At 39.4% G+C, this 144,179-nt stretch overlaps 2 protein-coding genes across 6 annotated transcripts; one reads left to right on the top strand and one right to left on the bottom strand.

Moving 5' to 3' along the window:
• The first annotated feature begins 53,828 nt into the window (after nucleotides 1-53,828).
• On the top strand, nucleotides 53,829-109,656 carry LOC133799286 (probable LRR receptor-like serine/threonine-protein kinase At1g56140). 5 transcript variants are annotated; one of them, XM_062237296.1, is made up of 24 exons: nucleotides 53,829-54,027; nucleotides 55,276-55,459; nucleotides 55,984-56,055; nucleotides 56,186-56,257; nucleotides 70,357-70,428; nucleotides 80,480-80,551; nucleotides 80,821-80,892; nucleotides 80,995-81,066; nucleotides 81,164-81,235; nucleotides 81,334-81,405; nucleotides 81,530-81,601; nucleotides 81,690-81,761; nucleotides 81,885-81,950; nucleotides 93,646-93,708; nucleotides 93,902-93,946; nucleotides 94,116-94,177; nucleotides 94,650-95,032; nucleotides 95,166-95,361; nucleotides 95,458-95,598; nucleotides 95,984-96,102; nucleotides 105,514-105,724; nucleotides 106,143-106,374; nucleotides 108,613-108,763; nucleotides 108,855-109,656. In XM_062237296.1, the coding sequence occupies exons 1-24, from the start codon at nucleotides 53,901-53,903 to the stop codon at nucleotides 109,203-109,205; spliced, it is 3,051 nt and encodes a 1,016-aa protein (XP_062093280.1). In that variant the 5' UTR covers nucleotides 53,829-53,900; the 3' UTR covers nucleotides 109,206-109,656. The 5 variants fall into 5 exon arrangements, with proteins under 5 accessions (XP_062093280.1, XP_062093282.1, XP_062093281.1 ...); XM_062237298.1 differs by lacking the exon at nucleotides 70,357-70,428; XM_062237297.1 differs by lacking the exon at nucleotides 93,902-93,946.
• Nucleotides 109,657-128,282: 18,626 nt separating this feature from the next.
• Nucleotides 128,283-129,077, bottom strand: LOC133800561 (pathogenesis-related protein PR-1-like). Its single transcript, XM_062238559.1, has one exon. It carries the CDS (start codon nucleotides 128,989-128,991, stop codon nucleotides 128,440-128,442), a length of 552 nt encoding a protein of 183 aa, XP_062094543.1. The 5' UTR covers nucleotides 128,992-129,077; the 3' UTR covers nucleotides 128,283-128,439.
• Nucleotides 129,078-144,179: the final 15,102 nt, after the last annotated feature.

The raw sequence follows: 144,179 nt of genomic DNA, 5'->3' as shown, positions 1-144,179 counted from the left end.
CCTAGCTAAGGTGAAAAAAGAGTTGTCAGAATTTTAATATGGTACTATCGAACAGATCCCTCGCGAGCAAAACACTAATGTTGACACTTTGGCAAGGCTTTCCACCACCAAGGAAGCTGAGACTTTGAATGTAGTACCAGTGGAATTCTCAGAAAGTCCAAGCGTGGGGGAAAAAGTGAAAGAGATCAAGATGATTGACACAAGGCCGACCTGGATGACCCCCATAGTGGAATATCTTACAACAGGAAGGCTACCTGAGGAAAGAAAGGACGCGAGAAAGATACTCTATCAAGCTCTAAGATAAGTGATAGTAGATGGAACGTTATATCGACGTGGCCATTCACTACCGCTTCTACGATGTGTTCTGCCTAAGGAGGCTAAAACCATTCTGCAAGAGGTGCATGAAGGCTTTTGTGGAGATCATGCTGGGGGCAAAACCTAGCCTTGAAAATATTAAGGCAGGGTTATTTTTGGCCGACTTTAACAAAAGATTCCATCTCCCTGTTGGGAAATGCGACAAATGCCAGCATTTCGTCACAATCGCACGAGTTGCTCTAGTCAAGCTAACGATGATCTCATCCCCGTGGCCATTTGCAGTATGGGGCATTGACTTAATAAGATCCTTGCCTATAGGAAAGGGAGGAGTTCACTATGTGGTGGTAGCAATTGATTATTTTACGAAGTGGGTAAAGGTCGATCCTTTAGCAACCATCACTTCAAAGAGAGTCCTTGACTTCGTGGTTAAAAACATTGTGTGCCAGTTTGGGCTTCCTAGAAAGATTGTGTCAGATAATAGAACCTTGTTTGACAGTGATCTCTTTACTGATTTCTGTGAAAGGCACGTCGTGATTAAAAGTTTTTCTTCAGTTGCATATCCACAGGCCAATGGATAGGTCAAAGCTGTGAATAAGACCCTAAAGGAGAGCCTCAAGAAAAGGTTAGATGAGGCCAAAGGAGTCTAGCCTGAGCAGCTCCCACAGGTACTCTGGGCATACCAAACTTCCCACAAGACCTCCACAGGGCACACTCCTTTCTCCCTGACTTTCGAAAGTAAGGCCATCCTTCCCGTTGAAGCAAAGGTAGCCACGCACAGGTTAAGGACATTCAGCCATGAGTAGAATGATGAGTTGCTTAACATATTGCTCGACCTGATTGATGAAAAACGAGAGGATTCACAGCTACAGCTCACACATTACCAACAGAAAATCACTCGTTATTTAATTCCAACGTCAAAATACGTAGTTTCAGTTTGGGCGATCTAGTTCTCTAAAGGATCTTTTTGGCAAACAAGGATCCAAAAGACAGCGCTTTAGGTCCGAACTGGGAAGAACCCTATCAAATTGTGGAAATTTTTCATGAGGGAACTTTCAAGTTAGATCGGCTTAGTGGAGAATCAGTCCCACGGACCTGGCATGTGATGCACTTAAAGAAATATTATCAATAGTATTATTGACTATCTATGTAAGGCTTAGTTATAAAAGCCATTTAGTTAAATAATGGGGATTGTTATATAGTTCTTCCTGTTCGTCTGGTTTTAAATATTTTTCCTTTATAAGGTTATTTATAAATTAGTTCGTGTATTAATATTTGTAAAAGCAACCAAGAAAGTCTTCACATTCTGGTTACTTGGGGGGCATATAACCCTAGGTGAATCAGAACAAGGTTGTAAAATTACTTAAAATCCTAGATACAACCAGGTACAAAAATATCCTTGATATAACTAGGTCGGAAACTTAGAAACTTGGAAAATTGATTATCTGATGGCTCTTTAAGAGCACAAGGTGTCAATAACCCTAGCGCAAACTAAGTTCAAATTATTTAAAACCTTGGGTACAACCAGGCCTAAAACTTAGAAGTTAGAAAATTTGAATATTCGATGACTTTCCTAAAAGCTCGAGATGTCAATAAACATAACGCGAACTAAGTTTGAAATATTTAAAACCCCGGATATAACCGGGTCCAAGGCATGACACATAACAGGTACGATATAAATCAACACATTAAATTTAGAAATAATCAAACTCAAAATATCTATCCCGATCTAATGATCGTTCCTAAAATCCTGAATGTGCAAGTATAAGAAAGCATAAACATGAGGACTAATCAAGGAAAAGACAAATAGATTAAAAGTTAGATATATGAATTAAAATTCAAGTTGTACCGAGGAGAAAAACCTCAAACTAAGCCCAAGGGAAAATTGTTTATAAACATATACAAAAAAAAAAAAAAAGTAAAGAAGGCTTCATCAAGCCCCTCCCGGGTGTTCTGAGGATGTGACCTCCTCAATCTCCTACTCGCTCGCAGTTGAAGCATCCCCTGTCTCTGACTGCTCTTGCAGTATCTGGGCTTTGAATTTCTCGAGGTATGGATCCCACAGTTCGAGAGCCATGAAAGAGAAATTACTGTCCTGGTTAAATGCCCAGAAATGATGCAGCATGCCTTCCATGGATAGTGAGGTCGCTCTCTCCTCCTTAACAGCGGCCTCGGCCTCTAGCTGCTTGGCTTTGGCCTCAGCAACCTCAGCATGAAGAGCAGCCAAGGCAACCTTTGAGGCCTGCTCATTTTCTTGAGACGATGCAAGGGCAGCCTTGGCATCGTGCTCGTCTTTTTGAGCAGCTGCAAGGGCAGCTTTGGCAGTTCGCTTGCCTTCTTGAGCAGCAATCAAGGTGGTCTTGGCAGCCTGGAGCTCATCATTCCTAGCCCTGGCCCAGGCTATACTACGGTGCTGAGCCAGGACCGACTGCAAAAATAAAGAGACAAGTTAGACGCATACTAAGGCAAAATGAAAAGAAGAAATTCACTAAGGAACAATATCATACTGTGAGGGTCATCCCCAAGGCGGACTCCAGGACGTTCTCTGGGCTCCTCTCTTCTATCATCCTCAGATCCCTTGGGTTGGCTTTATATATGTGCTCCACCACATGGTTCGTCGTCTCGTAGAGGGTCTCCCGAAAAGTATCGGGGATCCTCTCCAAATCCTGAGGATTGACTGGGATGTGCACAGTAGCAGTGGGGACAATCGGAGCTGGGGGATCAGCTTGTATAACTTGATCTCGAGCAGGAGCAGGTGGAAATCAAGGAGGAAGCGGAGGAGGAACCCTTTTCTGGGTCACGATGGAAGTCGGAGCTGCTGAGCTTGTACCTTTCCCCTTAGCAGTAGATTTGGAGGTATTTCCTGCTGCAGGAGGCGTTTTCTTTGTGTATTGGGCCTTCTTTATAACAGGACCCGAGCTGGTTTTTCCCTCCTGGAAAGTTGTGCGGAGGTTGGGAGCTCCTGGTCGTTCCATCTCTTTGCCTAAAAAGAATAAGAAGGGAGTTAATACACAAGTAAAGTCACAAATTTACATAAAAGAAATAAATAAAAGTCCTACCCTCCGGGCTAGGGGAGGAGTCTATTATCACGACCTCCGGCCTTGGGACTACTGGAGGAGATGGGGAGTCTAAGTCTACAATTTCTTGGATTATAGGAGGTTTAAGCTCAAGTTCTACCTCAGGGCTAGACTCATCCACATATTGCCTAAATTCAGGGGCAAAGGGGCCCTGGAGCAAAGAAGGCCACAACCTTCGATTGGTCCCATATTCCTCAAAAATGGCTGACCTAAAAATTGAGGTGTTGTATACAACAACAGTACCCTTAGGATAACCCACATCATGGCACAACACTAGATGGTCCACGCACTAGAGCAGGGTTATGCTACAGTCTGGATTGCTAGGGTGGCAGTGGACGAGCTGGTTTGGGTTAAATCTAACTAGCCTAAAATCGGCAACAACCCTATCTAATTCCCTATAAGGGTATGGGTTACCGTGGCCGGAGGGGCCAGATGCTGCCCCCGATGCAGCTCATTCTAGGTAAGGGCCCCGAGCAGCCTCGAGGGCCCGCCTCTTCTGCACAAGAGGGACCTCGCCTTCAGCGGCCTCAGGGTTTCCTTCTTGGGGAGGCGGGAGCTCGTGGAATACTGGAAGGGTAGCTCGTGTCCTTCTTAAGACCAAATTCTGGCCTTCACCGATCAATTGGCAAGCCAGATTCGTGACGTTAGTCACGAGTTGGCAGTAATCCTTCTCGTGGGCCAGAAGCCCGGACAAGGTGTCATACTGACCCCCGAGGGTCGCAGACTTCTCCATCCTCGCGAATATGGCTGCACAAAAGTGGTAAACTCAATTAGTATAAACACAAGAAGTATGTCTATTAAAAAGAGAGAATGACTTCACGAGCTGAGAAAAGAAAAAAGACTTACGAGGACGGTTGAAATATCGATGCTCACAGTTGCGGAACCCGTTCGACATAAAGAATTGATCCTTATAGTCATTGGGGTGGCTAGGGAGCTCGATAACCGAGGCTAAGTTCGAGAATCTGGTGAGGTAGTAGAATCCGTCACCTCGCCCTTTTTGCTCAGGGTTGGCCTTAAGGCAGAAGAAGTAGAGGATATCCGCCGGAGTGGGGACCTCCCACTAGTGTTTTAAAAAGAGGTATTTCAGCCCCACCAGAAGTCGGTATGAGTTTGGGGGGAGCTGAAACGGTGCCAATTTCACGTAGTTGAGGAAATCAGAAAAATATTGGTCTAGGGGAAGGAAGGCCCCCGCCTTTAAGTGCTCATCACTCCAGGCCGCGAAGTCGTCCTAGAGGGGTGCACAGCTCCATTCCCCTTCGAACGGAGGTCGGGCAATGAGGACCCCGGACCCGACCTATATGTTGTGGCTTAGAATTATTTTATTGACCCTTCCTTGGGTCGTGATCTTGGAGACGATTGTCTCTGCCTCGAAGAACGCATTAGGGTAAATCACGATCTCCTTCTCCACCACAGGGCCAAAATGAGGAAGAGGAGATTCGAAGACGATCTCTTTTCCCTTGTTGGTTTGTTGAGACGACGAGCCAGGCGCATTTTTCTTGGATACGTTCTTCTGGGGTACGCTATTCTTGGGTGCCATTAGATCACCTAACGAACAAGAATGACGAGTCACTTAGTAGGCGACCTAAGATTTTGTATAGGTTATGACATGGTTGTATGGGGGAGAATGATATCTATGATATACGAGCTAAGTTAGTCTCAGCCCGTTGTGTGATCCCACACGCTACCCTATGCTACGCGCCTTGGTTTCCCAACGGATCCCTGACGTTTAGGGATTCGTGCGTCAGAAAATCTAGCCACTACTGTCCCTTGGGGGCGGTTTAAAAAAAAACCACCCAAGAATCGTGTTCCCTAAGAAATCTTATTTTTGAACCCTAACCTTTCATCTTCTATAACCCGAATGGGTATTTCCTAAAATTTTCCATAAATTACCCAAATCTACCCAGAAAATACCCGGTTTCGTGAATGTCATAGTTTTAAAAGATATTTTAAACCTTCTCAGTAAACCTAAAGTCGAAACCTATGTGCCAAAAACATCAAGAAAACACCCTAATATCCACTACGGCAAAGCATGGATGAACATGGTAAATAAAAGGCAGAAATCAGTAAAGAAAGAGTTTATTTGAAACAACAATACTTACAGTGTGATCATCGGTTGAAGAAGTATGTTTCGCAAAGCCTGGGAGACTCACTCCTGAGTAATTGAACAACCGGATGTCGGAGAGATCTTGCAACAAAGAGTTTTTGGGTTTTTCTTTTCTTTGAGAAGGAAGAAGGTTTGAAAAGCATAGAAGAGAGAAGATAGAGGAAGTTTTTGAATAAAAGGTGATGAACTGTGGAAATTGTCTACCAATTAGGTCCAAGGGCTATGTTTCAAAGGGCTATGTTTTTGAATAAAACGTAAACGACATAAATCAATTTGAGCCATCCAATTAGGTCCAAGGGCTATGTTTCAAAGGACAAAACGGTGGCAAAAAGTTGACAAGACAATTATTGCAGTCCTCGAAACCCGAATAGACGCCAATTATAGTGTTCCACGTGTCTAGTACTCAAGTAGTGGGCAGGCATGGTTTATTGCAATAGAAGTCTAAAAGTCCCTACTGTGTAGGTCAAAAGATGGCGTCATAAACCACGAGCAGGGACTTGGGGGGCAAATGTGTATCCTAATTTAAGCACGGGTCTTTCCCTCAGGTCGCATGCAGCTGGCAAATAAGTGCATGGAAGAAATAGCCAAGGAGTCCATGTACGTTCTATATAGACAGCACGATTTTCATGATGGTTGTACGATCTAGGGATGCATAAATTGATAAGCGCGAGCTTATAGTATTTATAAGGCATGGTGTACGCCCTGATTTTCCCACGGGCTGTTAGCGAGCTGAGATACGGCCTAATCACGTCTACCATGTGGACATGCCCAAGACCGGAGCTGCTATCGTAAGATCCTACCTCCTTAGCTCGAGGTAACCTAAGGGTTCGCCAAGATTACTTAAGGACTGAGTCTGGACTCTGAAGGCCACAGGTCGAGGGAAGCACCCAGCTCGTGGTACGAGCTAGAGTTGGAGGTTGTGACCTTTTATAAAGTCAACCACTCAAGGTAAATGTGCATATATCAGACATCACGTGTCTGATATATCCCTGACTTCTCGGACACGTAGCATGAACGTGCGTATTCAGGCACGCACGTTTGGGTTGGGCCGTGCGGCCCATTATTCGCCTTACCTATTGATTAGACCACACTTCATGGGTCAGGTTTTAGGAATTAATCATGAATGTCACAGAGTTGACATGATAGGTAAGAAGGTCACAGGATGACCTTCTTACCAACTCCCAGGTGCCCTCTCCTATAAATATGGAGACCCTGGGAGTTGTAAAGGGTTGGATTCTATTGTGTAAGAAATACCCTATAAAAGAATACCAAGCATATAGCAATAATATTGACTGGTGGAGTAGAATGATTTTAACCTTTGAACCACCTAAAAAACGCAATTGTGTCACCAGTCCATTTACAAAGATCATTCATCTATTTCGATTCATAGTTAAGCACTAATCCCTTCCTCTTATTTTCTTAATTATCTGTTGGCGAAGAACCGCATCAACAGTTTGGTGCTTTCGTTGAGAGCTAGTTAGATTGGTGCTATCGCAAACATCCAACTATGGTGACCACTCGATCCAGACACGGTAACGAGACGGAACAGCATGATGGGCAGGAGGCTCATCATATCGCCATCCCCAGTGAACAAATTCCTGAGGTCCAACAGCGGCCGGGCAAACAGCCGGTGGGCCAAGATGACACTGGAAGTTCGGCGCCCCGGCCACCTAATCCAAACCCATATTTTTACATTGCGGTAGAAATGGAAAACGCTCAGCTGAGGAGCCAACTAGCGAAAGCTAATCAGCAGATCAAGGATGTGTTGACCCGACTACCCCCTCTTACAACCGACGCTAACGTTTGAAAGAGGCAAGGCAAGCCTCATAAGTCCCGCCGGGGTAATCGGTCCAGGCCTAGCCGCTCGGACAGACTTCCCGACAGCCAACTCTGTTCCCTCATCGGACCGTCGTGAGGCAAACTTCGAAGAAATGCCTAGAGCTGAACAACAGTACAGCCGTTCGGTCTGAACTTCAACTCCCAGCTCCCAACCAGCCTCGAGCGCGCCTAGGAGAGCTCGAGGAAATTCCAGAAGGAGATCCGTGGAGGGCTCACAGCATCAGCCCGTCTTGCGCCTCATCCAGATCGCCAGGCGCGGGACCAGCAGGTTGGCAGGGCTGAAAGGTCCCCACCTAACTTGATCCGCCCTGATGGAACCAGGATCGCATCTCCGATCAGGCATCCTCCATCACCAATAAGATACCAGTCTCCTCCTCGGCCCATCCGAGATATTCCAGCCTACGGAAGCAGCAGGAGAAACCCGCCGTCCGCAGGACCTTCCCGACGTAGCAGGGCGCCGAGCGAGAGACTGGATCCTCACCCCCAAAGACGGACTCCGAGCTTTTCTAACGGAAGCTACTGGACCAGCAGTCACCGGAGCGACCTTTCTGGCGGAGACCTGCGTCAACGCTTTAGCTCGGCGCAAAGTCCTCAGACCACCCAGGGGGGCGACCTGCGAGATCGCCTAAACTCTCATAGAGGGGAACCAGTAGGAGGTGGCAGCCATGCTCGCTCAGGGGGAGACCTGTCAGAAGTACGTAACGGCGGGAATGCCCCAAATAACCTATCTCAAGATAGGAGGGGCAATAACCCACCAAATATGTACAATGGATCCGGAGCTGTTGAACAGCCCCAGAGTAACCAAGGAAATCAGGACAAAACCCTCGAGCGCCTGGCTCAGATGGAGGAGCTAATGAGGAAGCTCCTGTCGAAGAAAGAGAAAGACGAGTATGATTCGGGGGACGAGCTGGAACTCTTCGCCCCCAGCATAGCAGCAACGGCTTACCCACCCGGTTTCCGTATGTCGCACCTGTCCAAATTCAGTGGAGACGGAGATCCGTCGGATCATCTGGGGATGTTCAACACCCTGATGATGGCCCACAACATTGGCCCCGAGCTGAGATGTCTGATATTTCCCTCCACAATGACTGGACCATCCAGGCAGTGGTTCAAGCAAAGCAAAAGACAATCAATTAGCTCCTGGAAAACTTTCTCGGCTGACTTCAAAAGGGCATTCCGAGCCTCCCAGGCTGCCCGGGTCAAGGCCGACTCTCTGGCTAACGTGAGGCAGCAGCCCGACGAGCCTCTGAAGGCTTACCTGAGCAGGTTCGTGAACGTCGCTGCTCAGGCCAGAGACGCAGATGAGAGCTCCAAGCTCATGGCCTTGAGGACTGGAATCCTCGTCGGAGGGGGACTCTGGAAAGACATACAAATGAAGGGAGTTAGCTCAGTGAACGAGTTCCTAAATAAGGCCCAGGAATGGATCAACTTGGAGGAGGCCAAAGCCTCAGCTGCAGGAACCAGCCAGGTCCCTGAGCAGCCCGCTGGAGTGGGGACGGAGGTCATGACAGCGACCCAAAACATCACACAGAATAACCAATTCGGCGGAGGCAAAAGAAAGGGGAACGGCGAAGGCAGCCAGCACGGCCCAAAGAAGAATAAGTCTGTAGACAAGTTCAAGCCCATCTACGCGACTTATACAGAGCTCACTCACTCTAGGGAAAACATCTTCCTAGCTAACTCTACTCACCTCCCCTGGAAGAGGCCGGAGCCGTTGAAGCACCAAAAAGGGAAGAGAGACACCTCCAAGTTTTGCCATTTTCACAACGACGTTGGGCACAATACTGATGATTGTAGGCATTTGAAAGATGAGATCGAGACTCTCATCAGAGCCGGCCCCTTGGCTCAGTACGCGCGGAACAGGGTTCCAGCAAGTCGACCTGCTCCAGAAGTCTTGGTCAGTCAGTCCGGATCTCGGGTAGACCAAGACGTCCCTCCTCTAGTGATAGGAGGAGAGATATCCACAATCTCTGGAGGTCCGCATTTAGCTGGCATGAGTAGGGGTGCCCAAAAGAGGTACGTAAACGAACTCAAGGCGCATAATGGAGTAGAGTTCGTCCCGGAAGAAGATGCGGGCCATGTCCAGTTCCCTCATAACGACCCTCTGGTCGTAGCAGTTTAGCTCGCTAATCGGAGGGTTAGAAGGGTGCTGATCGATAATGGGAGCTCAGTGAACCTCCTATTCCAGTCCACACTGGAGAAGATGGGTTTGTCTGTCGCCGAGCGGAAGGCGACCTCCATGATGCTGTATGGTTTTTTTGGAGAAGGATCAGCGGCCATAGGGACGATCGAGCTGGTGATCGCCCTAGGAGAAGGACCTCGGACAGTCTCCAAACTCCTCGAGTTCGTGGTCATCGACTGCCCCACTGCGTACAATGAAATTTTGGGCCGACCCACACTTATAGCTTTCGAAGCCATTACATTCGTTCGCCACCTCGCGATGAAATTCCCTACTTCCACGGGAATATGCATGGTTCGTGGCGATCAGCTCACTGCCAGGGAATGCTACAGAATTTCCATGAAGGGAAAATCAAAACCCGAGTAGCTAGCAATGGCCATCCAAGGTGGAGGAGAGGAATCTCAGGAACCTTTAGCTGATCCTGAGATTGAAAAACCTCAAAGCACCGAAGGGGAAAATATCGTCTTAAGTGAGGATATTGACCCCTGAATAGGCGAGGATAAGTCCGAGCTCCAGGCTATTGAGGAGCTCGAGGAAGTAAGCGTCGATCCACAAAATCCTGCATGAACGGTCAAGCTCGGGAAAAACCTCTGTAGCAAGAGGAAAGTAGAGCTGATCAAGTTTTTGCGAGACAACTTGGATGTGTTTGCGTGGTCACATGAGGACATGGTGGGAATTATCCCGAGTGTCATCATGCACACCCTTCATCTGGATAAAAGCGTTCCTGCAAAGTCCCATAAGCAAAGGTGCCTGGGAACAACCCGAGCTGAGGCCTTAGAGGAAGAAGTAGCCCGGCTCAAGAAATGCGGCTTTATTCGTGAAGCCAAGTTTCTGATTTGGGTCGCCAACCCCGTGCTGGTCCCGAAGCCCAACGGGAAGTGGAGAACCTGCATCGACTTCTCCGACCTGAATAAAGCCTGCCCCAAGGATTTTTTCCCTTGCCGAGGATCAACCAATTGGTGGATGCCACGGCGGGGCACGAGCTCGTGTCCTTTATGGACGCATACTCAGGCTACAATCAGATCGCCATGAATTCAGTGGACTAGGAGCACACCAGCTTCATGACCCCGATAACGTTTATTGTTACAAGGCCATACCTTTCGGGCTGAAGAACGCTGGTGCTACGTACCAGAGGTTAGTAAATAGAATGTTTGCCAACCAGATCGGGAAAAACATGGAAGTGTACATTGACGACATGCTAATCAAGTCAAAGACTGTCGATAACCATGTTTCCGACATGGAGGAGTGCTTCAAGATACTACAGGAGTATGGTATGAGGCTTAATCCACAGAAGTGCACTTTTGGAGTCGCATCTGGAAAATTCCTGGGTTTCATCGTCAATACCCGAGGAATCGAGGCAAACCCCGACAAGATCAGATCGTTGCTCGAGCTTCCCTCACCCAGGTCGCGCAAAGACGTCCAAGGCCTGACAGGAAGGGTGGCAGCCCTCAATCGGTTTATTTCAAAATCCACCGATAAGTGCCTGCCATTCTACAACCTGCTCCGAGGAAATAAGAAGTTCGAATGGACAGAAGAGTGTGAAAGTGCTTTTCTCGACTTGAAGACACACCTGGCCAAGCCGCCCGTATTGTCTAAACCGAAGGCAGGAGAATCCCTTTTTCTCTACCTAGCTATCACAGAGGATGTAGTTAGTGCCGTACTGGTCCGAGAAGAAGACCGGGTTCAGAAACTGGTATATTACATCAGCAAGAGACTTCTCGGAGCTGAATCCCGATACCCTTTGATGGAAAAATTGGCGTTCTGCCTCATCACGGCCTCCCGAAAGCTCAAGCCGTACTTTTAGTCCCACTCAATACACGTCATAATCGATCAGCCTTTAAGGCAGGTTTTGCAAAAACCTGAAGCATCGGGACGTCTGTTAAAGTGGGCTATCGAACTCAGTCAGTTCGAGATTTTATACACCCCACGAACTGCTATAAAAAGTCAGGCCCTGGCCAATTTTGTAGCAGAGTACACAAGATTCCGGGAGGATCCTGTAGAAGACTCGCCCCAGCTCACCTCGGCCCAGGCGTCGTGGAAAATCTTCGTGGATGGTTCATCCAATGAGAATGGCTCCGAGGCTGGAATCATTTTGATATCCCCTGAGGGACATAGATTCCACTCAGCGCTGAGATTCGGATTCAAGGCCTCCAACAACGAGGCCGAATACAAAGCTTTGCTGGCCGGGCTAAGGATAGCCCAGGAGCTAAAGGCGAGCTCCGTTCAGTGCTTCAATGATTCCCAGCTCGTGGTAAACCAGGTGCTAGGCGAATATCAAGCACGAGGTCCCAAGATGGCTGCCTACCTGGCGAAGGTAAAATTTGAGTTGTCCGCGTTTGGGCGAGGCTCAATCGAGCAGATACCTCGGGAGCAGAACGCTAACGCAGACGCTCTTGCCAAGCTCGCCGCCTCCGGGGAGACGGAGGCTTTGGGGTTAGTGCCGATAGAATTCTTGGAGAAACCAAGTATAGAAGAGGTCAGGACGGAGGTCGAGATGATCGACGCTAGGCCGACCTGGATGACCCCCATCCTTGAGTATCTCATCGAGGGAAAGCTACCTGAAGGGCGTAATGATGTGCGGCGAGTACTGTACCAGGCCCCAAGGTATACGATGGTGGATGGGATACTGTACCGACGTGGGCACTCCCTACCTCTCCTACGATGTGTTCTTCCAGGCGAAGCAAAGGCCGTCCTGCAGGAGGTGCATGATGGTTTTTGCGGGGATCACACTGGGGGGCAAAGCTTGGCCCTAAAGGTCTTAAGGCAAGGATATTACTGGCCCACTCTGTCCAAGGACTCGATCTCATACGTCAAGAAGTGTGACAAGTGCCAGCGGTTCGCCACAGTTGCCCGAGCTCCCCCAGTCGAGCTGAAGATGATCTCTTCCCCGTGGCCATTTGCGGTCTGGGGAATCGACTTGGTTGGCGCCCTCCCTACTGGAAAAGGCGGGGTCTGTTACGCCGTAGTGGCCATCGACTACTTTACGAAGTGGGCTGAGGCAGAACCTTTGGCGACGATAACTTCCAAAAAAGTCCTCGACTTCGTGGTTAAGAGCATCATCTGCCAATTCGGGCCCAAGAAGATCATTTCCGATAATGGGACTCAGTTCGACAGCGACCTCTTCACCGAATTTTGTGAAAGGTACGGAATTGTGAAAAGTTTCTCCTCCGTGGCCTATCCTCAGGCGAACGGCCAGGTCGAGGCTGTCAACAAGACTCTAAAGGCGAGCCTCAAAAAGAGACTAGACGAAGCCAAGGGGGTCTGGCCAGAACAGCTCCCCCAGGTTCTATGGGCATACCGGACCTCGCATCGGACTCCTACGGGTCATACTCCTTTCTCCCTGACCTTTGGGAGTGAGGCAGTTCTCCCTGTGGAGATTAAGGTAATTTCGCATAGGGTCCAGGCATATGACCAGGACCGCAACCATGAGCTACTTTGCGCTTCCCTTCACTTGGTTGACGAAAGACGAGAAGATTCGCAACTCCAGCTTGCACACTACCAGCAAAAATCCACTCGTTATTTCAACTCAAAAGTCAAAAAACGCGCCTTTAGCGTTGGCGACCTGGTCCTCAGGAGAGTTTTCTTAGCCGGTAAGGATCCCAAAGATGGAGTCTTGGGACCGAACTGGGAAGGGCCATATCAAGTCATCGAGGTCATTAAAGAGGGAACTTATAAATTAGCTCGGCTTGATGGAGGGGCAGTCCCACGGACTTGGAACGCCATCCATTTGAAGAGATATTATCAGTAACCCCCCTTGTAAGGCCTAAAAGGCCATTTTTTATGTATTAAGCAATGAGAATTAACTTTTCATTTATGATTGTACATATTTACAAGTGTAATCTAAAGTAACCACGAAAGACCTTTTCCCAGTTACTTGGGGGGCATATGGTACCTGGATATAACCAAGTCGCTTTAAAGACTTAGAAGTTAATTCAAATCGATTGATCGTTGTTTTTCTTAAAAGACACGAGATATTGATAAAAATTAACGCGAACTAAGTCCTATCCTGGATTTAACCAGGTCACAAAACTTAGAAGTTAATTCAAATCGATTGATCGTTACTTTTCTTAAAGAGCACGAGATATTGATAAAAATTAACGCGAACTAAGTTTTCAAACTAAGTTCCTGGATATAACCAGGTCATAAAACTTAGAAGTTAATTTAAATCAATTGATCGTTGTTTTTCTTAAAGAGCACGAGATATTGATAAAAATTAATACAAACTAAGTTTTCAAACTAAGTTCCTGGACATAACCAGGTCATAAAACTTAGAAGTTAATTTAAATCGATTGATCGTTGTTTTCTTAAAGAGGACGAGATATTGATAAAAATTAACGCGAACTAAGTTTTCAAACTAAGTTCCTGGACATAACCAGGTCACACAACTTAGAAGTCAATTTAAATTGATTGATCGTTGTTTTTCTTAAAAAGCACGAGATATTGATAAAAATTAACACGAACTAAGTTTTTCAAAGCAATAACATAAATGCGTAAAGGCAAAAGGAAGTAAACCATTCAAAGGTAAAAATTGGTAAAACCGATTGTCTCGAGGTAAAAAAAAAAACCTCATGCAAAGTTACAACAAAAAAAAATGAGAATATTGAAAGAGTGGGTGCAAAATGGAAAGGCCCTAGGCTCCACCAGTCGGCCTCGTGGAGGTCGTCGTCTCGCCCTCCTGCTCGGCTACGACGGAGACTTCCCCGGTCTCAGAAGGTGCCTCTTTCTGGAGGCGAGCTTTAAACCCCTCCAGTAAGGGCTCCCAGACGCCTAGCATTCTTCTTGGGTCTCATCTGGTCGCCTAGTGAACAAAAAGAAGAAATTTTAGAAAAAGGCGACCTAAAAATGGAGAAGAATCTGAATGTTTCCTTGACACGAGCTGAGGTAAGCCCAGCCCATGGAGAGTGAGACCACGCGGTTCTATGAACACGCGCCTGTGCTCCCAACAGATCCCTGATTACTCGGAATTCGTGTGTCAGGAGGGTCAGGATAGAAATTTTCCTTGGAAGGAAAGTTTCGATAGGCGAGAGGTGCAAAACCGCCTGTGAAGCGTGTCCCCTAAGCTACCCGATTTTGCACCCAAAGTATTGAATACTTTAAACCAGCATACCAAAAATCCTACCCATAAATTTTCCCCAGAAAACGTACCCTACAAACCATGCTCCTAAATGGTTTTCTACTACAAACGATACCCTAACCTAAAAGGCTTTCACCCTTCATGCCCACAAAAAACCAACGGAACATTGCATGCGGCTACAGTAAATATTTACCTAGGCTACAGTGAAAAAGAATTTCAAAACATGCACAATCAGGAGACTTACAGAGTGTTTTGGTTGAGAAGAGGATGAAGGGGTCGTCTGAGTTGGGGCTTCGCCGGAGTGGTTGATTCCAAAGCTTCAAGGGAGCCCTTACACCTGAACTTCTTGAGCGCTGGAAATGGCAGCCGGAAAGAAGAGGGTTTTTCTTTTGAAGATGAAGAAGAGAGAAGAAGAAGAAGAAAATTTCTGAAAATTTTCAAATGAACGGGTGGCCCATGCGTAAGGTGGCCACCCCTTTTATATACATGAAAGGCCACGTGAGATGGGTCGTTGGATTGCCCTGATGTGGGATTCAAGGCTCTCCACTCGAAAGACGAAACGACGGCTGAGTATGTTGGGTTTTATGCCCTTAATAAAACCATATTTCTTATGTAACACGTTATTATTATCAATAAAAGAAGTAGAAATCATTTTGTTTATTCAATTGCATTGTTCGCTTGTTTTATTACATGTTTATTCAATTAATACAAACATTCATAAGATCCTGAACATATGGATAGTTACAATTATGGTGACTAGGTCACAGTGGATTATAGTTATAATTATATGTTCAAAAGAACGAGTCCTAGATTAGATCAGTGCATTGGATTTTCACTGATTAGGAAATCTACGATATGATCTACTTACACATTAGGAGTGTGATGTCTTGTCCAAGGCATTGACCAAGTAGATATGATCGGATGTATTTGGTTACATCGGACTAGGACCGATATTGATTATTGATTGATAAATAAGTATCGTTGTTATCGAATCTAATCAATATCACAATGTTGACCATAGGTTAAGTCGATCTTAATTCTGAGTGATAATATTCTGCTAATTATATTATTTAAATCTTTTGACTTGTTCATTACCAGCTTACCCTACGGTCTAGCCCATACTTACATCTTGGAGATTTAGTAATGAAATTGAGTGGGAGTATTATTCATAGATATGAAATCTATAACTTCTGTATGAGAAGTGAAAAGATGATTTCCTTAATTGCTTTGTTCAAAAGGTTAAATGATTGAGATCTCATTTCTGTGATTAAGTTCACGGAAATATCATTTATAAGGAACTTAGTGGGAGTTAAGGATAAAATACTGATGAGGGGTAAAACGGTAATTTTCACCCAGCTTGTTAGTAAGTCATCGATAGAGGATTGACTAACTGTAATGGTTATAACAATGGATAACGTATTTATGGCTTGGAAAATACGTTCTATGAATTCAAGAGTTCAATTCCAAGTCTATAGTGGAGTCACGAGGAATTAATAAGGTAGTGAAATTATTCGTAAATAAATTCACGGTAACTTATTGGAGCTTGATTTCATGGATCCATGGTCCCTGCATCACCTTTGAGTAAATCATCTAGAATGTCTCAATTAATTGATTTAATTATCAATTAGGATTTTTTTTTAGAGTTGACTAGGTCAATTTTGGAAAATTTATAGAGATATGAGATTTAGAGAATAAAAGAGAATCTTTGGGTAAATTTATTAATATTGATAAATTGGTGTCAATATAAATAAATAAAAATTAAATCAAGTTTCAAATTATAATTAGTTAATTTGAATAAGGATTTAGTTAATTAATTAAAATAAATAAATAAATAAAAGTTTTTGAATTTAGGCCCAATTGGGATTTAAATTCAAAAATAAAAGTATTGGGCCCAAGTCCATTTGTGGGAGCCCAAGGCTTTTATCTTTTTGTTTATTATTTTAATTAATTCAAAATTTAAATTTAAATAAAGCCCATTAAGTTGTCTATATAAGGAATATGATATCTAGGGTTTTCATAGGTCAGTATCAGTTGATTCATTGGGTAAGTGAAAACCTAGACACTCTAATCCTTTCTTAGCCACTTTCTCTTCTTCTTTTCTAGATCTCTATCTCATGTGTTGAGAACCAGCCCACACTAGTTCTAGATTGATCAAAGGCTTGGTGAGGAAGACTGTGTTGCTGATCTAGTTCAATCTCTTGATAATACTCTGCTACAGAAAGGAATCAAGAGTTAGAGAGATTGAAGGAAGGAGTTGTTCCAGTTCCGCTGCGTATTCGTAAGTTTCTACATCATTGTGTTTATGTTAATTTACGAATCTAATGTTCATATGTATGTCGTGTTATTCTATGTTTCTATTATGTGTTTGGAAAAATAATAGGAAGCATGCATCTAGATTTAAATTTTAAGATCCTATAGAGTATAGGCTAGGCCATTTAATGCGGTTCTCGGAAGACGTACCGTCATCAACCACGATGTTCCACGTATTCGGCGCCTGCATAAAATGTGGAATATGAAGAGTTCATGGGGAAGCCTAAATGCCCCTACTGTGGCCCTATACGACGTCGTGTACCATGAGCAGGGGCTTGGGGGGGCAAATGTACGCCCTGATTTTCCCACGGGCTGTTAGCGAGCTGAGATACGACCTAATCATGTCTACCACGTGGACATGCCCAAGACCGGAGCTGCCATCGTAAGATCCTACCTCCTTAGCTCGAGGTAACCTAAGGGTTCGCCAAGATTACTTAAGGAATGAGTCTGGACTCTGAAGGCCATAGGTCGAGGGAAGCACCCAGCTCGTGGTACGAGCTAGAGTTGGAGGCTGTGACCTTTTATAAAGTCAACCACGTAAGGTAAACGTGCATATATCAGACATCATGTGTCTGATATATCCCTGACTTCTCGGACACGCAGCATGAACGTGCGTATTCAGGCACGCACATTTGGGTTGGGCCGTGCGGCCCATTATCCGCCTTACCTATTGATTAGACCACACTTCATGTGTCAGGTTTTAGGAATTAATCATGAATGTCACAGAGTTGACATGATAGGTAAAAAGGTCACGGGATGACCTTCTTACCAACTCCCAAGTGCCCTCTCCTATAAATATGGAGACCCTGGGAGTTGCAAAGGGTTGGATTCTATTGTGTAAGAAATACCCAGTAAAAGAATACCAAGCATATAGCAATAATATTGACTGGTGGAGTAGAAGGATTTTAACCTTTGAACCACCTAAAAAATGCAATTGTGTCACCAGTCCATTTACAAAGATCATTCATCTATTTCGGTTCATAGTTAAGCACTAATCCCTTCCTCTTATTTTCTTAATTACCTGTTGGCGAAGAACTGCGTCAACACATGGTCTCCATGATACGAGCTCGACAATGTATGCAGCTCCTAATAAATTGAAGATATGGCGTGTCCGCGGATCCCCGAAGACCCGGATGCTTTATACGATCGTTTATGGGCAGCCTGTGATAGTTAATGCCCCAGATATTAGGAGGCTATTTATTTCATGATCAGATCATATCCTAGTATAAATGGGAATATTCCATAATAAATGTAATAAATACGCAAATCCGTGATTGACTCATGGGGTTAGCCAAACCTGTCCAAGAAATTTCTCTATAAATACTGAGAATATTGGACAGGAAAGGGGACGATTATTCTGTAATACCGAAACTCTGTCAAAATTGAGAGAGAAAAGCAGTAATAATATAAACTCGTGGATTAGGTGGATTTTAACCACTGAACCAGGTAAAAAGACCAGTGTTCTTGAGAGTTATTTTCTTACTTCGGTTTACCATCAAGCGCTAATTCAACCTTGTTATTTTCTTAATTCACTGTTGGCGAAAAACTGCGTCAACAATGTTATTTTAGGAAATATATTAAATTAATAAAATTTAATTTAATATCTATGAGATATTTGATTTAATAGAATAACCGCACAAAAAACTAATATATATTAAGATATTAATAAAACTAATTTCTATTTTTATACAAAAATAATTAATTTTATTATTATGATAACCAAAAAATCTTTAAAATATCTATTTTCAAATTCAACCAAAATATCTTATTCATTTTTTAAAAAAAAAAATCTATTTTCAAAATCAATCAAAATATCCTATATATTTACCATAACTTTAAAAATTAATATCTAATTTTTGAATAAAAATAATCAATTTTTTCAACATGGTTATAAAAGAATATATTTTGATAATTTGAATTAATTTAACAAAATAAATTAATAAAAGTAATTTAAAATTTAGATATTTTTGGCAATTTTTTTGGTGAAAAATAGCCCGCATGTGGCCGCCGTACAGCCCCCGGCGTCCCCGGCGACTTTTTACTGTGTGCCCAGCACACAAACTGCCCAATCAGTCCCAAAAAAAAATTATGTGCAGTTTTTCAATTCTAAAACCAACAAAAAATTGCATCAAATACACATAAACAAAATATGCTCATACTAAAACAAAATTCAATCAATTATGCTAAACATATCTCAAAATCCATTAAACATATTAATGAATGAAAATATTGATTACCAAGGCTCTAAGGCTAGTTGTTAGGAATACATTTTACACGCTCATAAATATTTTCATGTATGTTTCATATATTAAACATATTAACATGTAAAGCAACCTAGAAACATGTTTCTAATGAATTTCATAGAGTAAATCAAATAAGAGAGTTTAAGAATCTTACTTTTACACAACGGATATTGAGACTCCTTCATTTACTCTCTCTAACCCTTATTCCTTTCTGTCGCAGAGTAATGACAAGAGAGTGAACTGGATCTTCAAACTACACAGTCTTTCACAATTTCCTTTGATCACCTAGACTGGAGTGGGCAATTCTCAACACATGAGATGGGAAAATTAAACAGAAGAAGAGAAAAGATATGAGCGGCTACAATAGGTCTCTTGAGTCTATGTTTTTGCTTTTTTCAAAACTTTCAGATTACAAAACCCTAGACTTAAGTACCTATTTATAGCAACACTTTAGGATTAATTCAATTTAAATAAATAATTAAAATAATAGCTTAAAAACCCTATATGGCTGAATATTAGATATTTTGCCAAGCCTTGGGATTTTTTTTCCATTTTTAAATTCAAAGCATAAAAATCTTTAAATTCAAATACTATTATTTTCTATAATTATATAATAAAACAAAATTATTATTAATTAATTAATTAAATATAATATAATATATATTAGGGGGCACTCTTAATGGTTACCACCCATAGATTGTTACTTTAATATTTATGTATTTATAATTGTTAATTAATATTTCTAAAAATAAATTTTGACTTTTTCAAACATTTGGAAGGACTACCTGGTGACATGGTAGTCACATATTTATTAATTAAAGAATAAAAAAATATTTAATATTCATTCTTCATTCTTTCTTCATTATTGATTCATTCATTTTATCTATTCCATGAGAAAAAAATCATTTTGGAATTAATGAGAATAATTAATGTGGCAATTATCTTTCTAACTAATGTTTATTGCCTAATTAATCTAAAAAAAATTGAAATTATTGATTTTATATATTTTATTTATTTATTTTCATCATCAGTATAATCATTCATCATCAAAAACTTGTTTAATGATTTATGGTAACCATCCATAGGTAATAATCATTGAAAATTCTTCCATATATATTATAATCTTATTTCGTATATTACGAAATCTTTAAAGTTTTATAAAAAAATTTATATATATATAATTATAAATATATTTCAACAATAATTATTTAGTTAATTAAATCATTTATTCAAATCAACTAATTATAATCCGAATATTGATTTAATACTATTTATCAATTTGACACCAATTTATCATAATTAATAAATTTTCCCAATTTTCTCTTTTCTTCTCTAAATTCCACATCTTAGTAAAATTATCCAAAATTGACACAAAACAATTTTGACAATCCTAATTGATAATTAAATCAATTAATCGAGACTATCTAGATTATTTAATCAAGGGCATTGTGAGGACCATGGACCCATGAATCCTAGCTCCAATAAGTTACCATAAAATTATTATCGAATAATTTCACTACCTTATTAATTCCTCATGACTCCACTAAAGACTCAGAATTGCACTCACGAACGCATAGAACGCTTTACACTTAAATTAAATACGTTATCAATTGTTACAATCATAATTTTTTATTCAATCCTCTATAGATGATCTACAACTGAGACGGGTACAAATTACCATTTTACCCCTCAATGTATTTTATCCTTAAATACTACTAAGTTCCTTGTAAATGATATTTTTGTGAACTATAATCAGAGAAATGAGTACTCAATCATTTAACTCGTTGAACCAAGCTATAAGGTGATCATCATTTCACTTCTTGCTAGAAGCTATAGATGTTCACATATATGATTAACACTCTCACTCAACAATACTACCAAGTCCCCAAGATGTAAGTATGGGCTAGTCCGTAGGGTAAGCTGGTAACGAACAAATCAAATGACTTGAATAATACAATCAGTTAGAATACTAACCACTCAGAATTGAGATTGAATTGACTTATGGTTAACTTTATGATATGACTATATCAGATTATAACGGTACATTTACTTATCTATCTAAAGTCAATCTCGGTCCAGTCTGATATGACAAATACATCCAATCTTATCTACTTTGCTAATTTTCTGGAAAGAACATAACACTACAATGTGTAAGTAGATCATATCGTAGATTGGCAAGTCAGTGTAAATTATGTGCACTGACTAATCTTAGGACTAACTTATTTTGAACATATAATCATATTTATATTCCACTGTGATTACGTCATTATAAATATGATTAGCTATATGCTCGAGATTTAATAGAAGTTTATATTAAACAAATAATCATGAAAATAAAACATGTGAGCAAAGTGATTGACCAAGTCAAAAATGATTTCTATTCTTTTATTGATAATAAAATGAGATTACAAAGAAATTGAGTTTTAATCAAGAGTACAAAGTTTGATCATCTCATCACATGAATAACCATTTCCCACAAAAGTGCCCAATTTAGTCAAAATGAGTTTACCATATTCAAACTCCATTATGATACCGAATCTACTCAGTAGACTTCGAGTCATAATGTTTCTAGTCATATCGAGAAAATAGAAAACATTAGTTATGGTCACTTTCTTTCCATTAGTGAAGAACACATCAATACAACCCCTTCCAAGTACATTGGATCTCTTTTCATTTCTCATTTGGACTTCAAGTCCATCCTTTTCACTTTCAAAGGTTTTGAAAAGAGTTTTATCATAGGTTGCATGAATGGTGGCACAAGTATCATACCACCATCCTTGCACCTTTCCTTGGTTTGCATTCACTTCACTCAAGGTTGCAATGATCTCAACATCAAATACATTGGCCTTGGTATCCTTACTTAGATTTGCAATGATATTAACATCAAATGCATTGACCTTAGTATCTTTACTTTCTCTTGCAATGATCTCATCATCAATTGCATTGAAATGCTTACCTTCTCTTAAGGTTTCATTAGTCTCATCACCATATGCATAAACTATGTCAATTTCCTTTAGAGTTATCATACATTCCTCATCGAATGCATTATTCTCAAGTATGGTTACAATGCATTCCTCATTGAATGCATTAAATTTAATTAAGGTCACAAAGATCTAATCATCAATTAAAGTGACCCAATTAAAGGCATTTAGACGTGCAATGATCTCAACACAATAGCTTTAACCCTAATCTTATTATGGTTAATTTTACAATTATCATATCTCTCACGATGATCAATAACTTTACAAACAAAACAAGTATAACAATATCACTTGAGTTGTTCATTAGCATTCATCATTGTACTCTTTATATAAGAAATAAACTCAAACTCACAAAAATATGGCAACAAACACATTTTATTCAAATTCTTGAAATCTACACATTTAGAAATAAGGAATTTTATGGTACCAATCTCATTGAGTATGTAATCCCATTGAGTTGTCTCATCATTTGTTGATGAAGACTTTGAATCCATATCCACATCCATGTAGTGCATATCCAAATAGAACTTTCTTTGATCTCTCATTGTTATGTGGTCAACACAAACCAAATCTTAAAACAAGAACTTGAGAACTATAGAAGATGAACAAGTTTCCATCACTATTAATTATGCAAAACACAAAAAGAAAGTAATTAGAAGATAGAGATTTTGATTGTTGGGAACTTATGGCTTTACACTTTCTAAATCAACAATGACTAATGGGAATAATGCAATATTCCAAACCCTAAAAGTTAATCAAGATCCAAATTAAAAGTATGAATGCAAATCTTAATAATCAAATAATCATATTCAATGTATGAATGTTAATCTTGATATTTAAAGATTATATGATTAAATGATTATAACATAGATTTAGAATCATTTAATAATCAAAACTAACAATAATGAACACAATTAAAGAAGTAAAACACAATGGAAGAACACAATTACAAAGTTAAGTGTTAGAGAGATACAACCTTTCTTTGAGTACTTGAATCTTCAAACTTTGGGGAACATCTAAGGCTTATACATGAATTAGCATTGCTATCCAAAATCTCTATTCCAAGCCTTCTCTTTGTTGCTTGAAGCATCACCAAGATAGAATGAGATTTGGGATTGAACAAGCCTTTCAAACTCACAAAGTCAAGCAATTCTTAATGACTTTCTTGGATAAAACTTATGTTATTTGAGAGCTAGAGAGGGAGGGAGATAAAAAGTGTGACCAAGGCTTTTCAACTCTAATAACCCTTATTTATAGTGTAGGCACTGTCATTAAGTCCAACCAATAGGATTAGAGGTTTTAAACACATCATTTGTAGCTAAGTCCCGCATCTATACGGTCCCGTATGGACCACCCAGACAATGCGTCGCTTGCTAGGTAGGCGTTGCGTCGCCACTTAGCAGGCGATGCATCACCTGCTGGGGTTTTTCCTCCTAAGCTCTTTTAGGTGATGTGTCGCCTTCCACAAGCAACGCAACACAGATGCCTCTATATTAACGCCCCGAGCATGATCTCAAAATGTCTCCAAATTCCTCCAAACTTTTTGGAAATATTTAGATACCTCATTGTAGCGCTTTAGACCCATAAAAGTCATTTGAGATGTCTACTACACAATCTCATGTTTTCACTTCAGCTTAAGTGAAAATCGTTAAGTGTTTTGCACCTCATCGTGTAAACAACTTAACCATTATATATAGCCAATCTGAACATCTATTGAACAGGATTGGATCCATCCAATATTTTAAAACATTTATGTAGGCTGAATTTTTATTTAAAAAAATATGTAAATTTTTATACCCAATTTTTATATATATATTTCAATTATTAAAACATCAATTACTCATCCAAATAATTCAAAATAATATAGAAATATTAATTTGTTCAAAATTATACAAAACAATACAAAATCCAACCTAAATAACAAACATAAATCCAACCTAAATTACAAACATAAGCCCTAATAATTTATAGGAGTCTAACATAATTTATAATAAGAAATCCTAATTAAATATATTTTAGATCAATGTTTCTTTAATTATTGTGTGTGTGTGAATGTGCGCAAATATAATTATATTATTACATATAATAAATATATTTTAAAATTATATATAAATATAATTGGATCGGTTCGATCAATTGTATTGAATTTTTGCATATCCCATACAACAACCGACTAATCCAATTTGGATCTTCAAAAATTAAATCCAATCTGATCCAATCATAATTAGATATCCAATTTTCGATAGTCGATTAGAGTATGCATACCCCTAGTACTTTCTGCTTAAACTCTCATCATGGACTGATGTTACCTTTTGTTTAATTGTCACATAACAAATAATTAAATGCAATGCATTACATGTGGCTGTGATAATCTTTAATGCTAACAACCCCAAAAGTTGCCCATTTTTTTCACATCATCATAAATTATTATATATTATTTTCTCTCTTCCATATCATATTTGGGCAACTTAAAAAAAAAGTACTCCAATGGTGGGCAACTCTAAGGTCTCACATATTAATTTATATTATTTTTCTCTACCAATATATATTCCCACACTAAATTTACAAAATTCATAGATTAAAGTAAATTAATTAAATCTTACCTGAAATTTAAGTTAGACAAAATTTAAAATTAAATCATAATAATTAATAAATTTTACATAATTAAAATAATAAAAAATATATATAATCAGAATGATCATTGGGCCCAAATATGCTCCACCAAGTACGACTGAAGATTGCAATGCATGTCTCTATCAAGAGTTCCTACATTTCTTTGAAGCATTGTTAGTAAATCAGAAACATGTCCATGTGATACTTTAACTATTGGGGTGTTGACATGACCTTCATCATAATTAAAATCAAATTGACCCTCGTATGTATCTCGTTCATTATCAACAATAGTGTTGTGCAATATGATGCATGCGTACATAATACATTTGAGAACATCTCTTTGCCAAAAATGTGATGGTCCTCATACAGTGATGAAATGAGATTGAAGCACTCTGAATGCTCGCTCAACATCTTTGTGTACTACTTCTTGGCATCAGGCTAATAATTGCCTCTTATCTCCTTGAGGCAATGCGATGGTTTTAAAAAATATACTCCACTTTGGATAAATACCATTTGCTAAATAGTACTCCTTGTTGTATTGTGTGCCATTTATTGTAAACTCAACCTAGGGAGCTCGCCCTTGCAAGATGTTAGTGAATAATTGTTAAACAGTGATTAATCATGGTCTTAGTTGTAAAGACTCAGAAAAAAAAAACAAAATTTAATTTAAATAATATTTTTTTAATGGGTGAGACGCACTTTAAGTGACAAGAATCAAATGACTCTTTCTTCTCTTTTTTTTTCTTTTTCTTTCTCTTTCCCCGATTGCTCTCTCTCTCTTCTCTTCCCTTTCTCCTTCTCTTCTCTCCACGGCACCACACCACCACCACAAAGATCCAACCTCCGACAACCACCATTTTTGACACGCGGCAGCTCATTGTATTCACCTTGCTCCGGTGACCTCAACCACCAAGCGACAACGCCCAACTCGTCGTCAATTGTTTGGAATAGTCAGTCAAAGTTTTGGTCCATCAACTTTGACTGTGTTTTTCGAACAACTCCGACCACCTCTCAACGAGTGGTTGGTACCTTTGGAACCAGCATGGAGAGAGGAACAAAACCCACTAAGCCATTCCGGTCATCTCATCGTTTTTATCTGGCGAGATTTTGGGTATCTCTGCCACTTTTCAGCGACGTTCCGGCGAGTCTGAGCACTTTTTGGACCGATGGTTTGCATGAATGTGATCTACCTGCTGATGTGGTCATTTTGATATATGCCACGCCTACCTTTGTTGATGTTTCCGGTACACTGCTCACTGCTGCCACCAACCACTACTATGCACCGCTTGGGTGAGGTTCTGGAACTTGAAATTTTAAATATGGTCATATTATATGTCGTTGGACATGATTTTGAATAAGGAATGCAATAATTATAATTGTTTTCTCATTTGGTGCACGTAGGAAAAACGTGATATTAAAATTGGACTAAATCACTCTAAGATCATCGTTAAGCTTAGAAGCATCGCTTTGGGCTCGGATTGAAAATTCTAAGGAGGTAGGGACTCCACTTGACTATTAGACTTATTTTACTCATACTGAATTGCATTAAACATATTCCAATTTTGATATTTATAAAATGTTTGAAAAATTGAAAACTTAATCTGCATGTTTTTTTATCTATTCTGAGGGCACTGAGTGCCAAATATATTTTTGTTCACTTATTTATGCAGGTTATGATTTTTGGGTTTTATGCAAATGCAGTTGTTATGCTGCCCAATTTTCTAAAATATAAAGGAATATGTTTCTATCTTTTCATGTTTACCTGCATTTGGTTATACCGATGAGAGTCATAGTGATCATGATTTGTGCATGTTGTTTCACGACCTAGTCTCTGTGTCATCATAGGTAGATCGGGTGTCCACTCACCTGTAGGTGTAAAGACCTAGCATCTGTATACAGGAAGTGAAAAGAGCCTCCCCCTTGTGGTGGTTATCAGGTCCGGCTACCCAGTTTAGGATGTCGGTTTTCTATGGTGGGTAACGGGCACTAGGGATCTAGTGGACGGTGTGATGTGCACTTGTAGCTATGCTCTTATGATTATTTGTGGTTTCTCTCTATTTTGGTTTATACACGATGATGTATGTTTTGTTTTCAAAGCTAACCATGCAGGGGTTGTATTAAAGTTTTGGGTCATATGTTATTAGTTGCTTTCCTACTGGCTTTATAAGCTCACCCCCTATATCTCTCCCATTCCAAGAGCCTAGTGACGCGAATGTGGATAAGGTGAATTATTGATGGATCCAATGTGTTTAGCCTAGTTCTATTTAGTGCCATTGTCTTATCTTTTGAACATTATATATGTATTTGATTTGGAACCTAATGATCGGTATATCTGAATTAGCTATGTAATAGTTAGGAATGAGGAATAGTGGATGTTAAGTACTATTTTGAGTGTTTATGACTTATTAAATTTAACTGTTTGGTGACTACATAACTGTGAGGATATTATTGTTCTATGTATAATGATAAATGATCATGTTTTTATCAGTAATATTTTTATATATAATTATAGGAGTAATTCCATTATTTTGACTGACAATTATAGTACTATTTAATATAAACAAAAGGATCATTTATAAAGACTATTTTCCAACAAGGGTCAAAGTTTGACCTTTGACCACCCAAGTTATGGATATTACAAATCTGCCACGGCCTAGGGATCAGGTTGTGACATTTTCTCTAATTACATACTTAGTTACAATATGCTTTTTTATCTTTACAATTGACGTTGTAAATAATTGTAACAAATTCTGTTATGCTCTTGGAATTGTTGAGCCAAGACCCTATAAATGTACCATGTTTTTCATTTGGTAATTCAAGGAATAAAAAAAATTTATTTCCTTAAATATTTTTTTTATATTCTCTCATTGTTATCCCAAAAATTGGCATATCTGACGTGGCACTAAACTTGGACATGTGGAGCAGACTGGGCAGACTCCCGGTAGGTTGGTCGATGTCTAACTGCAGGGTATACAACAAGTTACTGCTCAACATACTATCACCAGAGGCTCAGCTGCTCGGCAGGACCACTAGGAAACTTGCTAGTCAGTATGACAGGCAGACTGGTCGGAATACACTTGAAAATGAATAACAGTCACTGCTCAGTACACTTTCCAGGAGAGCAGCTGGTCGGTATGATGAACAGATATACCTTCTTGGATGAAAGTAGTTACACTCTCCGTTAGCACTCCACAAGAATTGTGCAATCACCCGCAAAGAGCGCCTAACAGCCTTGAAGACTCGGTCAAACCTCCTAACAAATAGGACAGCAGCCACCTGCGAGAAGAAAGGGATATTTCCCCATTAGATGTGCTCAGGTTCAACCCTTGGACAAGAGGAACAATATAAATACAAACTTTCCACCATAGTGGAGAAAAAAGGACACAGAAAAAAGAGCCTACCGACCAGCACCAGGAACATACTGAGCAGCCTAGCTTGGTACTGTTGGGGTTTTATGCCCTAATTAAAACCCAAATTCTTTGTAATCTCATTTTATTATCAATAAAAGAATAGAAATCATTTTTTGACTTGGTCAATCACTTTGCTCACATGTTTTATTTTCATGATTATTTGTTTAATATAAACTTCTATTAAATCCCGAGCATATAGCTAATCTTATTTATAGTGACGTAATCACAGTGGAATATAAATAAGATTATATGTTCAAAATAAGTTAGTCCTAAGATTAGTAAGTGCACCGGATTTACACTGACTTGCCAATCTATGATATGATCTACTTACACATTACAGTGTTATGTTCTTTCCAGAACATTAGCAAAGTAGATAAGATCGGATGTATTTGTTACATCGGACAAGACCGATATTGACAGTTGATAAGATAAGTAAACATACCGTTATTATCTATTCTAGTCATATCATATAGTTGACCATAGGTCAATTCAATCTCAATTCTGAGTGGTTAGTATTCTAATTGATTGTATTATTTGAGTTCTTTGACTTGTTCGTTACCAGCTTACCCTACGGACTAGCCCATACTTACATCTTGGGAACTCGGTATTATAATTGAGTGGGAGTGTTAATCATAGATATGAACATCTATAGCTTCTGATGAAGAAGTGAAACGATGGTTTCCTTTTAGTTTGGTTCAAGGTGTTAAATGATAGAGATTTCATTTCAGTAATTAAATTAGTTTACTGAAATATCATTTACAAGGAACTAAGTGTTTTAAGGAAAAAATACAATGAGGGGTAAAACGGTATTTTAGTCCTATCTCATTGTAGACCGTCTATAGAGGATTGAGTGACAATTATGGTTGTAACAATGGATAATAGCGTATCTATATTTGTTATAGAGCATTCTATGAATTCAAGAGTGCAATTCTAAGTCTATAGTGGAGTCACGAGGAATTAATAAGTTAGTAAATTTATTTGTTAGATTTATGATAACTTATTGGAGCTTGATTTCATAGTTCCATGGTCCCCATTGTACCTTGGATAAAATCATCTAGATAGTCTCAATTAATTGATTTAATTATCAATTAGAATTATCAAAGTTGACCAGGTCAATTTTGGATAGTTTCACAGAGTTGTGTAATTTTGAGAAAAAAAGAGAAATTATGGTAGATTTATTAATTAAGATAAATTGGTATCTAAATTAATAAATAAATTTAAATCAAGGTTCAAATTATAAATAATTAATTTGATAAAGGATTTAAATAATTATTTAATTAATTAAATCAATAGAAAATAATACAGGCCTTGATTTTAAGTCCAATGGGCTTATAATCAAATGGGAAATTTCACGGGCCTATAGCCCATGATAATTTTGACCTAGGGCTTCAAAATGGCTGTTATTTTATTGATTTTTTAATTAAACTAAATGGCCTAATTGAGTCTATAAAAGGAGTGCTTAGAGATAGGATTTTAGAGATGACAGATAAGTCACAAGTCAGATTTTCTGATAGTTTTATATTCTCTCTAAACACAAGTCCTTTTCTAAGCCACTTTGTTATTTTCTCTTCTTCTCTCTATATCTATCTCATGTGTTGAGAATTGCCCACACTAGTCTAGGTGGTTCTAAGGATACATTGGAAGATTGTGAAGAAAATAGAAGATCGGTTCAGTTTCTTGATAATACTCTGCGACAAAAAGGATACAAGAGTTAGAGAAACTGAAGGAAAGACTCTTAATTCCGCTGCGTATACTGTAAGTATTATATTATTTGTTTCTCTTTGAATTCAATTTTAGAAACATGGTTTAGGCTATCTCGTATTAATTTGTTTAATATTAGATATACATGAAAATAAATAAAGATCCTGTATAAGCTTTTTCCAACAGGTACTTAGCAGCGATTCTGCCTTATTGTATTGTCTTTTACACAAAGAAATCCATTTGTGATCCCTTATGATCTTGTGTAAACCTTCAAGATTAATACAAATCTAAGAGGACGTAGGTCATTACCAATGTTTGGGGCTGAACCTCTATAATTTCTAGTGTCTTTTATCATTCATTGCTCATAGTTATTAGGTTCTTGGCTTATTTATTGTACATTGATTGTCTGAATGAAAGCTCTCTAATTAATTATTTTAACTCCGTGTTAGTTGACCAAAAAACCAGTCAACATTTTGGTGCTTTCATTGAGAGCTGAACTCAAGACAATCACATTAGATTTTTGTTATCGTGAGGATGGTGGTCTCAACCCGAAGGTCAAGCCAAGAACCTCCAGAGCCCGAGGTTGAAACCTATTGTCAAGTACCTTCAATGAGAAATTTGAATGGGCAACAAGGACACTTACAGCCTAGGAACCCATCTGGTGTTGGGGGACAAACCGCTGGGCCCACTGCACCAGGACGCGGAGCTGCCGCTTCTACTGGAATCACCCATGCAGGAACTTCAGGTGGAGGTGCTGCAAGGGGTACCGACTAGCAAGGACCAAGGGCTGGGGGTCCTGGACGGCATGAGCCCCATGTAGATGTTGAAGGGTTCAGTCCTGAGATCGAACAAATGAGAGAGGCCATGGGACAAATGCAGGATCAGCTTGCTACTATGAACCAGAGGCGGGCCATCGCCCACAGGCAATTAACAAGGCATTAGAGAAGCAGCGCAGGGATTTTCAAGAGTGGATGGATCGGAATGCACGGGAGATATAGGCCCAACAAGAGGATATGGAATGCCAGACAAGGGAGGCTGCTGAATCTATTTGCAATAACATGCAACAGCAGCAAACCCAAGGTGTGGGGACTACAGCTGGAACTACTGCCCATAACCAACAATGTCCTTATGTCTTTGGTTTAGTGAAGGTGTCATGCACGGACCATAAACTCGGCCCCAGCAAGGAAATCATGGTCCGACTAGGAGTCATCGATCTGGTCGGGGGGCCCAAGCCAACAATAATAGGCATCCCCTCGCAGTTGATGAACAAGTCCTTCCTGGGCACTACATGGGGCAGGACCGAGCAGGGAATTTTCGGCCAAGGTCTCAAGGAAGTGGCCAAGAAAGAAATCTGGATGTTGTGGGTCGGGATGGCCACCACCGAATGTCAACACAGAATAGGAGTGGTCAACCCTAGAACTACTAGCAACAACCTGGTTGGTACAGACAATAGCAAGAGTACCGACCAACACCCAGAAGGGAGGAGCCAGAAGTTAGTAGTGCATTCAGACCCCATTATGCTGATGGGTATGATCAAGATGAGGAAGCTAGCCAAGTTTGCCAGCATAATAACCAAGGTCAGGGGGGTAACCTAGAGTTTTGCTACAAGTTTGAGCAGAGTAACTACTTACAATAAAAATCTCGGACCCCCTCCCCAGTGCACCATTATTCGTATTTATAGGCACAAGAGTGCACTGGGCTGGGGCTGGGCTGACCCGGGCCCACTAAGGGCGTAAATAGCATTAGCTTCTCTGATGGGAGCCCAATAAAAAGGATTAAAATATGAAACGTACAATAATCAATGCCCATTGGACCAAACCAAATAATATCTTATTCTAAGACGTGAGACAAACTGGAGTTTCAGTCTGGGTTCTCTAGGCAACGAGGAAGATTTGGGGGACAAGATCGGTCAGAGTAGTGGCGGCGCAGTTTTGAACCAACGACGTACAATCTCGAGGTAGCCTCTTCTACAGACTAAGCATGGGGACAACCCCCACGCTTCATGGGACGATGTCAGTATCCTGGGCACTTTATCTCGCCAAACTCGAACAACCGACCCGGGTTCGTTTACCAACGTCCCCCTTCGTTCACCAAGGTCCCGGACTATTTACCAAGATCCTAGACCGTTGACCATGATCCGGGTCTATCCACAGCGATCCCAGCTCCCATCTTGGTTTTGCGAGCTGCGACCTTCTCTGCCGCTCCTCGGGAGGTTGGGGGGAGCGGTTTCGGGTTCATACACCTGCCCCGGTGGAGGTCCCGGTTCGCACTCCCGGACGCCCTTTGGGCCTTGCCTAGACTTGGGCTGCCAACATCCTTTTTCCTCTCATCAAATGGGCCCGATCCGGGCCTTAACTCCAAATCGGGCGGCCCACGATGTAACACCCCAAGTTGCTAATAAGGTTTAAGACCTCGTTTAGCGTGCCTGGAGGGCAATAAATGAATTGACATGATATTATATGAATTTGATTGACTATGTGATTAGAATGCATGATTAGGTCGTATATTTATGCTTGTGGGCCCCATTTGTATGTTGGGGGTAAACTGGTAACTTTAGCCCGTTGAGGGCATAAATGTGATAATTGTATTATGTGATTTGTACCATGTGTGTGTGGAGTTTTTATTGTGATGCACGCGGCGAGACGGTCCTAGTGAGCTATTTAGTCTAAAAGTCACAACGGGATTTTGTACCCAGCTCGGGAGGAGCCTAGGGGTACTTTGGGAATCTTATAAGTTGAGTTGAGAATGAGTGGTTATAGTTATTGGCAATTGAGTAACCTGTGTAACCGTTTGTAATTGCTGTGAGTAACAAATTTTAGGTAGAAAATGGTAGAATTGAAATAGAAGTGTAAGGACAAGAATGCCCTTGAAGGTTTAGTTAGGAAGGGGTAAAGTGGTCATTTGGCAAGAGTATTAGACAATTTTTAGTTGGGATAAGGGGGTACACGGTTTGGGCATTGGGTCATTGGGTGTTTTGATAAAATTGGAAGAGAAGAAAAAGAAGAAGAAAGAAAGGCTAGGGCAAGAAGAAGAAAGAAGAAGAGGTGTAGAAGGGGCTAAAGTGGGAGCTTAGGAGGAGACCAAGGAAGCTTATAGGGTGGATTCTCCACTTGAGGTAAGGACTTTTATGCACATTTAAGTTGGGTTTCTGTTTTGATTTGAGAAAATATAAAGCTTAAGTTAAGCATTTTAAAGTTTGGTGTGAGTTGCTGAAATTAGAAATCAATGGGGTGGATTTTGGGTGTGATGATGTTTTGATCTTGATTCTAGTGTCTATAGGTTGTTAGATGGTTCATATGAAGTTTTGATTTGATCTTGGGGTTGAGATATGTGTTTGGGCTGGTTTAGAGGTGTTTTGGATGAGGGAATTGAAGGAGAAAAACCCAGAAAATCTGGGTTCGCGAAGGAGCGCCGCGGCCCTGTTCTTAGGCGCCGCGGCGCGAGGCTGTTTTCAGTCAGGGGGCTTTCTGACTTCTCTGGGCGCCGCGGCCCTTGCGGGTAGCGCCGCGGCACTACGCCTTTTTCAGGACTTGTAATTTTGCAAATTTGAGCTTTTGCTCCGGGGGTTCGGCGGATGTTTCCAATGATTTGTTTTAGGAATTTGGGAGTCCCGAGAGTGCGGGATTGGTCCCGGGAAGTGGTCTTGGGCTTGGTTAGTATTAAAAGTGTTTTATGTGTGTTGTGACTAGGATTTCGGAGAGGCTCGTGCTAGAGGACCGTGCTTGTGACCTTGGTGCATCGGAAAGCTCGGGATACAGGTAAGAAAACCGTAACACCCGTGAATAGGGCATGGGCCCACAGTGTGATTGCAGGGCATGGCCCTAGATTGTATTATGTGCAAATGTGTAATCTTAGATGAACTACTATATGTTTGAATGGTCATTTCAAAATGTATTATACGTGCGATTATAATGAAATGAACGGCTAAGGCCGAGAGCGGCGAAGGCCGGGTACGGCCTTGGGGCCGGAAGTAACACTCAGCACATGGGATGCTATAGCCAGGGTGGGACCCAAGGGATACATGAGTTATCCTTACGGTGAGGACTGAGACCCCAGGCTTTGGTAAGGCCTCTGGGGCAGCATGGCCATGCTTGTTTAGTCTGATGGTTTTCCTATTTATCAGTGGATTATGTCAGCTATATTATTTGCATATGTTATGTACTATTTGGGTTTTCTTGCTGGGCTTCGGCTCACGGGTGCTCCGTGTTGCAGGTAAAAGCAAAGAGTCAGTCAACCGGCCATGAGTAGGGAGAGCGTGGGGGCGGCGCGTACATGTTCGGCCTGCCCGACTGCTTTGGTTGGGGGCATTTTGTATATGGTTGTATTAACTCATTCTTTTGATAGTTAACCTGGTGTAAATCTATTTTTGAGTTGTAAATATTTTGTAAACCTTATTTTTGGGATCCCAGATGTTTGATACTTAACGTTTTCAATGAAACTAAACAATTTCAAAGAGTACAGCCTTAAATTCTGGTTTTGTCACACATTTGGTTTTAGAAACCACGTAGAGTCAGTCAAAAGCACGATTTCTGTTTTAAACTCACTAAGTAAAGGTTGGCCTTGTGTGTCACTCCTGTTAAAAAAATTGTCATTGCAGACCCATATTCCACTCCCGGACCTGAGGGAGCAGCTAGTACTTTAGGATTTCCTATTGGTGACCTGAGGGACAACCAGTATGAGTACAACCCCTATGTGAATGACGATCCAGTAGCTGAACACAATGAGGACTTAGGATACAATTCAGTGGATGATGATCTAGTAGCTGAACATTTGCAAGTAGAACAAGCACAAGAACAACCAATATGTCATATTGCACGAACGAACCCACCAAGTCAAGGACGTCGAACACCTGGCACCAGCTATAGTCGTCCTGGTGGAACAGAATATAACTATACAGGGAACATTTCAATATGTTCAACAGAAGATCACAGAAAATGGAGTGCTCCCATGTTTACAAAATAAGATATCATGGCTTGTAGTCGTTCTGAATCACCCTCATCCGGTGTAGCGTTGGGGGAATTACATCTTGGGAAGACATTTGAGAACAAGATGGAATTGAAAACCAAAGCGGCTCTCTTTGCAATGTAGAATAATTTTGAGTTTATGGTTAAGAAGTCTGGTACTGATGTGTTGTATATCACCTACAAGGATCCTGATTGTGGCTGGAGAATAAGAGGGAAAAAAGTAGCGCGATCGGAGATGTTTGAGATCACTGTTTATAATAGTGTACATACTTGCTCACTAGAATTGCAACAAAAAGATCACTGTCAAGCAGCACCTTCTGTCATTGGGCACCTTATCAAGAGAAAATATGCTACTGATGGCACTAGTTATCCACCAAACAGCATAAAGGAGGATATGAAGAATAATTTTGGGATCGATATGAGTTATATGAAGGCTTGGAGATGCAGAGAGAAGGCACTCGGTTATGTCAGGGGGACACCTGAAGAATTGTACTCCAAGTTACCTTCTTACCTGTACATGCTGCAGCAAAAGAATCCAGGTACAATAACTGATTTTGTCAAAGATGATGGTCGCTTACTTTACTGTTTCTTCTCACTTGGAGTTTGTAGAAGGGGATTTACATCATGTCGTCCTGTTATATGTGTGGACGACACTTTCTTGAAGTCAAGGTACGGTGGCCACATGTTGTGTGCTGTCGCATTGGATGCGAATAACCACATTTATCCAATTGCATTCACGATTGTTGACAGTGAGAATCATGCTTCTTGGAAGTATTTCATGATGAAATTGAAGGAAGCCATTGGAGTTGTTGATAATCTGTCTTTTGTATCAGACAGGCATGCTAGCATTATTCATGCTCTTGAGTTGGTCTTCCCTGATGCCTACCGCGGCGCATGCTACCATCACATAAGTATGAATATAATCGCTAAGTTCAAGACCGATCACTGTCACAAGGAAATGTGGAATGCGGCATATGCATTTCGGAAGTCAAAATTTCACAGGTTCTTCAACAATATAAAGCAAATGGATCCTGTCATAGCTCAATATCTCAAGGGTATTGGCTTTGATAAGTGGACTCGTGCTTACTTCCCTGGGAATCGATACAATGTAATGACAAGCATCTACGCTGAAAGTTTCAACAACAAAACCAGAGACGCAAGAACCTTCCTAGTCACTACTTTTGTGGAATTCATTCGTTTCACAATCCAGTCATGGTTTGCCGCGCGTCGTGAGGAGGTAGAGAAGTGCACATCCAAATTAGCAACAATATATGAGAAAGATGTCTCAGGCATTACGGATGAAGCAAGGTACTTGAAAGTCCATCCTCTTGGATAGTTTGAATTTCATGTGGTAGACCTAGAAGGTGATGGTGAGGTGAGTTTGATGACCAAATCATGCTCTTGTGGTCAGTTTCAAATAATGGGTTACCCTTGTGTTCATGGTGTGGCTGCGGCCATGTTGCGCAGTGTCAACATTTACTCACTGTGTTCACCATATTACACTACTGAGATGTGGAGGGAGTCTTACAAAGAAACAATTTACCCAACTGGCAACGAGGATGATTGGGAAGTTCCCGAGAACATAGAGAAAATGCAAGTTGGGGTTCCTGTTGAAAAACAACCAGTTGGTCGACCGAAGAAGAATAAGGTGGGAAGAAGGAAGACAAACCGCACTCCATCAAATGGAGAAATCATTCGCAAAGAGCGCAAGTGTAGCATGTGTGGTGGTCTTGGCCACAACAAGGCTACATGCAAAGCTAGGGTTTAAACTCTTTTTTCCCATTTGAACTTGTTGTATTAATAAACTCTTTTTATTTGATTTTTCTTAAAAGTTATGTTAATGGTTCGATATGAGAATGATATTGCTTAATAACAATTCGATAACAGTTCGATATAGCTTGATATTAGCTCGATAACAGCCCATGAAAGTTATAAAAAAATGATAACAGTTCGAAACTATACATGTAAAGACCCCGTATACAAGATTATCATGAAGGTAACTGTTGACGCGGTTCTTCGACAACAGGTAATTAAGAAAATAAGAGAATGGGATTAGTGCTAAGTAATGAACCGAAACAAATGAATGATCTTGAAATGAACTAATGACACCAATACGTTTTTAGGTGGTTCAAAGGTTAAAATCCTTCTACTCCACCAGCCAATATTATTACTATATTTCTGCTATTCTTTACAGGGTATTTCGTTACACAATAGAATCCAACCCTTTGCAACTCCCAGGGTCTCCATATTTATAGGATAGGGCACCTGGGAGTTGGTAAGGGGGGTCATCCCGTGACCTTCTTACCCATCATGTCACTTCTGTGACATTCATGATTAATTCATAAAACCTGACAAATGAAGTGTGGTCTAATCAATAGGTAAGGGGGATAATGGGCCGCACGGCCCAACCCAGTCGTGGGTGCCTGAACACGCATGTTCATGCTGCGTGTCCGAGAATTCAGGGATATATCAGACACGTGATGTTTGATATATGCACGTTTACATTGCGTGGTTGACTTTATAAAGGGTCACAGCTTCCAACTCCAGCTCGTGCCTCGAGCTGGATGCCTTCTTGACCCGCGGTCTTCATATTTCTGACTCGGCCCTTAAATAATCTTGATAAACCTTTGGCTACCTCGAGCTAAAGAGGTAGGACCTGACAACAGCAGCTCCGGCTACATGGCATCCACGTGGCTGGTATAATTATGTCATATCTTAGCTCGCTAATAGCCCGTGGAAAATTAGGGCGCACATTTGCCCCCCAAGCCTCTACTCGTGGAACATGACGTCATCTGGGGCCACAATGGGGGCTTTTAGGCTTCTTCATGGACTCTCCATATTCCGCCCATTACGCAGGCGCCGAATACGTGGAGCATCGTAGTTGGTGACGGTACGTCTTCCGAGAACCGCATTAAATGGCCTAGCCTATACTTGACCGTCGTTTCGCCTTTCGAGTAGAGAGCCTCAGATCCCACATCAGGGCAATCCAACGACCCTCCTCACATGGCTTTTCACGTATATAAAAGGGGTGGCCACCTTACGCATGGGCCACCCGCTTATTTGAAAATTTTCTAAATTTCCCATCTTCTTCTTTCTTCTCATCCTCAAAAAACCTTCTTTTTCTCCCGGTTACCGTTCCCAGTATTCCAGAAGTTTAGGCGCAAGGGCTCCTTTGAGGCTTTGGTACCAGCTATTCCGACGAGGCTCCAACCCAGACGACCCCTTCATCCTCCCCACAGCAAAATACTCTGTAAGTTTTCTGACTGTGCATGCTTTTAATTTCTTCTTCACTGTAGCCTAGGTAAATAGTTCCTTGTAACTGCATGCAACATTCTGTTGGTTTTTTGTGGGTATGAAGGGTGTAGGTTTTTATTCTAGAGCATCGATTGTAGAAGAAAACCATTTAGGAGCTTGGCTCATAGGGTACGCTTTCTGGGGAAATCTTCTGAGTAGGATTTTTGGTATGCTTGTTTAAAATATCCAGTCTGTTGGGTGCAAAACCGGGTAGCTTAGGGGACACGCCTCACAGGCGGTTTTGCACTTCTTGCCTACTGAAACTTTCCTTCCAAGGCAAACTTTTATCCTGACCCTCCTGACACACGAATTCCGAGTAATCGGGGATCCGTTGGGAGCATAGGCGCGTGTTCATAGAACCGCGTGGTCTCACTCTCCATGGGCTGAGATTACCTCAGCCCGTGCAAAGGAAACACTTCTCTTCAGATTCTTTCTTATGCTTAGGTTGCCCCTTCTAAAATTTCTTCTTTTGTTCGCTAGGCGACCAGATGGGACCCAAGAAGAACGCCCCTAAGAAGATCGCAGGCAGCTCATCCTCCCAACAATCCAAAGGAAATGAGGTGGTGACAGACTCTCCAATCCCCGTTTTTGGGTCGGCCGTGGAGCGGGAGCTCGAGGTGGCGCCCGACGCTTTCTTCAAGGCTGAGAGGGTCGTCTCGAAGATCACCGACCAGGGGAAAGTGAATAAAATATTCCTTTCCCACAATATCGAGCTGGGGAGGGGCGCCCTGATTGCCCGACCTCCCCTAGAAGGTGAGCGGAGCTGCGCGCCACTCGATGAAGAATACGCGGCTTGGAGTGACGAGCACTTCAAGGCTGGGGCCTTCCTCCCGCTGGACCAATACTTTGCCGACTTCCTCAACTACGTGAAGTTGGCTCCTTTCCAGCTCCCCCCTAACTCCTACCGTTTATTAGCGGGGTTGAGATATTTGTTCCTGAACTCGGTGGATATCTTATTTTTTTCTGCCTCAAGGCCAGCCCGGAGTAGCGGGGGCGAGGTGACGGGTTCTACTACCTGACCCGTTTTCCAAACACGACTGAGGTCATCGAGCTGCCCAGCCACCCCAATGACTTCAAAGACTAGTTCTTTATGTCCAAGGGGTTTCGCAACTGCGAGCTTCATTACTTCAACCATCCTCGTAAGTACCTTTACTCTTAGCTCGTAAGTTGACTATTGAACAGCTCCCTCTATTTGTTCCTGACCTAGAAACAATCATGCAGCCATTTTTGCGAGGACGGCCAAGTCTGTGACCCTCAGGGGTCAATACGAGACACTGGTGGGTCTGCCCCCAGTGAAAAGGACTATCGCTAAATCCTGACAGACGAGACGATGCTGGCATGCAAGCTGATCTCTCCGGGCCAGACTTTGGCCTTGAGGAGACCTCGGAGCCCTCCTCCAGCCCGCGAGATGGCACCCATCCCCGAGGAGGGGGCCGCAAGGGAAGGAGAGGACGAGGACGAGGACGAGGATGAGGATGAGGATGAGGAGGACGAGGTGCCCCTCGTGAGGACGAGGAGGAAGCGGGCGCTGGAGGTCGCCCAAGAAACGGACGAGGAGAGGGTCCGGTCCGGAGCAGCCATAGGTCCTTCTGGGCAAGGTAATCCTTACATGTTCAGGGACTTAGATAGGGCCACTGCCGATCCTCGATTAGCTAGGTTCAATCCCAACCAGCCCGTTCAACGTCACCGAAGTGACCCAGACCGCGATACAACCTTACTCCAGTGCGTCGACCAGCTCGTGCTGGATTACGAAAGTAGCTGCCCTAAGGGAACTGTAGTTGTAGACAACACCATAGCTTTTAGGTCAGTCTTTTTTTAGGAGTATTGGACCAACCTTCGGTCGTGGCCCTCTCTTCAAGAGGGTATAGTAGCTCCGGGCCTTAGGCAATATGTAGAAGAGTCTAGTCCCGAGCCAGATTTGAACCCAGAACCTCTTCCAGCCCGCGAAGTCATTATCCTTGACTCACCCGCTGCAGCTCCGACGACGGTGGTCGTGACCATAGATTCCTCCTCTAGCTCGGAGGGTAGGATCCCTTTCAATATATTTGAGATCTGTTTTCCCTTTAACTTTTGTTGTCTTGCATAAATATTTCTATGTGTATATTAATACTTTGCCTTTGCTTTCTCAGAAGAGATGTCTCAGCCCGGAGGCAATGACCTATGAGCCATGTTCCCTGGAGGGAACCCTTCTGGGACCTCGGTGAAAAATCTCCGGCTGGCAAAGAAGGCCATCGGGAGTACTTCTAAGTCTCCCGCAAAGGGGAAAAATCAGGCTCCGGCAGCTCCAGAGAAACTGCCTTTGCCCTCTCCTGCAACGAAGATGCCTCCTCCTCCTCCGCGAGTTTCCGACTCAGCTCGGGATACGGAGGTGCCCCCCGGGACCTTGGCAGCCCCAACCCCCGAGGTGAGCGTCCCGGTGAACCCTCGGGCTCTGGAGAAGATCCCGACGTCTTTCGGGGAACGGTCTACGAGACGGCGAGCTACACCGTGGACCATTATTACAATGCCGCCGAGAGGGACCTAAGGGCGATCGAGACGAGGAGCCCGGAGAATGTGATGGAGTCTTCGCTGGGGATGGCTCTCACGGTAAGCTGACCTCACCTTTTGTATTCCTTGCTCGTTAGACGTCACATGTTTATTTGTTGTTGTATTTTATCTAAGGCAGTTGCCTTACCATCTTTCGGCCTTGCAAGGTGCCCTGGCTCTCCACCGGAGCATATCCCGATCCAGGGCGCGACTCGAGGAGATGAGGGGCGAGCACCAAATTGCTCTGGCCTCCCTAGAGACTGCAAAGAAAGAGGCGCAGGATGCCAAGAAAGAGGCACAAAATGCCAAGGGTGCCCTGGAGACCGTGCAGGCCGAGCTGGATGCATCCCACCCAAAGCTGCAGGAGGCCGAGGCTACCAAGGCCGCCCTGGTCACCGCGAGAACTGAGCTCGAGGAGGCCAAGGCTGCTTGGGCCACACTGGATGCCGCGAAAGCTGAGGTTGAGGAGGCCAAGGCGGCCCTGGCGACGGAAAGGGCAGCCTCCAGCTCCTCCATGGAGGCTATGTTGTACCATTGCTGGGTTTATAACCCAGATGGTGACTTCTCCTTCATGGGGGCGGATGTCTGGGAGAGCTTTCTGGAGAAGTTCAAAGCTCGCCTTCAGCACGAGGCGCCATCCGAGACTGGAGAGAACTCCACAGCTGCCGAGCAGGAGGGTGAGGTGGTGACCTCATCGGAGCAGTCTGGCGGGGCCTAGGACTTCTTTTCTTTTTATCCTTTGTATACATTTTTTTTTGTAATTTTGTATGAGGTTTTCTAACCTCGAGACAATTGGTTTTACCAACTTTTTTGCTTTCAATTGATTTGCATCACTTTACCTTTATGCATTTTGGTAAGTCTTAGTTTTTGTTGGTGCTGCGATTGACATTCTATGTTTCTCTAGGGAAAAACATAACCAATTTTGAGCCAACTTCTAAGATAAGTCCTGGTTGCACCCCGGACATTGCCTTGAAAACTTAGTTCGTGTTAATTCTTGATATAATATCTCGTGCTCTTTAAGAAAAACAACGATCAATCAAATTGAATTAACTTCTAAGTTTTAGGACCTGGTTATATCCAAGACGTTAGTTTGAAAACTTAGTTGGCGTTAATTTTTATCAATATCTCATGTTCTTTAAGAAAAACAACGATCAATCAATTTGAATTAACTTCTAAGTTTTAGGACGACCTAGTTATATCCAGGATACGACTTAGTTCGAATTAATTCTTATTAATGTCTCGTGCTTTTTAAGAAAAACAACGATCAATCAATTTGAATTAGCTTCTAAGTCTTTTAGGGCGATCTGGTTGTATCCAGGCACCATATGCCCCCCAAGTAATTAGGAAAGGGTCTTTCGTGGTTACTTGAGATTACATTCGCAAATATACACAATAATAAACAAAGATTTAATTCTCATTGCTTAACAAAAAAAAGGTGGCCTTTAAGCCTTACAAGGGTGTTACTGATAATATTTCTTCAAATGGATGGCGTTCCAAGTTCGTGGGACTGCTTCTCCATTTAGCCGAGCTAATTTGTAAGTTCCTTCCTTTATGACCTCGATGATTTGATATGGCCCTTCCCAGTTCGGTCCCAATACTCCATCTTTGGGATCCTTACCAGCTAAGAAGACTCTCCTAAGGACCAGGTCGCCGACGCTAAAGGCGCATTTTTTGACCTTTGAGTTGAAATAACAAGTGATTTTTTGCTGGTAATGCGCGAGCTGGAGCTGCGAATCTTCTCGTCTTTCATCAATCAGGTCGAGGGACGCGTAAAGTAGTTCGTGGTTGCGGTCCTGGTCATATGCTTGGACTCTATGCGAAGATACCTTAATCTCGACAAGGAGGACTGCCTCACTCCCAAAAGTCAGGGAGAAAGGAGTATGACCCGTAGGAGTCCGATGCGAGGTCCGGTATGCCCACAGTACCTGGGGGAGTTGCTCTGGCCAGACCCCCTTGGCTTCGTCTAGCCTCTTCTTAAGGCTCACCTTTAGCGTCTTATTGACAGCCTCGACCTGGCCATTTGCCTGGGGATGGGCCACGGAGGAGAAGCTTTTCACAATGCCGTACCTTTCACAAAATTCGGTGAAGAGGTCGCTGTCGAACTGAGTCCCATTGTCGGATACGATTTTCTTTGGCAGCCCGAACCGGCAGATAATGCTCTTGATCACGAAGTCGAGGACTTTCTTGGAAGTGATTGTTGCCAAAGGTTCTGCCTCAGCCCACTTTGTGAAGTAGTCGATAGCCACCACAGCGTAGCGGACCCCGCCTTTTCCAGTAGGGAGGGCGCCAACCAGGTCGATTCCCCAGACCGCAAAGGGCCACGGGGACGAGATCATCTTCAGCTCGACTGGGGGAGCTCGGGAAACTGTGGTGAATCGCTGGCACTTGTCACATTTATTGACGTACGAGATCGAGTCCTTTGATATAGTGGGCCAGTAATACCCTTGCCTTAAGACTTTTAGGGCCAAGCTTTGCCCCCCAGTGTGATCCCCGCAAAAACCCTCGTGCACTTCCTGCAAGATGGCCTTTGCCTCGCCTGGCAGAACACATCGTAGGAGGGGTAGGGAATGCCCACGTCGGTACAACACCCCATCTACTATCGTATACCTTGGAGCCTGGTACAGTACCCGCCGTCCGTCATTACGCCCCTCGGGTAACTTTCCTTCGGTGAGATACTCGAGGATGGGGGTCATCCAGGTCGGTCTGGCTTCGATCATCTCGACCTCCGCCCCGACCTCTTCTATACTTGGTTTCTCCAAGAACTCTACCGGTACTAACCCCAAAGCCTCCGTCTCCCCGGAGGTAGCGAGCTTGGCGAGGGCGTCTACGTTAGCGTTTTACTCTCGAGGTATCTGCTCGATTGAGCCTCGTTCAAATGCGGGCAGTTCGACTTTTACCTTGGCCAGGTAAACATCCATCTTGGTCCCTCGTGCCTGATATTCACCTAGCACCTGGTTTACCACGAGCTGGGAATCGCTGAAGCATTGAACGGAGCTGGCCTTCAACTCCTGGGCTACCCTTAGTCCGGCCAGCAAAGCTTCATATTCGGCCTCGTTGTTGGAGGCCTTGAATCCGAATCTTAGCGCCGAGTGGAATCTATGCCCTTCTGGGGATATCAAAATGATTCCAGCCCCGGAGCCGTTCTCATTGGATGAGCCGTCCACGAAGATCTTCCAAGACGTCTGGGCCGAGGTGACCTGGGGTGAATCTTCCACATAATCTTCTCTGAATCCTGTGCACTCTGCAATAAAATCGGCCAGGGCCTGACTTTTTATTGCAGTTCGCGGGGTGTACAAAATCTCGAACTGACTAATCTCGATAGCCCACTTCAACAGGCGTCCCGATGCTTCAGGTTTTTGCAAAACCTGCCTTAAAGGTTATTCGGTCATGACGTGTATTGAGTGGGATTGGAAATACGGCCTGAGCTTTCGGGAGGCCGTGATAAGACAGAATGCCATCTTTTCCATCAAAGGGTATTGGGACTCGGCTCCGAGAAGTCTCTTGTTGATGTAGTAGGCTGGTTTTTGAACCCGGTCTTCTTCTCAGACCAATACGGCACTAGCTGCATCTTCTGTGACAGCTAGGTAAAGGAAAAGAGGCTCTCCTGCCTTCGGTTTGGACAATACGGGCGGCTCGGCCAGATGTGCCTTCAGGTCGAGGAAAGCACTCTCGCACTCCTCTGACCACTCGAACTTCTTATTCCCTTGGAGCAGGTTGTAGAATGGCAGGCACTTGTCGTGGATTTTGAAATAAACCAGTTAAGGGCTACCACCCTTCCTGTCAGGCCTTGAACGTACTTACGTGACCTAGGTGAGGGAAGCTCGAGCAATGACCTGATCTTATCGGGGTTTTCCTCGATTCCTCGGGTATTGACGATGAAACCCATGAATTTTCCAGACGTGACCCCAAAAGTGTACTTCTGTGGGTTAAGCCTCATGCCGTACTTCCTTAGTATCTTGAAGCATTCCTCCAGGTCAGAAACATGGTTATCGATAGTCTTTGACTTGACCAGCATGTCATCAACGTACACTTCCATGTTCTTCCCGATCTGGTTGGCAAACATTCTATTCACCAATCTCTGGTATGTAGCACCGGCGTTCTTCAGTCCGAACGGCATGACCTTGTAACAATAGACGTTAGTTGGGGTCATGAAGCTGGTGTGCTCCTGGTCCGCCAGATTCATGGCGATTTGATTATAGCCTGAGTACGCGTCCATAAAGGACATGAGCTCGTGCCCCGCCGTGGCGTCCACCAATTGGTCGATCCTTGGCAAGGGAAAATAGTCTTTGGGGCAGGCTTTATTCAGATCGGAGAAGTCGATGTAGGTCCACCATTTCCCATTGGGCTTCGGGACCAGCACAGGATTGGCGACCCAAATCGAAAACTTGGCTTCACGGATAAAGCCGCATTTCTTGAGCCGGGCTACTTCTTCTTCTAGGGCTTTAGCCCGAGTTGTTCCCAAGCGCCTCTATTTCTGGGACTTTGCAGGAACGCTCTTATCCAGATGAAGGGTGTGCATGATGACATTTGGAATGATTCCCACCATGTCCTCGTGTGACCATGCGAACACATCCAGGTTCTCCTACAGAAATTTGATCAGCTCCGCCTTCCTCTTGCCACAGAGGTTTTTCCCGAGCTTTACCATCAGTGAGGGATTCTGTGGATCGATATTTACTTCCTCGAGCTCTTCAATAGCTTGGAGCTCTGACTTATCCTCGCCTATTCAGGGGTCAATATCCTCACTTAGGACGATACTTTCCCCTTCGGCGCTCTGAGGTTTTTCAATCTCAGGATTAGGCAAAGGTTCTTGAGATTCCTCTTCTCCACCTTGGATGGCCATTGTTAACTGCCCGGGTTTCAATTTTCCCTTCATGGAAATGCTGTAGCATTCCCTGGTAGCAAGCTGATCGCCACGGACCGTGCATATCCCTGTGGAAGAAGGGAATTTCAGCGCGAGGTGGCGGACGGAGGTGATGGCTTCAAAAGCTATAAGTGTAGGTCGACCCAAAATGGCATTGTATACGGCGGGACAGCCGATGACCACGAATTCAAGGAGTTTTGAGACTGTCCGAGGTCCCTCTCCTAAGGTGATCACCAGCTCGATCGTCCCTATAGCCGTTGATCCTTCTCCCGAGAAACCATATAGCATCATGGAGGTCGCCTTCAGCTCGGCGATAGTCAAACCCATCTTCTCCAGCGTGGACTGGAATAGAAGGTTTACCGAGCTCCCATTATCGATCAGCACTCTCCTAACCCTCCGATTAGCGAGCTGCACTGCTACGACCAGAGGGTCGTTATGAGGGAACTGAACGTGGCTGGCATCTTCTTTAGTAAAAATGATTGGTTGCCTTTCCAATCGCTGCTGCTTTGGCAGATGTTGCTTGGGGACGAACTCTACTCCATTATGAGCTTTAAGTTCGTTGACGTACCTCTTTTGGGCACCTCTGCTCGTGCCCGCCAAATGAGGACCTCCAGAGATTGTGGAGATCTTCACTCTTGTCACTGGAGGAGGGACGTCCTGATTTACCCGAGACCCAGGCTGAGTGATCGGGACTTCCAGAGTCGGACGGGTTGCGGGAACTCTGTTCTGCGCATACTGAGCCAAGGGGTCGGCTCTGATGAGAGTCTCGATCTCATCCTTCAGGTGTCTACAATCATCGGTATTGTGGCCAACATCGTTGTGGAAACGGAAAAACTTGGAGGGGTCTCGCTTCCCCTTCTGGTGCTTTAACGACTCCGGCTTCTTCCAGGGGAGGTGAGCAGAGTTTGCTAGGAAGATGTTCTCCCTAGAGTGGGTGAGCTCCGTATAAGTCGCGTAGACTGGCTTAAATTTTTCCACGGACTTATTCTTCTTGGGGCCGTGCTGGTTGCCCTCGCTGTTCCCCTTTCTCTTGCCTCCACCAAACTGATTATTCTGTGTAACGTTCTCGGTCGCTGTCACGACCTCCGTTCCCACTCCAGCGGGCTGCTCAGGGACCTGGCTGGTTCCTGCAGCTGAGGCTTGGGCCTCCTCCAAGTTGATCCACCCCTGGGCCCTATTTAGGAATTCATTTACTGAGCTGACTCCCTTCCTTTGTATCTCATTCCAGAGTCCCCCTCCGACGAGGATTCCAGTCCTCAAAGCCATGAGCTTGGAGCTCTCATCTGCATCGCTGGCCCGAGCAGCGACTTTCGCGAACCTGGTCAGGTAAGCCTTTAGAGGCTCGTTGGGTTGTTGCCTCACGTTAGCCAGGGAGTCGGCCTTGACGCGAGCAGCCTGGGAGGCTCGGAATGCTCTCTTAAAGTCAGCAGAGAAAGTTTTCCAGGAGCTGATTGACTGTTTCTTGCTTTGTTTGAACCATTACCTGGCCGACCCAGTCAGTGTGGAGGGAAATATTAAACACCTCAGCTCGGGGCCAATGTTGTGGGCCATCATCAGGGTATTGAACATACCCAGATGATCTGACGGATCTCTGTCTCCGTTGAATTTGGACAGGTGCGGCATATGGAAACTGGGCGGGTATGCCGTTGCTGCTATGCTGGGGGCGAAGAGCTCAAGTTCGTCCCCTGAATCATATTCGTCCTTTTCTTTTTCTGATAGGAGCTTCCTCATTAACTCCTCCATCTGAGCCAGGCGCTCAAGGGTTTTGTCCTGATCTCCTTCGTTGTTCCGGGGTTGTTCAACAGCTCCGGATCCATTGTACACGTTTGGCGGGTTATTGTCCCTCCTATCTTGAGATAGGTTATATGAGACATTCTCGCTGTCGCGTATCTCAAACAGGTCTTCCCTTGGGTGAGCACGACTGCCGTTTCCCACTGGGTCTCCCCTTTGGGAATTAAGACGATCTCGGAGGTCGCCCCTCGAGGTAGCTTGAGGACTTTGCGCCGAGCTTAGGCGTTGGCGCAGGTCTCCGCCAGAAAGGTCACTACGGTGGCTCCCGGTCCAATAGCTCCCGTTACAGAAGCTCGGAGCCCGCCTCTGGGGGTGAGGATCCGGGACTTCTCTGGGCGCCCTGCTACGATGGGAAGGTCCTGCGGATGGTGGGTTTCTCCTGCTGCTCCCATAAGCTGGAATATCTCGGACAGGCCGAGGAGGAGACAAATATCTTATCGGTGAAGGAGGATGCCTGACCGGGGATGCAATCCTGGTTCCGTCTGGGCGGATCAGGTTAGGTAGGGGCCTTTCGGCCCTGCCAACTTGCGGGTCTTGTGCCTGGCGATCTGAGCGGGGCGCAAGACGGCTGGCCGGGACGGGCTGTCGCTGTGAGCCCTCCCCGGATCTCCTTCTAGAATTCCCTCGATCCCTCCTGGGTGCGCTCGAGGCTGGTAGTGAGCTGGGAGTTGAAGTTCGGACTGAGCGGCTATACTGTTGCTCGGTCCTGGGTAGTTCTTCGAAGGTTGCCTCTTGGCGGTGCGATGAGGGAGTAGAGTTGTATGTCGGGGATCTGGCTAACCGGCTAGGCCTGGACCGATTACCCCGGCGGGACTTATGAGTCTCGCCTTGCCTCTTTCCGACGTTAGCGTCGGTTGTAAGAAGGGGTAGTCGGGCCAACACCTCCTTAATCTGCTGATTAGCCTTCGCCAGCTGACTCCTTAGCTGAGCATTCTCCATCTCTACCGCCGTGTAAAAGTCCGGGTTTCGATTAGGTGGCTGGGGCGTCGAACTTCCAGTGTCATCTTGGCCTATTGGCTGCTTGCCCAGGCGCTGTTGAACTTCGAGGTTTTGCACACCGGAGATGGCGGCATGATGGGCCTCCTGCCCATCATGTTGGTCCGCCTCATTACCGTGTCTTGAGCGAGTGATCACCATGGTTGGGTATTTGCGATAGCACCAATCTAACAAGCTCTCAATGAAAGCACCAAACTGTTGACGCGGTTCTTCGACAACAGGTAATTAAGAAAATAAGATAATGGGATTAGTGCTAAGTAATGAACCGAAACAAATGGATGATCTTGAAATGAACTGATGATACCAATACGTTTTTAGGTGGTTCAAAGGTTAAAATCCTTCTACTCCACTAGCCAATATTATTACTATATTTATGCTTTTCTTTACAGGGTATTTCGTTACATAATAGAATCCAACCCTTTGCAACTCCCAGGGTCTCCATATTTATAGGAGAGGGCACCTGGGAGTTGGTAAGGGGGGTCATCCCGTGACCTTCTTATCCATCATGTCACTTCTGTGACATTCATGATTAATTCCTAAAACCTGACAAATGAAGCGTGGTCTAATCAATAGGTAAGGGGGATAATGGGCCGCACGGCCCAACCCAGTCGTGGGTGCCTAAACACGCACGTTCATGCTGCGTGTCCGAGAATTCAGGGATATATCAGACACGTGATGTCTGATATATGCACGTTTACATTGCGTGGTTGACTTTATAAAGGGTCACAACTTCCAACTCCAGCTCGTGCCTCGAGCTGGATGCCTTCTTGACCCGCGGTCTTCATATTTCTGACTCGGCCCTTAAATAATCTTGATAAACCTTTGGCTACCTCGAGCTAAAGAGGTAGGACCTGACAACAGCAGCTCCGACTACGTGGCATCCACGTGGCTGGTATAATTATGCCATATCTCAGCTTGCTAATAGCCCGTGGAAAATTAGGGCGCACAGTAACAAATTTTGATAATTCGATAACAGTTCGATATAGCTTGATATTAGCTCGATAACAGCCCATGAAAGTTATAAAAAAATGTGAACAAGAAACTGTACATGTAAAGACCATGTATATATACAATCATCAAGGTAACAAATTTTGATACCACAAGTCTGTGGTCCACTTGTTCTTGAACACCTCCATATTTTCATCGCAGATAGTTTCCAATGGAAGACCGACCATTAGATGCTCAATATGCTTGACAGCATACACACCACAATCCCCACTGTAAAAAAAAAAGTAAACATTAAGTGCACATTACTATAATTTTAGTTAGAAACAAAATTAGTATGAAGATGATGTTTGTTACCTTCTCTTTGACTGAGTGAGCTCGTGTTTCTGTTTGCGACGCCATGTGAACTGATGCGGCTTATTTCCTGCTGATGGAATCTTCAACATCAAGCTATCAGTAAACAGTTTACTCTGCATTAACAAAGAAGGAAGCAAAAAGCACCATGGACTCATAATTCCCTCAAGCTTTGCGTCACTAATCATCGAGTTGTCTAAATCGTAAACAGTCAGAGTCCAACTAAAAATGGAAGCCTTAAGGGCAAACCAATGTTGTTTTCCATAGTTCTGGCACCAATATACATCCTTAACTCCTCCCCAAGATGCCAGAAACTACTGCTCGATGCCGGTCAACATGGACATAACGTCAGAATCCCAAGTATACTTTGATTGTCGGCTATTTTCTTCTACTGATCATATCGGGCATGTATCACTTGTGAGAAATAACTGTTCATCACAACTGCATTCTATCGATATATATTGGGAAAATACTTGCGACACATATGAAGCATGTGTTCTGCTGCATCAATATGCTACAAAGAGAGTACGATAAATTTTTTTAGCAAAGACCATCATAAATTGCTGCTGTCGAGCTCCATCGAGCTCACATCGAACTACTATCGAGCTCCATCGAGCTCACATCGAGCTAATCTCAAACAGTAAACAACAACCCTATTTTAACTCCACTATCGAGCTCCATCGAGCTCACATCGAGCCAATCTGAAACAGTAAAGAACAACCCTATTTTAACTCCACTATCGAACTACTATCGAGCTCACATCGAGCCAATCTGAAATAGTAAAAAACAACCCTATTTTAACATCCCTATCGAACTCCTATCGAGCTCACATCGAGCCAATCTGAAACAGTAAAGAACAACCCTATTTTAACATCCCTATCGAACTACTATCGAGCTCCATTGAGCTCACATCCATCCTATAAACTCCCATCAAACTCCTATCGAACTCATATCGAGCTATCATCGAGCTCATATCGAGTCAGTAAAAGCAAAACATGTAAAATTGAAAACAGTCCATAATTTGTACCACTATCGAGTCATTAGGTATAAATGGCTTACCCCATCATTGAGCCACGACTGGGGTGTCTTCAACGTCAGAAACCACGCTGGACCGTGACTCCCAGTCTTTACATCTCGCGGGGTCTTGTTGGTCATGTCTCCAAGTAGCCACTTGCACATTATCCTATACTGTTTGGGATCTGGCTTCTTGAGAGGGTCCAGCACCTGTGTAGCCTCCTCTGCTGGTGCAGCTGCATCAGTGCGAGGTCTTTTCCTCGTGGGATCGGTGTAGTCCTCAAACCAATCTGGCTTGCGTCTTTGGCGTCTAGCCCTCTGAAACTGAACCCCAGAAACATCCTCAGGGTTGACAATAATGACTCTCGGAGTCCCAGCATCAGGTGTTAGAATGATGGTAGGAGGCGTGGTTAGATCATCAACATAGTCTAGAGGAATATCCAATGACTCTGAGTCTGAATCTTCATTGGAGCCCCTTGGTTTCTCCTTAATAAATGTCAGGATTTGACTGACTACATCCAAGATCACTGACTGGTTCTTCAGGAGGGTCTCCTGTCGACCCTTGACTCTGTCCAACCGCTCAATCAAGTCGGCGAGCTCAGGGGCTGAGGCTGAGGCTGGTGTTGGGGTTGGTGTTGGGGCTGACGCTGAGGCTGGGGCTGATGTTGGGGCGAAGGCTGAGGCTGGGGCTGGGGCTGGGGCAATAGGAGGGGTGGGACCTGCAACCTCCTCCCCCGGGGCAGCATCAACAAATATCTTGGCTGCCTCGGCTGCCTGAGAAACTATCTCTGCGATTTTCTCAAAAGTCGCATCCTCCTCCTCATCAGTCTCCGAGGGATCCTGGCCAAGCCCAGGATAAAGGGGAAGATCTCCCTCAGTCAAAGACAAATAATAGTCTTTTTCTATTGGTCGAGGCTTCAACATCGGAAGGACAATCAACTGCAAACAACATAAAACATTTGGTTAACTCAAATAATGATAAAAGATAAGCATATAGATAAAAAAAATCATAACTTACATTCTTCTTCAATAATATCGGTGCGATGACAGACTTGGTGAAATCCTTGTTCCTCCGATGCGACCTACTAAGCATCCTCGGGAACATGTTTCTCGAGATCACAACAAGCTCCATCGCAAGCTGCTGGATAGCCTCATATGCCCAATACTGTAAGGCCGGGGCATAACCATACATACTGTACTTGGACTCTTGCTGCACCTTGGCATCCTTCTTGGCATCATAGTTGGCATTTTGCTTCACCATGTCCTTCTTACAAGAATGCGATAGCCTCCTATAAGAGTACTTCCCCCGTGGATAGCTGAAGAAGTACTCTACATTCTCAACAATTTTTAGAATATCTCGCCAAATGTGCAACTTACCCTCAATGGCATTCAGAACCCCCTCAACAAACAAACATAGACCAAGCTTGTACACATCTTCCACAACCGTACAAGTCTTGAAAGCAAGGTCCACCTGTGAGAGCTTTACTTTCTCAGCATCGTTGAAATACTCCTTTATCAACCGGTCGCTAAGATTACGCCCTTCCAACTCTTCTGGTGACGGGAAGGTACTGAAATCCAACCTCGTCACCAGGGCAAACTCTCCCATGTCGAATCTACAAGACTTTGACCCCAAGAAAAAATGCACCTCATCTTCGTTGTTGCTGGCGATTTTCCTCAGCAATAGTTGATGCACCAAGACTCTGGAGAAATTAAACTCCGAAGCCAAAAAGAACTGCTTGAAAGAGGATTCCTTAGCCCTTTCAAGCAGCCCGAGCTCCAAAAACCTGGTCTTAATGTGATTTAAAGTACTACTACCCCGATATGTCACTCGACCAGGAAAGTGATCACTGAACGGAACAAGCAACTTAGACATCTGCAACAACACATGAAATTTTTTTGGTAAGAAAACAGAATGAAAAACATAATCAGGAAAAAATTCAAAATAATTTCATCAAAAAACTGAAATAAGCTGTCATCGAGCTATAATTGAGCTGAAACATACATTATCGAGCCAGTGTCGAGCCTATCAAGCTAAGCAAAATATGTCTACATAAATAATCATCGAGCCTATTATCGAACCTGTCGAGCCCTATTTATTAATACCACAGATCCATCGAGCCTACTGTCGAACCCTTATCGAACCTATCGAGCCCTTTTAACCTAATACCACAGATCCATCGAGCTCTTATCGATCCACCATCAAACCATTCAAACTACCCTATTGAGCCCACTATCGAACCATAATCGAGCCTATCGAGCTAGTTTCATATATTACCCATGGATAACATCGAGCTTCTATCGAACCTTATCGAACCTATCGAGCCCTTTTAACCTAATACCACATATCCATCGAGCTCTTATCGATCCACCATCGAACCATTCATACTACCCTATCGAGCCTACTATCGAACCATAATCGAGCCTATCGAGCTAGTTTCATATATTACCATGGATAACATCGAGCTTCTATCGAACCTATCGAGCTACTAGTTCAAACCCAGAATAAACCATAGAAAAACCCCGACCAAAGAACTACCATACCCATTCCACACCACCAGATTCAAAGGAATCAAAACAACAAAAATAATCACGAGGGTTCAAGAATATACCTTAATGAGAAATGGGTTTGATTGATGGGTTCGACGACGATATGCTCGAGCTTCTTTGTCGCCGTTGGCTCGACGGTTTCGACAGGCCGATGCCGGTTAAGAGAAAGAGAGAGCTTGAGAGAATACCAGAGAAGAGAAAGAGAGAGCTTGAGAGAATACCAGAGAAGAGAAAGAGAGAGCCTTTGGATTGGGTTTGGGTTTCGGGATTGAGAGACTGAGAGAATGAGAGAGTTTGTGTGAGAAAAAATTTGGGTGGAAAAAAAATGAGAGGGATATTTTTGGTACTTGGTGAAAGTTTAATACCAATTTAAAAAATTTATTAGGGCTGGTATTATTTAGTAATTATACCCACTATTATGCATAAATAGTGAAATTTCCTTTTTCTTTTGAGATTTTTTTTTAAAGTATTGGATGAGCTCCGAACTCGAATATGTGTCCCAGTCTACTAAAAAATTTTTAAATAATAAACTATAAAAAATAAGATACAGTTAGAAAGAGAGAAAGAGAAAAGCCTAATTATAATTATGATTATTTTAATTTTAATTTGTATTTGTATTCCTTCAAAAATATATATATTACTATTTGCAAGTTGACGGGTCAGACTGGCATGGCTCTGCGCCGCTTACGCAAACAATATATATATTGTGTATATATCTGTCTTATTTACAACTTTACGAGTATCACCAGAGCAAGATCACTAAGAATGATTATCAGCAAAACCCCCATTTCTTCTTTCTTCACTCCCTTTTCGACCTTCTTCTTCTTCTTCTTCTTCTTGTTACAAGTTCAGAGATCTCTTGCTCAAAACGCCACCACGGACCTTTCCGAAGGTAAGTTTTTTTTTTTAAAGAGTTAGTGTTGATACATTGATATGGTTCATGACCCATTCGAGGAATTCACTTGGTTTTTAGATTTCTACTCTGCACCCTCACTGATCCTATGAACTAACGTCTATTTAATCACAAATTTGAATTGATCTTTTTTTTTTTGGTGGGTCTTTCTTCTTGCTTTGTTGGGGTTTGGATTTGGCTTTCTTACTCTGCTTGCTCTGTTTTTTCTCTTATGTAAATGTTACTTGAAATTTAAAAGGAAAAAAAACTGTGATGATTGCGTGGTTAATTCGCTCACAATGGTCAATTTGAAGTGGGTTATAGCTTTTTGACAAAGTTTTTGCTGTTTTTTTATCAGAATAATTTGAACAATATAAAAATTAAAGGCCTGAAACTTTTCACATGGTCACATTTTTTATTGGTTCTTTGATTATTTCTTTTTTGAGAAGTATTGTTGAACAGTTCTATTTTTGCGTTGTAAGTCGCATTGGTGGAGTCATGTGAGCTTTATCACATGATTTGTATTTGGCTTATTTAAATTTCAAGATGCGCGTAATATAAAATATCTAGCTATGACCCTTGTTTCATATTTGTTTTGATATTGCAGTATTACTGTTATTATTTGTTAAGAATGATGGTTGCATCTAAAAACTAATTGGTATAAATGGTTCAATATTCTAAAACATTTTCCATGTGTGACACCATACTATACTCTAATACTATGAATATGATTGTTATCACAGGAGAGATAAATGGATACAACAATGTTTTGTATTTTCCCTTGTTCATATCTTTAGCTTTCTTTTGAGCTTTTGCTGAGCTAATTTGTTTCTGCTGATGCATTTTTTGGCTGTTAAGTTCCTTTTAGTATTGGTCAAGAATTATTTAATATTGACAACACTTTCTACAAATGGCATACCTCTACTAATCTACAGAGCCCTTTTGATAAACACTGACTCATAATTTTTTAAACAAATCAAGTTCTCGTTCTTTCACAACGATTATTTCTACCAGCCATTTTTTAAAGCAACTGGACATGCATAAATTTTTGGTATAAAATTGAATAAAATATTGAGTTGAAATGATTTCCAATTATGTCTTGACAATAATTTTGGATCGTCCTTACAATTATGTGTAATAAAATTCCTTTTTTGTATATATATAATATATATTTGGTTAATTTGCTTTTACTTTGTATGTTGAAGAGATGGCATCTAAACTGATTTTGTATTATGCTTAACGAGACAGTGAGTGCCCTGAACTTAATATTCCAACAATGGGACACACAAGCAACACCCCTATGGAACATAAGTGGAGATCCATGTAATGGATCTGCAATAAATGAGACAGAGTTTGAAACCAGTGGCAATAACCCAGCAATTAAATGTGACTGTTCATTCAACAATAACAAGACTTGCCACATTATTAAACTGTACGTTCTTTCTTTACAAGCTACTGTGGTTTACTAGTTAATCTTCAAATACAAAAGTTCTGGTGTTGATATGTTGTGTCATGTCTCATGTTCAACAAGGAAAAATGAATTAGTTTATCATTAATTACTCCTTTCATGTTAATATGTTAGCATTGCAGCACTGATATATTAATGGTTAATAATAGAAATCTCATGTTTATGGTAGAATTTGTTTCAATTGGGAACAAAAAGCATGATGAGTGGTTAGATGATAGAACTTCCTATGGATAACAAGATATATTGGCTTACTCTTTATTCCAAAATAAAAGTTTTGTTTATAAGCTTATTTCGGTTAAAAGAATATATTCGTAGATAGTCGATTGATAAAAAAAGAAAAAAGGTGGGTGTTGTTGACAAAAAGTTTGGTGACAACATTACAATTTGTATTTAGTACATTATTCTTGCTTAAGTTTGTACAACATGAATGTAATATGAGTTAAAATGTTTTTTGTAGCATAGTATAATTTTTTCAGTTATTATTACAGGAGAGTGCACAAATTGGGCAAACGAGGCATGATTCCTGAAGAAGTTACAGCTTTAAAATATCTAGCTGTTTTGTAAGGAATTTTTTTCAACACAATTTTTTTTTTTTTGGGTTTGTCGAAGTGTGAAGATTCATTTTGTCATTCTCTTAATTATATACTTTTGATGAATTGATTGCTTGGAAATTGATGAAAATGTTTGTAGCAAGATCGATGAGAACTACTTCACTGGCCCTTTGCCTGCCTTTATTGGGAATTTGTCTGCACTAGTGATCCTGTAAGTATTGGATAACTGAAGTCTTTTTTATGGCTTAAAAACTTACCACAAACTTCTTGCAATTGTATGTTTTACTCTTTCTATTCTATTCTTTTTAATTTAAGCTTCCTAGCTTACAGGGCATATTGGTAATAGGGGTACAGGCTACTGATGGCTGGTAGGGAAATATGAATAAAAAAATATGCTCTGTTCTCTCTCCTCTCTTGAGTGATTACTGGGCATCTGTAGGATGGATTCCCATGGCCCTTACGGTCATGGGAGAGCAAGTATGAGAATTCCTCATAACCCCACTAGTTATGGGAAGAAAAAACTCCTTTTCCCCTTTGGAATTGGATGAAATAGGGCTTCTGATTTTGGCAGTTCTAGTAATGATTTCAAACATTATTGGAGTCAAAGCAGAACAGAAGGTTTTCATGGTAACTTTGACCAAAGATGGGGCGGTTCGTTTGTGTGAAAGAACGAGTTTGCCAGGTTTCGAGATCAGGCTGACTTTAGAAGGTGCGAGATTAGGCAATTGTTGTCTCTGAAGGACGATAATATGAAAGGTCTCAAGCGATCGTTTAGGAACAACAATCAGATTGTGATCATTGAATGTTTTAGGAACATCATAGGCGTATTCCTCAAGGTTTCCACGATTAAGAACAACGTTGTCAGATGTGTCATTATACCTGATGGGGGATGGGAATCAAGTTGGATAAAGTTGAACAAATGCCTAATTGGAAGCATTGGAGGACAGGAATGGGCTCTGCAGAAGAGAACATGGTCTGCAAGAAGTCCTGGGCCTTTGTGGTATTTGGAAAGGGAGACAGTGGGGATGTTGATAATGGTAGAATTCATATCAATCAAGGCTTTTCGTGTAAGAAGGGCCATGCTCTGATGTTGTTTCGAAGCGATAGCCAGTCCTCTTGGAGGTTTATTATGGGAGTCATACATAGGAAATTAGGAATAATGGTCTAAATGTCCCATTTGTCTGATGATAGAGGTATTCTTTGGTGCCCCAATGAAGCCATACAACAAGATTTAATTTCTAGAGGGGAGATGATTATTTCAGGTGATTTATAGATTTCTGTCGTTCCTTGGAGTTGGCGCAAACAGTCGGAAGAAAAGAAAGTAAGCTGTAATCATAATTGGATCAGGGTTGATAGCATTCCCTTGAACATCTGGAACATTCACGTGTTTAAGGTTATAGGGGCTCTTTGCAGTGGGCTGATGACTGTGGACAAAAAGACGCTAGAGATGAAAGATGTGTCTTCTGCTCGGATGAGATTGGTTGGGAATTCCAAAGTCTTTATCCCTACTTCAATCATTCTGCCTTATGATGGAAGGTTTATTTCCTTAAGATTATTCAAACTGGGAGAATCGTTTAACTAGGTAAGCAACGGCGGTGGAGGTGTTTGGGTAAGGAAGGAGGTTAATACCTGCTCCATTCTAGTTGTGAAGGAAGGTGTTTCGTAGAAAATAGTTCAAGAAGATGAAGGTGGCGAAAAAGCGACTACACGTACAGTTCAGGTACCGACGCTTGTTGTGTTAGTGATGACAAGGGGAGTCAATTCGAAAGGAGGAGCAACGGAATCAACGTTAAAGATTTTTCCTGATTTTCAGGAAACATTTTGCAATTCCTTGATATCTAGGAAATACGAGTCGAAGGATAAGGAGAAGCATTTTTTAAAAAGGAATGCATTAAATTCAGTTGACTTGCCAAGAATTTATAGAAGAATAAAAAGTGATCTGGCAGGGAGCAATAAAAAGTTATGCAATCCAGAATCTATGCATGGAGTGGAGAATTATGTGAAGGACACGTGTGGGCTTCCTTTTAATTATAGAGGTGGGGTCACATGGGCTAGGCATGTGTGCCTTGTAAGATGGGCTGGACAGGTGGGCTTTGGAGGACGGGGCTAAGAGGTTTTTTAATTTGACAAAACAAGAGGCTTTGCTAAATAAGCCTGTCTTGTTGAAGTTTGTGGACCCAATAGAAAAAGTGTACCATTTTCTATGAGTTAAGTTATCGAAGATTAATCCTAAAGGCCAAAATTCTTTTTCCAAGGCATCTGTCTATTATTGGACCGAATTCCCCTTTCTTGAGAAGAAAAATTCTGCTTCCGTCCTTATCAAGGAAATTGAGGAGCTGTCTATCACAAAGTACTCCGAACAATATTTATTAGTCTATGAACGAAAGAAAAAAATCCCTGTGATAAGTTTGCAAGGCAAGGATTTTGACAAGGGGGAAAAAGAGTTAAAACTTGATTTTGATGATATGGAGAGAAGTCAAGTGATGGAATGTGATGATGGACAGGAGGTTGGAGGGTCTTTTTTTTATGAGGCTAGTCTAGATGGTAGTGTTTCTGATGTTGATGGAGAAGACTTGAATGAGGATGGCCTTCATAATTATGAGGAAACAATTGTACACATAAGGAATTTGTGGGAGGACAAAGAAGTTTTGTCTTCAGAAAATGCTATCTTTTCGAAAATTTTTGAAACTCTGTGGTAAGGAGGGTACGGTAGAAGGAGAGGAAGTAGTTGAATATTTTAAGGCAGCTGGGAGAGTTTTCAGCATGAGAAAGAGGAAAGTACGCAAGGTGAGGCTAGGAACACCTTAGGCAAGACTTTAGCAGCGATAGGAGTGGAGTTGGTCACGCACAAACTAGATGACTTTGAAACTTCCAAGGAGGTTTTGGCTTCTAATAGGAAGAGTAGTGAGTTGAAGAAATTGGCTTTCAACATAAGCTATGATAAAGGGTTTCAGAAAAAACGGGGTGATAGTTCTTATAAATGAAGATTCTTTCCTGGAATGTTCGAGGTAGCGGTGCAGTAGAGAAGAGGAAAGCAATAAAAGAGACTGTGTAAAATTAATCCAGATATTATTGTCCTTTAGGAGGTGAAAAGAGTCAAGTGGATAGGCGTTTTGTTGGAAGTATTTGGTGGTCTAGGTTCAAAGCGTGGATTTTATTGCCCTCTATTGGGAGATCAGGTGGAATTTTAGTAGTGTGAGATACTAGAAGTATCAAGGTTCTTGATACTTTAGTGGGTGTTTTTTCAGTGTCTATACTTGTTCAAGCAGAAGGTAATCAACCTTGGTGGTTCTCAGGGATTTATGGTCCGGTTCGTTATGGTAGTAGAGATGAGTTCTGGGACGAGATTGCAGGATTAAGTTCTATTTGTGGGGATACTTGGTGTGTGGGGAGAGATTTCAATATAGATCGTCAGGTGGATGAGAAAGCTAACAGTACTTTTAATACGAGGAGTATGAAGATCTTCGATGAGTTAATTAGGGAGCTTAAGCTGCATGATCCCAGACTTAATAATGGAAGATTTATGTGGTCTGACTTTAGAAATCGTCCCATTTGTTGCCGTTTGGACAAATTCCTCTTTGCTAATAATTGGACGGTGTTATATCCTTTTGTTAGACAGGAAGTGTGCGTACAGGTGGTTTCAGATCATAATTCAGTGGTTCTGGACTCTAATCCTCCTATTTGGGGTCTGAGCCCTTTCAGATTCGACAACCTTTGGCTTGAGCATAGGGAGTTTCGCTCGAATTTCAGAAAATGGTGGCATAGTGCTTAGGTGAGAGGTGGATCTGGAAACATTTTTATGTCAAAACTGAGAGATGTTCGGAGGAGGATTCAAGTGTGGAGTAAAGGGGTTTATGGCCCTAGGAAGTTGGAGAAGCAGGCTCTTGAAAGACGTGTGTCAGAATTAGATAGGACGGAGGAAAATGGTACTTGGGATGCTAATCTCATCGCTGAAAGAGGAAGAGTTAAGAGGGAGTGGTATAATTTGGTTGTAGAGGAGGAGAGAGGGAGTTGGTTGAAGCTTAAGTGTCAGTGGGCCAAAGACGGGGACTCCAATTCTAGACTTTTTCATAATGTTCTAAGTGCTCGAAAGGCTAAGAATTTTATCTCCCAGATTGAGAAAGCAGATGGGACCATGCTAAATGGTGAAGGTGAGATTGTTAGATTTTACTCAATCTTGTATTCTTCGTTTGACAAACGTTGGACAGGAATCCGGGGCATCGAGTGGAGAAGGATACCTGTTTTCCTAGGATCTTTTATTGGAAGGCCCTTTGAGAAGGAGGAGATTAAGCAGGTTGTTTTTGATTGTTTTGGCGACAAAGCACCAGGGCCTGATGGGTTTTTGTTGGCTGTGTTTCATTCTAATTGGGAGGTTATTAAGGATGATTTGGTGGAGGTTTTTGGGGGTTTCATGCAGATGGTATCATCCCGAGATTATCCAACTAGACTTTCATCTGCCTTATTCTTAAGAAGCTCAATAGTTGTCGGGTAAATGAATTTAGGCCAATAAGTCTTATTACAAGTGTGTATAAGGTCATTTCGAAAGTCTTGGCCAACAGATTGAGAGGGGTGCTTTCGAAGACTAATTCTGAAACTCAAGGAGCTTTTGTAGAAGGTAGATAGATATTAGATACCATTCTTGTGGCCAACGAAGTGGTGGAAGAGTACCGTAGCAAAGGGAAGAGTGGTTGGGTGCTTAAAATAGATTTTGAGAAAGCTTATGATTGTGTGGAATGGGTTTTCTTGATTTTGTTATGGAATTCAAAGGGTTTGACTCTCTTTGGAGGAGGTGGTTGAAGGGATGCCTCACTTCTGTGTCGTTTTTGGTATTCGTGAATGGTAGGCCGAGGGGTAATTTTGGAGCCTCTCGTGGGCTTTGGCAAGGTGATCCTGTATCCCATATTTTGTTTACTCTAGTGGTGGTTGAACTTGGTAGTTTGGTGGACAAAGCCAAGGCTTCGTCTTTATTCTGAGGTTTTTAAGTGGGGAATGATAAGGTAGTGGTGAGCCATCAATTTGCTTATGACACTGGTTTTTTTGTTAACGATGAGGAATCTCTCCAAGTCTTGCCTGATATTCTTAAGGTTTTTTTAGCCATTTCTGGGTTGAAGATTAATTTGCTGAAGTGTCAACTGTTTGGGCTTAATGTGGTGGAGGAGGTTGTGAAATCTCGCGCCTCGATCAACGGTTGTGAGGTTGGAAAGTGGCCAATAAACTATTTAGGTCTCCCGTTGGGAGATAATCCGAGGCTTCAGACCTTTTGGGAGCCAGTTTTGGCTAAGTGCGCAAAAAGATGAGCTGGGTGAAAGTGTGATTTTCTCTCCATAGGAGGTCGGCTTACCTTAATTCAATTGGTGCTTTTGTCACTCCCGGTGTATTATTTGTCGCTTGTTAAAGCTCTGTTAGGACTGATATACGGTTCACTTTTGCTAGGAGAGCCAGGTCAACACATAAGGGGTAAGGTAGTCTTTCTGATGGGTCAGGGGCTTTTTGGTCATTGCTGTAACAGAAAGAGAGTGAGCCAATATAGGTAGTGGGGAGGTCAGTGAGTGGGGCATGCTTGAGCTAGAATCTGCTTATTGCATAGGAGGGTCCCAGGCCCTCGAATACCTGTGGAAAGTTGTACTGTTTGGTTGCTGAATTGAGATACAATTGCTACTGGTTTTAGCCACAATTTCTCTCTACTGTCTCTTTGTACTGTTCTATTGGTTTGCTAACTTCCTTGCAGGTAGTCGGGGCTTAACAAGTGGTATCAGAGCACTTCGTTTCCTGGTGGATGCCGCACACTCGGATGGATTCTAGAGTTGACTCTGTTGAAGCTCACTTAGCTGCTCTTCAGGATACGGTGACATCGCATGCTCAGGGGCTGGCCGTGATCACTGAGAAATTGGAAATGGTTATTAAGGGCCAAGCTCTCATCGCCTCGGAGTTGGCCACGGGTCGGTTCGGTTCTGACCGTCCGCTGGGGGCCGGTGAGCAGTCCTCGGCCGATTCACCAACCAAGGGGGGTCGTCGGGCCGCGCGGGAGACGGGGGCCATTGCCATGAATTCCGAGCTCGGAAAATTGAATTGCCTGTGTATTCGGGGGCTGACCCGGACGAGTGGGCTTATTGGGCTGAACGGTATTTCGGCTTGAACGGGTTGTCGGAGGCGGAGCAATTGGAGGCTGCGATCATGTGTTTCGAGGGGGCCGCTTTGCATTGGTTTCGCTGGGAGAATCTGCGGCGGCCGATTGCTTCTTGGGAGGAGCTGAAGTCCTTACTCGTCAAACGATTCTGTCCCGTGACGGAGGGGTCTCTTTACGATCGGTTGCTCCATCTCCGGCAGACTTCCACTGTCCAAGACTATCGGAGACAGTTCGAAGCCATTGCCTCGACGCTGGGGGCGATCGACGATTCCATGCTGGTCTCCACCTTTCTGAAGGGCTTGAAGCTAGACATCCAGGGTCCTTTGCGTATCCTCAAGCCCGCGGGCCTGGCCCAATTAATGGAATTGGCTGAAGTAATAGAGGCCAATCAGACCTTGGTACGGGCTCATCATGGTGGGCCGCCCAAGTCGCACCCTAACCCGACCCGACCCTTGGGCCCCTTGCAGATCGAGAGCCCTCGGGGCACCTTTCCTTCTTCGGCTTCCCTTTCGCCCACCGCGGCTTCACCCCTTGCATCCTCGACAGCTTACCGACGGCTGACCGAGGCGGAGCTCCAGGACCGGAAAGCTCGTGGTGTTTGTTTTAAGTGTGAGGGAAAGTGGCATCGGGGGCATGAGTGTAAATTTCCGGAGTTGCAGATTGTTTTGGTCCAAGATGAGGCCACTGTTGACACGGCTGAGGACCCGATTGAGGAGTTGCTGGGTCTGCCTACGGGCACCCCGACATCGACGGATTTGGAGGCATAGATTGTCGAGGTTTCCCTGAATTCTGTGGTGGGGTTAACTTCGCCGAAGACTATGAAGTTACTGGGTAGTATTCACGGCCGGGAAGTGGTGGTTCTGCTTGACAGTGGGGCTACGCACAACTTCATCACCGCTGACTTGGTTTCGGCATTGCAGCTGCCGATTTCTAGCACCGAAACGTATGGGGTTTAGATGGGTACGGGGCAGGCCGTGCACGGGAAAGGCGTATGTCGCTCGGTTCCGTTGTTGTTACAAGAATTGGAGATCATTGACGATTTTTTGCCCTCACCGTTGGGTAGCACTGATGTTATTCTGGGCATTCAGTGGCTTGAGACTTTGGGCGGCACATACCACCATTGGAAGGATCATATCATGAAGCTGAATGTTGGGGGTAAGGCCTATACGCTTCGGGGCGATCCTTCGCTGCATAAAACCCGAGTATCCCTCAAGACAATGCGAAAGATTTTACAGCAGGAGCGTCAAGGAGTTTGGGTGGAATTGGGGACGTCTACGGTTACCTCACAGGGGGCCGAGACCACCGGCCCCGCCACGACCCTCATTGAGAAATTTGTTTCGGTCTTTGCTATGCCAGCCACCTTGCTGCCGCCTCGGAGTCATGATCACCGTATACCCTTGCGGCCAGGGACCTCGCCGATTAGTGTGCGACCATATCGATACCCTCAGATTCAGAAGGATGAGATTGAGCGGTTAGTGGGAGAGATGTTGGCGGCTGGTATCATTCGCCCCAGTACTAGTCCATACTCCAGCCCGATTCTGTTGGTTAAGAAGAAGGACGGGAGTTGGCGATTTTGTGTGGATTATCGTGCCCTCAACCGTGAGACGGTCGCCGATAAGTTTCCCATTCCCGTTATCGACGAGTTGTTGGATGAACTCCATGGCGCCAAGGTCTTCTCCAAGTTGGATCTCCGTTCCGGATATCATCAAATTCGAGTACGGCCGGAGGACGTTCACAAGACGGCTTTTCGAACTCATGAGGGTCACTACGAGTTCGTGGTCATGCCGTTTGGGCTGACAAACGCCCCTGCCACGTTTCAATCCTTGATGAACGAAGTCTTCAAGCCATTTCTACGACGTTTTGTGTTGGTCTTCTTTGATGACATTAGTTTACAGCCCGGATACCGACTCACACATGGAGCACCTTTCCTTGGTCCTACAGATGTTGGTGCAGCACAAGTTGTATGCGAACCTAAAGAAATGCTGTTTTTTCCAAGGCCAGTTGGAGTATTTGGGTCACCTCATCTCTGTGGAGGGCCGTGGACCCCTCAAAGATCCAGGCTATGGTGGATTGGCCACTACCAACCACCCTCAAGGAGTTGCGGGGGTTCTTAGGACTGACGGGGTACTATCGGAAGTTTGTGGCCGGTTATGGGGCCATTGCTCGACCACTCACGGACCAATTGAAGAAGGATCAATTTGGGTGGACCAAGGAAGCATTGGTGGCGTTTATGGCTCTCAAGACAGCCTTAGTATCTGTGCCCGTGTTGGCTTTGCCTGACTTTACCAAACAATTCGTCGTGGACACGGATGCTTCGGGGTATGGCCTTGGGGCGGTCTTAATGCAAGAAGGGTGTCCACTCGCTTATTTCAGCCAGGCACTTAAACCCCGTGCCCAATTGAAGTCCATCTATGAGAAAGAGCTTATGGCAATTGTCCTTGCCATTTTGAAGTGGCGGCCGTATTTGTTGAGTCTAAAGTTTATAGTGCGAACGGACCAAAAAAGCTTGAAGTATTTGCTAGAGCAACGCCTTGTGTCACAGGAACACCAAAAGTGGCTGGTGAAAATTCTAGGCTATGACTTTGAGATACATTTTCGGCCAGGAGTGGGCAATAGTGCAGCTGATGCGCTTTCTCGGTTACCCCAGGTGGAGTGTGCCACTTTATCCTCTACTACTTGGCTGGATTGGGACGTGGTGGCTCAGGAGGTGCAGCAAGACAAATTTTTCAGTGGGGTGCTAGCTGACCTTGCCCAAGGGAAGGGGGTCCCGGGTTTTACTAGGGAGCATGGTCGTCTCCTTTATAAGGACAGATTGGTCCTCACAGCGACATCGACATTGCTGCCGGACTTCTTGCGTGATTACCATTGATCACCGGTTGGGGGACATTCCGGGGAGTCTCGGACTTACCAACGACTACGCAGCGATGTGTATTGGCCGGGTATGAAAAAGGCAGTGGTCGAGTTTGTGTGGCACTGTGACGTTTGCCAAGGGAACAAGAGTATGGCCATGTCGCCGGCGGGGTTGCTGCAGCCACTGCTGCTGCCAGAGCGCGTTTGGGATGATGTCTCGATGGATTTTATTGAAGGATTACCCAAATCCGAAGGGGTGGACTCGATTTTAGTGGTAGTGGATCGGCTGAGTAAATACAGCCACTTTATTGGCCTCAAACATCCTTTCAATGCTCGGACCGTTGCGGAAAAGTTTGTTGATTATGTGGTCAAGTTACATGGCATACCCCGCTCTATAGTTTCTGACAGGGACCGGATTTTTCTAAGCAATTTCTGGACTGAGTTGTTTCGGTTGCAGGGTACGGAACTTAAGCGGAGCACGGCCTACCAACCCCAGACCGATGGCCAAACGGAGGTGGTTAATAGGTGCCTTGAAACTTATCTACGTTGTTTTGCTTCGGAGAAGCCTCGCGTATGGGCGAAATGGCTGTCTTGGGCTGAATATTGGTACAATACTACATTCCATTCAGCCTTGGGGTGCACCCCGTTCAAGGTTTTGTATGGTCGTGATCCACCTTCTTTGCTTTGCTATGAGAATGGTACCACTACCGCTGTGGCAGTCAAACAGTTGCTTGAAGACAGAGACGCTTTTTTAGATGATCTGAAGATGCATTTGTTGAGGGCACAGCGGCGGATGAAGGCAGCGGCTGATTTATCTCGACGACCAGTGGAGTTTCAGGTGGGGGACTCGGTGTTCGTCAAGCTGCGCCCATACAGACAGAAATCCTTAGCGATTCGGAAGAACGAAAAACTGGCAGACTGTCTAGGATCGGCCCCGTTGCCTATCGCCTTGATTTGCCTGCATCTTCTGCCATCCACCCTGTTTTCCATGTATCCCAGCTCAGAGCGGCTGTTGGCACAGCGCATTCATCTCCCACCTTGCCTCCCACCATCACTGCTGACTTGGAATTGATTGTGGAACCGGAGGACTTACTCAACGTTCGCTACACCACAGACGGCGCAGGAAGACAGCTCGAAGTGTTGATTAAATGGAAGGATCTACCCATGTTTGAAGCCACATGGGAGAAGTTTGACTCCATTCGACACCAGTTTCCAGCATTTAACCTTGAGGACAAGGTTCGAGATATTATGGGGGGGGGGGGGGGGGTAATGTTAGGACTGATATACGGTTCACTTATGCTTGGAGAGCCAGGTCAACACATAAGGGGTAAGGTAGTCTTTCTGATGGGTCAGGGGCTTTTTGGTCATTGCTGTAACAGAAAGAGAGTGAGCCAATATAGGTAGTGGGGAGGTCAGTGAGTGGGGCATGCTTGAGCTAGAATCTGCTTATTGCATAGGAGGGTCCCAGGCCCTCGAATACCTGTGGAAAGTTGTACTGTTTGGTTGCTGAATTGAGATACAATTGCTACTGGTTTTAGCCACAATTTCTCTCTACTGTCTCTTTGTACTGTTCTATTGGTTTGCTAACTTCCTTGCAGGTAGTTGGGGCTTAACAAGCTCCTAAAAGTGTTTTGAAAATGTTGGAGAGGATTGTGGAATTTTTATATATGATACATTTTTATTAATACAGAAAAATAGCCTTTAAATAGGCAGAAAAACAAGGAATACAAACCGACTAAAAGGCTTTATAAATTACATATTTCTATTAATTGAAAAGCAGCTGCCCTAGGACCTAGAAAGTAGGAAACAATTAAATATCCTAGGAAACAAATATTTATTCCCTTAGGAACAAAACCAAATATTTTCAACACCCTCCCTCAAGCTGGAGCATACAAGTCCCACATGCCTAGCTTGCATATTAACTCTTCAAAGCATTCTTTAGATAGACCCTTGGTTAGCAAATCAGTGGCTTGTTGTTTGCTTGGTACGTACACAATACACAGTTCCTTGCCTTCTATTTTTTTCTTGATGAAGTGTCGATCCATTTCCACCTGCTTGGTTCTATCATGATAAAATGGATCATAAGCTATGTTTATGGCTGTCTTATTATCACATAATAATCTTAAAGGGCTGGTACGTTGAAGATTAAGTTCTTCCAAAACACGTTTAATCCAAAGTAATTCACACATTCCTTGAGCAAGAGCTCTTAATTTAGCTTTTGCACTACTGCTAGCAACAACTGATTGTTTTTTACTCCTCCAAGTAACGAGATTCTCCCACACCTTAGTGCAGTACCCAGTCGTTGTTCTTCTATCTTCTATTGAACCTGCCCAAGCTGCATCTGTATAGGCTTCCACTCCTCTTTCTTCATTCTTTTTAAACAATAACCCATTCCCTGGTGTCCTCTTGAGATACCTCAGTATTCTATATACTCCTTCTAAGTGCTCATCTAGGGGATGGTGCATGTATTGGCTGACCAAACTTACAGCGAAAGCAATATCTGGTCTTGTGTGCGATAAGTAGATCAATTTTCCCACCAATCATTGATACATTCCTTTGTCAACTTGTTTTTTTTTTATCACTTTCTTATACCTCACTCTTGGTTCGATAGGAGTTGCTACCAGTTTGCACCCAAGCATATCGATTTCGTTGAGAAGATCAAGGACATACTTGCGTTGAGAGATTGAAATTCCATGTTTTGTCCTGGCAATCTCCATTCCTAGAAAGTATCTTAGTTGACTGAGATCTGTTACTTCAAATTCTTGAGCCAACAATTCTTTCAGCTTGTCTAACTCTTTTATATCATCACCAGTCAAAATCATATCGTCAATATAGACAATAAGAATGGCTATCTTGCCATCCCCAGAATGTTTGTAGAATAGAGTATGATCTGATTGACCTTGCTTGTATCCATACTTTTTGACCACCTTGTTAAATCTCTCAAACCATGCACGTGGAGATTGCTTCAATCCATAGAGAGATTTTTTCAAATGACACACTGCCCCTCTTTCATAGTTTTGTTCGAATCCAGGAGGAATCTTCATGTACACTTCTTCCTCCAAGTTCCCATTGAGGAAAGCATTTTTTATATCTGCTTGCTGCAGAGGCCAATCAAGATTAGCAACAATTGATAATAAAACTCTAATCGTATTTAAAGCAAATGTTTTTGTGTAATCCACTCCATACGCCTGAGTGATCCTCTTGCAACGAGCCTTGCCTTATATCGATCAGCAATTCCATCAGCTTGATATTTCACCGTGAACACCCATTTACACCTCACAACATGCTTGTCTCTTGGCTGGTCAACTATCCTCCATGTTCCATTCTTTTCTAATGCCTCTATTTTCTCATCAACCGCCTTTTTCCATCGGAATTCATGAGAGCCTCATCTATGTTTCTTGGAATGATTATGTCTTCCAGTTTAGTAGCAAAGGCTCCGAACTTGGGAGTGAGTTTGCTATAGCACATGTACTTGGATATTGGATGTGAAGTACAACTCCTTATCCCTTTCTGCTTGGCAATAGGAAGATCTAATTCTATCACACTAGTACGCTTGAGGTTAGAAAAAGAATCAGACACAATAGGGACTGAGGATTTACTTACTTTGGAATCTGTCGCCGGTTCAAACTCATGGGGTTCAGGATTTATAAATGGTTGCTCTACTTGATGTTGTCGAGGTCGCCTGGAATAAACCAATAGTTCTTTATCTGTATTATGCATCTCACGAGTATTTGGTGTGGTAGTGACAACCACGGGTGTGGCAGCTTGGGACATTGCATCCCTTTATGGTGAGTATAAGGGGTTAGTTTATTTTAAAGTGGGGCGTGGTGATTCAGTGAGGTTTTGGGAGGATGTGTGGATTGAAGGGCAAGCTTTGAAGGATAGGTTTCCAGACTTAGCAGTTATTTCCCAAGCTAAAACACTTCGATAGATGAGTTGGGTGTTACTAGGGAGGTGGGAGGAGTGGATTGAAATTTGCATTTCAGAAGACCCCTTTTTGATAGAGAAGTGCCTTCTCTGGTTGAGTTGTTAAGGATCCTAGAGTTTGTTTATTTTCCAGCGATTCTGGATGATAGAAGGGTTTGGGAGCCTAAATCTAGCGAGCTTTTCTCTTGTAAGTCTACTTTTCAGAAGTTAAGTCTCGCTGATGGGCAGGCTGTTGTGTTGTGGGCTAAGATATTGTGGAAGAGTCGAGTTCCCTTTAAAGTCAAGGTGTTTGGATAGCTGTTGTTTGTTGAGAAGGTTAGCGTTAACGATGTTCTTCAACGTCGTCGCCCTTTTCAATGCCTTCCCCAGCTGGTGTGTTTGTTGTAAAAGGGGGGTTGAATCTCTCATTCATCTGTTTTGTTTTGTGATTTGGCTCAAATGTTATGGTCAAGAGTTTGGAGTGAGTTTGGCTTAAGTTGGTGTTTGCCGGGATCCTGCTGTCAGCTGTTATGTTGTGGTTTAGTAGGGGATAAGCGGTTGAATAAGCTATGGAGGTCTACGATCTTGGCCTGCTTTGGGTCAATTTGGCTAGAGCAAAATAGCAGAATTTTTTATGATAAATCATCTTCGTGTGATCATATTTGGGAAGAGGGTTAAGTTTTGGGTGGCCACTTGGGTGTATCGTATGGAGGATTTTGAGGGGTTATCCTTCTTAGACCTCACTATGGAGTGGAGTAGTTTTTTGATTGTGTAGTGGGGTTGTATAGTTGTCTGTTTTTTCTCTTTTCTCCTTTGTGTTTTGTTTTTGTTTGTTACCACAGTTTTCCTCCGCCAAAAGTGAGGTCTATCTATCTATGTGAGAGGAGAGAGGAGGTCAGTCTAAGACAAGGACCTCTGTCTCTTTTTTCCAAAAATAATCGTAATTTTCTAAATTCTCATCTTCTTGAACATAATTTCCCAAATGGTATTCTTGTTTTCTATTCTAAATCAACCCAAAATCCACATAAAAAGCATAGGTCATTCTTGTTTTCTATTATAAAGTTCTAATATTTAGGTCATAGAAAGCATAGGTCATCCTAGTAATGGCTGCTAACTTTACTTGTTTTTTAATAGTTTGGAAACCCTAACTATTTTTTTTCTAAACTATACAAGAATGAACTTTGTGGTTAAGGATATATTGAAACTCCCACTTCAGTAGTTGTTTATGTCTCACTTGGATAAAGTGAGATATAAATGTTGCCAAGACTTGTCTTACAACTTGCGTTATCCTTTCTACTGAGACTACTTCATCTATTACTTACAAAAAGTGTGACTTTTTGAGTTCTGAACAGTTGCAAATATCACTTTGGATAATCTTGGGAAAAATGGAGATCACTGATTAAAATTTATTTATTGGTTTCTTTCAGGTCTGTCTCCCATAATTCATTTTATGGAGCCCTTCCCAAGGAGCTTGGGAACCTCAAGGATCTTTTTATGCTGTAAGAAATCAAACCACTCTATATTTAAAATCTAGTGTTTATGGAAAAGTATTATTTAAAATGCAGTTTGAGAATTTCAAAACTCTCATTATAAGGTAGGCATAGGTAGATGGGTTATGGGAACATATATTCTCATGAATCTCTTTTATGGTTTTTGTGGAATTTTTTAATATCTGATAAATTTTATTAACACAGAAAATAACCTTTAAATAGGCAGAAAAACAAGGAATACAAACCGACTAAAAAGTCTACATAAATTACTTTTATATTATTAATTGAAAAGCAGCTGCCCTAGGTCCTAGAAAATAGGAAACAATAATATCCTAGAAAACAGATATTTACAATAATAAGAAAAAACTATTCGGTTTCCCTTGGGAAAAAATCAAATATTTTCAACACCCTCCTTCAAGCTGGAGCATACAAGTCCCACATGCCCAGCTTGCATATTAACTCTTCAAAGCATTCTTTAGATAGACCCTTGGTTAGCAAATCAGTAACTTGTTATTTGCTTGGTACGCACACAATACACAGTTCCTTGCCTTCTATTTTTTCCTTGATGAAGTGTCGATCCATTTCCACGTGCTTGGTTCTATCATGATGAACTGGATTATGAGCTATGTTTATGGCTGACTTATTATCACAGAATAATCTTAAAGGGCTGGTATGTTGAAGATTAAGTTCTTCCAAAACATGTTTAATCCAAAGCAATTCACACTCCTTAAGCAAGAGCTCTTAATTCAGCTTATGCACTACTCCTGGCAACAACCGATTGCTTTATACTCCAAGTAACGAGATTCCCCCACACCTTAGTGCAATACCCAGTCGTTGATCCTCTATTTTCTATTGAACCTGCCCAATCTACATCTTTATAGGCTTCCACTCCTCTAAACAATAACCCATTCCCTGGTATCCTCTTGAGACACCTCAGTATTCTATATACTCCTTCTAAGTGCTCTTCTAGGGGATGGTGCATGTACTGGCTGACCAAACTTAACAGCAAAAGCAAGATTTGGTCTTGTGTGCGATAAGTAGATCAACTTTCCCACCAATCTTTGATACATCCCTTTGTCAACTTGTATTTCATTTATCACTTTCTTATACCTCACTCTTGGTTCGATAGGAGTTGCTACCGGTTTGCACCCAAGCATACTGGTTTCTTTGAGAAGGTCAAGGACATACTTGCGTTGCGAGATTGAAATTCCATGTTTTGTCCTGGCAATCTCCATTCCTAGAAAGTATCTTAGTTGACTGAGATTTGTTACTTCAAATTCTTGAGCCAACAATTCTTTCAGCTTGTCTAACTCTTTTATATTATCACCAGTCAAAATCATATCATCAATATAGACAATAAGAATGGCTATCTTGCCATCCCCAGAATGTTTGTAGAATAGAGTATGATGTGATTGACCTTGCTTGTATCCATACTTTTTGACCACCTAGTTAAATCTCTCAGACCATGCACGTGGAGATTGCTTCAATCCATAGAGAGATTTTTTCAAATGACACACTGCCCCTCTTTCATAGTTTTGTTCGAATCCAGGAAGAATCTTCATGTACACTAATTCCTCCAAGTTTCCATTGAGGAAAGCATTTTTTATATCTAGTTGTTGCAGAGGCCAATAAAGATAAGCAACAATTGATAATAAAACTCTAACCACGTTCAACTTTGCTACTGGAGCAAATGTTTCTATGTAATCCACTCTCCATGCCTGAGTGAATCCTCTTGCAATGAGCCTTGCCTTATATCGATCAACAGTTCCATCAACTTGATATTTCACCGGGAACACCCATTTACACCCTACAACATGCTTGTCTCTTGGCTGGTCAACTATCCTCCATGTTCCATTCTTTTGTAATGCCTCTATTTCCTCATCAATCGCCTTCTTCCAATCAGAATTCAAGAGAGCCTCATCTATGTTTCTTAGAATGATTATGTCTTCTAGTTTAGTAGCAAAAGCTCTGAACATGGGAGTGAGTTTGCTATAGCACATGTACTTGGATATTGGATGTGAAGTACAACTCCTTATCCCTTTTCGCTTGGCAATAGTAGGGACAGAGGATTTACTTACTTTGAAATCTGTCTCCGGTTCAGACTCATGGGGTTCAGGATTTCTAAATGGTTACACTACTTGATGTTGTCAAGGCCGCCTGGAATAAACCAATAGTTTTTTATCTGTATTATGCATCTCACGAGTATTTGGTGTGGTAGTGACAACCGCGGTTTGGGTGGAATCAACAATATCTGGAGGAAATAATGGTAGGCATGTCTCCCAAAAACAAGAGTCATTTACATTCCCTCCCCGAAGCAAAGTGTTGGGATAAAAAGATTGAGTTTCATTGAATGTGACATCCAAAGAAACATGCATACGCCAAGTAAGAGGGTTATAGCATTTGTAACCCTTCTTAGTGGACGAATAACCAAGAGAGCACATTTATGAGATCTAGGATCAAATTTTGTTCTATTTGGTGCTAAGATATGAACATAAGATGTACAACCAAAAGTTTTGAGAGGAATTTGAGACACTAGGTGAGTGTGAGGACAGACTTTAAGAAGAAGAGAGAGAGAGAGGAGTTTGATACTGGAGAACCCGTGAAGGCGTCCTATTGATTAAATAGGCTGCCGTTAAGATGGCTTCTCCCCACAATTGTTTTGGAACAGATGTAGAGAACATAAGAGCACGAGCCACCTTAGCAGATGGCGGTTTTTTCTTTCGACAATCCCATTTTGTTAGGGAGTGCCTGTGCAAGAGCTTTTGTGAATAATACCATGAGAGATTAGATAATCTCCAAGGATAGAATTAAAATATTCAGTGCCATTATCAGTATGTAGAACTTGAAGATTAGCATTAAACTGATTTTTTATTATTGAGTGAAAACACTGAAAAGTCACAGTAGCATCAGATTTATCTTTAAGAAGAAATACCCAACTCAACCATGTATGATCATCAATGAAAGTGTTAAAACAACGACTGTTAGAGATATTTGGTATTCGAGATCGACCCCATATGTCACTATGAATGAGTGTGAATGGATGAGATGCTATATAAGGACGAGAACGAAAGACGGTGCGTGTATATTTTGCAAATTGACACACTTCACATTGAAAGGAGCTCAAGATTTTATTACGAAATAAAAAAAGAAACATGTGTTTGAGATATGGAAAACTAGGATGACCAAGTCTATAGTGCCACCTCATAATATCATCATAACTAGAGATAGTACAACCAGAAACATAACAACTATTAACTTGAGCTAGAGGCTGAGCAACATCAAGATAGTACAGCCCATTACATTCCTTCGCACTCCCAATCATCTTCCCCAAGGTCAGTTCCTGAAAATCACTGCGGAAAGGTAAGAATTTGGCAATACAATTATGATCATTAGTGAGTTTACTGATAGAGACCAGATTGCAAAACAAGTTGGGAACATGAAGTACATTTTTGAGAGTAAGGGTAGGATACAAGAAAACTGATCCTTTACCAGCCACTGTAGACAGTGAACCATCAACTATTTTTATATTAAGATTACCTGGGCAAGGACTATAGGTAGAGAATTGATTACTCTGACCAGTCATATGGTCGGAAGCACTAGAATCAACAATCCAGGGGTTTTTTTAAACTTAAAGGCCAGCAGAGATACGTGGAGTGTGATCTGAAATTTGGGCAGCAGGTTTTAGAAGTTGGTGACGTTGCGCAATCTGGTCAGCAGTGAATGGGAAATCAGGTTGAGTAACTGTCAAAGCTCTTCTTTCAGAGTGAGATCCAATAGGATTCTGAGGCTTCCAAACGGCAGGATTCCCATAGATTTTCCAACATGTGGCCTTAGTATGACCCGGTTTGCTGTAGTGATCACGCCAAGGACGTTGTTTTCTTATTCCTCGTGAGTCACTATTATTTTCAAATCGGCGCGCAACAAGAGCAGAATTTTCAGTGTCAAGGCTTGTAGCTGGTCCCATCATCACACACTTCCTGCCCTCTTCACGCTGCACCTCTGCAAAGGCTTCACGAATAGATGGAAGAGGAGTCTTACCCAAAATACGGCCACGAACTTTGTTTAGCTCGCAGTTCAGCCCATGAAGAAAATCAAACAGCCGCTAACGATCAAGCATTTTGGTGTAAATAAAAACATCATCCGAGCACTTCCATTCTGGAATATAAAAGGAATCAATTTCCTGCCAAATATTATACAATACACCATAATATTGATTTACTGAAAGTGCTTCTTGTCGCTGGTCCCGAAGTTTAGACTTGAGTTCAAAAACTTGGGCAGAGTTTTCCAGGTCAGAGAAGGCTTCCTTGACAGTATCCCATACATCTTTTGCAGTAGAGAGGAATAAATATGTTCGAACAATCTCCATTTCCATGGAGTTGATGAGCCAGGCCATGATGAGGGAATTTTCGGAGTCCCATTTAGCATAAGTAGGATCAGAAGCGTCTGGAGCAGGGATATCGCCAGTTAGATTTTCAAGGCGACCTCTTCCACGAAGATACAATGTCACATATCATGACCATTGCAGAAAGTTGTAGCCATTCAGTTTATGAATGGTGATTTGAAGTGACGACTGTTCAAAATTGAGAGTTGAAGCCTCCGAAAAGGGTTTGGGAGTAGAAGAAGATATGGTAGAATTATCATCAGATTTTTCTCCAGCCATGGTAGACTATCAATGGCAGAAACGGAGAAGAGAAGAAAAAAAAAATCGCACAGAGGTTATGATACAAATATTAACTCTGATACCATGTGGAATTTTTTAATATCTGATAAATTTTATTAATACAAAAAAAAGCCTTTAAATAGGCAGAAAAACAAGGAATACAAACTGACTAAAAAGGCTACATAAATTACTTTTATTCTATTAATTGAAAAGCAGCTGCCCTAGGTCCTAGAAAATAGGAAACAATAATATCCTAGAAAACAGATAGTTACAATAATAAGAAAAAGCTATTCAGTTTCCTTTAGGAAAAAATCAAATATTTTCAACAGCTTTCTATAATCTGATATCTAGTTTTTAGAATGTAAATTACCGTGTAAAAGAAATATATTTTACTAAGTCATAGTTTGTTATGTTATACCTATGAGAGTTGTTAGTTAGGTCCTATTTTTTAGGAGAATATATTTCTGAGTTGTTAATGTATTGTAATCTATATAAGCCATTCGGCTATTCATGAAATAATAATAAAATATTATTCTCTAAAATTACATGGTATCAAAGCTGGTTTAGAACCATACCAGAGAAAAAAAATCGCCCCTGACTAGAAAAAAAATTCGATTTTAATTTTTTCATTTTCCTTCCTCTTCTCCAAATGGTCGATGCTTCCAATCCTACCTCAGTCCAAAAACATGCTGCTGCCACACCTGCTTCACAACCATCTACCATCGATCCTGTCCATTCATCTATGCAAATCACTGTGCATAGACTGAATGGGCAGAACTACCTTGAATGGTCGCAGTCTGTGAAACTTGCAATTGATGGCCGTGGGTAACTGAGATTTTTTACAGGAGAGAAGAAGCAACCAAAGGTAGAAGATGCTAGATATGGATAATGGCGATCAGAAAACTCACTTGTCACGGCATGGTTGCTGAATTCCATGGATACCTCAATCGCAAAACCTCATATGTTTATGACGACGGCTAGGGAGGTATGGGATTCAATTCGTGATACTTATTCTGACCTAGAGAATTCTTCTCAGATTTTCGAATTAAAAACTCGACTATGGCAATCCAAACAAGGGCAGCGAGATGTAACAAGCTACTATAATGAGATGGTGGCAAGAGCTGGACCAATATAATGATGATGTTTGGGAGAGTCAAGTAGATTTGCTCCAGCACAAGAAACGTGAAGAAAATGATAGCGTCTTCATGCGCCTCACTGGAATTAATCAAACCATGGATGAGGTGAAGAGCAGGATCCTTGGCCGCCGCCCCTTACCCTCAATCCAAGAGGTTTTTTCTGAAATTCGAGTTGAGGAAAGCCGCAGGAAGGTAATGTCCAGTAGCGAGTCAAATTCTATTTTAAATAATGACACTTCTGCTTTGTTTGCCAAAGGAAACGAGTCAAACAATGACATGAAAAAGAAATCATGGTGTGATTTCTGCAAAAAATATTGGCATAGACGTGAGACATGTTGGAAGATACATGGGAAGCCGCCTGGAGGGAAGCCAAACCGCCCAGAAAGAGCTTTACAATCTGTGGCTGATTCGTCTTCAGAGCCCAGCAACAATTCGGGACAGTCTCCTTTCACAAAGGAACAAATAGAGCAACTGTTGAAATTGTTAAATTCCAACTCTGATAAGTCCTCGTGTTCCTTGGTGTAGCATGGTAATTCTAATAACTTGTCCTCTTTTGTTTGTATTCAGCCTAAGACTACCTAGATCATTGATTCAGGAGCTTCAGATCATATGACCAATTGTTTTAGTTTTTTTCGGTCATATAAGCCTTGTGCAGGGAATAAAAAAATTCGTATAGCAGATGGATCTTTTTCTCCTATTGCGGGTATAGGAGATGTCAAACTCTCCAATACTTTAATTTTGTTTAATGTTCTTCATGTTCCGAAATTATCTTGCAATCTCATTTGGATTAGTAAATTAACTCACTCTAAATTGTACTGCCTAATTTTTTTCCCCTCATTGTTTATTTTAGAATCTGGGCTTGGGAACGATGATTGGTAGTGCTAGGGAGTGTGGTGGTCTTTATATTCTAGATGAGAGAACATTCATGAATAAAGAGGCACAAGAACGTTCTTGCCTTCAAGTTGCTTCTGGTTTTATAGATGATGAGATTTATTTATTGCATTTTCGACTAGGACATGCAATTTTTCAAATAATGTACCTAAATATCTTTGGGGTGATGCTATCTTACATTCAACTTATTTAATTAACAGACTTCCTTAAAAAATTTTAAAATTTAAAACACCAATATCTGTTCTTCAAAAATGTTTTCCTGATTCTTGTTTGTTTTATGAAATGCCTATCAAAATCTTTGGTTGTACTGTTTTAATAAAAAATCCGCTAAAAAATGCAAGTAAACTCGTCCAAAAGCAAAAAAAATGTCTTTCTTGGAATTGCTTCGAATAAAAAAGGGTACAAATGTTTTGATCCTACTTTAAAGAAAACATTTGTTACTATGGACGTTAATTTTTTTGAAAATACATCGTTTTTTAATCCTCATCTTAAGGGGGAGAATAAAGAAGTTCAAGATGTGGATTTTGGAATAACAAGAAGTAGTAATCTTATCACAATCTCAGGAACATTGCCAAAAATATATTTTATGATTCTACGTTAGACCTAGATGTTCTAGGTTGTGATTTAGAGAATGATAATAATATTAGGCAAGTTGGAGAGATTAATATGAGGCAAAATCAGGTTGAAATGAGCAAAAATTCTGGAATAAATGAACAAGGAAATCAGGTTGAAAATATTGTTCCAGCAGAAAGTGTTCTAAATGAATCTCATCAACAAGCAGAATGCAAGAGCTGGAAAGAAACAGGTTCGAGCATGTTTATACGCGAAGATTTCCTCATCAAAGAATTGAAGTTGCAACATCCCTGCCACACCAAGAATCTAAACCACGGTTGGAAGCTGAAACATGTATTTCTTCTAGCCATTTTCCTTCGAATTCTGGTCCCGAGACTGATCTGCCAATAGCTATTAGAAAGGGCAAACGTTCATGTGTCAAATATCCTATGTCTCTTGTTGTCTCTAACTCAAAACTCTCATCTTCATTTGTCACTTTCACCACAAATATTTCAAATGTTCAGATTCCAAATAATATACAGGAAGCTCTAAATGTTCTGGAGTGGAAGAAGGTTGTTCTTGAGGAGATGAGTGCTTTGGAGAAAAATCAAACATGGAGACTTGAAGATCTTCCCAAGGGCTCTCCAACAGTTGGCTGTAAGTGGGTTTTTGCACCCAAGTTTAATGGAGATGGCACTCTAGAGAGGCGCAAAGCTCGACTGGTGGCCAAGGGATTTACACTAACCTATGGTATTGATTATACTAAGATGTTTGCTCCAGTAGCTAAACTTAACACTGTTCGAATTTTGTTGTCTATTGCAGCTAATTTAGATTGGCCCCCAAGACAGTTTGGTGTGAAGAATGCTTTCTTAAATGGAAGATTGGAAGAAGAGGAATATATGCTTCCACCACCTAGTTTCGAACATGAATTTGAAGATAAGGTTTGCAGGTTGGAAAAGGCACTTTATGGCCTGAAACAATCACCACGAGCTTGGTTTGAAAGATTCACTCAAGTGGTGAAGAAACAAGGCTATACACAGGCACAATCTGATCATACTTTATTCACTCGGCACTCTGACAATGGAAAGGTTGCAGTCTTAATTGTTTATGTTGATGATATACTTCTTACAGGTGACGATCTAGATGAATTAGAGGCAATGAAAAATAAGCTCTCTAAAGAATTTGAAATCAAGAATCTTGGTGAGATGAAGTATTTCTTGGCTATGGAAGTTGCACGGTCTAAGCAAGGGATTGTTATTTCTCAACGGAAATACATTCTTGATCTACTTAAAGATACAGGAATGAGTGAGTGTTGTCCTATGGATACTCCTATTGATCCGAATAAGAAGCTTGGTGATATTCGGCAAGGGAGACTGGTGGATGTGCAACAATACCAGCAGTTAGTTGGAAGACTTATCTATCTGTCTCATACTCGTCCTGATATTGCATTTGCGGTAAGTATGGTTAGTCAGTTTATGCATCGTCCTTATAAAGAGCATCTTGAAGCTGCATATCGTATTTTGAGATATCTAAAGAGTAGTCCTGGTAAAGGCCTTCTTTTTAAAAAGGGAGACAGCAGAAGTATTGAAGCATTTATTGATGCTGACTGGGTTGGCTCTATTACAGATAGAAAATCTACTTCTGGATATTGCACTTATGTATGGGGAAATTCGGTGACTTGGAGAAGTAAGAAGCAAAGTGTGGTTGCTAGAAGTAGTGCAGAGGCTGAGTATAGAGTTATGGCTAACGGAGTTTGTGAAATTTTGTGGATAAAACGGGTTCTTAAGGAGCTGAAACTGCCAGTTAGTCTACCAATGAAGTTATTTTGTGATAACAAGGCTGCCATAAGCATTGCACATAATCCAGTGCAACACGATAAAACCAAGCATGTGGAAGTTGACTGACATTTTTATAAAAGAAAACTTGGAAATGGGAGTCATTTGTATCCCATTTGTGAAATCTGAAGATCAAACTGCAGATATTTTAACCTAAGGTTTATTTAGACCAATGTTTGAATTTCTTGTACACAATTTGGGTATGTTTGATATCTATACGCCAACTTGAGGGGTAGTGTAAATTACTGTGTAAAAGAAATATATTTTACTAAGTCATAGTTTGTTATGTTATACCTAGGAGAGTTGTTAGTTAGGTCCTATTTTTTAGGAGAATATATTTCTGAGTTGTCAATGTATTGTAATCTATATAAGCCATTCGGCTATTCATGAAATAATAATAAAATATTATTGTCTAAAATTACATAGAATAATTCAACCTATGTTTTAAACTCTTTGCATAATAGTTTTTCCTTACTCCGGTCAACCATGTTCATGCAAAGAATAATGTTAAACAGAGGCTTTGTTACAAATTGTAATCACAATTCACATTAGGTCTAATTCTCCTAATTTCTCAATATATTAGGTGTACAAAGTTTACAAGATTGGTTTTTGTAATATCAATTATAAAAGACACTATGTTAAAAGGTGTTTTACAAAGTAATATTTTGCATGGTTGAGTATAGTCTAGAGCATGGTCATGTTTGGTGTCGAGCATGCTTGATTGTGGTTGAGAAATACTATTCAAAAAGTTTGAAAACATTGGCTTTTTACAAATAAACACTTATAAAAAGGCATATTTTACCAAGAACCCCAATAGATTACTATTTGGTAATATTATTTATGATTAGATTAGGGTGCAAATTACAGTTTAGCAACTACACTTTTAATACCAGATATAGTATTAACTATTTTGTGCATATAAACCTATGTCGCTGCCAATTATTCTTTTCCAATATTTGTAAGGTTCTTTAAATTGTAAATTGCAGCTCGATCGGGTCAAATAATTTTTCTGGTACTCTTCCTCCAGAGCTAGGCAATTTGATCAATCTTAAACAAATGTAAGTTTCTTCAGATATTTAAGTCTTGACCCAGTTTATTGAGAACAAATAATGCCACTGCTTTGGTTTCTATTACATCTGGACTTATTTTCTTATTGTTTTTTTTCGCACTGTTTATCCTTAAATTGAATTTTAGATATAATGTTATTGAATTATGAGTCTGCAGAATCGACCCTTGGTTTAATTAAGCTTAAATATTACAGAAACACGTAAGGGAAGTTATATAAATCATCTGCAATTTAAAGAATATCACTTTATGTTTTCTGTAGTTATCTAGACAGTTCTGGTGTTGGTGGTGAAATCCCTTCCACATTTGCTAATCTTCGAAACATGGTAGTCATGTAAGGAAGATTTTGTATACCATGTTTTAAATCTTTTCTTTTGTTTCCGAAAGACTAATTTGGTGGACTCAGCTTATTATAAATTGGCTTGTTGAATATCAGGTGGGCCACAGACAGTCCTTTCTCAGGAAAAATACCTGACTTCATCGGAAATTGGACAAGGCTAACATCTTTGTAAGCATTAAACTTTATGTTTTCATTAGTAAAATAAATACATGTTTTTGCTATTATGGGTATTTAGGTTCACAAGCCTCTCAAAATAAATTTGTAGGAGATTTCAAGGTAGCTCTATTGTAGGTCCTATACCATACAGTTTTTCTCAATTGACCATGTTGGAATCCCTGTGAGTATATATGCAATTCATTAAATTTTAAAATTCTTTCTATTTCTACTATGCCAAAAAGAGTGGGTTACTTATGTGTTTTATAATTAATTATGTAGGAGAATCAGTGATATATACAATGGGAGCTCATCTCTTGATTTCATAATAAATTTGAAGAATTTGTCTGAGTTGTAAGCTAGCAAACTTATAAAGTCAATCAATTGGTAATCTAACCAGAGTTTCTGCTCAAGAATATCAGTCCATCCATTTATTTTCATTATGTTATTTCTTTGTTTTTCCTCCTTTTCCTTACAGAATTCTCAGAAATGCATTATTCACTGGTACAATTCCATCTGATATTGGAAAACTTAAGCATCTAAAACAACTGTATGTTAAGAAAATTATTGCTGAATTTAAATGAATATTGATAAGCTATTAAATTTACTTTGTATAACTTTTCATTGATGTTTTGCAGGGATTTGAGTTTCAATAATTTAACAGGCGAGATCCCGAGTTTGCTGTTCAATATGAATAATCTCACACACTTGTAAATAATTAAGCAGTGTTTTTTATCATTATAATCTAATATCTGCCTAAAACTTGACTGACTTTTTCTGCTGTGCTGTTTTCTTTTTGGCACCTTCTCTTGTGATGTCATTAAAACTACCAGATTTCTTGGAAACAATAGTTTGTCTGGAGCTCTTTCTATCCAATGGAGCGATACACTTATGCATATGTAAGTCCCTATTTTTTGTATTATAGCATTAACATCATGTTGTATTGAATCCGGTGGCAATTGCAACCTTCAATATAGGGTACATTCATGTAAAACCCAACCTGGAATGGCAAATGGTTATGGCCATGCTACTCTAAAGAAGAATTTTCATTTTATTTTATGCTCCTTGTAGAAAGTTATTTATTGTCTTTAGTTAGTGTTAGAATATTAGCTGTAAATTAGCTAGAAATTAGGATCAATTGTAATTATTTTATTTCTTATTTTCTCTCATTCTTTCCTAATTTAGTTTCTCTAGAGTTGTATAAATATACGTTATTTACATGAATAATATACACAATTTCATTCACCATTTTCTACACGATATCAGAGCATATTTTAGGTTTGGGATTCGAAATTCGAAATTAGGGTTCATTACAAATTGCGGTTTGCAATTAGGGTTTGATTTTCTTTCATTTTATAGGGTTTCTTTTTCAGAAACCCTATTTGGAGTGATCTTTTGTTCTCACCGCCGGCACAGAAGGACTTCCCAGCCGGCGACAACCCAATCGCTGCCGTTCGAGGTCCAGAATATCCGCGAGTGGAGCCCACGTGCGCGTGCGTGTGCTGTTATTCTGCTGTGCTTTCGACTCCCACGTCTTCCTCGGCACTTTTCTGCCCTGTTTTTGTTCTTATCCAGCCATTTTCATCTCAGTTTTTTGTTCAGATCTTGTGTTTAGGGAGTTTTCTTGGCTTTGTTTACTTGTCTTGTTTTGGCTTTGAGATTATGGCAGAGACAAAATCAGATCCAAAAGTAGCTGCTGTATCTGATGTGGTTCCTGTGATGTCTAAAATCACGGACAATAAATTGACTGGTTCAAATTATTTAGAATGGAGTAAGACGGTTCGGCTTTATCTAAGAAGTATTGACAAAGATGATCATTTAAGTGATGATCCTCCAAATGAAAAAGACGATTCAAGAAAGATGTGGCTACTGGAGGATGCTCGCTTGTTTCTCCAAATTCAGAATTCTACTGACAATGAGGTAATTAGTTTGATTAATCACTGTGAATTGGTTAAAGAATTAATGGATTACTTGGAGTTTTTGTATTCTGGAAAAGACAATCTGTCTTGGATGTATGATGTTTGCAAAGCCTTTTACCGTGAGGAGAAACACAATCAATCTCCTATGAATTACTTTATGTCATTTAAGAAAATCTATGAAGAGCTTAATGTGTTGCTGCCATTTAGTCCTGTTGTGAGGGTTCAACAACGCCAACGATAGCAGATGGCTATTATGAGCTTTCTAGCAGGACTTTCATTTGATTTTTGACTCTGCAAAGTCAAAGGTTCTTTTTGCTTCTGATGTCGCCTCTTTACAAGATGTGTTTACCCGTGTTCTTCGCACAGAAACTACCTCTTTGGTTCCTCTTAATAGCGCCTTGGTGATTCGTAACAATTTTGCACCATGGAAAAATTCTACTCCAAGTGGATACAGAGGAAGTAATTCACAAGGACTTGACAATCAAACACCAGAATCCGGGAGCATTATGTGCAACTATTGTAAGAAACCAGGCCACACCAAGTTTGAGTGTAGGATGTTACAGTTCAAAAATTAGCAAAAACATTATGCTAATATTGCAAGCACTAGTGATGCATCTGACAAATCGATCCTTATTTCTGCTGATGAATTTGCCAAGTTCTCGAGGTATCAGGAATCACTTAAGTCTTCATCTCCTTTCGTCACTGCGATTGTTGATTCAGGTAAATCTAATGCATGTCTTCTTTCCACATCCTCAAAATGGGTCATTGATTCTGGTGCCATAGATCACATGACAGGTAATTCCAGTCTCTTTTCGACTTTTCAGCTCATAGTCCCACTCCTACTGTTACCTTAGCTGATGGATCACCATCTTCTGTTCTTGAATCTGGCATTGTTGCTCCTACACCTTTGCTCACTTTGTCATCAGTCTTACATTTATCTAATTTATCATTTACCGATCATTGTTTATTTTAGGATCTTATGACGAAGAAGACTATTGGTAAAGGACATGAATCTGGCGCCCTGTAGTTCTTGATCCACTGCCACCAACCTCTATTGTTTGTCCGACCTTCCGCTTTTGAAGCTCATTGTCGTTTGGGCCATCCATCCCTTTGCTCAAGAATCTTTGTCCCCAATATAGTAAGGTGTCTTCATTAGATTGTGAGTCATGTCAGTTTGCCAAACATCATCGTGTTAGTTTGAGTCCTCGAGTCAATAAACGTGCCAGTGTTCCTTTTGAGTTAGTTCATTCTGATGTTTGGGGTCCTCCTATTTTGTCTAAACCTGGATTCAGGTATTTTGTTACTTTTGTGGATGATTATTCTCGTGTAACTTGGTTATATTTAATGAAAAATAATTCTGAGTTCTCTTTTATATTTTGTGCTTTTTGTGCTGAGATTCAAAATCAATTTAATGTTTCTGTTCATACTTTGCGAAGTGATAATGCCAAAGAATATACATATGCTCAATTTCAATCTTATATGATCTCTCATGGCATGCTTCATGAAACTTCTTGTGTTGATACTGCATCACAAAATGGTGTAGCAGAACATAAAAACAGACACCTTCTTGAAACTGCACGAGCCCTCTTATTCCAAATGCAAGTTCCTAAACCTTTTTGGGCCGATATCGTTTCCAAAGCATGTTTTCTTATCAATCGCAATCCATTCTCTGTACTTAATGGTGAGATTTCATATAAAATTCTTTTTCCTAGTAAGTCATTGTTTCCAGTTGCTCCTCGGATATTTTGCAGTGTTTGTTTTGCTTGAGATGTTTGTCACATGTCACCAAATTAGATCCTAAGTCATTAAAGTGTCTTTCTTGGTTATTCTCGTCTTCAGAAATGGTATAGGTGTTATTGTCCTGATCTTAACAAATATCTTGTTTCTATTGATGTTACTTTTGTGGAAAATACACATTGTTTTTTGTCTTCTCCTACTCCTACTCGTCAGGGGGAGGATGATGATTTGTTAGTATATTCTATCACATCTTCTGAGCCTGAGACATGTTCTGACGAGTCTCTTGTTCCTCCACCTGCCTCGGTCATAGCTCCTGACATGCCTACACCTCCACCTCCTATTAAAGTGTACTCCAGGCGTCCACCTCCTGTTTCATGTCCTGCACCTGCGTCTTCGTCATCAAATCCGGACCCCAGCAATGATCTTCCCATTGCACTACGTAAAGGTAAACGTCAATGTACCTATCCTATTTCTTCTTTTGTTTCTTATAATCATTTGTCCTCCTCTTCTTGCTCCTTCATTGCTTCTCTTGATTCTATTTCGATTCCTAAAACTGTTCGTGAAGCCATATCTCATCCTGATTGGCATGATGCAATGATAGAAGAGATGAATGCTTTAGATGTGAATGGTCCTTGGGACTTGGTTGATTTACCTTTAGGAAAACGGACTATCGGGTGCAAATGGGTATTCACGGTTGAAGTTAATCTAGATGGCACAATTGCTCGATTAAAGGCTCGTCTTGTTGCTAAGGGTTATGCTCAAACCTATGGAGTAGACTATTGTGATACTTTTTCTCCTGTTGCTAAGCTGACATCTGTTCGGCTGTTCATTTCAATGGTAGCTACTCATCATTGGCCTTTGCATCAGCTTGATATCAAAAATATATTTCTTCATGGAGATCTTCAGGAAGAGGTGTGTATGGAGCAACCTCCTGGGTTTGTTGCTCAGGGGGAGTCAGGGCGAGTCTGTCATCTTTGCAAATCATTATATGGTTTGAAACAAAGTCTTTGTGCTCGGTTTGGTAAATTTAGTCAGGCTGTTGAAAAATTTGGTATGTTGAAAAGTAAGTTCGACCATTCTGTGTTCCATAAAAGATCAACTGCCGGTATTATTTTGTTGGTTGTGTATGTGGATGACATTGTTATTACTGGAAATGATACTAGAGGCATTTCATCCCTTAAATCGTTCATTCATACCCAGTTTTACACGAAGGATTTGGGGGCGCTCAAGTATTTCTTGGGAGTTGAAGTCACTTGGAATAAGCAATGTATTTTTCTATCTCAAAGGAAGTATGTACTTGATTTGTTAACTGAGACAAGAAAATTGGGATCAAAACCTTGTAGTACTCCAATGAATCCTGCCGTGCACCTAACGAGTGATGGAGAACCATTTGAAGACCCTGAGAAGTATCGCAGATTAGTTGGAAAGTTGAATTATCTTACTGTGACTCGTCCAGACATTGCATTCTCAGTTAGTGTTGTCAGTCAGTTTATGTCATCTCCAACAATTAATCATTGGGCAGCATTAGAGCAAATTCTGTGTTACTTGAAAGGAGCACCCAGACGAGGTATTGTTTACACGGATCACAGGCACACCCAAATTGAGTGTTTCTCAGATGCAGATTGGGCTGGTTCCAAGGTGGATAGAAGATCCACTTCAGGTTATTGCGTCTTTGTTGGGGGCAATTCGGTCTCTTGGAAGAGTAAGAAGCAAAATGTTGTGTCTATATCCAGTGCAGAATCAAAATATAGGGCTATGGCACAGTCTCTGTGTGAGATAATGTGGATATATCAGCTTTTGGCTGAAGTACGATTTAAGACTTTAGTACCAGCAAGTTTGTGGTGTGATAATCAAGCTGCTCTTCATATTGCCTCAAATCCTGTGTTCCATGAGCAAACTAAGCACATTGAGATTGATTGTCATTTTGTTCGTGAGAAAATTCGAGAAGGCTTGATCTCCACAGAATATGTGAAGACTGGAGAACAATTAGGAGACATTTTCACAAAGGCTTTGAATGGGGTGCGGGTTGATTATCTTTGTAACAAGCTGGGCATGATTAACATCTATGCTCCAGCTTGAGGGGGAGTGTTAGAATATTAGCTGTAAATTAACTAGAAATTAAGATCAATTGTAATTATTTTATTTCCTATTTTCTCTCCGACTTTCCTAATTTAGTTTCTCTAGAGTTGTGTAAATATATGTTATTTACATGAATAATTTACACAATTTCATTCACCATTTTCTACATGTTATTTACATGTTTTTCAGTTTTCTTTCCTTTATTATTGTCTCTTTGTTTTCCAATATTTAGTGGAATTCTTAAGATTTCTATCATTTTATCTTCTGTCTTTTAGAATGCCAACCACCTACTGTGTATATATTAGGTTGTAATTCATCTTTTTCTGAAGAAAATAATAAAATTCAGTATTCTTCTCTTCATTTTCTTCATAGTATCAGAGCTGATCTCTGAATTTTAATTCCTTTTCAAACTCTTCTCTTCCTAGCTGTGTTCTAATCATGACCAAATACGGCATGACTTCACAATCTATTTCCTCAGAAGTCACTTCTAGATCTGAGCCTAATCCTTCAACTCCTATTGTCCCTGATACTTCTTAACTAGTCACTAATCATAAACTTTGTGGCCATAATTTTTTGCAATGGTCACAATCTGTTTTCATGTATATCTGCGGCAGAGGAAAAGATGGGCATCTCACAGGAGAAATCTCTGCACCAGCAACTATAGATCCTAAACATCGGGTCTGGAAAACTGATGATCACTTGGTTATGTCATGTCTAATAAATTCCATGACCACGAAGGTTGGAGAAAATTTTCAACTCTATAGGACAACCAAGGAGATATGGGAGGCTGCACGAGAAACATATTCCAGCAATGAAAATTCCTTGGAGTTATTTGAGATTGAGACCAGATTGTATGATTTACAACAAGGAGACTTGAGTGTTACTCAATATATCAACACTCACACGTTGTTGGTTGCAGTTGAACATGTATGAGATTTATTCTTGGAAATGCCCTGATGATTCTGCCTTGTATAAAAAGATTATTGAACAAAAAAGGACCATCAAGTTTCTTATTGGCCTCAATAAAGACCTAGACGAAGTCAAGGGGCGAATCATGGGGGTTAAACCTCTTCCAACTATTCGAGAGGCCTTTGCTGAAGTTCGTAGAGAGGAGAGCAGAAAGTAACTGATGATGACAGCCAATCACACTACTCCCGCTGTCGAAGGGTCAGCCTTGTTCACTCACAGTTCATCCCAAAATAATAAGCCTAGGAAAGGACGACCATGGTCCGATCATTGTAAAAATCATGATCATGGAAAACCTGCAGATTGGAAGCCATCCAATGGATGATATGACAAGGAAAATCATGCAAATGTTGCTGCCACCACACTTCAGAATTTAGTCAGTTCACAAAGGAGCAAATTGAAGCACTGCATAAAATGTTTGGTCATGGTTCCAGCTTCAGAGAAGCAGCACAAACCTCTGTTGAGCAACCTACCAGCCTTCTAGCACATCAAGGTATTCTCTCCTATGCTCACATTGTCCAAAACAATGCACAAAAACCTTGGATAGTTGACTCAGGAGCCTCAGATCATATGAGTGGAGACATCGACATCTTCAAGAATTATAATCCATGTACCAACCATGTTGCAGTCCGAATAGCTGATGGTTCATTCTCACCACTAGCAGGAACCAAATCAGTCCAATTCATAAATGATTTTTACGTATATCTTGTTCTTTATGTTCCTAAATTAGAATGCAATCTAATTTCAATCAACAAACTTGTGACTTGAAATGTGTGACTAAATTTTATTCCAACTTTTGTGATTTTTAGGCAGTGGATTCACTGAAGGTGATTGGCAGTGCTGAGATGCATGGTGGCCTTTATTTGCTCAAACAAGCTAATCTCTTTGGTTGACAAGTTCACCCATCAAGTTGTGTTTCTGAGTTAGTTCAAATTCAGTCAATCTTGTTTCCAAGTCTGTTACAATTGAGAGTCAAGTCATGTTATGGCATTATGGCTTAGGTCATCCAAATTTTGCGTATATTGAAAAGTTGTTTCGGGATTTGTTTGTCAACAAAAAATCCAATTTTTATCAGTGTGAAATCTGTCAGCTTGCAAAACATACTAGACATGTATATTCTAGTTTGTAACCACGGTATTCCTCCGCCATAAGTGAGGGCTCTCAATATTGTTGAGAAGGGGTCGGTGTCTTAGGCCTATGTCTCTTTTAAAAAAAAAAAAAAAAATACAAGCCTTCACATCCTTTTTCTATGATTCACAGTGATATTTGGGGACCCTCACGAGTAAAATATATAAATGGGGCTTGATGGTTTGTGACATTCATAGATGATCATATAAGAACAACTTGAACATTGCTTATGAAAGAAAAATATGAAACAACCACCATTTTTCAATCCTTTCATTCCATGTTCTCCACTCAATTTCAAAGCAACATTCAAGTTCTTAAAGCAGATTATGCCAAGGATTATTTTAATTCCATTCTTGGTCTTATCTTTCCAAGCATGGAATCATTCACACAAGTTCTTGTGTTGATACACCTCAACAAAATGGCATTGCTGAGCGAAAGAATAGACATTTACTCGAGGTAGCTCGTGCCATTATGTTCTCCAATCAAGTGCCTAAACATTTTCTGGGGTAAGCCTACTCACAGCCACATATCTTATCAGTAGAATGCCTAGTCAAGTCCTAAAATTCCAAACACCTCGTCATGTTCTCATAAAAGCCTATCCACATATTCGCTCTTTTGTCCTCCGACTTATCATTAAAGGTTTTTTTATTGTTCTTCCTTTGTTCACATACACCAACAACGTCGCACCAAACTTGATCCCAAATCTCTCAAATGCATCTTCCTTGGTTACTCCTCTAATAAAAAATGATACAAGTGTTACTCTCCAATCACCAGGAAAGTATACAACACCATGGATGTCACATTTTTCGAGAACCAATCTTACTTTCTCAAATCCGAAATTCAGGGGGAGAACTTGAGGGAATATTATATTTGGGATCTTCTCAAAGACACTCAGGCCATTTTTCCTTTAGTCGCTCCACCTTCAACAGCCCCAAACACTTCCACTCAACCAACTCCTCTTGAGAAATCAAACTCCACCACTGAAACTATCCCTGCCAATGAAACAACCCCAATTGTCCCTACTCTACCTCAACGTGACACTAATAATCATGAACTTCGTGTCTATACCAGAAGGAGAAGACCAACCGAGCATGTAAAGGACAATGTGCAGCCCCGTGATTGTCGAGAACTGGAACCAAGTCTTCCTGCATCTGATGAACACAATGGTATGGATTCCTTATCTCATGATTCTCTTGTGCCATTAGTTGATGACTCAAATCAACCAATTGCACTCGGGAAAGGTGTCTGAAAGTGCATTGAGCATTGCTTATGGGAAGTTGTTACCATCTTACGGGGCTTTTGTATCCAATATTGATAGTGTGCAGATTCCTAATTCTATCCAAGAGGCTCTAAAGGTTCCAGCATGGAAACAAGCGGTTGAGGAAGAAATTCGAGTTCTAGAAAGTAATGACACATGGACCCTTACAACATTACCTCATGGAAAAAATCCTATAGGCTGCAAGTGGATATTCATGGCCAAATACGAAGTTGAAGGCAATGTCTAAAGATTCAAAGCCAGACTTGTAGCAAAGGGTTTCACGCATTCATATGGGATAGACTACTAGGAAACTTTTGCACCTGTTGCCAAGCTCAATAGTGTTCGAGTTCTCCTTTCTCTTGCAGTGAATCAAGATTGGCCTCTATACCAACTTGATGTTAGAAATGCATTTTTGAATGGGAACCTTGAAGAAGTCTACATGACTGTACCACCGGGCTTGGAAAATAGTTCAAACAATAGGTTGGTTTGTAAGTTAAAAAAATATTTATATGGCTTGAAACAATCCCCTCGTGCTTGGTTTGATAAGTTTGCCAAAATTGTGATTACAAATGGATACTATTAGTGTCAAGCTGACCATACACTGTTTGTTAAATCCAATTCTAGAGGCAAGATTGCTATTCTCATAGATGATATCAACTTGACTGGTGATGATTAAGAGGAAATTATAAAACTCAAAAAGATGCTTGCAACAGAGTTTGAAATCAAGGATCTTGGGACTCTCAGATATTTTCTTGGAATGGAGGTGGCTCTGTCTAAGACTGGAATTGTCATATCCCAAAGAAAGTACATCTTAGACTTGTTAAGCGAGACTGGTTTTCTTGGGTGTAAGCTTGCTGACACACCCATGGATCCCAACAAAAAGCTAAACAAAAATGAAGAAAGTAATCCAGTTGACAAGGGAAGATATTAGAGACTTGTGGGCAAACTAATCTGCCTATCACACACAAGACCGGATATTGCCTACTCAGTCAGTATAGTGAGCCAGCACATGAATAATCCGAGAGAAGATCATTTGGAAGCATTAAATAAAATTTTAAGATATTTGAAGATGGCTCCTGGACATGGTTTGCTCTTCAAAAGATCTGAATCCCGTGACGTTGGGATATACACGGATGCTAGCTGGGCAGGAGAGTTAACTGAGAGGAGGTCAACCACTGGTTACTGTTATACGTCTGGGGAAATCTCGTCACTTGGAGAAGCAAAAAGCAAGCTGTCATCTCCCAGAGTAGTGCAGAATCAGAATATCGTGGTCCTGCACTTGGAATATGTGAAGGAATTTGGCTTCAAAAACTATTAAGAGAGCTTAAGATTGAGACAAAGGACAAAGTCAAGATGTTTAGCGATAGTCAGGCAGCTATTAGCATAGCTAACAATCCTGTGCATCATGACATAACAAAACATATCGAGATTGATCGTCACTTAATCTCAGAGAAGGTCAACAATGGAATAGTGCAACTAAACTATGTTCCAACAAGACTTCAGATTGCTGAAATTCTCACCAAAGCTCTACCAAGGGTCAGCTTTGAAGAATTGAATTCCAAGCTTGGTTTGTATAATATATACAACCCAGCTTAAGGGGGAGTGTAGAAAGTTATTTATTGCCTTTAATTAGAATGCTTTTCAGTTTTCTTTTCTTTATTATTGTCTCTTTGTTTTCTTGTATTTAGTGGAATTCTTAGGATTTCTATCCTTTTATCTTCTGTCTTTTAGAATACCAACCACCTACTGTGTATATATATTAGGTTGTAATTCATCTTTTTATGAAGAAAATAAGAGAATACAGTATTCTTCTCTTCATTTTCTTCACTTCTTATATCTTACTATAAGAAATGTTAATTATTTATATAATGTTTGGAAAGTAGGATTGGATTTAAAAAAAAATTATTATGTGATTTTGTTATGAAGTTAAAGAGGGGAACTTGGGATGATTTTGTCCTATTCAATCCACATCTTCATGCATTTCAATAATAATAAAGAAAAATAAATTACAACTTCTATCCTACTTTTTTTTCCTCATAATTTACTATTGACAAATGATGGACTCATTTATTTTTCTATGTTTATTCTTTTGTATTTTGTAATCCAATCTTATACAATCCAATCCTACTTTCCAATCATGAGCTTAGGGAATAAAATTCTAGACATAAAAGGTACCTTCAAAGCAAAATGAAGAGTACAGAACAGAAATATATAATAAATGTGAGTTTAGCAGAAATTGTTGTTTTTTGTTAGATTTAACATTTTTTTTATTGTTTTGTAATATCATTAGTTTTAAAGACACCTAAATAAAGTAAATAAAAAAAAATTAAAAGTAATAAATGAGTCATAATAATTTCTCATCACATATTTTAAAATTTTATATTAAAGTATTTAAATTACTTTTATCAATTATGCTTTTAAAATTATAACTGAAAAATATTTATATGCTTAAGTTTATTCTTTCTTTTATTATTTATCTTTTGTTAATTATTTATTGTCATTCAATGTATTTTGTTTATCCAATCATATATTTAATAGTGAAATAAGACATAAATATATATTTTCTTATTTTTCCGTTTAGTTTTTTTAACGAGAAATTACTTATTTTATTTTCTCTAGTCATTAATTAATTAATATGTATTTATATATAACTTTTTGTTGGCTTTAAAATTTGATCAAATGAACTTCTAAATTTGTAGTTTTAATTTTTTTTATATATTTTATTATATTGAAGTTCATAGGTATTTTTTCTAAAAGAAAATTAGAAGAAAAGTATTTAATTTTAAAGCAACATTATACCATATCTTTATATATAAATTGTACCTAACAAATTATTGGTTTAATGGTTTTTTATATTTTTATTTTTTTAAAATAAAAATTATCTTATTTTTTATTTTTTTTAAAACTATAGACAATGATTTGATTTTTGTTTAATATGTTTATGTCATTCTTTTATAACATATGACACTGTTTATTTATTTAAAATTTATATGACGATTTAAACAAAATTAATACATTTTTTAAATAAAACTAAGTATATGTGTATTACATGTTGCTTTTACCTAGTATATAATAAATTTATGAAATTACTAAAATGTCTTTTATGCTTCATAATGACCAAATGTTAGGTAATAGCAGGGTACATGGTAGAAATTGTCTTTATCACTTTCATGTAGTTGCCAACTAAAAAATATTCTCATATCAAATCACTTGTGAATCTTTTAAGGGAAACTACCTTGGTAGCCTTCTCTCGTGAAATGTTCTTTTTACAAGAGTAATGATATGTGCACACACAAACATTACATACACTTATGTGGAAAATTACTTCAATCAATCATATTTATTTAAGATAGGTCCTACTAGGTAAAAGTGATTTGCCACATAGGTGTGTGTAATGTATCATTACTCTTTTTACAATAGACTATTGTAACTATAAGTTTTTTTTTTCTTTTCCATATTTAATGTCTTTCGATTTTTATGTTTGCTTACATTTTACAATGTATGCAGAGATTTGTCTTACAATTACTTATCAGGACGTTTGCCTCCATGGGTAACCTCAATATCACAACTGTATTCTCTCTCTCTCTCTCTCTCTCGTTTTTTATTTTACTGTCCACACATTGCTTCTCCCTATGCTTCATGGCATGTGAGTGGTTTGTGATGTCAAAAGATATACATCTATTTCCTCTAAAGTTTCTAGCTCTTTGCAGCAAAAGCAGGTATTAGCATAACTGAAAATATAATGAGAGTAAAATTTGTGCAGGAACTTAGTGGCCAACAACTTTATATTTGACAGCTCAAACAGATCGTGAGTATGACACAGACAGTGTTTCTGCCTTATTGATGGAATTTTTTAATTTCTTTCTAATAAGAACTAACTATTCTTTTAGTTTGGCATGCACATGATTTCTATAGGATTGATGTTTTATTTTCCCCCTTTCTTTATAATAAGCACTAATTATCCTTATTTTGTGCAGAGTTATTCCTGGACTAGATTGTCTGCAGAGGAATTTTCCATGCAATCGAGATATTCCACTTTGTAAATTACTGTCATCATTCAACTACTTGTTTAGCAATTTGATGCGTTATAATGTTACAGATATAGGCCCTGAGTCTCTGATATCATTTATTTAACTTTTTCAATACTTCATTGTGATAAAAACAAGCTATGCTAAAATTATTGGGGACTGTGATGAGTTTGATTAGAGTCTTTGGGTAATTATCCATTGTGAATCTTACACAATGATCTAACCCAGTTCCACAAGTGTTATGTTTTGCATAAGAGAACGACATGGCTCTATGTAATTGTACCAATAAGTGAAACACAACAAAATTTACACTTTAAAACGAGGTATTGCGTTGTCAAGCAACCAATTTATTGTTCCATACAAGTACCTGAAAAATTCTGAATTTTCTTGTTATACTTTTTATCCTTCATTCATGACAGTTATAAATATATATTAAAATTCTTTTCATTTTCTGACATGATAGTTGCATATTGAATCTTACAGATAATGACTTCTCAATCAAGTGTGGTGGACCAAAAGTGATTGGAAGAACTGGCTTAGTGTATGAGTCTGAGAACTTGGCTCTTGGCCCTGCAAAGTTTTATGTAAATGATGAGAGATGGGCAGTTAGCAAGGTGGGCTTGTTTGCTGACAAAACTGGTAAGCTAGATCTTGAAGGTACCAAGGCACAAGTCACAGGCAGCAATGAGAATCCAGAGCTTTTTCGTACTGCAAGGATGTCCCCAGGATCGCTAAGATACTATGGTCTCGGTCTTGAGAATGGGCCATACACTGTAACATTGCACTTTGCAGAAATCGGTTTTCCAAATCGAAACTCACAGACATGGGCAGGTCTAGCTAGGCGAGTATTTGACATATATATTCAGGTAATTGTAGAATAAAAGTGGAAATTATTCCAAGTTTTAATCAACTATTCTGAGTAGAGTTATTTTCAGTTAGTTTTATTGCATAAATATAAAGATTCTATGAATTATTGATTCCTCATCATCCTCTTTCCAGGGTACTCTTAAAAAAAAGGACTTTGACATAGCAAATGAGGCAGGTGGGGTTGAGAGAGCAATTGTAAAGACATACAATGTTACCGTGTCTGAGAACTATCTTGAAATTCATTTGTTCTGGGCTGGCAAGGGGACCTGCTGTATACCTGAGGAAGGTTACTATGGTCCATTAATAGCGGCAGTCCATGCTGCTTCGGGTAACTTATATTTCTATATTTGCACATTCGAAGTTAGATGGCTTAATTGTGCTTCGTTGCTTCTGGTTGCACGTGTGAATATATTTTCTTGCTCAGATGGGGGTCGACGATCAACTCAAGGAGAGAATAGAACAGGTTTAATTGCTGGTATAGCAGTTTCAGCGACAGTTGTGGTCTTTATATTGCTATTTTCAATACCATATATGAGGAGAAAATCACGCGATGACGATGATGAAGGTATGGGAATATATATGGGAACTATATTTGAAGTCCTGTTAATAAACAATAATTTCTACTTCTCTGAAATTTGTTTTGTTTCTGTTTCAATCAACCTTCATTGATGGTTGTGCAACTGGAATCCTGAATTAATCAGGTTCTGAGGCTATATTCGCAGCTTTTAGAATATTAACATTTCAAAAATTTAAATGATTCTTTAGCTTTTTGTTTGGGACTTGAAATAGCTTCCATAATAAAATTTTGAATGCCTTTTTCCAAAGCTACACATAACTGTGTAGTTTATCTGCTATTAATGCTATCACGTATGTAAATTGTCTTCAGTCAATCTCTCATTATATCCTTGTGGAACTTATATCTTACATTCTATTCTGGCTTGAATCTGCAGAACTTCTTGGAACAGGCCCACGTCCAGTTACTTTCAGTTATGCTGAATTAAGAGCTGCCACAAATGACTTCAGTTCTAGTAATAAGCTAGGAGAGGGAGGATTTGGTGAAGTTCACAAGGTAATCTTTACGCTTGTTGTTGCTTGCTAGGAATCTATACAACACATAGTTTCTTTCCATCAATTTTTTCTTTAATGAAGTGTTTATCCGCTTCAACATGCTTGGTTCTATCGTAATGGACTAGGTTGTGTGCTATGTTGATCGCTGACTTGTTGTCGCTTCACAACTTTAAAGGCTCTGTCAAAGGTTTGATCCAAATTAATTCACATACTCCTTGAGCTTGAGTTTTGAGTTCTGCTTCGGCACTACTTCAGGCTACCACTGGTTGCTTCTTGCTCCTCTAAGTAACCAAGTCCCCATACTTTAGTACAATATCCAGTTGTTGATCCCCTATCTTCAACTGACTCTGCCTAATCTGAATTTGTAAAGGCCTCAACACCTCTTTCCTCATTCTTTTTTAATAGAAATCTATTTCCTTGTGTTTTCTTCAAATAGCGTAAAATCTTGTACATCGGTTCCAAGTGTTCTTTGAATGGATTGTGCATCTACTGGCTAACCAAGCTCACGACAAATGCAATATCGAGCCTTGTGTGGGATAGGTAGATCGGTTTTCCTACTAACCACTGGTACCTTCCCTTGTCAACTGACTTCTTTTTTGTTTGTTTATACTTGCCTTTTGGTGCAACTGGTGTTGTCATAGGTTTACAACCATTTATTCTAGTTTCCTTGAGTAGATCTAGGACATATTTCCTTTGGGACACTACAAATCCTTGCTTTGTTCTTGCAACCTCCATTTCTAGAAAAAACTTCATTGGTCCAAGATCTTTTACCTCAAACTCTTGGGCTAGCAAGCCTTCAAGTCTTTCTTGGTCCATAATCATCACCTGTTAGTATCATGTTATCAACATAGACAATGAGGATAGTTATCTTACCTTTTTGTAAATGTTTGAAGAACAAGGTGTGATTTGATTAAGTTTGTTTGTATCCATACTGTTTTACCACCCAATTAAATCTTTCAAACCATGTCCATGGAGATTATTTTAAGCCATAGAGATATTTTTTCAAATGACAGAGATTCTCTTTTCCATATCTTTCTTCAAAGGCTCTCATGAACACTTCCTCTTCCAAATGCCCATTAAGGAAGGCTTTTTTGATGTCTAGTTGTTGTAGGGGCCAATTGAGATTTGCGGCAACTAATAGCTGATCCCTGATTGTGTTTAACTTGGCAACAGGTGCAAACTTCTTGTTGTAGTCCACTCCATATGTTTGAGTGAATTTATTTACAACTAGTCTTGCTCTGTATTGGTATATCGTTCCATCAAGCTTGTGTTTAACTGTAAATACCCACTTACACCCCACCACATGTTTATCTCTTGATCGATTGACTATTGTGCATGTGGTGTTGGTTTCTAGTGCCCCAATTTTCTTAGACTGCTTTCTTCCATTCTTTTTGTGAGAGAGCTTCAGTTTTATCCTTAGGAACTACAACTTGCTCGACTTCCAGTAGGACTTTATAATGTGAAGTTAGTATGCTATAGCAGACATATATGAACATTGGATGTAGAGTAAAGCTTTGAACTTCCTTTCCTTTTGGCAATAGGTAACTCAAACTCGGGTTCCACCGTACTAGAAGACTCAATGTTAGGAATATCATTATGTAAAATGGGATTGAGAGAATGATCACTTACATCAGGAATAGTCGGACTCGTGAGAAGTTGGAGCAGTAGTTGACTGTATTACCTGATGGTCTTTTTGTCCTCGAGAGTAAACTAAAAGTTCTTTGTTTTTGGGTTGAGATTGTTGCTCAAAGGTTCGTATGTCAAATAGAGAAAGAGATGAGGGATTAGTATGAGTAGTTTGATCAATTACAAGGATGGGCTTAGGTAGGCAAGTATCCCAACTAGAAACTTCACTCGCCGTCCCTCCCTAAAGTGAAATGTTGGGATAAAAAAGGCTGCTATTTGTTGGATGTAACATCTAAGGAGACATACATACGTTGAGTAGGAGGATGATAGCATTTATACCATTTTTTGGTAGAAGAGTAGCCAAAAAAAAAACACTTAAGAGCATGTGGATCAAATTTGGATCGATTTGGACCGAGAACATGGACATAAGAAATACAACTAAATGTTTTTAAGGGAAGATGAGAAACAAGTTGCATATGCAGATATGCTTTAAGAAGGATAGAGATTGGAGTGTGATATTTTAACACTCGAGAGAGCATTCAATGGATGAGGTAGACAGCAGTAAAGATAGCCTCAACCCAGAAATGCTTAGGAACAGAAGTTGTAAACATCAAGGCTCTAGCAATGTCCAATAAGTGTATTTTTGTGTCCAACAATCTGATTTTGTTGGGGTGTGTCTGCACATGAGTTCTTATGAATGATGCCATGAGGGAGAAGGTAATCACCCAAGATGGAATTAAAATATTCAGTTCCGTTATCTATGTGCAATACTTGAAGATTAGCATTGAAATGATTTTATCATGGAATAGAAATTTTTGAATGTCATGGCAGCATTAGGTTTATTTTTAAGAAGAAATACCCAACTAACCCGTGTATGATTATCAATAAAAGTGACACTATTTTGTATTTGTAACATTTGTTATTCTAGATGGTCCTCATAAATCACTGTGAATAAGAGTAAAAGTTTGAGTTGATTTGTAGGGTATAGAACGAAAAAATAGCACGTGTATGCTTAGCAATTTGGCAAATTTCACACTTATATAACCTCCAATTTTTATTTGGAAACAACTTAGGAAATAGATATTTTAAATATGAAAAACTAGAGTGGTCTAGCCTATAATGCCATTGCATAATATCATTGTTACTATAAAAAATACAGCCAGAAACATAAACTTATGTAATATAGCCCACTACATGCCTTTGCACTCCCAATCGTCTTCCCCGATGACATATCCTGAAAAGTACAACAAAGGGGCAAGAAAGAGACAAAATATTGCTGATCTTGAGTGATTTCATTAACAGAAAGTAGATTGCAAGATAGATTGGGGACATGAAGGACATCATAAAGGGTAACAGAAGGGAATAAATATAGACCCTTTACCATCCACAGAGAAGAGGGAACCATCAGCAATCTTAACTTTTTAAGTATCTGGACAGGGAGTGTATGTGGCATACTCATGGGACTGACCAGTCATGTGATTCAAGGCCCCTAGATCCACAATCCAGCCCGAGTTTTGAACATTGAAGGCAGCGAAGGTACCTGGATTTGAAGAGTATGATGGATCAGATGCAGCAACAGTAGTGGAGGTATTAAGCAAATGATGAAGTTGGGTGATCTAAGTTGGAGTGAATGGGAAAGACTCAGATGGAGCTGCAATCAAGGCCTAGCCTTTCGAAGGGGCATGAGTAGAGGAGCGAGGCTTCCAAGTGGGATTCAATGAGGTAGGATAGAGTAGCCATGAGGAAAGAGACGAAGGCTGAGAAATGCTTAGGTTTAGAGGGAAAGCTCTGATACCATGTGGAAAATTAGCCTCTAAATAGGCACTGTACATGTATAAACAAATCTGTAAATAGGCATTGCGCAGGTATAAACAAATCTAGTATTGAATACTGAAGAAGCAGAAAAAAAGTGACGAAGAAGACACTTGATAGTGATGTAAGGCTTGAATTTTATTCACTATGAAACTCTGTATAAATAGGCTGTACAAGAATCAAAAAACATAAAAATAGAATATACACAATTGCTGATAATTTTCTAATAAGGAAAAAATATACAACAAATCTTCCAGCTATTGATTCACACGATATGCTCCTGATTTCCTTAGCTGTCAATACTCCCCCTCAAGCTTGACTATAGATATTGACGAGTCCAAGCTTGTTTATAAGTTAATCAAATACTTTTTCAGATAATCCCTTGGTAAGAATATCTACACGTTGTTGATCAGTGTGTACATACTCAATTTTGATAACTCCGTCAATTTTTTCTTTAATAAAGTGACGGTCCACTTCCACGTGCTTTGTTCTATCATGATGGACTGGGTTGTGAGCAATACTGATAGTAGATTGGTTATCACAGTAGAGGTGAACTAGAGCTTCATACTTAATCTTTAATTCTTCCAGTAATCTTTTTAACCATATTGCCTCGCACACTCCATGAGCCATGGCTCTATATTCAGCTTCTGCACTGCTTTTAGCAACAACTGTCTATTTCTTACTTCGCCATGTTACCAAGTTGCCCCATAGTAAAGTACAGTATCTTGATGTAGATTTCCTGTTATCAATCGATCCAGCCCAGTCTGCAGCAGCGAATACTTCGACTTTTCTTTCAAGACTTTTTCGAAAAATAACCCCTTGCTTGGAATTTGCTTTAAATACCTCAAAACTCGATACACAACATTGAGGTGACCTTGTCGTGGGTCGTGCATATATTGACTTACTAGACTCACGGCAAAAGCAATGTTTGGTCTAGTATGTGAGAGATAAATGAGCTTTCCAACTAATTGTTGATATCTTCCTTTGTCGACTGGTTCTCCTTTAAGGAGACGATCTTTGTTTCCTAGTTCAATTTGAGTTTTGCTAGCCTTACAATCTAGCATTCCAGTTTCCTTTAGAAGATCAAGCGATATTTTCTTTGAGATACGAAAATGCCTCTTTTGCTCCTAGCAATCTCCATACCCAGAAAGTATCTCAGTGTCCCAAGGTCTTTGACTTCGAATTCTTTTGCTAATAATTCTTTGATCAAATTCATCTCCTTGGTATCGTTGCCAGTGACTATTATATCAACATATACAATTAGGATATTTATCTCTTCTTTTCCTGAGTGTTTAATAAACAGAGTGTGGTCTGTCTGACCCTGTATGTAGCCAAGACCCTTGACTACCTGTGAAAAACGATTGAACCAAGCCCGAGGAGATTGTTTCAGGCCATAGAGAAATTTGTTGAGTTTACAGACAATCTTGGGAGTTTTTTCTTCAAATCTAGGAGGTTGAACCATGTAGACTTCCTCTTCTAGCTCACCATTTAAGAACGCATTTTTTACATTTAGTTGATGTAACTCCCAATCCAGGTTGGCTGCTAATGACAGTAAGACTTTGATAGTGTTGAGCTTTGCAACAGGAGCGAAGATTTCAATGTAGTCAATTCCATAGGTTTGTGTAAACTCCTTTACAACTATCCGTGCTTTGTGTCTTTCAATAGTTCCATCTGCATTATACTTGACTGTGAAAACCCATTTGCATCCTACCGCTCTTTTGTCAAGTGGTAGTTCCACTAATTCCCAAGTCTAAGTTTTTTTAAGAGCTCTCATCTCTTCTTTGACAGCTATTCTCCATTCAGGAATTTCAAGTGCTTCATCAATACTCCTAGGAATAACAATGTCTGATAAGCTAGAAGTAAAATCTTTAAAAGGAGATGGCAATTTTGAATAAGAAATAAACATTGAGATAGGGTATTTAGAGCAAGACCGAGTTCCTTTTCTCAAAGATATAGGAATGTCTAGATCAGAATTAGTGTTTGAGAGAGGATTACCTGACACATCTAGCTCAATAGGATCTACCATCGGATTGGTCTCTTGACTGTGCTGAGGATTCATGATTTGGTTATTTCTTTGTCGTCTAGAATAAACACGCAACTCTTGTTGTTGATTTTGTGGATGTATATCTATTTCAACTGTTTCAACTTGCTTAGAAGATGACTCAGAAGATGGAGCAAGATTTTGATTGAAGTCTGGGAACTGTATAGATGAGTCGAGAGGAACCTCTAACCCCCACGACCATTGAGCTTCATTGTGAGTGTTCTCCCCCTAAAGCGAATTGAGAGAGAAGTATGGAGTATCTTCAAAGAATGTGACATCCCGGGAGACATAAGGTTTTTTTGTGAGAGGACAATGGCACCGATAGCCTTTCTGAGTGGGAGAATAACCAAGGAATATAGTTTTAACGGCTCTTGGGTCAAGTTTAGTATGGTCTCGAGAATGAACATGAACAAAAGCTGTACACCCAAATGTTTTGATAGGTAGAGAGTTGGAGGAGATATGAGTACAGGAAGCAAGAAGGACAGAATGAGGTGTCTTAAAATGAAGAGGTCGACTTCGAAGGCGGTTGATAAGATAGACAGCCGTAAGAATCGCACTTCCCCAAAAATGCTTAGGGACGTGCATGGTGAAGAGTACAGCCCTGGCTACTTCTAAAAGGTGACGATTTTTCCGTTCAGCAACACCATTTTGTTGAGGGGTATCAAAACAGGAACTTTGATGAATGATGCCATTGTTGGAGAGATAAGTTCCCAAGACATAATTAAAATATTCGGTGTTGTCCGTTCGTAATATACGAATAGATTGTCTGAAATTGTGTTTGAATCATATGATGAAAATTTTGAAATACACTATGGGTATCTGACTTCTGTTTGAGTAGATAGACCCAAGTGAGGCGTGTGTGATTGTCGATAAATGTGATGAACCAACGATGTCCAAAAGAAGTAGTGACTTTGGAAGGTCCCCATAGATCACTATGAATTAAAGAGAAGGGACATGTTGGTGTATAGTGTTTTTGAGGAAAGACATTCCTAGTATGTTTAGCAAATTGACAAATATCACATTGGAAAGACTCAATTTTATTATTGAAAAATAATGCAGGAAACAAATATTTTAAATATGAAAAACTCGGGTGTCCAAGTCGATAATGCCATGCATAATTGTCTTTATTTGAAATAGAAACAAAATTGAATTTAGAAACCGAAACAGAATTAGATAAGCTTAAAGACAAACTAGATAAACTAGGCTGTTGCTTTATTTGTTGAGGATTTTCAAAGAAATAAAGTCCACCATGAATCCTAGCACTGCTAATCGTCCTCCCCGAGGATAGTTCCTGAAATTGACAGGAATCGGGAAATTTTTTAGCAAGACAACTATTATCAGTAGTTAACTTACTAACAGAGATTAAGTTGCATTGTAAGGATGGTACATGAAGGACTGATTTTAGTGTTAAGTCAACTGACAGTCTTATTTTACCAATACCTGCAATCGGAGAAAGAGTGCCATTGGCAATCTTGACACTAGAATTATTTGAGCATGAAGAATAAGTTTCAAATAAGTGATATAAACTAGTCATGTGATCAGAAGCACCTGAATCAATTATCCATGGTGTTTGAGAATTTTTTACCGTAGAAGAGAGATTACCAGAGTGTGCAACAGAGCAAGATGCATTATGAGATCCAGAGCCAGAGGTAGAATTTAGAGCTGACTGATTCAGGAGAGTATATAAATGGGCAAGTTGTTCCTTACTGAATGGGAATGGAGCAGTTCCCGGATTGACATCGGAAGAGGTATCATTGGCATTCCAAGTTTGGTAAGCCTTTTTGTCATTGTGACGCTAAGGAGTCTAGTTGGCTGGTTTGCCATGAATTTCCCAACAAGTGGAGCGAATATGACCGTGACGTTGACAGTGATCACGCCAAGGTCGTTCACCCTTGCGATTAGGGCGAGGATCAGGATTGGTTCTGCCAAATGTTGGTGGTCCCGACTTCGAGGCAAGTGCTGAGCTTTCAATGGGTTGTGATTTAGGATTGGTGAGCATGACACGCCGACGTGCTTCTTCACGCCTAACTTCAGAGAGCTTCTTCAGTATTAGGAAATGGAGAACGACTAACCAAACGTCCCCGAATTTCATCAAGGTCACTGTTTAACCCAGTAAGAAACTCAAAAACCCTTTCTTTCTCCAACTGGTTCCTCTGGATTGTGGTGCAGTTAGCACACAAAGGTGTGGTATCCAGATATAAATCCAATTCTTGCCATAAATCTTGTAAGTCTGAAAAATACTGGGTAATAGTGTGATTACCTTGTTTGATTTCTTTTAAATTTGTGCGGATTTCAAAGATTTGATAAGCATTTCCCATATTAGAGTACATCTTTTTAGGAGCGTCCCATACCTCCTTAGCAGTTTTAAAAAATAAATATCTGCGACTTATTTTTGGATCCATAGAATGAATTAGCCAAGCAAGGACAATAGAATTCTCAACTTGCCATACCTTGTAGGTAGGGTCGGTCACTTGAGGTGCGGAAAGGTCACCTGTAAGATATCCAAATTTACCACGCCCACATATAACCAATTATACTGATTGTGCCCACTGTAGGTGATTTTTCCCATCTAGTTTGTGGGCTGTAATATTGAGAGAGCTGCCATCATAATGGTAAAAAGAGCCCATAGAATCGGATTGGTTTTTGGCCTGAGATTGACCTTGTGTGGGCCCACTTGTGTGAGATGAGATTTCCTCCTCAGTAGTTGTCATTTTTAGCAAAAATAAAAAATAAAAGATCGAAGAACAGTACAGAGAACCACCGTAAAGAAGAACCAGAACCCACCGTGAATAATAGGAGCTCGACCCCGATGCTCGCCAGTCGCCGAGAAGGAAAAAAAAATGAACCACCGTGAGATGTCGAGAACTGGCGCCGAGAAGAAGCAAAGTCGTGGACTCCCGTGAATGACTTGACGAACCACCAGATTCCGCCGTGCCTGAGAAACAACCAGAACCCCTGAAGACGAATGGATGCTTGGATGTTTGAGAGTCGACTGGACAATCGAAGGTGGAAGATTTATGCCAGAGGTAGGAAGATCAGAACCTTAAGCTATGATACCATGAAGAAATAGAAAAAAAGAGACGAAGAAGACACTTGATAGTGATGTAAGGCTTGAATTTTATTCACTATGAAACTCTGTATAAATAGGCTGTACAAGAATCAAAAAACATAAAAACAGAATATACACAATTGCTGATAATTGTCTAATTAAGGAAAAAATATACAACAAATCTTCCAGCTATTGATTCACACGATGTGCTCCTGATTTCCTTATCTGTCAATAAATACCAAATATTCTAGAGTAATTACAGATATTCTAGACTAAATCAACTAGTTTAAAACTAAATAATCTAATTATATTATGATAAACCCCCGCTTAAATACACTTACTACATAAAAAGGCTTCATTAAGGTTTACTTAGGAGAGGCTTTTTAAATGAGGGGTACTATTGTAATTCTAGGTTAGTTGGGCGGGATTAACTTGTACCAAAGACTATATATTGTCTGTCTAGCATTTATTTGGGGATTATCTAGATGTGTAAAGAGATTAGTCTCACTTTGGAGAGCCCCAATTCTCTCGGACAGTTGGGAATAGGAGAGTACAAGCCTCTCGAAAGCTTGAAACTGTGTAACCTTTTGTGTTCATCAATAAAGATTTCCTAAGGATAATTCCAGTTCCATTGTGTTCTTTAAATATACAAATTCTATCTAGGAGAATCTATCATAATAACTCTCCAAGTATACAGCTTGATTTTCTTATTGGAAAGATGAGTAAATGCTCACGTATACTATATTTTCTGCACTTTAAATATCAGTTGCATCTGAAGTGGAAAATAGCATTTTTCATATTTTTTTTGTTTTGTTTTTTTCTTTCTTAGAATATATACTTTTTTTTTATCTCATCTTTTATTTTATGGTGTTGATACTTTGTAGGGTACACTTTCAGATGGAAGGGTGGTAGCTGTTAAGCAAATTGCAGTAGCATCTACCTACGTAAAGCGTCAGTTTGTATCTGAAATTGCCACAATATCTGTTGTGCAACATCGCAATCTTGTGAAATTGAATGGATGCTGTATTGAAGGAAATAGACGTATCCTGGTTTATGAATATCTTGAAAATAAAAGCCTCGATCAATTACTCTTTGGTATGAAGCTATTGGTTATGCTACATTTACTCTCTAACTCCCTTTTATGAGAATACTCTTTCATCTGCCATTATAGAAGTTCTTAATCATTGAAACCTTAATAACTCTTTAGTTATAAATTTTCTGCTGAGGCAAAGAAAAACAAGATATTTATCATTAAATTGCGAAATTCTTTGCATGACTGGTTTTATATCATGCAAGTTACTGCCTGGAAGTGCATATAGCAGCAGTAAACATTCTCAGTATTTTTTTTTTCTTTTTTCCCCTTTACATTTACATGTAAATATTTCCATACTCCCAAACTATGATGACAGTAATTTCACGAGTAAAACCAAATACTTTGCAGTTATGAGTTTTTATGAGAATACTTGTCTTTGTGATAAATCTTCTTGATCAAATGAAATGGCCAACCTTGCAGGAAAAGTTGACCTGCATCTGGACTGGCGTACCCGGTTCAATATATGCTTGGGCACAGCAAGAGGACTTGCTTATCTTCATGAAGAATCCATGCCAAGGATTATCCATCGAGATGTCAAAGCTAGTAATATTTTACTTGACGATACATTTTGTCCTAAAATATCAGATTTTGGTTTGGCAAAGCTCTATGATGAGAATAAAACCCACATCAGCACCCGAGTTGCAGGGACAATGTAAGTCTGTCTTTTTAACCAACTTACAGTACCTATTCTTGCTATAATCGCTCATAATACCACAAGAAGTATCTAAATGCTCTTTAGGTTCATTAATTAAAAGACAATTGATGCTACTAGATACAATCTTTGTATGGACTTCAAATTATTCTCATTCTAGTTGAAAATCATGCAATCGAATGGGACAAGATAATCATCTTTATGAAGAGGAACTGATTGTAACTAATGGTTTGGCAAAGGAACTGATTGTAACTAATGGTCTTGGTTCTGAAGTTGAAATTTCTATGTATAATACTAGGAATTTCAAAGTGACCTAAAGATTGAAAAAAAAATTGTGGAAAATTAGCCTTTGATAATCTTTATTGATAGAGAATAAGGCCTTTAAATAGGCACTATACATTAAATAGGCATTGTACAGGTATAAACAAATCTGGTATTTAATACCAAGTATTCTAAAGTAATTACAAATATTTTAGGGTAAATCAATTAGCCTAAAACTATATAATTTAATTATAGTAACTTTCTAATAATTTAGCTTGATTTCCTTATTAGAAAAATATTGAGTAAATGCTTAATATACAATATTTTTTATACCCTCCCTCAAGTTGGTGCATAGAGACTCCACATGCCCAACTTGCAAACTAACTCGTTGAAACTTTCTGTTGATAGCCCTTTAGTCGGTAAGTCAGCCTGTTTTTGCTTGCTATGAATATATACAACACATAGTTCATTTCCATCAATTTTTTCTTTATTGAAGTGTCTGTCCACTTCAACATGCTTGGTTCTGTCATGATGGACTGGGTTGTGTGCTATGTTGATTGCTGACTTGTTGTCTCTGTACAACTTTAAAGGCTCGGTCCTTTGAAGTTGTAATTCTTCAAGTATGCATTTGATCCAAAATTAATTCGCATACTCCTTAAGCAAGAGCTTCGAATTCTGCTTCGGCAGTACTTCAGCCTACCACTGGTTCCTTCTTACTCCTCCAAGTAACCAAGTTCTCCCATACTTTAGTACAATATCCTGTTGTTGATCTTCTATCTTCAACTGACCTTGCCCTATCTGCATCTGCGAAAACTTCAACACCTATTTCCTCATTCTTTTTAAATAGTAATCCATTTCCTGGTGTTTTCGTCAGATAGCGTAAAATTCTGTACACACCTTCCAAGTGTTCTTCGAATGGATTGTGCATGTATTGGCTAACCAAGCTCACATCAAATGCAATATTAGGCCTTGTGTGGAATAGGTAGATCAATTTTCCCAGTAACCGCTGGTACATTCCCTTGTCAAGTGGCTTCGCTTTTGTTGGTTTATACTTGCTTTTTGGTTCAACTGGTGTGGTCACAGGTTTACAACCACTCATTCCTGTTTCCTTGAGTAGACTTAGGACATATTTCCTTTGAGACATAACAATTCCTTGTTTTGTTCTTGCAACCTCCATTCCTAGAAAATACTTCATTGGTCCAAGATCTTTTACCTCAAATTTCTGGGCTAGCAAGCCTTTAAGTCTTTCTTGCTCTCCATAATCATCACCGGTGAGTATCATGTCATCAACATAGACAATGAGAATAGTTACCTTACCCTCTTGTGAGTGTTTGAAGAACAAGGTGTGATCCGATTGAGCCAGTTTATACCCATACTGTTTTACCACTCGATTAAATCTTTCAAACCATGCTTGTGGAGATTGTTTTAAGATGTAGAGAGATTTTTTCAGGTGACAGACATTCTCTTTTCCATATCTTTCCTCGAACCCTGAAGGGATTCTCTTGAAAACTTCCTCTTCCAAATGCCCATTGAGGAAGGCATTTTTGATGTTTAGTTGTTGTAGGGGCCAATCGAGATTTGCAGCAACTGATAGCAGAATTCTGACTGTGTTTAACTTGACAACGGGTGCAAACGTCTCGTTGTAGTCCACTCCATATGTTTGGGTGAATCCTTTTGCAACTAGTCTTTGATACCATGTGGAAAATTAGCCTTTGATAATATTTATTGATAGAGAATAAGGCCTTTAAATAGGCATTGTACAGGTATAAACAAATTTGGTATTTAATACCAAATATTCTAGAGTAATTACAGATATTCTAATTAGCCTAAAACTATATAATCTAGTTATAGTAACTTTCTAATAATTAAGCTTTATTTTCTTATTGGAAAGATACTGAGTAAATGCTTAATATATAATATTTTCTACAAAATTATATATTAGATGATAAAATAGCAAGTCATTTTATCATCTTGCAGAGGCTATCTGGCACCAGAGTATGCCTTGCGCGGGCGCCTAACGGAAAAGGCTGATGTTTTTGGTTTTGGTGTTGTTGCATTGGAGATTGTTAGTGGGAAACCAAACATTTACAATACTCCAGACGGTGAAATCATATATCTCCTTGAAACGGTAAAAAAAGAAATGAGGCATTTTTATTTTCTTTCCAAACTAAGTTCAATAGTTTCAATATGTAATGCTGATTAATCAAAGTGTTTTTCAGGCATGGACGCTACATGAAAATAACCAAAGTTTAGGGTTGGTAGATCCAAGATTAGTAGAATTCAATGAAATTGAAGTAATCAGAGTAGTACAAGTGGCACTTCTCTGCACTCAGGCATCAGCAACATTGCGGCCGTCAATGTCACGTGTCGTAGGCATGCTTGCTGGAGATGTTGAGATAGACACTGATATTTCAAAGCCAAGTTATTTAACAGAATTGGGTTATAAAAATATGAGAAATTTGAATCAAGGCGATGCTATGATTCCGCTGGGCCCTATGAATGACCCCATGTTCCCTTCTCCTTATAGCCTGGCTGCTCCAATCAGTGATGTTATCACTGAAGGAAGGTAGAAACTTTCTTGTTCTTGCTATAATGTCATGCATATCAGGTACAATAACAACCTTTCCCTTAACACAGAACTCCTACATCGGTACGACCTCTCATTTTTGTTTTTGTTGCTGCTCTTGTTTCTTCAAATTCATGGCAATGTGTTTAGAATATGAGATACCAATAGAGTATAGGGTAGTCAACATTGTTAGGAAAGTTGGCTTGTGAAAAACACAGAAGAAAAATTGTGTCGCAACACTAGGAGATGTATTATAGTTTTGGAATGTAAAATGGGTCAAATTGATAGCTCAAAGATGCAGCTTAAGAATTTTTTGAATAATTATTGACTGATTTATATTCCTCCTGGTGCACAAGTGAATATCACCAAGATTGTAGAAAACAAATTTCATCTATGTTTCTGAGTCAAAATGACCAGGAACTTGAGTGACATTTTAAGTGTTTTTGACACTGCCATACTTTGTTTTATTCAGATTCGATCATTTGTAAAATAACATCATATGTCATCAGCATGTTTGGGTGAAACACATTAATTAATGCTAAGTAAAATTTGCATGCATTTCCTAGCTACTTTGCCTGTTCAACTTGTACAAGTGTCCAAATGATCTTAAATTTTTCGAAGCCGTCTCAGAAAAGGACTTTTGTTAAACGAATTACAATCTATTATCATTAAGATGGTGTGACATATATTAAATGATGGCGGAAGTATTTTGATGGACTAAAGATATAAATATAGGCCACGCTTTTTGACAAGATACAAGTCTAGTACGAGTCTAAGAGACACAAGTACAACATGATAAGAAAAATATGGGCTTGGACTATGAAGGACATAACATAGGGAAAACTTGAAAAATACCCAGTTTTATTACTCACTAACTATGAATACACACAAAATTCATTTCATTGATTTTTAGCCATATTTAGCGACCGAGTGACCAAACTACCCCCTCTTACTTTCTTCAATGTCACCATCTCATTTATTCTTTTTGAGCCAGCACTAACGCCTCACTGCCAGTGTGCACCACTCACTCCAAGTGACATGGTTCATTCAACTACTCAATCCCAATCAAATTTGCAGCCAAATGCAAACTTGTTTCAATAATCAGTTTTTCAATTTAAATTATATATTATAATGTTTAAAACCTTAACCAAAACATTTTAAAATTTAAATCACTCGCCTTAAAATTTAAATCACTACGCTTAAAATTTTAAATTTTAACAATTATGCTTAAAATTTAAACCACAATAGTTAAATAGCTTAAAATTTAAACAACTAAATTAAAATTTAAACCAAAACACTTTAAAATAACCAATAAACTTAAAATTTAAACTATTAGGCTTAAAATTTGAATCATTAAGCTTAAAATTTTAAATTTTAACAACTAGACTTAAAATTTAATCCGCCAGGGTTAAAATTTAAATCACTAAGCTTAAAATTTAAACTACTAAGCTTAAATGACTTAAAATTTAAACTGATAAGTTTAAAATTTAAACTATTAGGATTAAAATTTAAACCACTAAGCATAAAATTTAAACTATTAGTCTTAAAATTTAATCTACAAGGTTTAAAATTTAATCTTTTAGGCTTGAATTATAAATCAAGTCTCTTTAAAATTATAATTTTAATCTATATAGCATAATGTCTAAAATCTAAACCAAAATCTTTAAAAATTTAAACTATAAGGTTTAAAATCTAAATCACAAGGCTTAAAATTCAAGCAATTAGACTTAAAATTTAAATCACAAGCCTTAAATGGCTTAAAGTTTGAACAACAAGGCTTAAATGACATCAAATTTAAACTACAAGGTTTAAAATTTAATCATTTAGGCTTAAATTATAAACCAAGTCTCTTTAAACTATAATTTTAATGTATATTGCATAATGTCTAAAATCTATACCAAAATCTTTAAAAATTTAAACCACAATGTTTAAAACTTAAACTACAATGCTTAAAATTTAAACCACAGTCCTTAAATGACTTAAAATTTGATTTTTTTTTTTTTTTTTTTGAAAAAGGAGATAGAGACCAAACACTAGGTCAGGTCCCCACTCAAATAAATAAAAAACCATCACTTATGGTGGAGGAAAACCTTGGTACAATCAAAATTCTAAATACAAGGACAAAGCAACACCCATTACAAACCAGACTACACAACCAAAAAACTCTTCCACTCTTTAGAGAGATCCAAAAAGGATAAGCCCTCAAAACCCTTTGTGCGATACACCCAAGTGGCAACCCAAAACTTAATTCTCTCCCAAATGAAGTCACAAAGACTAGACTTTCGTCAAAAATTCTGCTATTCCGTTCTAACCAAATTGCCCAAAAAGAAGCCAATATTGTAGCCCTCCACAACTTATTCAAACGCTTATCCCTCATTAAACCACAACATAACAACTGAAAGCAAGAAGATGGATGGCACCAACTCACCCCAAACTCACCCCACACAGTTGACTATATTGACTGGGCCAACTCACAAAACAAAAATAGATAAGATACAGATTCAGCCGCCCTTTTACAATAAACACACCAACTAGGAGAAAGACATTGATAAGGACGACGACGTTGAAGAGCATCATTAACACTTAGTTTCTCCATGCACAATAACCAACTAAACACCTTTACTTTAGAAGGAACTTGACTTTTCCACAAAATCCTAGCCCAAAACACATCAAACCAACCATTAACGGAAATGAGCAAATTATAAATTATAAATCAAGTCTCTTTAAATTATAATTTTAATATATGTAGCATAATGTTTAAAATCTAAACGAAAATCTTTAAAAATCTAAACCACAAGGCTTAAAATTTAAATTACTAGGCTTAAAATTTAAACCACAATCCTTAAATGGCTTAAAATTTGAACCACAAGCCTTAAATGACATCAAATTTAAACCACAATGTTTAAAATTTAATCATTTAGGCTTAAATTATAAATCAAGTTTCTTTAAACTATAATTTTAATCTATGTAGCATAATGTCTAAAATCTAAACCAAAATCTTTAAAAATTTAAATCACTAGGTATAAAATTTAAACCACAAGAATTAAATGGCGTAAAATTTAATCCACTAGGCTTCAAATATAAATCAAGTATCTTTAAACTATATAGCATAATGTCTAAAATCTAAAATAAAACTTTTTAAAATTTAAACCACAAGGCTTAAAATTTAAACTATAATTCTTAAGTTGTTTAAAATTTAAACCACAAGACTTAAATGGCTTAAAATAAGTTATGGATTAATGTTTTCCTTCGCGCTGTGGCACAACTATTTAAGAGTCGCGACACTCGAGTAAGGAGAGCTTTTACATAGCGACTACACACTGTGTCACGTAATAAAAGGCGCTGCGACGCTAAAGCAACATCGAGTTGCCATATTGTTTGTGCGCTGCAGTTCCGAGAAGTTGACATGAGAGTTTTTTCCCTGGAACTGACCTAGGGGACCTCACGAGGAGTTATGTTTCAGGGATTCACGGAGGGCCCCGAGACCCTTCTTCAGATGTCTAGTAGTTCATGCACCGATGACTCTTTGGCAAGGTAGTCCACCTCTGAGGACTTCTCGGGAAATATGTCGTATATGTCACCAGGTGGTGCTTATTGTTGACGTGGACGGTAGGCTGAAAAAGGCCTGGAACATTATGGTTTACATTTAAAGAGGTAGTTTGTTTATTAAGTTATGTGGGTACTTATATGTCCCTAATGGGTAGCGCCCTCATGCGCCTTTGCATGTACATAGTGCCTATATACTATTATTGGGGGCCTTGCATTAAAAAAAAATGATTGGAGTTATAGTCATAGGCATTCCTAAGCATGAACTTCGTGCCTTTTTGCAACTTTTGGTATTCTTGGTCACTAAATGAAAGTGTAATCAAGTATTACGGGCTTGAAATTTATCTTTATAAGCTTGTGATTTACATTTCTCCAAATTGTCAATACAAAATCGACCCAAAACAATTGTCAAACTTCAATTATAGGATCTCAAAACCAATATCACAGAAAAATATAAATTTCTATAACATTGTTTCAAGGCCAACTCAGGTTCAAACAAAATCTTGACTCCCCCATTTCCATCTCATGATTAGACAGTACACCAAAAAGCTCTGCTCTTTTTCATCATCCCTTACTCCCTTTGTTCCCTTTTTCTCAGCAATATCAACGTTTTTCTAATTATTCAAACCCTTCACCTCTTGTCTTTTTTACTATTATCTACTACAACACACTAAATTCTCAAAATCTAAAGAAAGAAAATGATCAAGTATTAAAATGAACGTGATCATTAGTGAGAGTAATAATATTAATATTCATAATAATGAGATATTCATATCACCATGTATATAAATTAACCACAAAGATGATGGGTCTTAATCTTAGGTACGTATAAAACACTACAAGACACATATGACAAGACAATGTTATATCATACAGAAAAGAAAAAAAAATCAATGTAAAGTAATAAGGAGCAAGAAGAAAAAAAAACATCATACATGCTTTCTTTTATGTACATATTCAAACAATATTTTTGTAAATAGCAGCTTCAGAATTCATTACCATTTCTCTGACAAGTACATAGAATTCGAGGTATTTATTGAGAAATAAAATAATACTAAAATTGTATAAAAATAAATGATGAGTATCTTTACAAATATTTATGTTTATCTAATAAATGTCCTCATAGAAAGACATTACATGTTTGAATGACTTCTTTGGTATTAGTCAACTCAACATTTTATTTAGTCAGCCTTACTTGAAATACAAACTCAATTAAATAGGCATATTCATTATTTATGCCAAGCCATGAGAGATGGCTTCACCTCTCTCGAATAATTTACTTCCAGAAAGAAAATGACTATCTAATCTGTTGTGTTTCCTTGAGCTGCCCACTTCTTTCAATCAAAGAGAAAGTCTAATCTTGTTAAGACAAAACCAATTCCTTCAAGGTAAGTAATCAAATTACAGTGCTTTATCACAAAAAGTAAAGAACAATAAATAATACTCAGCCAAACATTATTAAAAGAATTTATTCTCAAACTCGTCCTTGGAGTTTTAAGCTTCAAATTTATGCATAATATATACTAAAAAGATCTAAGATTTCATTGAAGAGTTTTATCAAATAGATGGTACCTAACTATATTTCAATAATTTTAACTTTTTATTAAATCCAAACTAACAACAATAGCTTCTTAAGAGAAATTTGGAAATGATATTACAGTAATTTAAGATGAAACTCAAATAATACAATTTACATACCCGACTACAAGTTCAGAGTAATAGATTGCAATGGAGATGGAGTGTATATCAACTTCGGCAATAAAATGATATAATTGCTGCTAGGATCAAATGGCTCGAAATGTCGGAGGGGTGGGGAAGTCGGAGTTAGAGCTGGAGTGGGAGAAGCTGTCGAAGTGTCGTCGGAGTGGGAGGAGGACTGCTCGCCGGAGTGTGAGGAGAAGTGAGGGTTGGAGTGAACAATCTGAAATCGTCTTAGGTCTGATTGTTTTCAAGAAGGCAAAAAAGGGTATAATGGGTATTTTGATTAAAAAAATAGGTACTAATTAATACTGGGAAATTTCACTTTTAATACTTAATGATGCCTAATATTACTAAAAAATCCCAACACTAATAATATCTTCAATTTGATGCTAAACATTCCTCTCATACCCAAAATACCCCTCCCATTATATCAAAAAGTCATAAAATCTTCTCTTCCTCTCTCTTCCCTCTCTCTCTCTCTCATTCTCACGAAATCATCCATAAAACCTACAGATTTGTATAATTTTCTTGTCAAAATCATTGTTAGCCATCTCCATTGTCTCTGTGAAGTCGTTAATATCAAATGCAACATCTATTTTGAGAGTTTTTGGAGGAGAAAAACCATGGGTAATAAGATTTTACATTTTATGTGTTGGGTATTATTTGTTTACATTTTTTTTTGGCTATTTTGAACAGATTTGAGCCTATATTGGTGTATTTTTCAGGATTTTTAGAGAGATTCCGCGATCTGTGTTTTTCTGGGTTTTCTGCAAGTTTTTTGCTCGACAGCAGCTCGATAACGGTTCGATATGAGCTCGGTGGTATGTAGAAGAAGGTCTTGTATGAGCTCAATGTAGCTCGATGTGAGCTCGATTATAGCTCGATAGGTTTGGGTTTTAGTGCTCGATTGTGCTCGAAGGAAACTCGATAAGGGTTCGATTGGACCCTACAATATTTGAGCTTGATAGGTTTAGGTTTTCTCGATATATGCTCGATAGGGTTCGATGGAGGCTTTGGTTAGGTTTTATGTTCGGTTTAAGAAATGGTAGCTCGATGCTAACTCGATAAAGCTCGATGATAGCTCGATAAAGCTCGATAATGTTCTTTTTTAATGTATTTCTGAAAAAATGATAGTTTTCCTGACAATGTTAATGTTTTTTTTTCCAACACATGCTCTATTGTCTACGTTTTTGTATCCTACAATGGTGTTTGGGAATTACAAGGGAATAAGTGGATTTTCAAGGACCCTCAATGCATGGTGATACCGATGGAGGATACTGTAACGTACTTGCAACTTCTTGACATATTGCACAAGGAACTTAAAGTTGATAAACAGATGTATGAGTTGAAATTGGAGGTTCCTTACACTTGCGGCGACCAACCGTTTACACCCGTTCATGTTGAAAGTGATCTTGGGTCCGTGCATTCTTAGGAGTAACATCTAAAGAAAGGTTGGCCTTGTGTGTCACTCCTGTTAAAAAGATTGTCATTGCAGACCCATATTCCACTCCCGGACCTGAGGGAGCAGCCAGTACTTTAGGATTTCCTATTAGTGACCTGAGGGACAACCAGTATGAGTGCAACCCCTATGTGAATGACGATCCAGTAGCTGAACACAATGAGGACTTAGGATACAATTCAGTGGATGATGATCTAGTAGCTGAACATTTGCAAGTAGAACAAGCACAAGAACAACCAATACGTCATATTGCACGGACGAACCCACCAAGTCAAGGACGTCGAGCACCTGGCACCAGCTCTAGTCGTCCTGGTGGAACATAATATAACTATACAGGGAACATTTCAATATGTTCAACAGAAGATCACAGAAAATGGAGTGCTCCCATGTTTACAAAAGAAGATATCATGGCTTGTAGTCGTTCTGAATCACCCTCATCCGGTGTAGCGTCGGGGGAATTACATCTTGGGAAGACATTTGAGAACAAGATGGAATTGAAAACCAAAGCGACTCTCTTTGCAATGAAGAATAATTTTGAGTTTATGGTTAAGAAGTCTGGTACTGATGTGTTGTATATCACCTGCAAGGATTCTGATTGTGGTTGGAGAATAAGAGGGAAAAAAGTAGCGCGATCGAAGATGTTTGAGATCACTGTTTATAATAGTGTACATAAGACCACTTGCTCACTGTTTATAATAGTGTACATGAGATCACTGTTTGAGATCACTTGCTCACTAGAATTGTGACAAAAAGACCACCGTTAAGCAGCAACTTCTGTCATTGGGCACCTTATCAAGAACAAATATGCTACTGATGGCACCAGCTATCCACCAAACAGCATAAAGGAGGATATGAAGAATAATTTTGGGATCGATATGAGTTATATGAAGGCTTAGAGATGTAGAGAGAAGGCACTCGGTTATGTCAGGGGGACACCTGAAGAATCATACTCCAAGTTACCTTCTTACCTGTACATGTTGCAGCAAAAGAATCCAGGTACAATAACTGATTTTGTCACAGATGATGGTCGCTTTCTTTACTGTTTCTTCTCACTCGGAGTTTGTAGAAGGAGATTTACATCATGTCGTCCTGTTATATGTGTGGACGGAACTTTCTTGAAGTCAAGGTATGGTGGCCACATGTTGTGTGTTGTCGCATTAGATGCGAATAACCACATTTATCCAATTGCATTCGCGATTGTTGACAGTGAGAATCATGCTTCTTGGAAGTATTTCATGATGAAATTGAAGGAAGCCATTGGAGTTGTTGATAATCTGTCTTTTGTATCAGACAGGCATGCTAGCATTATTCATGCTCTTGAGTTGGTCTTCCCTGATGCCTACCACGGCACATGCTACCATCACATAAGTATGAATGTAATCGCTAAGTTCAATACCAATCACTGTCACAAGGAGATGTGGAATGCTGCATATGCATTTCGGAAGTCAAAATTTCACAGGTTCTTCAACAATATAAAGCAAATGGATCCTGCCATAGCTCAATATCTCGAGGGTATTGGCTTCGATAAGTGGACTCGTGCTTACTTTCCTGGGAATCGATACAATGTAATGACAAGCAACTACGTTGAAAGTTTCAACAACAAAACCAGAGACGCAAGAACCTTCACAGTCACTACTTTTGTGGAATTCATTCGTTTCACAATTCAATCATGGTTTGCCGCGCGTCGTGAGGAGGTAGAGAAGTGCACATCCAAATTAGCAACAATATATGAGAAATATGTCTCAGGCATTGCAGATGATGCAAGGTACTTGAAAGTCCATCCTCTTGGACAGTTTGAATTTCATGTGGTAGACCCAGAAGGTGATGGTGAGGTGAATTTGATGACCAAATCATGCTCTTGTGGTCAGTTTCAAATAATGGGTTACCCTTGTGTTCATGGTGTGGTTGCGGCCATGTTGCGCAGTGTCAACATTTACTCACTGTGTTCACCATATTACACTACTGAGATGTGGAGGGAGTCTTACAAAGAAACAATTTACCCAACTGGAAACGAGGATGATTGGGAAGTTCCCGAGAACATAGAGAAAATGCAAGTTGGGGTTCCCGTTGAAAAACAACCAGTTGGTCGACTGAAGAAGAATAAGGTAGGAAGAAGGAAGACAAACTGCACTCCATCAAATGGAGAAATCATTCGCAAAGAGCGCAAGTGTAGCATGTGTGGTGGTCTTGGCCACAATAGGGCTACATGCAAAGCTAGGCTTTAAACTCTTTTTTCCCATTTGAACTTGTTGTATTAATAAACTCTTTTTATTTGATTTTTCTTGAAAGTTATGTTAATGGTTCGATATGAAAATGATATTGCTCAATAACAATGCGATAACAGTTCGATATAGCTTGATATTAGCTCGATAACAGCCCATGAAAGTTATAAAAAAATGATAACAATTCGAAACTGTACATGTAAAGACCCCGTATACAAGATTATCATGAAGGTAACAAATTTTGATAATTCGATAACAGTTCGATATAGCTTGATATTAGCTCGATAACAGCCCATGAAAGTTATAAAAAAATGTGAACAAGAAACTGTACATGTAAAGACCCTGTATATATACAATCAGTAAGGTAACAAATTTTGATACCACAAGTCTGTGGTCCACTTGTTCCTGAACACCTCCATATTTTCATCGCAGATAGTTTCCAATGGAAGACCGACCATTAGATGCTCAATATGCTTGACAGCATACACACCACAATCCCCACTGTAAAAAAAAAAGTAAATATTAAGTGCACATTACTATAATTTTAGTTAGAAACAAAATTAGTAGTAAGATGATGTTTGTTACCTTCTCTTTGACTGAGTGAGCTCGTGTTTCTGTTTGCGACGCCATGTGAACTGATGCGGCTTGTTTCCTGTTGATGGAATCTTCAACATCAAGCTATCAATAAACAGTTTACTCTGCATTAATAGAGAAGGAAGCAAAAAGCACCATGGACTCATAATTTCCTCAAGCTTTGCGTCACTAATCACCGAGTTGTCTAAATCGTAAACAGTCAGAGTCCAACTAGAAATGGAAGCCTCAATGGCAAACCAATGTATAGTTCTGGCACCAATATACATCCTCAACTCCTCCCCAAGATGCTAGAAATTGCTGCTCGATGCCGGTCAACATGGACATAACGTCAACATCCCAAGTATACTTTGTTTTGTCGACTGTTTTCTTGTACTGATCATATCGGGCAGGTATCACTTGTGAGAAATAACTATTCATCACAACTGCATTCTGTCGATATATATTGGGAAAATACTTGCGACGCATACGAAGAATGTGTTCTGCCACATCAATATGCTACAAAGAGAGTACGATAAAAAAATTAGCAAAGACCATCATAAATTGCTGCTGTCGAGCTCCATCGAGCTCACATCGAACTACTATCGAGCTCACATCGAGCTAATCTCAAACAGTAAAGAACAACCCTATTTTAACTCCACTATCAAACTACTATCGAGCTCCATCGAGCTTACATCGAGCTAATCTCAAACAGTAAAGAACAACCCTATTTTAACTCCACTATCGAGCTCCATCGAGCTCACATCAAGCTAATCTGAAACAGTAAAGAACAACCTTATTTTAACTTCACTATCGAACTACTATCGAGCTCCATCGAGCTCACATCGAGCTAATCTCAAATAGTAAAGAACAACCCTATTTTAACTCCACTATCGAACTACTATCGAGCTCCATCGAGCTCACATCGAGCTAATCTCAAATAGTAAAGAACAACCCTATTTTAACTCCACTATCGAACTACTATCGAGCTCCATCGAGCTCACATTGAGCCAATCTGAAACAGTAAAGAACAACCCTATTTTAACTCCACTATTGAACTACTATCGAGCTCCATCGAGCTCACATCAAGCCAATCTGAAACAGTAAAGAACAACCCTATTTTAACATCCCTATCGAACTCCTATCGAGCTCCATCGAGCTCACATCGATCTTGTAAACTCTCATCAAACTCCTATTGAACTCATATCGAGCTATCATCGAGCTCATATCGAGTCAGTAAAAACAAAACATGTAAAATTGAAAACAGTCCATAATTTCTACCACTATCGAGTCATTAGGTATAAATGGCTTACCCCATCATTGAGCCAGGACTGGGGTGTCTTCAACGTCAGAAACCACGTTGGACTGTGACTCCCAGTCTTTACATCTCGCGGGGTCTTGTTGGGCATGTCTCCAAGTAGCCACTTGCACATTGTCCTATACTGTTTGGGATCTGGCTTCTTGAGAGGGTCCAGCACCTGTGTAGCCTCCTGTGTAGCTGCATCAGTGCGAGGTCTTTTCCTCGTGGGATCGGTGTTGTCCTCAAACCAATCTGGCATGCGTCTTTGGCGTCTAGCCCTCTGAAATTGAACCCCAGCAACATCCTCAGGGTTGACAATAACGACTCTCGAAGTCCCAGCATCAAGTGTCACAATGATGGTAGGAGGCGTGGTCGGATCATCAACATAGTCTAAAGGAATATCCAATGACTCTGAGTCTGAATCTTCATTGGAGCCCCTCATCCTTAATAAATGTCAGGATCTGACTGACTACGTCCAAGATCACTAACTGGTTCTTCAGGAGGGTCTCCTGTCGACCCTCGACTCTGTCCAACCGCTCAATCAAGTCGGCGAGCTCAGGGACTGAGGCTGAGGCTGATGTTGGGGTTGGTGTTGGGGTTGACGCTGAGGCTGGGGCTGATGTTGGGGCGAAGGCTGAGGCTGGGGAAATAGGAGGGGTGGGACCTGCAACCTCCTCCACTGAGGCTGGGGCAATAGGAGGGGTGGGACCTGCAACCTCCTCCCCCGGGGCAGCATCAACAAATATCTTGGCTGCCTGGGAAACTATCTCTGCAATTTTCTCAAAAGTCGCATCCTCCTCCTCATCAGTCTCTGAGGGATCCTGGCCAAGCCCAGAATAAAGGGGAAGATCTCCCTCAGTCAAAGACAAGTAATAGTCTTTTTCTACTGCCCGAGGCTTCAACATCAGAAGAACAATCAACTACAAACAACATAAAACATTTGGTTAACTCAAATAATGATAAAAGATAAGCATATAGATAAAAAAAAAACATAACTTACATTCTTCTTCAATAATATCGGTGCGATGACGGACTTGGTGAAATCCTTGTTCCTCCGATGCGACCAACTAAGCATCCTCGAGAACATGTTTCTCGAGCTCACAACAAGCTCCATCGCAAGCTGCTGGATAGCCTCATATGCCCAGTACTGTAAGGCCGGGGCATTACCATACATACTGTACTTGGACTCTTGCTGCACCTTGGCATCCTTCTTGGCATCATAGTTGGCCTTTTGCTTCACCATGTCCTTCTTACAAGAATGCAATAGCCTCCTATAAGAGAACTTCCCCCATGGATAGTTGAAGAAGTACTCTACATTCTCAACAATTTTTAGAATATCTCGCCAAATGTGCAACTTGCCCTCAATGGCATTCAGAACTCCCTCAACAAACAAACATAGACCAAGCTTGTACACATCTTCCACAACCGTACAAGTCTTGAAAGCATGGTCCACTTGTGAGACCTTTACTTTCTCAGCATCGTTGAAATACTCCTTTATCAACCGGTCGCTGAGATTATGCCCTTCCAACTCTTCTGGTGACGGGAAGGTACTGAAATCCAACCTCGTCACCAGGGCAAACTCTCCCATGCCGAATCTACAAGACTTCGACCCCAAGAAAAAATGCACCTCATCTTCGTTGTTGCTAGCGATTTTCCTCAGCAACAGTTGATGCACCAAGACTCCGGAGAAATTAAACTCTGAAGCCAAAAAGAACTGTTTGAAAGGGGATTCCTTAGCCCTTTCAAGCAGCCCGAGCTCCAAAAACCTGGTCTTAATGTGATTTAAAGTACTACTACCCCGATATGTCACTTGACTAGGAAAGTGATCACTGAACGGAACAAGCAACTTAGGAATCTGCAACAACACATGAAATTTGGTAAGAAAATAGAATGTTAAACATAATCAGGAAAAAATTCAAAATAATTTCATCAAAAAACTGAAATAAGCTGTCATCGAGCTATAATCGAGCTGAAACATACACTATCGAGCCAGTGTCGAGCCTATCGAGCTAAGCAAAATATGTCTACATAAATAATCATCGAGCCAATTATCGAACCATTATTGAACCTATCGAGCCCTATTTATTAATACCACAGATCTATCGAGCCTACTGTCGAACCCTTATCGAACCTATCGAGCCCTTTTAACATAATACCACAGATCCATCGAGCTCTTATCGATCCACCATCGAACCATTCAAACTAACCTATCGAGCCCACTATCGAACCATAATCGAGCCTATCGAGCTAGTTTCATATATTACCCATGGATAACATCGAGCTTCTATCAAACCTTATCGAACCTATCGAGCCCTTTTAACCTAATACCACATATCCATTGAGCTCTTATCGATCTACCATCGAACCATTCAAACTACCCTATCGAGCCTACTATCGAACCATAATCGAGCCTATCGAGCTAGTTTCATATATTACCATGGATAACATCGAGCTTCTATCGAACCTTCATCGAACCTATCGAGCTACTGGTTCAAACCCAGAAAAAACCATAGAAAAACCCAGACCAAAGAACTACCATACCCATTCCACACCACCAGATTCAAAGGAATCAAAACAACAAAAATAATCACGAGGGTTCAAGAATATACCTTAATGAGAAATGGGTTCGATTGATGGGTTCGACGACGTGGGTTTCGAGCTTCTTTGTCGCCGTTGGCTCGATGGGTTCGACAACCGATGCCGGAGAAGAGAAAATGGAGCCTGAGATCGACGATTTCCTTTGTTTTGGGGGGGTTTTTGGGTTTCCTTCAGATTGGGTTTGGGAAAAAATGAGAGAGTTTCTGCGGATTGGGTTTGGGAAAAAATGAGAGAGGTTTCGGGATTGAGAGACTGAGAGAGTTTGTGTGGGAAAAAAAAATGAGAGGGGTATTTTTGGTACTTGTTGAAAGTTTAGCACCAATTTGAAAAATTTATTAGTGCTGGTATTATTTAGTAATTATACCCAATATTATGCATAAATAGTGAAATTTTCCTTAATACTTTTGTCACTTTAGGTAAAAATTGAATTTGCCTTCTAAAACTTGGTATGTGATGTAAATTTTACCATAGTATTGCACTATGGAGGACATAATATTGCAGAAATGGCCACAAATGCTTTTTTTTTTCACATCACTCCATAAGCTCACTCACTTTTTTTATTTTTCCTTACAATATCTGTTTTTTATAGTAAAATTCTCAAAGTGTCATTTTTGAATAATTTAATTGTTTCAAACTCTCACACTTAATTTTTTTTTTCAAATTTCTCAATTCCATATACTCTCATAATCTCTTAATATCTCAAATAATATAATATATTTATTCACACTTTTAAATATAAATTATTATTGTTCTTCAATTTTTTTCCAAAAACTATAATGAAAAACTTGTTACATCAATTGATACTTATAGTTTTAAATATAATGTTAAAAAAGTTTAGAATTTTTTAAAATAAATTATTACAAAATAAATTTATTACATACAATTTTATTTAAATAATTAAAAAATAAACTCATTAATTACATTTTCGTTAAATAAAAGTTGGTATTGTCTCTACAGGATATGAGCTCATAGATATTTTACTCTTACTTTAATAAATTGTAAACTCGTTGTTTGTAACTTCATTAAAATAAATAGTAAAGAGTAAACTCGTTGTGTTACAATTTTGTTGTAAGTAAATAAACAAATTGTTTTCTTCACAAGCATAGAATTTATGATAATGAAAATACTTGTTTGCAATTTCAAATTTGAACATAAATATATTTTTGAATTTCTATTCCAATGATTAATTTTTAATAAAAAAACTCAAATGATAAACAAAAACATAAACGTAAACTACTTTTTTATAATTTCAAACCAACTTAAATATAATTTGTAAACAACTTGTTTACTATTTCAAATTTAAATATAACGTAAAAAGTTTGTTTACACTTTTCAATTTTTAAGGAAATCGTAAATTATTGTTTACATTTTTTTTAAATATATGAAAAAATGGGATTTCATTTTTTTTTGTGTGTATTTTTTACCTTAAAATAAATATAAATTTGAAATCTTAATTCAATAAAAATTAATATATCTTTTTAATACATTTTTTATATGTTAAAGGCTATTTTAGTCAAATATTACAAGAAAAAGGGTATGGATCTCATTTTTTGAAATAGAGGGTAATTATGTGTATTATGAAGAAATGATAATTATGTGGTTATCCCATAATATTGCAGGTCGTGTAGGATCCAAATATTAAATACAGAGGCACGATAAGGAAGCATGAACTAAATGGTTTGAAGAAGTGACATGGTAAAAAGCTCATATTAAGTTGGTAATTTGATATTAATAATATAAATATTTATTTGTGATTTATATTTAAATTAAAATGATAATTAAAACAATTGTAAAATGTAAGTTAAAACTATGTTGATTTGTTTTTAAGATTTGTAGATTACAAATATGAGTATTGTTGACGTGGGATTTTGTCGACCACGATTAGGAGAGATTTAAGAAGCTAAGAACAAGTGAAATAAAGTGATTTTTACGTGATCTAACCTTTAATTAGATCTTGTCCACGAGTCAATGTTATTGACTAAGAACTTGCAATGCTTAAGGTCTCTTAGGATTTGCAATTTTGTAGGGTTTTGACTTGCTCAAGTTGGCTTGTCTTTACAACAAAATCTCTGCCGATGCCTAGAGCTCTTAAACAAGAGCTAATTACAATGTTTATCATAATTACAAGGTAAATACACAGTTTACATAATGGAGAATTGGAAAAAAAGTGTTAAGTGGGTATAGCGAGTTGGATACAGCTTATTCAACATGCAAACTGACTTCTCCTCTTCCTTGAGTAGCTTATTTAGAGTTGGTCGAGGGGCTTTGGGTGCATGGAGTACGACTACGACCGGAGAATTGGCAGATAGTGTCAAGCGGTGCAACACCACTTCTTGAGTGTGATTCTGTTATTCTGACCATCGCCATTGTAGATTATACAGAAGGGATAGTCACTTTCCCATGCAACCACCACATTTGTCAAATGTATGTGGTTATGTGTGCTTTATAAAAAGGACACGATCCCTACGGTTGGGAATTTATGGCTTACACACTCTAAATCAACAATGAATAATAAAAATAACCTCAATAATACAATCCCTAGAGACTAATTAAGAATCACATGCATAATATGAATTATGAATGCAAATTTTGAAATTTCAAAGATTAAAGCAAAATCTAAAAAATGATTTAAAATGAGAGTGAAATTACACCTCCTAAATAAATGAAATCCTCACATAAAATATAATAAAACCCCTCCCCACTTCCCTACACTCTCATACACTCAATCACTTGAGTCAGCCCCAAATTTGCGACAAATTTATAATTTCTTCATATTTTGAAAATATATATCAATACATTTAAAAATTATTAATTACTCATCACAACTTAATTATTACCCAAAAATATTTTAAGAGCATAAAACAATTACTTGTATATGGAGTAACCATTAATTACACATGCATATATCTCAAGAATATATTGAAAGATAATTTGTCTAAAATATGCCATACATATTTTTTCAAAAAGTGTCTCGGGAAGAATATATCTTCTTGTCTACCTCTATTATTGGTCTCATACTATTAATCTAATCTTATTTTGATCCTTAAACTTCATAATGTTATTTAGGCATTTGATTTTGTTTTTTCTTCCTTGTTTGTTTCTTCTGCTTGTTTTTCCATAATAAATAGATACGAAAATCATAATCCAGCTTCTTAATCTCATTATCAATTTTGAATTTCAAATGAAAAGTGTTCACACCATGACACTCAAGTTGTCAAAATTTCTCATTTGACTCTGTTTCACTTTGGAGTTAAAAAAATTATACAAAAATATGTTGAAACTCAAATTTTAGTTGGGTAGGTTGGACAAGCCATATGTCCAAACCGATGGATGCTCAATCTTATTTAAAATACTTATGTAAGTTTTACAAAGGCTACTTTGGGTATTTTATTTTACCATTTAATTGATTAAAAAAAAGAATACCAATTTTAAGTGAAAATAAATTTAATCTATCTTTACTCTAGTGAAAAACCACATTGCTTTATATATCTGAATATTAATTTTGATATTTGACATTTGATATTTAGATAACATCAAACTATATAAAGCAAAAAAAAAAAAAGTTAACAAAATTTAAATTATATAAATAATTTACAAAAATGTCTAAAAACTAGTTTAGATAATGAAAATATAATGTTTTATAAGTTGTTTTAGAGAATTTCCAAGGAGGATGAGCCATGAGTCAACAAAATCCAGCATTTTTCTCGAACTAAATCATGACCACATATTAAAATACAATTTTTTTATTTGGTTTTATATTTTAAATGAAAATAAAAAATTGCCATTTTTTATTGAAAAATGTTTAAAATACTATTATTAAAAGGGAATTTGTAAAAAATATGGCTTTTATGTTATTACTGTGCAAAATATGGGAGTTATACTTTTCCTAATTTGTATGAGAAAATTTATTAAAGAAAAAAAAAACAAAGTATGAGAAATATAATTACTAGCTAACTAAATATAGAAGCTAAATTTAAAACCAAAACACATCTGCCAAACAGAGGTACTATTGCAAATTAGCATTCCACTGTTCTCTCTCTCAAACCCTAGCCACACAAACCCTTTCTCTCTCCAAACCCAACCGCACAAACCATTTTCTCTTTCTCCCATTCCCCATTTCCCATCTCTTTTCTCTTTCCCTTTGCCCTAGCTGTCGCCTTCTTGTGTTTCACTCGCCTGCCTCACCATCACCACCATCATCTCCGACCACCTGCCCTCACCACCTGCGATTCACCTTAGGCGCACACCTCTGCAAAACCTAGCCCAGAACACCTACCTGCGCCATCAACTCAATACCCCAGTGCCTAGCTCCGCACGAGGCAGGCGCGCAACCAACTCCCCAGTCACGAGCCACCTCTTAGCTGTAAGCTCCCACGAACCTAGCCCCAATTCGCACATCTCTGCACAATTCCATTCGCGAGCCCCCAAATCCCTGGAGACCTGAATCCCATAGTCGCACTAACGTGCGCAATTTCAAGCTCAGGTGTGCGAGCCCAGAATCTGAGTGACCCAGCTCTGAGAGTCTGAGCCCATCCCCACGACAATCCACACCCAGACGCGAACCATCCCTTACCTCCATCTCCGTCGCTGGGCCTATCTGAGAGTCTCGTTGATCCCGAGATCCATCGACACCCTTATGCCATTCAGATATGAATTTTTTTTTTCAAATCTGAATATTTTTTACGTTTTCGAGGTGATGCATGGAGGTGTTCGGAGTGGAGGGTCGACAATGACAGGCAGGCGACGACTAGGGTTCTTCGTGAGGGAAGAGAAGAAGATGGGAGAGAGAGAAAGGGGGTGGATCCTTCTTCTTTTTTCTTTTCAAGTCTATGGTAACTGGTTACCTTCATGTTCTTTGTGTGTATATTTCATGGGGTGATTGGTTACCTTCACGTTCTGAAATTTGTGTATACTTCTGAGTTCTTATGGTTAATGGTTACCTATGTTACTAAAATTATAGTTACTTCTTTTTCCTTTTTTTTATTGAAGTGTTCTTCCTGTTTTTCTTTCAAATTTGATGTTTCTTTTCATATTTAATATGAGTAACCCGTCACCTCTCTTATGGTAACTAGTTATCCCTCTTATGGTAGAATGTTACTCCTCTCAGGGTAACTAGTTAACTTACACAGGCTTTAAAAAAAATGTACAATGTAAAAAAAGAGGAAAAAAAGTGTTTATAATAAATAAATAAAAAATAATAAACACAATTCATATTAACAAAAAATTTACAAAACAACCAAAAAAAATTTAATATAAAAATAGTTTTCTAAAATTAATATAAAAAAATAAAATAAGCTAAAAAAATAATAATCAAATTACAAAAATACCATTCCAAATTAATAAAACTTGATTAAGAGTAAAACTATGTCATAAACCAACTTTTATACAATAATATGAGAAATTAAACTTAAAAAAAGAGAAAAATATAAAAAAAAGCCGTAGAATAACTTTTTTTTATTTTTAAAAAAGCTATTTTTTTACAAAATTTATTAAAAATCTCATTTAAAATGTAAATTCCTCTTATTAAAAGCTCCATATGAATGCCACATGCTTCTTTTATTTTTCATTAATTAATAACAAAAAGAACGACATTAGTGGCAAATTAATACAAGAGAAAAGTCGCTGAACCTAAATAAGGACATCTTGAAGAAAAGTTCATGAGATAAATATTAGATTAGGGACCAATGTTAGAAGTAACTCAATTCATGATCTTTATTCAGTATTATATAATTTATCCTTACCATAATAGTAATTTGTTTAAAAGGGCATAGTATCACCAACACCTAATCACACTACCACCAAAACATGAATTGTATCACTTTATGATACTTACATACGTATTTTAAAAAGGTCTTTGGCCAATGACATTACCATGTGGGTCATAATTACAAGAGATGAAAATGTCTCCATTCCAACAAGTGACTTTAGCACAACCAACCTTCATAGTATGCCTCCAAACTATCTGGGTATAATGCAGGCACTCTTGGTTTTCAACACAAGAATTAGAGTAATGATCATAATACCTTCTTTCATCACCCCAAGCTGCCACTGCTTCACCTGGACTCCAATCTTTCCCACTTCCCCAGAACAAGTTCTCACCATAATCGCCCCCCGAGTGGACCAATGTGCAGTCGCCACGTCGCTGGTTGGCCCACCAATAGGGATAATTGGCAAGCCTTTTGCTCCATCTTAGTGGAGGGAGTCCTATCTTTGATCTTAAAATGTTTTGTGGAGTCAAAAATTGGTCAATAGTAGTAGAGGTGTATGAAGTGGTGGTTAGTTGATGGCTTGAAGGAATGTTGTGAGTTGGGAGTGAGAAAGTGATGGAAAAGAGCAAGGAAAATGTGAGAAAGATTGTTAAAAGCCCAAGTGAGGATAATAAGGACTTGATCATATTGATGATGAGGAAGAGAGAAAGAAATGTAACTTAATTTGGGGGTTGATAATACCAAAGTGTTTGTTGGTATAGATTTATGTGGGTTTGGTTTTGGTTTTTTATACATGGTGAGGTGAGAGTGAAGAGTGAGAAGGAATCGTTTCACATGTTGAGGGCCATAGCTTTTAATAAAAGTTGAGGTGTAAAACATGTAATGTCCAAATAGGAGTGAACTATATAATAATAAAAAAAAGTGAAGGTGTATGACTTCCATTTATTCAACTTTTACAACTACTTTCAATCATTTGGACCTTAGATTATTAAGCTTCTCAATAATATTATATTGGAAAATTTCATAATAGTGTTATATAATAAAATATTTTTTAAGAAAAATATATATGGGTGCACTTCTTGAATGTCTTATAATTTTATTTATTTTTGTGAAGTCTTATAATTTAATTACCTATTAAGTTTGAACCTCTATGAAACTAAATTGGGGAATTGACATATATGAAACAACATTCTTAATGAATGCTAGCTTAAAATTTAATTAGTTTAAATATTACATGTAGTACGTAGAAAATAATAATTTGATAATATAATATAATAGTTTTTTTTCCTTGCTTTTGAGTCTCTAATATATTAATTTTCAAACAATTATTTATACGTACAAGCATAAAAGAAAATGTAATATTAGCCTAAATTCACCTCCCGCAAAGGAAACTTTTGTAATTGCAATAACTTTCGATTCAACTTAAATTAGAAAGTTGCAACACAATATAATAATAATAAATTAGAAAGTGAATTTAAATAAAAAAAAGAATCAAAATACAAGGCCCACAAATTATAATCAAAATTCAAAATAAAGTGTCATTTATCATATCCTTTATGACGCATGGGATTTTGCAAAGGAAAATGTAAAGTTATTTTACAATTTTTTCTCATATTATAATATATATATATATATATATATAAATAAAATATAAAGAGACATGTTCTAACCAAAATAAATAAATTAGAAAAATTTGAGTCCATAGGTTCTGTAATAGTAGGTAGAATTTGTCCATGTTATCTTAAATGGTTGACGTGTGTTGGTGGTCATTTATTTTATAAGGGAAATTTGAGTTTTAATGTAAGTGACACTTCGTTTGAAAAATACCCTATCCCTATAAGCCTCTCGTTTTGGTGCTACTAATGCCTTTACTACCCAAAATACCCCTGGCATAATTTTCCCTCTCTTTTTCTCTTAGTCTTCACTTTCTATCTCTTATTTCCCTTTCTATCTCTCAAACTCTCGTACACACAAAAAAAGCCAGCCACCATTAATTTGCATTTCGGATCTAGGGGCAAGTTGTGAGTCCTTTCAAGTCAAGAAACTTCATTTTGGATTTCGGATCTAGGGGAAAAAATCGTATGGGTAAGTATATATTTGTTATATGTAGTGAGGAAACTTGTATGGTTACATTACTTGTCTTATTTCGAACAGATCTATGTATGCCTTCATGCTTTATTGCAATTTTTCACGGAATGAATTTTGGATACTTCGTGCGTTTTTTTCTGGAATTTTTTCCTACCTCGATGAGTTTCGATGAAACTCGATAGGTCTCAATGTGTTGCATGCATGCTGGCTCGATGGTCCTCGATGGACCTCGACGTGCCTTGATAGTGTTAGGATGTTAGTACCTCGATGGTACTCGATTGTACTCAATAAAACTCGATACGTGTATAAGAGTTTAATTGGATTTAATAACTCGATGGTACTCGATTGTACTCGATAAAACTCGATAGATGTATAAGAGTTTAATTGGATTTAATAACTCGATTGTAGTCGATTGTACTCGATAAAACTCGATAGGTGTATAAGAGTTTAATTGGATTGTTTGCCTCGATTGTACTCAATAAAAATCGATAGGTGTATAAGAGTTTAATTGGATTGCTTGCCTCGATAGTCCTCGACTGTACTCGATAAAACTCGATATGTGTGACCTCGATAGGACTCGACATATATCGATAGAAATCGATATTTTCTGTTTTATGTTGTAGTTTAACTTTTTGACCTTTTTTTGTTTTTTTTTTTTTTTTTTGCATATTCGACTGTTTCCGTATTTGTTGTATTCAATGGTGTTTGGGAACTCGAAAATAGGGATTTGATTTTCAGAGATGCTGAAAATCAAGTTCTGCCCGTGGAGAAGGGTGTGACATATGAACAACTGCTTAACATTCTGTACGATGAGCTTGAAGTGGATAAATGTGTGCATGACTTGAAAATTGAGGTCCCGTACACATGCCTATCACAATCCGTCAAACCTACCGTTATAAAAAATGATAGGCATGTGCGTGCATTCATTGGGTTAGCATCGAAATCTGTAGAGAAGTTCATTCCTCTATGTGTCACATTGATTAAGAAGGGAGGTGTAAGAAATGCATCGACTTCTGCCAGTGTTAATAAAGAAGTTCGATTTGAAGAGAACATTTCTCCTCCATGTCATGGTTTCAAAGGAACTCAAGGTGACGTTGGAACATGTGTTCCCGAGACAAATCCAGATGTCATAGTCCATGATGATATCCCGGTTAGAGATCCTTCATATGTGCATGACACGGCGGAGTACGATCCCTATGGCTACGAACCTTATGTCAATGACGATCCTGTTGCTGATGCAATAGATCTTGGTGGGCCAGATGTTAGGGCAGATTTTCCAACATAGAGTTCAGATGTTATGGTAGATGAGGAGCGCAGAATAGAAGACCGGCAAACACCTGGGACCAGCAGTAGTCGTCCAGGTCCAAGTAGAACCGATGATAGTTTTAGATGGAGTTCTCCATTGGACTTAGGTGAAGATCGTAGAACATGGAGTGCTCCCATGTTCACCAAAGAGGATATAGAGGCCTCACATCAACATCATTCCTCAACTAGCAAAGCTTCAGGAGAATTGCACCTTGGGAAGTTCTTTCAGAACAAGCTTGAATTGAAAACCAAAGCCTCCATATTTGCGATGAATAATAATTTTGAGTTTATGGTGAAGAAATCTGGGACTGATGTGTGGTACATTACCTGCAAGGATCCTGATTGTGGTTGGAGATTGAGGGGAAAGAAAAAAATGCGATCTGAAATGTTCGAGAATACTGTATACAATGAAGTACACACTTGCTCACAAGAAATTCGAGTTAAGGACCACCGTCAAGCATCACCGTGGGTTGTTGGGCACCTAATCAAGAGGAAATTTGCTACTGATGGTACTCGGTACATGGCAAACAACATAAGGGAGGACATGAAGCACCATTTTGGGGTTGAAATGAGCTATCAGAAGGCGTGGAGATGCAGAGAAAATGCTCTTATGTATGTCAGAGGGACACCTGAGGAATCATACTCCAAGTTACCTGTGTCAGTTGGAGCATAAGAACCCAGGTACAATTAGTGATTTTGTAGCAGAAGATGGTCGTTTCTTGTATTGCTTCTTTTCCCTCGGTGTTTCTAGGTGTGGTTTCCAGTACTGTCGTCCTGTAATTTGTGTGGATGGCACATTCTTGAAAAATAAGTATGGTGGCCACATGCTCTGTGCTGTTGCGTTGGATGCAAACAACCAGTTGTTTCCAATTGCGTTTGCATTGGTGGACAGTGAGAACCATAACTCTTGGACTTATTTCATGAGAAAATTGAAGGAAGCCATAGGGGACGTTGAGAACCTTGCTTTTGTATCGGACAGGCATAAAAGCATTAATCATGCTTTGGAGCTTGTGTTCCCAGATGCGTATCACAGTGCATGTTACCATCATATCTGTATGAATGTTGTGGCAAAATTCAAAACTAACCATGTGCAAGACATCATGGGGTGTGCAGCGTATGCATTTCGAAGAACGGAATTTCACAAGTTCTTTGACAAGATTAAGGTGATTGATCCACCCATTGCTCAATATCTAGAGGGAATTGGCTTTGAAAGGTGGAGTAGTGCTTATTTTCCTGGTAACCAATACAATATCATGACGAGTAACTACGCAGAAAGATTTAACAATAAGACCAAGGAGGCAAGGAGCTTTCCAGTCGCCACTTTTCTTGAATTCATAAGATTCACTCTTCAGTCTTGGTTTGCAGATAGACGTGAAAGAGCTGCAAAAGAAACAACTGTGTTATCACTTGAGATGGAAAAGGATTTGAAGCAAATAGGTGATAAAGCAATTTTTTTAGATGTCCAAGTCTTGGTTATCACGAATTTCTTGTGGTCGATGGTAATGGTGATGGTGAGGTGAACTTGGCCACAAAATCATGCTCTTGTGGCATGTTCCAAACCATTGGGATACCCTGTGTACATGCTTTTGCTGCAGCTAGAAAAAGAAGCATAAACATTTACTCATTGTGTTCCCCTTACTATAGAATCGAGGCATTGAAGGACACTTATAAAGATACAATTTACCCTGTTGGGAACGAGGATGAATGGGTAATCCCTGATCACATCAGAGATACGGTTGTCGGCGTCCCCGCTGAGAAAACCCCTGTAGGAAGGCCCAGGAAACAGAAAGTGGGTAGGCGAAAGACAAATCGCTATGCTTCATGCGGGGAAAAGATTGTCAAGCCACGTAAGTGTAGCAGATGTGGTGGTAGTGGGCACAATAGGAAGTCATGTAAGGCTAGGATTTAAAATATTGTGTTATGTAATTATTTAATTGATTTTGCTGCATTTATCATATGGAATACTTCGTCTAATACTTTGTGTGTTTGGATGTCGAGGCAGACACATTATGTGAATTTAATATTTTTTTATTTAATAACTTTTTCAAAAAATATTGTTTGATAAAAAATAATATACAAAACTAACTATATGCTATACTATACAAGATGTGTAAGACAAAAATGTAAAGAGCATCACGGGGCCAAATTCTGATAGAACAGGTCCACACACCACGTGGTCCTGAAAGGCTGGATGTTCTCATCGATAACAGTATCGAGTGGTAGCCTGGCAACTAGATGCTCGATATGTTTGATGGCAAACATACCACAATCCCCACTGCATATAATCGATTTTGTGTCAATAGAAGATAAAAATAACTTTAATTTTCAAATTTCAAAATCCACTAATAAATAGGGGAATACCTTGTCTTAGTCTGAGGACACTCCTATGGAGGAATACGACAATATGAGAAAGGCTTTGCATTCTGCTCAGGATATACCTGGAGGTCCTCATGGTCATCAAACATGCTAGAACACCATAACAACGAAGGCAACAATAAGCACCAAGGCTTGATCGCTTCCTTCATCAGAGCGGGACTGAGCACGCTATGGTTGGAATCATAAATGTTGATGCACCACGTTGGAATGGAGACTTCAATGGCGATCCAATGTGCGACTTTCTCGACGTGCAAGGCAAAATATACTTCACTCACATTTTTCCATGATACAAGGAATTGATTATCATCGCCCTTCAACATTCTCAGCACATCATTGTCCCATGTATACTTAGTGCCGGTCTCTCTGAAATGATTCCAACGACCTAGGCACACCTGGGGGAAGGTGGTGTTCATGATCGCAACATCCTGCCGAAATGCAGCATGGTAAAAGTGGCATCGGCGGCGTAGCATGTGCAAAGCGGCATCAATATGCTAAAAAAACATAAAAATTCGTTAGTACCATCAATATATTTTAAGATTGAATTGAAAACATGAATGTAATTTACATACCGAATCCCAAAGCCAAGTCTGGACTGTGTGCAACTGTAAGAACCATGCCACACCGTGCATCCCAGTATACACGTTGCGGTCTCTCTTATTGTCGATCTTCCCGATGATCCACTTATGGAAGCTCTTCTCCTGCTGTGGGTCATACTTCCTCAGTGGTTCAGCAACTAGCCCCTGTTTATCTAGTCTGATCTTCTTTGTTGGGTCAGTGAAGTCATCAAAACGCTTGGGCCTGCGTTTCTTCCTGACAACTTCAAGACCAGCTGCCTCCTCGGGCTGCAGTACTCGTACACTGGGACTGTCAGCATCACTGGCAGCTACAGATGTTTGGACCTGTGGAGTGGAGGGTTGATCACCGCGCTCGTAGTCTGCAGGCAAGATATCAGACTCTGTATCTGATTTTACGTCGGTGGATCGACCTGAGACCAGTGAAAGCAGCTGCGCCAACTGAGCCATGATCGTGGTCTGATTCTGTAGTAAGGTTGCCTGGCCCTCCTCAACCCTCTTGAGCCTCTGCAGAAGTTGCTCATAATCAGGCTGGGCAACCTGACTAGATGAAGCTGCACAGGCCTGTGAAGTGCCCTCATCAACCCTCGGGACATCCTCATAAAAAATGGAGGCTTCCTTTGCAACTTCTACTAGCTTCTCTGCCTCCTTCTCAGGTACCACTACTTCATCCACTGCAGTCCCAGCCTCCAACTCAGGGAATAACCTGGAATCAACTTCTGGGAGGCTATTGTAGTAGACTACCTCACCGGGACGTGGCTTCAGCATGGAAAATACCATTAACTGCATGGTTGAATAATATGTGTCAGAAAAACTTTAATAAAATAAATCGTTAATCAATTAATTTGTGACATTTAACAAGATAAAACAGAACTTACTCGATGATTGGCGAATATAGGAGCCAACAGAGCTGTCGAAATAGTGATATCAGTCTTCGTAGCCCAGCTGAGCATCCTCGGAATCTAATTCCCACTGTTCTCACCGAACTTACTCCCGAGAGAAGGCATGGCCTCAAAAGCCCAGTAAAGAAGCGCAGGTGCATAGCAAGTGAAACTATACTTCGCCTCCTTCTATTTTTTGCTTGATCCCTCTTTCTTCTTCTCCTCATAGTGTTTCAATTGCTTCTTCATGTCCTTTTGAAGGCCTTTGCTAACCTTCTTAAATGAAAACTTCCCCCAAGGATACTTGAAAAAGTAATCAATATCCTCAACCATCCTCAGGGAATCTCCCCATATCGTTGTTGTCTTCTCTGGGGCATTCAGTACCACCTCTATCAAATAGCACAAACCCAGTTTAAATGCATCTTCTGGGTTTGTGGAGGCCTTCAATGTATCTTCCAACTGACCAAAACTAACCTTCGAATCACCATTAAAATATTCCTGGATGATCCGATCACTTGAAAGATGCTATTTCAATTCATCTGGGGACGGTGATTTCCCAAAATTTGGCCTGGTAACTAGGGCAAACTCTGCAATACCAAATCTACACAGAGTGTTGCCCAGGTAGAACTGACCCTCTTCAGGCTTCTTACTTTCTACCTTATGCAACATTAGATGATGCAGCAGAACCCCAGAAAAACTAAACGGTTTTTCCTTAAAGAACTGTCCCAACGGGCATGCCTGTGCCCTTTCAATAAGACCATGCCTCTTAAACTGCTCTATAAGGGTATCCAAGTAGGCACTACCCCTATAAGTGACACGATCAGGAAAGTGTTTCTCCAATGGCACAATAAGTTCAGGCATCTGGAAAAAAAACAAAAAAAATGTTAAAAATGTAAAACAATCTGGTAAGGTAGTTACTGTAGGATCTTAAAATTTAAATCTAGATGCATGCTTCCTATTATTTTTCCAAACACATAATAGAAACATAGAATAACACGACATACATATGAACATTAGATTCGTAAATTAACATAAACACAATGATGTAGAAACTTACGAATACGCAGCGGAACTGGAATAACTCCTTCCTTCAATCTCTCTAACTCTTGATTCCTTTCTGTAGCAGAGTATTATCAAGAGATTGAACTAGATCAGCAACACAGTCTTCCTCACCAAGCCTTTGATCAATCTAGAACTAGTGTGGGCTAGTTCTCAACACATGAGATAGAGATCTAGAAAAGAAGAAGAGAAAGTGGCTAAGAAAGGATTAGAGTGTCTAGGTTTTCACTTACCTAATGAATCAACTGATACTGACCTATGAAAACCCTAGATATCATATTCCTTATATAGACAACTTAATGGGCTTTATTTAAATTTAAATTTTGAATTAATTAAAATAATAAACAAAAAGATAAAAGCCTTGGGCTCCCACAAATGGACTTGGGCCCAATACTTTTATTTTGAATTTAAATCCCAATTGGGCCTAAATTCAAAACCTTTTATTTATTTTAATTAATTAACTAAATCCTTATTCAAATTAACTGATTATAATTTGAAACTTGATTTAATTTTTATTTATTTATATTGACACCAATTTATCAATATTAATAAATTTACCCAAAGATTCTATTTTATTCTCTAAATCTCATATCTCTATAAATTTTCCAAAATTGACCTAGTTAACTTTAAAAAAATCCTAATTGATAATTAAATCAATTAATTGAGACATTCTAGATGATTTACTCAAAGGTGATGCGGGGACCATGGATCCATGAAATCAAGCTCCAATAAGTTACCGTGAATTTATTTACGAATAATTTCACTACCTTATTAATTCCTCGTGACTCCACTATAGACTTGGAATTGAACTCTTGAATTCATAGAACGTATTTTCCAAGCCATAAATACGTTATCCATTGTTATAACCATTACAGTTAGTCAATCCTCTATCGATGACTTACTAACAAGCTGGGTGAAAATTACCGTTTTACCCCTCATCAGTATTTTATCCTTAACTCCCACTAAGTTCCTTATAAATGATATTTCCGTGAACTTAATCACAGAAATGAGATCTCAATCATTTAACCTTTTGAACAAAGCAATTAAGGAAATCATCTTTTCACTTCTCATACAGAAGTTATAGATTTCATATCTATGAATAATACTCCCACTCAATTTCATTACTAAATCTCCAAGATGTAAGTATGGGCTAGACCGTAGGGTAAGCTGGTAACAAACAAGTCAAAAGATTTAAATAATATAATTAACAGAATATTATCACTCAGAATTAAGATCGACTTAACCTATGGTCAACATTGTGATATTGATTAGATTCGATAACAATGATACTTATTTATCAATCAATAATCAATATCGGTCCTAGTCCGATGTAACCAAATACATCCGATCATATCTACTTGGTCAATGCCTTGGACAAGACATCACACTCCTAATGTGTAAGTAGATCATATCGTAGATTTCCTAATCAGTGAAAATCCAATGTACTGATCTAATATAGGACTCGTTCTTTTGAACATATAATTACAACTATAATCCACTGTGACCTAGTCACCATAATTGTAACTATCCATATGTTCAGGATCTTATGAATGTTTGTATTAATTGAATAAACATGTAATAAAACAAGCGAACAATGCAATTGAATAAAAAAAATGATTTCTACTTCTTTTATTGATAATAATAACGTGTTACATAAGAAATATGGTTTTATTAAGGGCATAAAACCCAACAGTTACTATCGAGGCAGAAACAATCAAGTTCTATCGAGTCTTATCGATGCCTATCGAGGTGGGTTCCAAAATCACAAAGAATAATATCATCGGGTTACTATTGAGTCTTATCGAGGCCTATCGAGGTAAGGCAAAAAAACCAAAGTCTAGTCATATCGAGTCTTATCGAGGCCTATCGATTCCTATCGAGGTGGGTCCTAAAAATCCCAAAGCCGTGTATCATCGAGTCTTATCGAGTCATATCGATTCATATCGAGCTATGTTCTAAAATTCCCAAAGCCTTGTATCATCGAGTCCTATCGAGTCATATCGATTCCTATCAAGGTAGGTTCTAAAAATTCCCAAAGCCGTGTATCATCGAGTCCTATCGAGGTAGGTTCTAAAAATTCCCAAAGCCGTGTATCATCGATTCCTATCGAGGTAGGTTCTAAAAATTCCCAAAGCCTTGTATCATCAAGTCCCATCGATTCCTATCGAGGCCTATCGAGGTACAGTCTAATCCAGTCCCTATCCTATACTATCGAGTCCTATTGATTCCTATCGATTTCTATCGAGTTTCATGAAAATATCGAAAAAAACCCAGATTTCTTCATTGCCAGCCCCGATCTATCCTACGAACAAAAATCAACAAAAAAAACCAGGCACATACACATATTGCAGATTAAAAACGAAATCCCTCACCTTCACTTTCTTTGAGGTTGTTTCCTAAAAATTTGGTCGGCTTGCTCGACGTTTTCTCCTTCCCCTTCTCCGATCGTCACCCTTTGGGAGCCCTTGTTCGTGGTCGTGGAAGACAATGAAGGTTGGGTTCTACGGATTCAATCGAGCCCTATCGATTTCAAAGTTTACTTGGTTCGGGTATTTTGGGAGAGAATACGGAGAGTTTGAGAAAATTATGCCAGGGGTATTTTGGGTAGTAACGACATTAGTAGCACCAAAACGAGAGGCTTATAGGGATAGAGTATTTTTCAAACAGAGTGTCACTTACTGCATTAAAAATCAAATTTCCCTTTTATAATACGGTTGCAATGAATTATTGTAAAGTCACTGTAATCATTTATTACATATCGAACTATCTACTTAATAAATAAGCAAATCATTAATAGACAAATATAACTTCTCCATTTGTAAGTTTTTTTTTTTTTCCTTTTCAAGTATAGCAAACAAATGGTTATGGTTTTTTTTTTATTGGGGTAGTACAGTAAAACGTAATTTTTTTTTGGGAGGGATTCAAATTTGGAATCTTTCTTTTGTGAAGAGAGATATAGTATTATTGTTAGGTAAATATATATTGCTTCAATAGAAATGGTAAAAACTATTACAACTCTAGACAAAATAAGACAAATAAACTAAGATTGATTAAATAATGTTACAACTCTATGATTGAAGATTATTAAAAATAAATAAGAGAAGAATTAGAACAAGAGAATAGAAGATTACAACTTTAAACAAAAGATACAAATAAAGTAATAGTATTTGAAACAAAAAGAAATAAAATATTACAACTCTTAAACAAGAAATACAAGTAAATAAGAAAAAGAATAAGAAGAAAAGAAATAGTAGAAAATATAAGAATAAGAACAAAAAACAAATACTCTCACTCACACAACCAAAGTGAAGAGTGTTGGGGATCACCAACTTGAACGAGGTTTGAAACCTTTGTCCAAAAGTTTATTTTCCACTAACTCAAGCACTAACGGAACTCTCACAATATTTGGAAATAGCATTCTGAAATTATCAAGCCTCTAGGTATTTTCTAGCCAAGTGCTTTAATGGATAGAAAAGTTGTGTCTTACAAGTGAGCAATGGACTCCTATTTATAGAGTTTAGAGACACATTTTGAATTTCAAATTTCACCAACCCCAAGCTTGTTACCAATGTTTAATTGGATATTTATGGAATTAAAATGGAGATTTGGGAGTTATTTAAAATGTTAGAACCGTTCAAATTGAAAAAAACTGAAAAATCAATTTGGCTGTCAGCCACACTGGCCGTGGCCAAGAGTGTCAGTGGTTGCTGTGACTGGCCTCTGGTGGCCGCGGCCACTGGCCATTTTGAGCACACAAATTTGTGTTGTTTTTCCAAATGGTTCCAAATCATTCCCAATTGATTTTGTAACCCCCAAACACATTATTGGGGTTTAAACCAAGTCTCCAACAACCATTTTACTTATGATTTTAAGAAATTTAACTCAAAATTTGTGCAACAACAAATCTACACAATAATGGGCAATATTTGGAAGTTACAAATTTGTAATTGAATTTGTAATACCAAATATGTTACATATTTGAATATTCACATATATCCAAATATTGTAACTCTCTTTTATATATTACAATATGTGACACTCTTTGTCACATTTATTTAATCTAAAACATTATATTATAAAATAATATAACATTCCCCCACTAGATTAAATAGTTATCTATTGTAACACTTATTTAATCAATCAACATTATATTTTAAAATATAACATATCCCCTACTTGATTAAATAATAACTCTCTCTTATAGAAGTCATTGCATTGGTACATAAAGTAAAGTGTTTTTCAAATTGAACTTTACTATAGTGTAATTATTACAAAATTTGTTGAAAGTTTGGTTACACTAGGCATTGAACCATCTTTCCATGATAACAAATCGGTGTTAACACATACACCTTTTCCATGTTCACTTGAGGCCTCTATGTCTCGCTTTGCACCATTAATGGCCATGTGCACTTTCCATTCATAGACGTTCTTGAGAATACTCCCAATTCTCATGAGAGGTGACACCACCCCTAGGTCCATATAGGTAGAACTCTTACAATATTCTGTTACCAAAAATACTTGTCTTCACAAGACTAAATTCTATTAAAAAACCTCTCAGTTTTAACCCTCAATTTGGTAACTCACAAGTACTCAACATCTCAGATGGGACTGTTTTGAGTACAACTAATATTCAATTGATTGACTTGTTATTACCTATTGAACCTAACACTAGTTAAATAACTAGTGTTAAGATAGGTTACCATCAATCATGAATCTCTTTAGGGAGTTTAAGTCCCATCCCTCGAGATAATGTAGCCACTAAATATCTCGTTAGTGGCTCAGTGAAAGGATCCACCAAGTTTTCACTTGTTCTCACATAGGATATTGAGATGACTCCTTTTTTAATCAATTCTCTTACATATATCCATGTCTTAGACTAATGTGTATAGACTTCCCATTATACACTCTGCTGTATGCTCTAGCCAATGTTGCTTGGCTATCACAATGTATCGATATAGTGGATACATTCTCCTTGATTAGGGGTATCTCCATCAAAAGATCCCTTAACCATTCGGCATCTTTGCCGATAGCAGCTAGAGCTATGAACTCTGATTCTATAGTGGAATGAGATATACATGTTTGTTTCTTGGAACCCCAAGAAATTACACCCCCACCAAGTGTAAATACCCAGCCAGTGGTGGACAAGTTGTCCCCAAGATTGGATATCTAGCTTGCATCTGTATATCCTTCTAAGATTGAAGGAAATTTGGAGTAGTGAAGGCTTAGTCCTTTGGTTTTCTTGAGATAACCTAACACTCTCCCAATGGCCTTCCAGTGATCCACACTTGGATTACATGTAAACCTACTAAGCTTACTTACCGCAAATGCTATATCAGGTCTAGTACATTGGGCAGCGTATATAAGACTCCCTATAGCACTTGCGTACTCCAATTGATCCACCGCTCATCCTTCATTCTTCTCTAGTTTTACACTATGATCAAATGAAGTATTGACATCTTTAACCTTGATATGGTTAAATTTGTTGGGTGTAAATGCTTGAAAATTGTTCTCATATAACAAATTATCCCCCACTATGTTTCTTCACTTTGATACCAAGTATTGACATCTCCTCTTGAGAATCATTGTTGACATCTCCTCTTGAGAATCATTGTTGGGTGTAAATGCTTGAAAATTGTTCTCATATAACAACTTATCCTTTGATACCAACGCAAAACCCCCACTATGTTTCTTCACTTTGATACCAAGTATGGTGTCAACTTCTCCAAGATCTTTCATCTTGAAGGTTGATGATAGAAACCTCTTCGTTTCTTCTATCCCTTTCATGCTATCACTTAGAATAAGCATGTCATCCATGTATAAGCAAACAATGATCACATATCCCTTACAAGTTTTGGAATACGAAAACTTGTCTCCATTGTTATGCCTAAACCCATTAGACATGATGGCTTGATCAAATTTCTCATGCTATTGCTTAGGAGCTTGTTTCAATCCATATAAGGATTTTACAAGTCTACATATTTTATGTTCATATCTTGGTAGGACAAACCCTTCAGATTGTTCCATATAGACCTCCTCATTGAGGTCACCATTAAGGAATACAGTCTTGACATCCATTTTATGAACATACAAGTTGTGTATAGAAGCCAAAGAGAACAAAATTCTTATAGAAGTTGTTCTTGCAACAGGTGCATAGGTATCGAAATAATCGATACCCTCTTTTTTTCCTAAACCCTTTAGCTACTATTCTAGCTTTAAAGGTTTGGATAGTGCCGTCAGCGTGGTATTTTCTCCTAAATACCCACTTACACCCAATTGGCTTAGACCCCAGTGGGAGGTCTACCAATTCCCAAGAATTGTTGGAAAGAATGGAATCCATCTCATCATTGATGGCTTCTGTCTAAAATGCACTATCTCTTGATTGCATGGCTTCTCTATAGGTCTTAGGATCATCCTCAATGAGAAGTACAATAGGAATTTTCCTAATGACTTCCTCTCTATTTCCTTCTACCATGTAGAAAGAAATTTGTTGAGAGTCTATCTCATTCAATCCTAGACTTTTCTCCTTTCTAGCCCTTTGACTTCTTCTAAGTTCAATGGGTTGCTCTACATTCCTTTGAGAATTCTCCTCTTGAGAATCATTGTTGGGTGTAAATGCTTGAAAATTGTTCTCATATAACAAATTATCCTTTAGAGATGTTGAAGCTTGAGAATAGTTGTCACATAACATGTTCTCAAAGAATTCAACTTCTCTAGATTCAATCACAATATTAGACTCTAAGTCTAATAGCCTATAAGCTTTACTATTGTTGGCATAACCAACAAAATCACACTTTATGGCTCTTGAACCTAACTTTGTTCTATTAGGTTCGATTTTCTTGCAATATGCAGGACAACCCCACACTTTGAAGTACCCTATATTGGGTTTTCTTCCTTTCCATAACTCATATGGAGATATGTCATTTTTCTTCATCGGTATTCGATTAAGAATGTGACAAGCGGTTAACAACGCTTCACTCCATAAGTTGAAGTTCAACTTAGAAAACACCAACATAGAATTTATCATCTCTAGATAAGTTCTATTTTTCCTCTCGACAACACCATTGTGTTGTGGTGTATATGGTGCGGTGCACTGATGAATTATGTCATTTTCTTCACAAAATGCATTGAATTCTGTTGACGCGGTTTTTCGCCAACAGTGTATTTAAGAAATAATAAGGTTGATTAGTGCTTAAGAATAAACCGAAATATGAAATGAATTCACAAGAACACAAATATTTTTACGTGGTTCAGTGGTTAAAATCCACCTAGTCCACAAGTCTTTATTATTGCTATTTCTCTCTCTATTTTGGCAGATTTTCAATATTACAGATATAATCGTCCCTTTCCCTGTCCAATATTCTTAGTATTTATAGAGAAATTCCATGGACAGGTTTGGGTAACTGTGTGAGTCAATCACAAATTTACATATTTATTACATTTAATACAAACAATTCCCATTTATATTGGGATATGATTTGATCATAAAATAAATGGTCTCCTAATATGTAACGCCCTACTTCCTTAGAGCCGTTACTAAGTGAGTTTAAAAACGTGCTTTCAACTCGCTAATCGAGGTTTTAGGTCAAACAATGT

This window comes from Humulus lupulus, chromosome 9 (genome assembly GCF_963169125.1).
Source record: "Humulus lupulus chromosome 9, drHumLupu1.1, whole genome shotgun sequence".
Lineage (NCBI taxonomy): Eukaryota > Viridiplantae > Streptophyta > Magnoliopsida > Rosales > Cannabaceae > Humulus > Humulus lupulus.
Note: the sequence above shows the minus strand (reverse complement) of the source record. Positions and strands in the feature narration are given on the sequence as shown.

What these genes read in the sequence shown, in the direction of transcription:
- LOC133799286 (XM_062237296.1), top strand. Translation starts at nt 53,901, where the DNA reads ATGATTATCAGCAAAACCCCCATTTCTTCTTTCTTCACTCCCTTTTCG. An exon ending in ACTTGCCACATTATTAAACT is followed by an intron (nt 55,460 to 55,983) that starts GTACGTTCTTTC and finishes TTATTATTACAG; the next exon opens with GAGAGTGCACAAATTGGGCA. An exon ending in TTAAAATATCTAGCTGTTTT is followed by an intron (nt 56,056 to 56,185) that starts GTAAGGAATTTT and finishes AAATGTTTGTAG; the next exon opens with CAAGATCGATGAGAACTACT.
- LOC133800561 (XM_062238559.1), bottom strand. Translation starts at nt 128,991, where the DNA reads ATGATCAAGTCCTTATTATCCTCACTTGGGCTTTTAACAATCTTTCTC.